Genomic DNA, 144179 nt, shown 5'->3' on the forward strand with positions numbered 1-144179 from the left:
CCAAAAACAAAACTTTCCAAGATAACAACTTAATATCTATGGAATGTAGAGGTTCAAACGGAACCCCTTGAAGAACTGAAAGAACTAGATTTAAACTCCAGGGAGGAGTCAAAGGTCTGTAAACAGGCTTGATCCTAACCAGAGCCTGAACAAATGCTTGAACATCTGGCATAGCTGCCAGTCGTTTGTGAAGTAAGACAGATAAAGCAGAAATCTGTCCCTTTAGAGAACTCGCAGATAATCCTTTATCCAAACCTTCTTGCAGAAAGGAAAGAATCTTAGGAATTTTTATCTTATTCCAAGGGAATCCCTTGGATTCACACCAGCAGATATATCTTTTCCATATTTTATGGTAAATCTTTCTAGTTACCGGTTTTCTGGCCTGAACCAGAGTATCAATCACAGAATCTGAAAACCCACGCTTTGATAGAATCAAGCGTTCAATCTCCAAGCCGTCAGCTGGAGGGAGACCAGATTTGGATGTTCGAATGGACCCTGAACAAGAAGGTCCTGTCTCAAAGGTAGCTTCCATGGTGGAACCGATGACATATTCACCAGGTCTGCATACCAAGTCCTGCGTGGCCACGCAGGAGCTATCAAGATCACTGAGACCCTCTCCTGTTTGATCCTGGCTACCAGCCTGGGAATGAGAGGAAACGGTGGGAACACATAAGCTAGGTTGAAGGTCCAAGGCACTACTAGTGCATCCACTAGAGTCGCCTTGGGATCCCTGGATCTGGACCCGTAGCAAGGAACCTTGAAGTTCTGACGAGACGCCAACAGATCCATGTCTGGAATGCCCCATAATTGAGTCAACTGGGCAAAAATCTCCGGGTGGAGTTCCCACTCCCCCGGATGGAATGTCTGACGACTCAGATAATCCGCTTCCGAGTTTTCCACACCTGGGATGTGGATCGCAGATAGATGGCAGGAGTGATTCTCCGCCCATTGTATTATTTTGGTAACTTCTTTCATCACCAGGGAACTCCTTGTCCCCCCCTAATGATTGATATACGCAACAGTCGTCATGTTGTCTGATTGGAATCTTATGAATCTGGCCTTTGCAAGCTGAGGCCAAGCCCTGAGAGCATTGAATATCGCTCTTAGTTCCAGAATGTTTATCGGGAGAAGAGACTCTTCCCGAGACCATAGTCCCTGAGCTTTCAGGGATTCCCAGACCGCACCCCAGCCCACTAGACTGGCGTCGGTCGTGACAATGACCCACTCTGGTCTGCGGAAGCTCATTCCCTGGGATAGGTGGTCCAGGGATATCCACCAACGGAGTGAATCTCTGGTCTTCTGATCTACTTGAATCACTGGAGACAAGTCTGTATAGTCCCCATTCCACTGTTTCAGAATGCACAGTTGTAATGGTCTTAGATGAATTCGCGCAAAAGGAACTATGTCCATTGCTGCAACCATCAACCCTACTACTTCCATGCACTGAGCTATGGAAGGACGTGGAACAGAATGAAGAACTTGACAAGCGCTTAGAAGTTTTGACTTTCTGACATCTGTCAGAAAGATCCTCATTTCTAAGGAATCTATTATTGTTCCCAGGAAGGGAACTCTTGTTGACGGAGACAGAGAACTTTTTTCTATGTTCACCTTCCATCCGTGAGATCTGAGAAAGGCCAGAACGATGTCTGTATGAGCCTTTGCTTTTGAAAGGGACGACGCTTGTATTAGAATGTCGTCCAAGTATGGTACTACTGCAATGCCCCTCGGTCTTAGAACCGCTAGAAGGGACCCGAGTACCTTTGTGAAAATCCTTGGAGCAGTGGCTAATCCGAATGAGAGGGCCACAAACTGGTAATGTTTGTCTAGAAAGGCGAACCTTAGGAACTGATGATGTTCTTTGTGGATAGGAATATGTAGGTACGCATCCTTTAGATCCACGGTAGTCATAAATTGACCTTCCTGGATAGTGGGTAGAATCGTTCGAATGGTTTCCATTTTGAACGATGGTACCCTGAGAAATTTGTTTAGGATCTTTAAATCCAGAATTGTAGTGCGCTTGTTTAGAGTAGAAACTGCCCCCTCGACCTTAGGGACTGTCTGCCATAAGTCCTTTCTGGGGTCGACCATAGGAAATAATTTCTTAAATATAGGAGGGGGAACAAAAGGTATGCCGGGCTTCTCCCACTCCTTATTCACTATGTCCGCCACCCGCTTGGGTATAGGAAAAGCGTTGGGGTGCACCGGAACCTCTAGGAACTTGTCCATCTTGCATAATTTTTCTGGAATGACCAAGTTGTCACAATCATCCAGAGTAGATAACACCTCCTTAAGCAGTGCGCGGAGATGTTCTAATTTAAATTTAAATGTCACAACATCAGGTTCAGCCTGTTGAGAAATTTTTCCTGAATCTGAAATTTCCCCATCTGACAAAACCTCCCTCATGGCCCCTACAGATTGGTGTGAAGGTATGACAGAACAATTATCATCAGCGCCCTCCTGCTCTTCAGTGTTTAAAACAGAGCAATCGCGCTTTCTCTGATATGCAGGCATTTTGGATAAAATATTTGCTATGGAGTTATCCATTACAGCCGTCAATTGTTGCATGGTAATAAGCATTGGCGCGCTAGAAGTACTAGGGGCCTCCTGCGTGGGCAAAACTGGCGTAGACACAGGAGATGATGTAGAACCATGTCTACTCCCTTCATCTGAGGAATCATCTTGGGCAATTTCATTATTTGTGGCAGTACTGTCCTTACTTTGTTTGGACGCTATGGCACAATTATCACACAATTTTGAAGGGGGAGACACATTGGCTTTCATACATATAGAACATAGCTTATCTGAAGGCACAGACATGTTAAACAGGCTTAAACTTGTCAATAAAGCACAAAAACCGTTTTAAAACAAAACCGTTACTGTCTCTTTAAATTTTAAACAGAGCACACTTTATTACTGAATATGTGAAAATATATGAAGGAATTGTTCAAAATTTACCAAAATTTCACCACAGTGTCTTAAAGCATTAAAAGTATTGCACACCAATTTTCAGAGCTTTAACCCTTAAAATAACGAAACCGGAGCCGGTTACAGATGTAACCCCTATACAGTCCAAGCTACAGCCTTTGCTGTGACTTTACCAAGCCCAGAGGGGAATACGATACCAAATGACGCCTTCTAGGAACTTTTCCAACTACTTTCAGGTCCTCACACATGCATCTGCATGTCTTGCTCTCAAAAACAACTGCGCAGTAATGGCGCGAAAATGAGGCTCAGCCTACAACTGGGAAGGCCCTTCCTGACTGGAAAAGGTGTCTAACATAGTGCCTGACGCTAAAAAACGTTCCCCGAGTTTATAAGTGTGAATTATCAGCATAAACATGTATAAAATGTCCAAATAAAGCAATCGATTTAGCCCATAAAAGTGTCTACCAGTTTTATAGCCCATATTAAGCCCTTTATTCTGTTTGAGACTAAGAAAATGGCTTACCGGTCCCCATGAGGGGAAATGAAAGCCTTCCAGCATTATACAGTCTTGTTAGAAATATGGCTAGTCATACCTTAAGCAGAAAAGTCTGCTAACTGTTTCCCCCAACTGAAGTTACTTCATCTCAACAGTCCTATGTGGAAAAAGCAATCGATTTTAGTTACTGTCTGCTAAAATCATCTTCCTCTCACAAACAGAAATCTTCATCTTTTTCTGTTTCAGAGTAAATAGTACATACCAGCACTATTTTAAAATAACAAACTCTTGATAGTAGAATAAAAAAAAACTACAACTAAACACCACATACTCTTAACCATCTCTGTGGAGATGTTGCCTGTGCAACGGCAAAGAGAATGACTGGGGTGGGCGGAGCCTAGGAGGGACTATATGGCCAGCTTTGCTGGGACTCTTTGCCATTTCCTGTTGGGGAAGAGATATTCCCACAAGTAAGGATGACGCCGTGGACCGGACACACCAATGTTGGAGAAATAGTACGCACCGGTACCATTTAAAATAAAAAACTTCTTGATTGAAGAAACTAAAACTAACACCAAACTTTACCATGTCTTCCTAGTATAACACAGGCAAAGAGAATGACTGGGGGTGGAGGGGCTATATATACAGCTCTGCTGCTCTTTGCCACTTCCTGTTAGCAGGAGGTTAATATCCCACAAGTAAGGATGAAATCCGTGGACTCGTCATATCTTTGTAAAAGAAAAATCTTTCATGATTTAAATAGGGCATGTAATTTTAAACAACTTTCCAATTTACTTTTATCACCAATTTTGCTTTGTTCTCTTGGTTTTCTTAGTTGAAAGCTAAATCTAGGAAGTTCATGTGCTAATTTCTTAGACCTTGAAGACTGCCTCTAATCGGAAAGCATTTTGACAGTTTTTCACCACTAGAGGGCGTTAGTTCATGTGTTTCATATAGATAACATTGAGCTCCAGCATGTGAAGATCCTAAGAGCAAGCACTGATTGGCTACAAATGCAAGTCTGTCAAATTAACTGAAATAAGGGGGCAGTTTGCAGAAGCATAGATACAAGGTAATCACAGAGGTAAAAAGTGTATTTATATAACTGTGTTGGTTATGCAAAATTGGAAATTGGGTAATAAAGGGATTATCCATCTTTTTAAACAACAAAAATTCTGGTGTAGACTGTCCCTTTCAGTCTAATTGGCTGATGGCTATTATATGATACAGTGGGCAGGGAAATGGAGACAATCTTTGAAATTTCTCAGAAACAAATCTAATAATTTGAAATTCAGTTTAAGCGCTGTTGTAGGTTTACTATGCATTTGTGGATTATATAAAAATAAAACTGTATTTAATAGTCCCTTGTAAGGGATGTAACTCAAAATTGAAAAGGTGCATAAGTGAATTTCAGTTTTAAGTGGAAGCATTTCTGAAATATAAATGGTTCTAGTAAAATGTATCCGTTTCATGAGCATATATATGTACATATGGTGAGTGACCAGAGGACCTTCATTCAAACACCTCCCCTTCTCAGAAAGGCTACAAACTTTCTAATACAATACACCCCAACACAAGCTCTCTCAGCAAGCACTGTATCTGGATTCTGGTGCACGTGCAGCATATTTACTTATGTCCCTGAAGCAATAAGAATTTTAAATTAGAAGCATTTTTGCAAAAACAAGTAATCGGCAAAATATTGCTTTTCTTCAAAAATCCTTGTGCAAATTTTAATTTCCACCGTTATGTCCCTTTAACAAATTAAGAATTGTATGTCCCTTGAATATTAGACTTGATAAATAGATATAAAATAAAATGCATTCTTTCAGTCAGTTTGTATTTCCAAATAATTGTTTTTATTTTTACTTGAATCATTTTATCTATAAAGCACTAAAACATTTCAATCAATCTACCTTTAAATAACAAAAGAATACATTGGTAGCTAAAAAGGCTTCAACATACATTTAAAATCCCTAAAATAATTAATGTAAATGACCAAAACATTAGCATGTGAGCGACCACAAGCAATGAGCACACAATCATGCATTTCAGGCTTAAACTGAACATGTGTTGCTACAAATGATTGGAAACCTTCCCTGTACAACTATGACAAATTACACTGACAAACATGCATTTACACAAAGAAAATGGCATATAAACACTTCTGCAAATTAGAATTTATGTTTGATAATGCTGTCATAATAACCTTAACAGTTGAAGGATCTTTCAGAAGAAAATAAAATTAAAGAAGTTGTGCTTTTAAAAAGGACACACATTTTTTGCTGGATCTTTCGGATTATTTGTAGATCCTGGTTTTATATTTTTATGTAAGCTTCAGTCTGATTTATTTAATAAAAAAAATAAAAATCATATCACTAGTTTTAAAAAAAAAAAAAATCTTAGTGCAGAAGTTTTTGAATCAAACTTCTTTGCACTTATGATGCAAGAAACTAAGATAAAAAAAAACAACAAATCTAAAATCTTTATTGTAATTTTTTTGGGCAAAAGGATATTTCTTGCCATTTCAAGAAAAATGTAATTTTAAAATAAAAAGTAATTGTCATATTTCTTTTTAACAATTATGAGCCAGAGAGACAAAATACCTAATGTACTTTCCTAATGTCTAATAGACCCATGAACTTCTATACTGAATTTTATTTCTCATATTCATCAATTTTCCATTCATACTAGAATTCTTCACTTCAGTAAGGTTGATAAAAAATAAATAACTTATCACAACCTTGACATTTGCTTATTTTATAGCAACAACACGTTTTACCCCATGATATGTGACGTTTATAATTAAGCCTTCAATTTTATTTTGATGGCGGGAAAAAAAAATGTAAATTGTGTTTAAGTGAAATAAATGTGATTGCACAAGTAGATGATATATGTGAAGTTGCTATTAGCTTTATTCTGCAAGAGTACCGATTTTTATAAGCACCAATATTCATGAATAAAATGGATACATCCTAACAGACACAGAACCCCCCCCCCCAAAAAAAAAAGCAAATATTCAAGCAACATATCTAGTTACAGCAAACTTAATTGGCTTCACGCTAACGTTTTCATTCTACTTTGGACTTGGGGGGGTTACAAAATAAATATTAATACAGTACAAATGATCCAGGTCACTCAGTATTATATTACAAAATACATCAACCATCACTTTTGCAAGCTGTAGAATTGCTGATTATGATACAAATGATGGATCCCACTGCCATAAGGGTTTTCAAAATATGCCGATATCTTGTCAAAACCTTACAGAAGCATAGAAGTACAAATACTGGTCTGCTTATTTAACCACTTGGCAACCAGAGGCTGCTGTGCCACTTTAAGGTGTATGGCTGTTTTTTTAACCTATACAATGATCTATACACAAAATTCAGCAATAAGGAGCTACACAGACATAAGCTGACACTGCAATATCATGTTTTTTGCTGCATCCCCATAAAAAAAATAAGTATAAGACTTGAATAGTGCACTCTGGTGAGCTAAGCTGGGCACTACAGTTCTGCATTATGATTAAATCAAGGTTCTCCTTGCCACTAAACAATGTAGTGCATATGTGAACCGTGGTGCTATAGCGCCATCTAGTGACCAAATAAACTAACTGCCACACAGACTACATTTTAAATATTCTGCAATAAGAAAAAATAATCAAAGAATATGCTCTGATTTTTAAAAGACAGCAGGTATTTTACCAAAATGTATAGATTCCAAGCCAACTCATAAAATGTACATTTAGTCTGAATATAATGGACAGTAACAGCTGCACAGCATATCTTATAATAGTTGCAAGCTAGATTTACATGACACCTTGAGTTAAAAAGCAATGTACACCCACTATTTACAAACCACTCTGTGATGTGCATATTCAGTTACAATAAACATTTAACAGATATAACAGATTCTAATGCACAATCTGAATAATACAAAGCTTACAGGTGAATACAAAGTGATGAAGATTCAGTTGTATTGAAAAAAAAAAACTCTACAAATGTGTAATTACATCACTATAGTAAAAATTATTTTGATATTACAAAAGTGGGTAATTAAAAACTGCCCTGTAAACGTTTTAACATTCCTTAGAGAAAGGCCTGTAAGGGACTGGATTCCAACTGCAAATGCTGAAGGGAGTGTCTACAAAATGCTCAGGGCTGAAAACCTTTGCAGAATGGGACTGTTAAGAGCAGTAGGTTGAAAGCTTGAACCCAAATTCATGTAAGGTGGAATTCAAAGTCTGTGTCTTGCTTGTGCATTTCAATTAGTTTTGCTGCCTGCGTTTTGCCGATCTCATTTTTTCAAATCGCGATTCCATTTCTTCAAGAACCCTCGGTGTATATCGAACCACCAGCTTCACCTTTCCTTGTGCAGCTTTCAGAAGTTCAACAGCTTTTTCGTGGTGCTCACCTTCTACGCTCTGCAGAGCAAATGCAAAGTGTACATAAGTGAATACATTACAGTGGGTCAACAACCAGTTAAAGGGACATAATACTCATATGCTAAATCACTTGAAAGAGATGCAGCATAACTGTAAAAAGGAAATTTATGCTTACCTGATAAATTGATTTCTTCTATGATACGACGAGTCCACGGATTCATCATTTACTTGTGGGATATTATCCTCCTGCTAACAGGAAGTGGCAAAGAGCACCACAGCAGAGCTGTCTATATAGCTCCTCCCTTGACTCCACCCCCCAGTCATTCGACTGAAGGTATAGGAAGAAAAAGGAGAAACTAAAAGGTGCAGAGGTGACTGAAGTTTTAAATAAAAAAATATAATCTGTCTTAAATTGACAGGGCGGGCCGTGGACTCATCGTATCATAGAAGAAATCAATTTATCAGGTAAGCATAAATTTCCTTTTCTTCTATAAGATACGACAAATCCACGGATTCATCCTTTACTTGTGGGATACAATACCAAAGCTACAGGACACGCATGAACGGGAGGGACAAGACAGACACCTAAACAGAAGGCAACACTGCTTGAAGAACCTTTCTCCCAAAAATAGTCTCAGAAGAAGAAAAAGTATCAAATTTGTAAAATTTGTAAAAGGTATGAAGGGAAGACCAAGTCGCAGTCTTACAAATCTGTTCAACAGAAGCATAGTTTTTAAAAGCCCATGTGGAAGCCACTGCTCTAGTAGAATGAGCTGTAATTCTTTCAGGAGGCTGCTGTCCAGCAGTCTCGTATGCCAAACGGATGATGCTTTTCAGCCAAAAAGAAAGAGAACTAGCCGTAGCTTTTTGACCTCTACGCTTTCCAGAATAGACAACAAACAGAGAAGATGTTTGACGGAAATCCTTGGTCGCTTGCAAGTAAAACTTCAAAGCACGAACCATGTCCAGGTTGTGCAACAGACGCTCCTTCTTAGAAGAAGGGTTAGGACACAGAGAAGGAACAACAATTTCCTGATTAATATTCTTATTTGAAACAACCTTAGAAAGGAATCCAGGTTTAGTACGCAAAACCACCTAATAAGAATGGAATATAAGATAAGGAGAGTCGCATTGTAACGCAGATAGCTCAGAAACTCTTCGAGCAGAAGAGATAGCAACTAAAAACAGAACTTTCCAAGATAGAAGTTTAATATCTATGGAATGCATGGGTTCAAACAGAACCCCTTGAAGAACATTAAGAACTAAATTCAAACTCCATGGCGGAGCAACAGGTTTAAACACAGGCTTAATTCTAACCAAAGCCTGACAAAACGACTGAACGTCTGGGACATCTGCCAGATGCTTGTGTAATAAGATTGACAAAGCAGCAATCTGTCCCTTTAAGGAACTAGCTGATAACCCCTTCTCCAATCCTTCTTGGAGAAAGGACAAAATCCTAGGAATCCTGATCTTACTCCATGAGTAGACTTTGGATTCGCACCAATAAAGATATTTATGCCATATCTTATGATAAATTTTCCTAGTGACAGGCTTCCGAGCCTGAACCAAGGTATCAATGACCGACTCAGAGAATCCCTGGTTAGATAGAATCAAGCGTTCAATCTCCAGGCAGTCAGCTGCAGAGAAACTAGACTTGGATGTTGGAATGGACCCTGAATGAGGTCCTGTCTCAGTCGCAGTTTCCACGGTGGCAGAGATGACATTTCCACCAGGTCTGCATACCAAGTCCTGCGTGGCCACGCAGGCGCTATCAATATTACAGAAGCCCTCTCCTGTTTGATTCTTGCAATCAGACGAGGTAGAAGAGGAAAAGGAGGAAACACACAAGCCAGGTTGAACGACCACGGTACTGCTAGAGCATCTATCAGTACTGCTTGAGGATCCCTTGATCTGGACCCGTAACAAGGAAGTTTGGAATTCTGACGAGATGCCATCAGATCCGGTGTGCCCCATTGATTAATCAATTTTGCAAACACCTCCGGATGGAGTTCCCACTCCCCCGGATGAAAAGTCTGACGACTTAGAAAATCCGCTTCCCAGTTCTCCACTCCTGGGATATATATATTGTTGATAGATGGCAAGAGTGAGTCTCTGTCCATTGAATTATTTTGGAAACCTCTATCATCGCTAGAGAACTCTTTGCTCCCCCTTGATGATTGATATATGCTACAGTCGTGATATTGTCCGACTGGAATCTTATGAATTTGGCCGAAGCCAGCTGAGGCCACGCTTGAAGCGCGTTTAATATCGCTCTCAGTTCCAGAATATTTATTGGTAGTAAGGACGACTCCTGAGTCCACACACCCTGAGCCTTCAGGGAATTCCAGACTACACCCCAGCCCAAGAGGCTGGCGTCAATCGTCACTATGACCCATGCTGGCCTGCGGAAACACATTCCCTGGGACAGATGATCCTGTGATAACCACCAGAGAAGAGAGTCTCTGGTCTCTAGATCCAGATTTATCCACGGAGATAAATCCGCATAATCTCCATTCCACTGTCTGAGCATGCACAGCTGCAGTGGTCCGAGATGTAAGCGAGCAAACGGAACTATGTCCATTGCCGCTACCATTAGTCCAATTACCTCCATACACTGAGCCACTGATGGCCGAGGAATGGAATTAAGTGCTCGGCAAGTGGTTAAGATCTTTGATTTTCTGACCTCCATCAGAAAAATCTTCATGTCTACCGAGTCTATAAGAGTTCCTAGGAATGGAACCCTTGTCAGAGGAACACGTGAACTCTTTTTTATGTTCACCTTCCACCCGTGAGTTCTTAGAAAAGCCAACACGATGTCCGTGTGAGATTTGGCTAGATGGTAAGTTGATGCCTGAATCAAAATATCGTCCAGATAGGGCGCCACTGCTATGCCCCGCAGCCTTAGAACCGCCAGAAGGGACCCTAGCACCTTTGTGAAAATTCTGGGAGCTGTGGCTAACCCGAAAGGAAGGGCCACAAACTGGTAATGTTTGTCCAGGAAGGCGAACCTGAGGAACTGGTGATGATCTTTGTGGATAGGAATGTGAAGATACGCATCCTTCAAATCCACGGTGGTCATATATTGACCCTCCTGGATCATTGGTAAAATTGTTCGTATAGTCTCCATCTTGAACGATGGGACTCTGAGAAATTTGTTTAGAGTTTTGAGATCTAAAATCGGTCTGAAGGTTCCCTCTTTTTTGGGAACCACAAACAGATTGGAGTAAAACCCCCTGCCCTTGCTCTACTTTTGGAACTGGGCAGATTACACCCATGATATATAGGTCTTCTACACAGCGTAAGAACGCCTCTCTTTTTGTCTGGTTTACAGACAAACGTGAAAGATGAAATCTCCCCCTTGGGAGAGAATCTTTGAATTCTAGACGATACCCCTGGGTCACAATTTCTAATGCCCAGGAATCCTGAACATCTCTTGCCCAAGCCTGAGAGAAAGTCTGCCCCCTACTAGATCCGGTCCCGGATCGGGGGCTGCCCCTTCATGCTGTCTTGGTAGCAGCAGCTGGCTTCTTGGCCTGTTTACCTTTATTCCAGGTCTGGTTAAGTCTCCAGACTGACTTGGATTGAGCAAAGTTCCCCTCCTGCTTGGAGGCGGATGAGGAAGTAGAGGGACCTCCTTTAAAGTTTCGAAAGGAACGAAAATTATTCTGTTTGGTCCTCATTTTAACCGTCTTGTCTTGAGGAAGGGCATGACATTTACCTCCAGTAATGTCAGAAATGATCTCCTTTAGTTCAGGCCTGAATAGGGTCTTACCCTTAAAGGGAATAGCTAAAAGCTTGGATTTAGATGACACATCAGCAGACCATGACTTAAGCCATAACGCTCTACACACTAAAATGGCAAAGCCTGCATTCTTAGCCGCTAATTTAGCCATTTGGAACGCAGCATCTGTAATAAAAGAATTTGCTAGCTTGAGAGCCTTAATTCTATCCAAAATATCCTCTAATGGGGTCTCAACCTTAAGAGACTCCTCTAGAGCCTTAAACCAAAAAGCTGCTGCAGTAGTTACTGGAACAATACACGCTATAGGTTGCAGAAGAAAACCCTGATGAATAAACAACTTCTTTAGAAACGCATCTAATTTTTTATCCATAGGATCTTTGAAAGCACAACTGTCCTCGATAGGTATAGTTGTACGCTTAGTCTGGGTAGAAATAGCTCACTCCACCTTAAGGACCGTCTGCCACGAATCCCGAATGGTGTCAGATATGGGAAACATTTTCTTAAAAGTAGCAGGGGGAGAGAACGGAATGCATGGTCTATCCCATTCCTTAGTAACAATGTCCGAAATTCTTCTAGGGACTGGAAAAACATTAGTGTAAGTAGGGACCTCTAGATATTTATCCATTTTACACCGTTTCTCTGGCGGGATGACAATAGGGTCACAATCATCCAGAGTCGCTAAAACCTCCCTGAGTAACAAGCGGAGGTGTTCAAGCTTAAACTTAAAGGCCGTCACATCTGAATCTGTTTGAGGGAACATCTTTCCTGAATCAGAAAGCTCTCCCTCAGACAGCAATTCCCCCACCTCCAAATCAGAACACTGTGAGGGTACATCGGAGATGGCCAATAAAGCATCAGAGGGCTCAGCATTTACTCTAATACCGGACCTACTGCGCTTACCCTGTAAACCAGGCAGTTTAGATAATACCTCTGTAAGGGTAGTAGACATAACTGCAGCTATATCTTGCAGGGTGAAAGAAAGACGCACTAGAAGTACTTGGTGTCGCTTGGGCGGGCGTTAAAGGTTGTGACACTTGGGGAGAAGTAGATGGCATAACCTGATACTCTTCTGACTGAGAATCATCCTGAGACATACTTTTATGAGCTAAAATATGTTCTTTGCAATCTAAGGCCCTTTCAGTACATGAGGGACACATTTGAAGTGGGGGTTCCACAATGGCTTCTAAACACATAGAACATTGGCTTTCCTCAATGTCAGACATGTTAAAACAGGCTAGTAATGACCACAAACAGGCTTGAAAACACTTTATTTTGTAAAAAAAAAAAACCCATCATTCTGAAAAAACGGTACTGCGCCTTTAAGAGAAAAAAAGCATACAATTTTTCCAAAACTGCTTTAAAACGCTAAAATTATCTAAATTTTTTGATAAATGTATCCTAACTTGTCAGCTAAGATTGCCCCACAAGGAAAGGAATACTTATCCCTTAAGAACCAAAAACGTTATACCAAAAACGTTATAGTTAAACAAAAACACCCCCTGCACCTCGCCACAGCCCTGCTGTGGCGCCTACCTGCCCTCAGGGATCTGCAAAATCGGATTAACCCTTCGATTAGGCCCAAACTTTCCTGAAAGGCCCACCGGAGTTGGAGCTTGCTGCTTGCATGGTAAATACAACTGCGCAACTGAGGCGCGAAAATAGGCCCCGCCCATCTAACTTGATGTTTCACAGCCTTAACAATAACCACACCAGAGCGGTCTAAAACCTAGCCATGTGGGTTCATATACCCATCTAAATGAAGCCATGTGTACCCTCCATTGCTAAAATAAATTGAAAACGTTTGCCACAAAACACGTTATATTAACTCCCAACATAGAATCGTTTGCCCACAAACATCATGTCATCAGTGTCAACCATTTTTTACAGCCCAACATACAGGTCCAGTAATACCCCTCTCTATACATTAGGATTACTGCTTACCCTTTCCCTCATGGGGATACTGTCAGCCAATTCTGAAATAACACAGTCTCTCCAGAAAAAAAATTACTGAACATACCTCACTGCTTGTAGCATGAAAAACGTTCCTCACACTGAAGTTTCTTAAGTACTCCTCAGCCATTCTGTGGGAACTGCTCTGGATCTTAATAACAACTGCTAAGATCATCAGTCTCCAGGCAGAAATCTTCATCTATCTGCTGCATGGGAAGAAATAGCACTCACCGGTACCATTTAAAATAAAAAAAAACTCTTGCTTGAAGAAAATAAAAACTAACATTTTATCACCTCTTTCACTTTACCCTTCCTATTACTTAGAGTAGGCAAAGAGAATGATTGGGGGGTGGAGTCAAGGGAGGAGCTATATAGAGAGCTCTGCTGTGGTGCTCTTTGCCACTTCCTGTTAGCAGGAGGATAACATCCCACAAGTAAAGGATGAATCCGTGGACTCGTCGTATCTTACAGAAGAAAATCTATCATGTAAATATCACCTGAACAACTCTATATTTTACCTCAAAATTTCTTCAGCTCACAATAGTAGTAAGTGCTCTGTGAACAGTAATTATTCAGCTGTAGGATGACCCCCCCCCACCCCAAAAACAAAACAAAAGCCAATCAGCATCAGCAGTGCTGAGGTCATGCTTTGTTTTACAATGGTCTCATGAGATGTAACTGAAAACTTGAAAAAATGTCATAGTAAACTTCCTAAAAATGATCAAAGAAATAACATGACCGTGCTGCACATGCATTGCATAATGTGTTTTATTAAAGTGATAGTAAAAAGTCTCCTCTTTTTAAAATCAGATCCAAAATGTTAGTGATATTTTAGATGGTGTTTAATTAATCAGTTGTAACGAAGATGCGCTAGAACTTACTTTTAAATCTAGATATGAAATTCAAATTCCAGGTGAGCTAACGGTTTGAATTGTTGTGCAATCAGTGTTCTCCCCATATGGCACTTTTGTTGTAGCTAGAGTGCTGATTGGACAACAAATTTAAACATTTAGCTCATAGAAAAAAATGACTTTTGTAGTGGGTGGTGGAGCGCTGGGTATCTGAATTTCATATCTATATTAAAAAGTAAGTTACAGCGCATCTTCATTACAACTGATGAATGAAACTCCACCTAAAATATCATCTGATTTTTAAAAAGGGGAGAGTTTACCATCACTTTAAAGGGGCAGTAAACCTAGAAAATAACGTTATATAATTCTGCACATAGTGCAGAATTATATAACATATTAGTGCTAGCTTTATGCAGCATAATATTGCGGTTACATTTTTTATTAAAAAGAGTTTTTCAGACCCGCCCTCTGTGCTCTACTGAGCGGGTCTGTTTTTTTCACTGAGTGCATCTGGGCAGCTGTCTAGTCACAGCCCGGCCCGATCGTGCCATTACACTCAATGTAGCTCGCTCCTGCTTTGTCTGACAGCGCTATGTGCAGAATTATCTAACATTATTTTCTAGGTTTACTGGTCCTTTAAGTGGTTATACATCTTTTGGGACTGACAAGGGGCACTGATATTAATGTGATATCTATGTTACAGCATTCTGAACTTCCCAGTTTACTTCCATTATCAAAATTTGCTTCACTTCACTCTCTTGGTATCCTTTGTCACCAACCTTTAAATCAGTGACGATGTGGGATCTTGCCAATTACAAGGTTGGAGAGGAGCTCAGCAAATATTAGCTACGGAAATAGACAGTCAAGCAGAGTGACTGTGGCACAATTTACACATGAGGTGCTGGAGAGAGATAAAAAGTAAACTCGTACCACTCCATTAACAGAAAGCAGCTGGTCTCCACGCTTGAGCCCTCCATGTCTATCTGCTATACCACCAGGGATAATCCGAGAAATATAGATGGGCGAGTTTTGTTCTTTCCCCCCCATGATATTGAATCCAAGACCCTCTTCTGTTTTTGGAAGCTCAACAACCCTGGGATGGGAATGGCCTTCGCTTGCAGCAAATGCAGCTACAGTAGCCTGGAAGAGAAAAAAGGTAATCGGAAATGTGATTCCAATAGTTGTCTGTGGTACAATATCAAGTTAGACACAAAAGGTAAAACAATCGGTCATGTGTGTGGCTATGTTAAAGGGACCTTACAGGGTAATGAAACCCACATTTTTTATTTCATGAATTAGAAAGAGCAAGCAATTTCAAAAAACTTTTCAATTTACTTCTATTATCTAATTTGCTTCCTTCTCTTGATATCCATTGTTGAAAAACATACCTAAATAGGCTCAGTAGCTGCTGATTGGTGGCTGCACATAGATGCCTCGTGTGATTGGCTTACCCATGTGCAGTGCTATTTCTTCAACAAAGGATATCTAAAGAATTAAGCAAATTAGATAATATAAGTAAATTGGAAAGTTGTTTAAAACTATTCTCTATCCGAATCATGAAATAAAAATGTTGGGTTTCATGTTCTTTAATCCTTGCTTGCATACACACATACAGTATATATATATATATATATATATATATATATATATATATATATATATATATATATATATATATATATATATATATATATATATATATATATATATATATATACACACATACACACACACACACACACATATACATACACACACACACAGTATATATATACATTTTTGTAAATATTTTATTATATCTTTTCATGTGCCAACACTGAAGAAATGACACTTTGCTACAATGTAAAGTAGTGAGTGTACAGCCTGTATAACAGTGTAAACTTGCCTAAGTAGAAATGTCCAAATTGGGCCCAAAGTGCCAATATTTTGTGTGGCTACCATTATTTTCCAGCACTGCCTTAACCCTCTTGGGCATAGATTTCACCAGAGCTTCACAGGTTGCCACTGGAGTCCTCTTCCACGCCTCCATGACGACATCACAGAGCTGGTGGATGTTAGAGACCTTGCGCTCCCTCACCTTCCGTTTGAGTATGCCCCACAGATGCTCAATAGGGTTTAGGTCTGGAGACAAACTTGGCCAGTCCATCACCTTTACCCTTAGCAAGGCAGTGGTCGTCTTGGAGGTGTGTTTGGGGTCATTATGTTGGAATACTGCCCTGCAGCCCAGTCTCCGAAGGGAGGGGGATCATGCTCTGCTTCAGTATGTCACAGTACATGTTGGCATTCATGGTTCCCTCAATGAACTGTAGCTCCCCAGTGCCGGCAGCACTCATGCAGGTCCAGACCATGACACTCCCACCACCATGCTTGACTTTAGGCAAGACACACTTGTCTATGAATTCCACACACGCTTGACACCATCTGAACCAAATAAGTTTATCTTGGTCTCATCTGACAACAGGACATGGTTCCAGTAATCCATATCCTTAGTCTGCTTGTCTTCAGCAAACTGTTTGCGGCTTTCTTGTGCATCATCTTTAGAAGAGGCTTCCATCTGGGACGACAGAAATGCAGACTAATTTGATGCAGTGTGCGGCGTATGGTCTGAGCACTGACAGGCTGACCCCCACCCCTTCAACCTTTGCAGCAATGCTGGCAGCACTCATACGTCTATTTCCCAAAGACAACCTCTGGATATGAAGCAAAGCATGTGCACTCAACTTCTTTGATCTACCACAACGAGGCCTGTTCTGAGTGGAACCTGTCCTGTGAAACCGCTATAAGGTCTTGCCCACCATGCTGCAGCTCAGTTTCAGGGTCTTGGCAATCTTCTTATAGCCTATGTCATCTTTATGTAGAGCAACAATTCTTTTTTTCAGATCCTCAGAGAGTTCTATGCCATGAGGTGCCATGTTGAACGTCTAGTGACCAGTATGAGAGAGTGTGAGAGCGATAACACCAAATTTAACACACCTGCTCCCCATTTACACCTGAGACCTTGTAACACTAATGAGTCACATGACACCTGGGAGGGAAAATGGCCAATTGGGCCCAATTTAGACATTTCCACTTAGGGGTGTACTCACTTTTGTTGCCAACGGTTTAGACATTAATGGCTGTGTGTTGAGTTATTTTGAGGGGACAGCAAATTCAAACTGTTATAAAGGCTGTACTACTTTACATTGTAGCAAAGTGTAATTTCTTCAGTGTTGGCACATGAAAAGATATACACACACATACATATATATATATATATATACATATATATATATATATATATATATATATACATATATACACACACACATATATATATATATATATATATAAAATAGAAAAATATAAGCACTCACTGGACTTATAAAAATATAAACTTTTATTAACTTAGAGATAAAAATTGGCATAACGTTTTGAGATTATTCCAATCCCTTTGTCAAATGTCCCAATGATCCACCGCAGTGAATCTAAAACCCTTTGTTTACCTGAACAGCCTGCTTCGTTTTAAAGCCCCTTGGAAACCCGCAAACTCCACCAATGCGCCTCTCGCGCACGCACCCGCATGGAGACAGGTTACCTTGGAAACGCTTCAAACTACACAGACGCCGTACCTCCTGGACATGTGTTAATGTGCACGCATCATCACCGGCTACGTCTACCCCAATGGCACTGACTCAAATGTGACGTACCAGAAGGGAGGCGAGAGCCAATGATGGAGCTGTTACCATAGCAGCATGCTACATAAACACTGCTTAAAGCCAATGAATATGGCTGTACATGTAATATACAAATTTCAGCAACAATTTAGTTACAATATTATTATCAAATAGACACTTAGTGGCCTTACTAACCATGTTGTACCATATGGCTATAAAATTATATATATTATATTATTATACTATATACATTCTAACATAGTATATTCTGCTGTATATCCTCTATCAAAATAGCGAAACCCCAAAGATTAGGCTTAAACCACAATATGAGCCAGATAAATAGTAGACATATCCATTACAGGACCAAATATCTGCATATGCTCGATTATCATTTTTAACTTTCAATATGTACACAGTATACCTCCTAAGTTAAATCACTAAAGTTAGTCACTACCCTTCTATATTACCCATCTTCCATGCCAATTAGAGAATGGTAGAGACCAGTGAGATTCTACTAGATCGACCAATCATGTACAATCCAGCTGGTATGAATCAATTGCCATAGAAAGGGCTGTTATCCATATGTGTATTCAAACCTCTTGGGAGCTGTGTGTGTAACAGTGTCCGTTTTCTGTAATTCACCCTTTGGACCTGCACCCAGACAGGCCCGGGGTTAACTGCCTGTGACTCTGTAAATAGTGTAGCTTTATGTGAGTGCGATAGCAACCAAAGCTGAGCCTGTTTATGGGTCATGGGATGTGTACCCGGTCCGGTCTGGATGTGCTGTCCTCTTTCCTTGCTTTATATATACACATATATACATACATATATATATATATATATATATATATATATATACACACACATACATACAACATAATTTATTTAAGAACTTACTGGATAAATTCATTTATTTCATATTGGCAAGAGTCCATGAGCTAGTGACGTATGGGATATAAAATCCTACCAGGAGGGGCAAAGTTTCCCAAACCTTAAAATGCCTATAAATACACCCCTCACCACACCCACAATTCAGTTTAACGAATAGCCAAGTAGTGGGGTGATAAAGGAGTAAAAAGCATCAAAAAAAGGAATTGGAAATATAATTGTGCTTTATACAAAAAAATATAACCACCATAAAAAGGGTGGGTCTCATGGACTCTTGCCAGTACTAAAGAAATGAATTTATCAGGTAAGATTCTTACATAAATTATGTTTTCTTTCATGTAATTGGCAAGAGTCCATGAGCTAGTAACGTATGGGATAGTAATACCCAAGATGTGGAACTCCACGGAAGAGTCACTAGAGAGGGAGGGATAAAATAAAAAACAGCCATTTTCCGCTGAAAAAATTAAATCCACAATCAAAAGAATAAGTTTTTCTTATAATTGAAAAAAAAAAACCTTAAACATAAGCAGAGAAATCAAACTGAAACAGCTGCCTGAAGAACTTTTCTACCAAAAACTGCTTCCAAAGAGGCAAATACATAAAAACGGTAGAATTTAGTAAATGTATGCAAAGAAGACCAAGTCGCTGCTTTGCAAATCTGATCAACTGAAGCTTCATTATTAAAAGCCCACGAAGTGGAGACTGATTTAGTAGAATGAGCTGTAATTCTCTGAGACGGGGCCTGACCCGACTCCAAATAAGCCTTATGAATCAAAAGCTTTAACCAAGATGCCAAAGAAATGGCAGAAGCATTCTGACCTTTCCTAGAACCAGAAAAGACAACAAATAGACTAGAAGTCTTCATGAAAACTTTAGTAGCTTCAAAATAATATTTCAAAGGTCTTACAACATCCAGAGAATGTAAGGCTCTCCCCAAAGAATTATTAGGATTAGGACACAAAGAGAGGACAACAATTTCCCTATTAATGTTGTTAGAATTCACAACTTTAGGTAAAAATTTAAATGAAGTCTGCAAAACTGCCTTATCTTGATGAAAAATCAGAAAACGTGACTAACAAGAAAGAGCAGATAATTCAGAAACTCTTCTAGCAAAGGAAAAACACTTTCCAAGAAAGTAGTTTAATATCAAAAGAATGCATAGGCTCAAAAGGAGGAGCCTATAAAGCTCTCAAGACCAAATTAAGACTCCAAGGAGGAGAGATTGATTTAATGACAGGCTTGATAGGACCAAAGCCTGTACAAAACAGTGAATATCAGGAAGTTTAGCAATCTTTCTGTGGAATAAAACAGAAAGAGCAGAGATTTGTCCTTTCAAGGAACTTGCAGACAAACCTTTATTTAAACCATCCTGAAGAAACTGTAAAATTCTAGGAATTCTAAAAGAATGCCAGGAGAATTTATGAGAAGAACACCATGAAATATAAGTCTTCTTAACTCAATAATAAATCTTCCTAGAAACAGATTTACAAGCCTGTAACATAGTATCAATCACAGAGTCAGAGAAACCTCTTTGACTAAGCACTAAGCATTCAATTTCCATACAGAAGCTCTGGTCTTAAAGGAAGTGGCCAAGGTTGGCAACTTGACATCCGGACAAGATCCGCATACCAGAACCTGTGAGGCCATGCTGGTGCTACCAGAAACACAAATGAATGTTCCATGATGATCTTGGAGATCACTCTTGGAAGAAGAAATAGAGGCGGGAAGATATAAGCAGGTTGGTAAAACCAAGGAACTGCTAACGCATCCACCAACTCCGCCTGAGGATACCTGGACAAGTACCTGGGAAGTTTCTTGTTCAGATGGGAAGCCATCAGATCTATTTCTGGAAGGCCCCACATCTGAACAATCTGAAAAAACACATCTGGATGAAGTGACCACTCCCCCGGATTTAAAGTCTGATGGCTGAGTTAATACGCTTCCCAATTGTCTACACATGGGACATGTACCGCAGAAATTAGACAAGAGCTGGATTCCGCCCAAGCAAGTATCTGAGATACTTCTTTCATAGCTAGGGGACTGCGAGTCCTACCCTGATGATTGACATATGCCACAGTTGTAACACTGTCTGTCTGAAAACAAATGAATGGTTCTCTCTTCAATAGAGGCCAACCCTGAAGAGCTCTGAAAATAGCACGGAGTTCTAATATATTGATTGGTAACCTTGCCTCTTGAGATTTCCAAACCCCTTGTGCTGTCAGAGATCCCCAGACAGCTCCCCAACCTGAAATACTTGCATCTGTTGTGATTACAGTCCAGGTTGGACGAACAAACGAGGCTCCTTGAATTATACGATGGCTCCTTCTCACATGAGGTCTTATTCTGAATACTATTTGATACTCTTGAGAGATAATTCTCTGAATCCAATGATTTTGGACAGAATCTGCCCAAATGTTCTGGAAAAACAAGCGAACAATGCTAGAAAAATCAGAATCTGTTTCCTGTTGTGCTAAGTTTTTCAACCAGAAGGTTGATGCAGCTGCAAAATCAGCTATAGAAATTGCAGGACTGAGAAGATAGCCAGAATATAAATAAGCTTTCCTTAGATAAGATTCAAGTTTCCTATCTAAAAGGATCCTTAAAGGAAGTACTATCTTCCATAGGCATAGTAGTACGTTTGGCAAGAGTAGAAATAGCCCCATCAACTTTGGGGATTTTTTCCCAAAACTCCAATCTGGCTGCTGGCAAAGGATACAACTTTTTAAACCTAGAAGAAGGAATAAAAGAAAGTACCAGGCCTATTCCATTCATTTGAAACCATATCAGAAATAGCATCAGGAACTGGAAAAACCACTGGAGTAACCACAGGAGGTTTATAAACAGAATTTAAACGGTTTACTAGTTTTAATATCAAGAGGACTAGTATCCTCAATATTCAAAATAATTAACACTTCTTTCAACAAGGAACGAATATACTCCATCTTAAAGAGATAAGTAGATTTGTCAGTGTCAATATCGGAGGTAGGATCTTCTAAATCAGATAGATCCTCATCAGGAGGAGGATAATTCAGTATGTTTTCGGTCATTTGAAAATTCATCATCTTTAAGAGAAGTTTTAAAAAACCTTTTACGTTTATTAGAAGGTGGAATGGCAGACAAAGCCTTCTGAATCGCATCAGCAATAAAATCTTTTATATTCACAGGGATATCATGTACATTAGATGTTGAAAGAACAACAGGCATTGTACTAGTACTGATGCATACATTCTCTGCATGTATAAGCTTATCATGACAACTATTACATACTACAGCTGGAGATATAATCTTTGCTAACTTACAACAGATACACTTATCTTTGGTAGAACTATTATCAGGCATCAGGGATCCAACAGTGGTTTCTGAGACAGGATCAGATTGAGGCATCTTGCAAATGTAAGAGAAAAACAACATATAAAGAAAAATTATTAATTTCTTTATATGGCAGTTTCAGACTTGGGAAAAAAATGCAAACAGCATAGCCCTTTGAGCATAGAAAAAGGCAAGAGGCATATCGGAAGTGGGGTTTAAATAATTACATTATTTGGCGCCAAGAATGATGCACAACGCAAAATGAAATTTTTTGGCACTAACAACATCCGGAAATGACAACTTGAGTCATGGCAGACGCAACCTTGTGCAAGGAAACCTGGCGTCAACTAAGACGCAAGAAATGACGAATTTGCGTCACTGAACGTACCATTGCGCCAAAAAAATTCTCGCACCAAGAATGACGCAATAAATATCAGCATTTTGCGACCTCGCAAGCCTAAATTTTGCCCGCGAACATTAATGAAAACAGTCAATTTTGAAGAAAAGACTATACCCCAGGTAAGAAAAAATAACTTCCTAAATATGTTTTTCCCAATTTTGAAACGGATAGTCTGCAAAAGGAAGTATACAAAAACCTGACTCATGGCAAATATAAGTACAATACATATATTTAGAACCTTACATTAATACATAAAGTGCCAGACCATAGCAGAGAGTGTCTTTAAGAAATAAAAGCATACTTACCGAAAGACACCCATCCACATATAGCAGATAGCCAAACCAGTACTGAAACAGTTATCAGTAGAGGTAATGGAATATGAGAGTATATCGTCGATCTGAAAAGGGAGGTAGGAGATGAATCTCTACGACCAATAACAGAGAACCTATGAAAAGATTTCCTGCAAGGAAAATCTTAGAATTCAATAGGTGATACTTCCTTCAATCCCTCTGACATTCACTGTACTCTGAGAGGAATTGGGCTTCAAAATGCTGAGAAGCGCATATCACAGAAGAAAATCAAGCACAAACTTACTTCACCACCTCCATAGGAGGCAAAGTTTGTAAAACTGAATTGTGGGTGTGGTGAGGGGGTGTATTTATAGGCATTTTGAGGTTTGGGAAACTTTGCCCCTCCTGGTAGGATTGTATATCCCACACGTCACTAGCTCATGGACTCTTGCCAATTACATATATTATATAATATATATATATATATATATATATATATACACACAGAAAAGATGTCCAGGCACTCCAGCATATAAAACGCCCAAATGTTTATTAGTAGAAAATAGTAAAAACAGTAGGTAAGTGTCTACAGCATTTGACACTGACTTACAGATATATACAAAAAATTGCAGAGAAGGTCAGCTGGGTTCCCATGTGGCAGACATGTTTCGTATATATATATAAAAAAATATTGGCACCCCTGCATTTCTGTCAGATAATGCACCACTTTGCCCAGAAGATTGCTGTAATTACAAATGTTTAGGCATTCTCATTTTTATTTCTTTTGTTTGTATTCATATGACACAAAAAAGTGGAGAAAAAAAAAGCCAAATCTGAAACATTCCATGCAAAATAGGATACAATTATTAGCACCTTCTCAAAATTGTAAGAAATAGTTGCTTTCCAAGTGTTTGATGCTCCTGTAATTTGCAATTAAAAGCTCACCTGTATTAACAGGTGCTGACAATATAGAAATTACACCAGCAATCATTTAAAATGGTGAAAAAAACAGAATTTATGTTTACCTGATAAATTACTTTCTCCAACGGTGTGTCCGGTCCACGGCGTCATCCTTACTTGTGGGATATTCTCTTCCCCAACAGGAAATGGCAAAGAGCCCAGCAAAGCTGGTCACATGATCCCTCCTAGGCTCCGCCTACCCCAGTCATTCGACCGACGTTAAGGAGGAATATTTGCATAGGAGAAACCATATGGTACCGTGGTGACTGTAGTTAAAGAAAATAAATTATCAGACCTGATTAAAAAAACCAGGGCGGGCCGTGGACCGGACACACCGTTGGAGAAAGTAATTTATCAGGTAAACATAAATTCTGTTTTCTCCAACATAGGTGTGTCCGGTCCACGGCGTCATCCTTACTTGTGGGAACCAATACCAAAGCTTTAGGACACGGATGAAGGGAGGGAGCAAATCAGGTCACCTAAATGGAAGGCACCACGGCTTGCAAAACCTTTCTCCCAAAAATAGCCTCAGAAGAAGCAAAAGTATCAAACTTGTAAAATTTGGTAAAAGTGTGCAGTGAAGACCAAGTCGCTGCCCTACATATCTGATCAACAGAAGCCTCGTTCTTGAAGGCCCATGTGGAAGCCACAGCCCTAGTGGAATGAGCTGTGATTCTTTCGGGAGGCTGCCGTCCGGCAGTCTCGTAAGCCAATCTGATGATGCTTTTAATCCAAAAAGAGAGAGAGGTAGAAGTTGCTTTTTGACCTCTCCTTTTACCAGAATAAACAACAAACAAGGAAGATGTTTGTCTAAAATCCTTTGTAGCATCTAAATAGAATTTTAGAGCGCGAACAACATCCAAATTGTGCAACAAACGTTCCTTCTTTGAAACTGGTTTCGGACACAGAGAAGGTACGATAATCTCCTGGTTAATGTTTTTGTTAGAAACAACTTTTGGAAGAAAAACAGAATTTATGTTTACCTGATAAATTTCTTTCTCCAACGGTGTGTCCGGTCCACGGCGTCATCCTTACTTGTGGGATATTCTCCTCCCCAACAGGAAATGGCAAAGAGCCCAGCAAAGCTGGTCACATGATCCCTCCTAGGCTCCGCCTACCCCAGTCATTCGACCGACGTTAAGGAGGAATATTTGCATAGGAGAAACCATATGGTACCGTGGTGACTGTAGTTAAAGAAAATAAAATATCAGACCTGATTAAAAAAACCAGGGCGGGCCGTGGACCGGACACACCGTTGGAGAAAGAAATTTATCAGGTAAACATAAATTCTGTTTTCTCCAACATAGGTGTGTCCGGTCCACGGCGTCATCCTTACTTGTGGGAACCAATACCAAAGCTTTAGGACACGGATGAAGGGAGGGAGCAAATCAGGTCACCTAAATGGAAGGCACCACGGCTTGCAAAACCTTTCTCCCAAAAATAGCCTCAGAAGAAGCAAAAGTATCAAACTTGTAAAATTTGGTAAAAGTGTGCAGTGAAGACCAAGTCGCTGCCCTACATATCTGATCAACAGAAGCCTCGTTCTTGAAGGCCCATGTGGAAGCCACAGCCCTAGTGGAATGAGCTGTGATTCTTTCGGGAGGCTGCCGTCCGGCAGTCTCGTAAGCCAATCTGATGATGCTTTTAATCCAAAAAGAGAGAGAGGTAGAAGTTGCTTTTTGACCTCTCCTTTTACCTGAATAAACAACAAACAAGGAAGATGTTTGTCTAAAATCCTTTGTAGCATCTAAATAGAATTTTAGAGCGCGAACAACATCCAAATTGTGCAACAAACGTTCCTTCTTTGAAACTGGTTTTGGACACAGAGAAGGTACGATAATCTCCTGGTTAATGTTTTTGTTAGAAACAACTTTTGGAAGAAAACCAGGTTTAGTACGTAAAACCACCTTATCTGCATGGAACACCAGATAAGGAGGAGAACACTGCAGAGCAGATAATTCTGAGACTCTTCTAGCAGAAGAAATCGCAACTAAAAACAAAACTTTCCAAGATAATAACTTAATATCAACGGAATGTAAGGGTTCAAACGGAACCCCCTGAAGAACTGAAAGAACTAAATTGAGACTCCAAGGAGGAGTCAAAGGTTTGTAAACAGGCTTGATTCTAACCAGAGCCTGAACAAAGGCTTGAACATCTGGCACAGCTGCCAGCTTTTTGTGAAGTAATACCGACAAGGCAGAAATCTGTCCCTTCAGGGAACTTGCAGATAATCCTTTTTCCAATCCTTCTTGAAGGAAGGATAGAATCCTAGGAATCTTAACCTTGTCCCAAGGGAATCCTTTAGATTCACACCAACAGATATATTTTTTCCAAATTTTGTGGTAAATCTTTCTAGTCACAGGCTTTCTGGCCTGAACAAGAGTATCGATCACAGAATCTGAGAATCCTCGCTTCGATAAAATCAAGCGTTCAATCTCCAAGCAGTCAGCTGGAGTGAAACCAGATTCGGATGTTCGAACGGACCCTGAACAAGAAGGTCTCGTCTCAAAGGTAGCTTCCAAGGTGGAGCCGATGACATATTCACCAGATCTGCATACCAAGTCCTGCGTGGCCACGCAGGAGCTATCAAGATCACCGACGCCCTCTCCTGCTTGATCCTGGCTATCAGCCTGGGGATGAGAGGAAATGGCGGGAACACATAAGCTAGTTTGAAGGTCCAAGGTGCTACTAGTGCATCCACTAGAGCCGCCTTGGGATCCCTGGATCTGGCCCCGTAGCAAGGAACTTTGAAGTTCTGACGAGAGGCCATCAGATCCATGTCTGGAATGCCCCACAGGTGAGTGACTCGGGCAAAGATTTCCGGATGGAGTTCCCACTCCCCCGGATGCAATGTCTGACGACTCAGAAAATCCGCTTCCCAATTTTCCACTCCTGGGATGTGGATAGCAGACAGGTGGCAGGAGTGAGACTCCGCCCAAAGAATAATTTTGGTTACTTCTTCCATCGCTAGGGAACTCCTTGTTCCCCCCTGATGGTTGATGTACGCAACAGTCGTCATGTTGTCTGATTGAAACCGTATGAACCTGGTCCTCGCAAGCTGGGGCCAGGCCTGGAGCGCATTGAATATCGCTCTCAGTTCCAGAATATTTATCGGTAGAAGAGATTCTTCCCGAGACCAAAGACCCTGAGCTTTCAGGGATCCCCAGACCGCGCCCCAGCCTATCAGACTGGCGTCGGTCGTGACAATGACCCACTCTGGTCTGTGGAACATCATCCCTTGAGACAGATTGTCCAGGGACAGCCACCAACGGAGTGAGTCTCTGGTCCTCTGATTTACTTGTATCTTCGGAGACAAGTCTGTATAGTCCCCATTCCACTGACTGAGCATGCACAGTTGTAATGGTCTTAGATGAATGCGCGCAAAAGGAACTATGTCCATCGCCGCCACCATCAACCCGATCACTTCCATGCACTGAGCTATGGAAGGAAGAGGAACGGAATGAAGTATCCGACAAGAGTCCAGAAGCTTTGTTTTTCTGGCCTCTGTTAGAAAGATCCTCATTTCTAAGGAGTCTATAATTGTTCCCAAGAAGGGAACCCTTGTTGACGGGGATAGAGAACTCTTTTCCACGTTCACTTTCCAGCCGTGAGATCTGAGAAAGGCCAGGACAATGTCCGTGTGAGCCTTTGCTTGAGGAAGGGACGACGCTTGAATCAGAATGTCGTCCAGGTAAGGTACTACTGCAATGCCCCTTGGTCTTAGCACCGCTAGAAGGGACCCTAGTACCTTTGTGAAAATCCTTGGAGCAGTGGCTAATCCGAAAGGAAGCGCCACGAACTGGTAATGTTTGTCCAGGAATGCAAACCTTAGGAACCGATGATGTTCCTTGTGGATAGGAATATGTAGATACGCATCCTTTAAATCCACCGTGGTCATAAATTGACCTTCCTGGATGGAAGGAAGGATAGTTCGAATGGTTTCCATCTTGAACGATGGGACCTTGAGAAATTTGTTTAAGATCTTGAGATCTAGGATTGGTCTGAACGTTCCCTCTTTTTTGGGAACTATGAACAGATTGGAGTAGAACCCCATCCCTTGTTCTCTTAATGGAACAGGATGAATCACTCCAATTTTTAACAGGTCTTCTACACAATGTAAGAACGCCTGTCTTTTTATGTGGTCTGAAGACAACTGCGACTTGTGGAACCTCCCCCTTGGGGGAAGTCCCTTGAATTCCAGAAGATAACCCTGGGAGACTATTTCTAGCGCCCAAGGATCCAGAACATCTCTTGCCCAAGCCTGAGCGAAGAGAGAGAGTCTGCCCCCCACCAGATCCGGTCCCGGATCGGGGGCCAATATTTCATGCTGTCTTGGTAGCAGTGGCAGGTTTCTTGGCCTGCTTTCCCTTGTTCCAGCCTTGCATTGGTCTCCAAGCTGGCTTGGCCTGAGAAGTATTACCCTCTTGCTTAGAGGACGTAGCACCTTGGGCTGGTCCGTTTTTACGAAAGGGACGAAAATTAGGTCTATTTTTTGCCTTGAAGGGCCGATCCTGAGGAAGGGCGTGGCCCTTACCCCCAGTGATATCAGAGATAATCTCTTTCAAGTCAGGACCAAACAGCGTTTTCCCCTTGAAAGGAATGTTTAGTAGCTTGTTCTTGGAAGACGCATCAGCCGACCAAGATTTCAACCAAAGCGCTCTGCGCGCCACAATAGCAAACCCAGAGTTCTTAGCCGCTAACTTAGCCAATTGCAAAGAGGCGTCTAGAGTGAAAGAATTAGCCAATTTGAGAGCATTGATTCTGTCCATAATCTCCTCATAAGGAGGAGAGTCACTATCGAGCACCTTAAGCAGTTCATCAAACCAGAAATATGCGGCTGTAGTGACAGGGACAATGCATGAAATGGGTTGTAGAAGGTAACCCTGCTGAACAAACATCTTTTTAAGCAAACCTTCTAATTTTTTATCCATAGGATCTTTGAAAGCACAACTATCCTCTATGGGAATAGTGGTGCGTTTGTTTAAAGTAGAAACCGCTCCCTCGACCTTGGGGACTGACTGCCATAAGTCCTTTCTGGGGTCGACCATAGGAAACAATTTTTTAAATATGGGGGGAGGGACGAAAGGAATACCGGGCCTTTCCCATTCTTTATTAACAATGTCCGCCACCCGCTTGGGTATAGGAAAAGCTTCTGGGAGCCCCGGCACCTCTAGGAACTTGTCCATTTTACATAGTTTCTCTGGGATGACTAAATTTTCACAATCATCCAGAGTGGATAATACCTCCTTAAGCAAAATGCGGAGATGTTCCAATTTAAATTTAAATGTAATCACATCAGATTCAGCCTGCTGAGAAATGTTCCCTAAATCAGTAATTTCTCCCTCAGACAAAACCTCCCTGGCCCCCTCAGATTGGGTTAGGGGCCCTTCAGAGATATTAATATCAGCGTCGTCATGCTCTTCAGTAACTAAAACAGAGCATCCACGCTTACGCTGACAAGGGTTCATTTTGGCTAAAATGTTTTTGACAGAATTATCCATTACAGCCGTTAATTGTTGCATAGTAAGGAGTATTGGCGCGCTAGATGTACTAGGGGCCTCCTGAGTGGGCAAGACTCGTGTAGACGAAGGAGGGAATGATGCAGTACCATGCTTACTCCCCTCACTTGAGGAATCATCTTGGGCATCATTGTCATTATCACATAAATCACATTTATTTAAATGAATAGGAATTCTGGCTTCCCCACATTCAGAACACAGTCTATCTGGTAGTTCAGACATGTTAAACAGGCATAAACTTGATCAGAAAGTACAAAAAACGTTTTAAAATAAAACCGTTACTGTCACTTTAAATTTTAAACTGAACACACTTTATTACTGCAATTGCGAAAAAACATGAAGGAATTGTTCAAAATTCACCAAATTTTCACCACAGCGTCTTAAAGCCTTGAAAATATTGCACACCAATTTTGGAAGCTTTAACCCTTAAAATAACGGAACCGGAGCCGTTTTAAGCTTTAAACCCCTTTACAGTCCCTGGTATCTGCTTTGCTGAGACCCAACCAAACCCAAAGGGGAATACGATACCAAATGACGCCTTCAGAAGTCTTTTATGAGTATCAGAGCTCCTCTCACATGCGACTGCATGCCATGCCTCTCAAAAACAAGTGCGCAACACCGGCGCGAAAATGAGACTCTGCCTATGCTTTGGGAAAGCCCCTAAAGAATAAGGTGTCTAAAACAGTGCCTGCCGATATTATTAAATCAAAATACCCAGAATAAATGATTCCTCAAGGCTAAATAAGTGTTAATATCAAACGATTTAGCCCAAAAAAAGTCTACAGTTTAAATAAGCCCTTGTGAAGCCCTTATTTACAATCGTAATAAACATGGCTTACCGGATCCCATAGGGAAAATGACAGCTTCCAGCATTACCTCGTCTTGTTAGAATGTGTCATACCTCAAGCAGCAAGAGACTGCAAACTGTTCCCCCAACTGAAGTTAATTGCTCTCAACAGTCCTGTGTGGAACAGCCATGGATTTTAGTTACGGTTGCTAAAATCATTTTCCTCATACAAACAGAATTCTTCATCTCTTTTCTGTTTCTGAGTAAATAGTACGTACCAGCACTATTTGAAAATAACAAACTCTTGATTGAATAATGAAAAACTACAGTTAAACACTAAAAAACTCTAAGCCATCTCCGTGGAGATGTTGCCTGTACAACGGCAAAGAGAATGACTGGGGTAGGCGGAGCCTAGGAGGGATCATGTGACCAGCTTTGCTGGGCTCTTTGCCATTTCCTGTTGGGGAGGAGAATATCCCACAAGTAAGGATGACGCCGTGGACCGGACACACCTATGTTGGAGAAACCAGGTTTAGTACGTAAAACCACCTTATCTGCATGGAACACCAGATAAGGAGGAGAACACTGCAGAGCAGATAATTCTGAAACTCTTCTAGCAGAAGAAATTGCAACTAAAAACAAAACTTTCCAAGATAATAACTTAATATCAACGGAATGCAAGGGTTCAAACGGAACCCCCTGAAGAACTGAAAGAACTAAATTGAGACTCCAAGGAGGAGTCAAAGGTTTGTAAACAGGCTTAATTCTAACCAGAGCCTGAACAAAGGCTTGAACATCTGGCACAGCGGCCAGCTTTTTGTGAAGTAACACAGACAAGGCAGAAATCTGTCCCTTCAGGGAACTTGCAGATAATCCTTTTTCCAATCCTTCTTGAAGGAAGGATAGAATCCTAGGAATCTTAACCTTGTCCCAAGGGAATCCTTTAGATTCACACCAACAGATATATTTTTTCCAAATTTTGTGGTAAATCTTTCTAGTTACAGGCTTTCTGGCCTGAACAAGAGTATCGATAACAGAATCTGAGAATCCTCGCTTCGATAAGATCAAGCGTTCAATCTCCAAGCAGTCAGCTGGAGTGAAACCAGATTCGGATGTTCGAACGGACCCTGAACAAGAAGGTCTCGTCTCAAAGGTAGCTTCCAAGGAGGAGCCGATGACATATTCACCAGATCTGCGTACCAAGTCCTGCGTGGCCACGCAGGAGCTATCAAGATCACCGACGCCCTCTCCTGATTGATCCTGGCTACCAGCCTGGGGATGAGAGGAAACGGCGGGAACACATAAGCTAGTTTGAAGGTCCAAGGTGCTACTAGTGCATCCACTAGAGCCGCCTTGGGATCCCTGGATCTGGACCCGTAGCAAGGAACTTTGAAGTTCTGACGAGAGGCCATCAGATCCATGTCTGGAATGCCCCACAGCTGAGTGACTTGGGCAAAGATTTCCGGATGGAGTTCCCACTCCCCCGGATGCAATGTCTGACGACTCAGAAAATCCGCTTCCCAATTTTCCACTCCTGGGATGTGGATAGCAGACAGGTGGCAGGAGTGAGACTCCGCCCATAGAATGATTTTGGTCACTTCTTCCATCGCCAGGGAACTCCTTGTTCCCCCCTGATGGTTGATGTACGCAACAGTTGTCATGTTGTCTGACTGAAACCGTATGAACTTGGCCCTCGCAAGCTGAGGCCAAGCCTTGAGAGCATTGAATATCGCTCTCAGTTCCAGAATATTTATCGGTAGAAGAGATTCTTCCCGAGACCAAAGACCCTGAGCTTTCAGGGATCCCCAGACCGCGCCCCAGCCCATCAGACTGGCGTCGGTCGTGACAATGACCCACTCTGGTCTGCGGAATGTCATCCCTCGTGACAGGTTGTCCAGGGACAGCCACCAACGGAGTGAGTCTCTGGTCCTCTGATTTACTTGTATCTTCGGAGACAAGTCTGTATAGTCCCCATTCCACTGACTGAGCATGCACAGTTGTAATGGTCTTAGATGAATGCGTGCAAAAGGAACTATGTCCATTGCCGCTACCATCAACCCGATCACTTCCATGCACTGAGCTATGGAAGGAAGAGGAACGGAATGGAGTATCCGACAAGAGTCTAGAAGTTTTGTTTTTCTGGCCTCTGTCAGAAAAATCCTCATTTCTAAGGAGTCTATTATTGTTCCCAAGAAGGGAACCCTTGTTGACGGAGATAGAGAACTCTTTTCCACGTTCACTTTCCATCCGTGAGATCTGAGAAAGGCCAGGACAATGTCCGTGTGAGCCTTTGCTTGAGGAAGGGACGACGCTTGAATCAGAATGTCGTCCAAGTAAGGTACTACAGCAATGCCCCTTGGTCTTAGCACAGCTAGAAGGGACCCTAGTACCTTTGTGAAAATCCTTGGAGCAGTGGCTAATCCGAAAGGAAGCGCCACGAACTGGTAATGTTTGTCCAGGAATGCGAACCTCAGGAACCGATGATGTTCCTTGTGGATAGGAATATGTAGATACGCATCCTTTAAATCCACCGTGGTCATGAATTGACCTTCCTGGATGGAAGGAAGAATAGTTCGAATGGTTTCCATCTTGAACGATGGAACCTTGAGAAACTTGTTTAAGATCTTGAGATCTAAGATTGGTCTGAACGTTCCCTCTTTTTTGGGAACTATAAACAGATTGGAGTAGAACCCCATCCCTTGTTCTCTTAATGGAACGGGATGAATCACTCCCATTTTTAACAGGTCTTCTACACAATGTAAGAATGCCTGTCTTTTTATGTGGTCTGAAGACAACTGAGACCTGTGGAACCTCCCCCTTGGGGGAAGTCCCTTGAATTCCAGAAGATAACCTTGGGAGACTATTTCTAGCGCCCAAGGATCCAGAACATCTCCTGCCCAAGCCTGAGCGAAGAGAGAGAGTCTGCCCCCCACCAGATCCGGTCCCGGATCGGGGGCCAACATTTCATGCTGTCTTGGTAGCAGTGGCAGGTTTCTTGGCCTGCTTTCCCTTGTTCCAGCCTTGCATTGGTCTCCAAGCTGGCTTGGCTTGAGAAGTATTACCCTCTTGCTTAGAGGACGTAGCACTTTGGGCTGGTCCGTTTCTACGAAAGGGACGAAAATTAGGTTTATTTTTTGCCTTGAAAGGCCGATCCTGAGGAAGGGCGTGGCCCTTACCCCCAGTGATATCCGAGATAATCTCTTTCAAGTCAGGGCCAAACAGCGTTTTCCCCTTGAAAGGAATGTTAAGTAGCTTGTTCTTGGAAGACGCATCAGCCGACCAAGATTTCAACCAAAGCGCTCTGCGCGCCACAATAGCAAACCCAGAATTCTTAGCCGCTAACCTAGCCAATTGCAAAGTGGCGTCTAGGGTGAAAGAATTAGCCAATTTGAGAGCATTGATTCTGTCCATAATCTCCTCATAAGGAGGAGAATCACTGTCGACCGCCTTTATCAGCTCATCGAACCAGAAACATGCGGCTGTAGCGACAGGGACAATGCATGAAATTGGTTGTAGAAGGTAACCCTGCTGAACAAACATCTTTTTAAGCAAACCTTCTAATTTTTTATCCATAGGATCTTTGAAAGCACAACTATCCTCTATGGGTATAGTGGTGCGTTTGTTTAAAGTGGAAACCGCTCCCTCGACCTTGGGGACTGTCTGCCATAAGTCCTTTCTGGGGTCGACCATAGGAAACAATTTTTTAAATATGGGGGGAGGGACGAAAGGAATACCGGGCCTTTCCCATTCTTTATTAACAATGTCCGCCACCCGCTTGGGTATAGGAAAAGCTTCTGGGAGCCCCGGCACCTCTAGGAACTTGTCCATTTTACATAGTTTCTCTGGGATGACCAACTTGTCACAATCATCCAGAGTGGATAATACCTCCTTAAGCAGAATGCGGAGATGTTCCAACTTAAATTTAAATGCAATCACATCAGGTTCAGCTTGTTGAGAAATGTTCCCTGAATCAGTAATTTCTCCCTCAGACAAAACCTCCCTGGCCCCATCAGACTGAGTTAGGGGCCCTTCAGAAATATTAATATCAGCGTCGTCATGCTCTTCAGTATCTAAAACAGAGCAGTCGCGCTTACGCTGATAAGTGTTCATTTTGGCTAAAATGTTTTTGACAGAATTATCCATTACAGCCGTTAATTGTTGCATAGTAAGGAGTATTGGCGCGCTAGATGTACTAGGGGCCTCCTGAGTGGGCAAGACTCGTGTAGACGAAGGAGGGAATGATGCAGTACCATGCTTACTCCCCTCACTTGAGGAATCATCTTGGGCATCATTGTCATTGTCACATAAATCACATTTATTTAAATGAATAGGAATTCTGGCTTCCCCACATTCAGAACACAGTCTATCTGGTAGTTCAGACATGTTAAACAGGCATAAACTTGATAACAAGTACAAAAAACGTTTTAAAATAAAACCGTTACTGTCACTTTAAATTTTAAACTGAACACACTTTATTACTGCAAATGCGAAAAAACATGAAGGAATTGTTCAAAATTTACCAAATTTTCACCACAGTGTCTTAAAGCCTTAAAAGTATTGCACACCAAATTTGGAAGCTTTAACCCTTAAAATAACGGAACCGGAGCCGTTTTGAACTTTAACCCCTTTACAGTCCCTGGTATCTGCTTTGCTGAGACCCAACCAAGCCCCAAGGGGAATACGATACCAAATGACGCCTTCAGAAAGTCTTTTCTAAGTATCAGAGCTCCTCTCACATGCGACTGCATGCCATGCCTCTCAAAAACAAGTGCGCAACACCGGCGCGAAAATGAGGCTCTGCCTATGCTTTGGGAAAGCCCCTAAAGAATAAGGTGTCTAAAACAGTGCCTGCCGATATTATTATATCAAAATACCCAGATAAAATGATTCCTCAAGGCTAAATATGTGTTAATCAATCGATTTAGCCCAAAAAAAGTCTACAGTCTTAATAAGCCCTTTTTGAAGCCCTTATTTACAATCGTAATAAACATGGCTTACCGGATCCCAGAGGGAAAATGACAGCTTCCAGCATTACATCGTCTTGTTAGAATGTGTCATACCTCAAGCAGCAAGAGACTGCTCACTGTTCCCCCAACTGAAGTTAATTGCTCTCAACAGTCCTGTGTGGAACAGCCATGGATTTTAGTGACGGTTGCTAAAATCATTTTCCTCATACAAACAGAAATCTTCATCTCTTTTCTGTTTCTGAGTAAATAGTACATACCAGCACTATTTCAAAATAACAAACTCTTGATTGAATAATAAAAACTACAGTTAAACACTAAAAAACTCTAAGCCATCTCCGTGGAGATGTTGCCTGTACAACGGCAAAGAGAATGACTGGGGTAGGCGGAGCCTAGGAGGGATCATGTGACCAGCTTTGCTGGGCTCTTTGCCATTTCCTGTTGGGGAAGAGAATATCCCACAAGTAAGGATGACGCCGTGGACCGGACACACCTATGTTGGAGAAACATAATTTATGCTTACCTGATAAATTTATTTCTCTTGTAGTGTAGTCAGTTCACGGGTCATCCATTACTTATGGAATATATCTTTTCCTAACAGGAAGCTGCAAGAGGATCACCCAAGCAGAGCTGCTATATAGCTCCTCCCCTCACATGTCATATTCAGTCATTCGACCAAAACCAGATGAGAAAGGAGAAACCATAGGGTGCAGTGGTGACTGGAGTTTAATTAAAATTTAGATCTGCCTTAAAGACAGGACGGGCCGTGGACTGACTACACTACAAGAGAAATAAATTTATCAGGTAAGCATAAATTATGTTTTCTCTTGTTAAGTGTAGTCAGTCCACGGGTCATCCATTACTTATGGAATACCAATACCAAAGCTAAAGTACACGGATGAAGGGAGGGACAAGGCAGGAACCTTAAACAGAAGGAACCACTGCCTGAAGCACCTTTCTCCCAAAAATAGCCTCCGAAGAAGCAAAAGTGTCAAATTTGTAAAATTTTGAAAAAGTGTGAAGTGAAGACCAAGTTGCAGCCTTGCAAATCTGTTCAACAGAGGCCTCATTTTTAAAGGCCCAGGTGGAAGCCACAGCTCTAGTAGAATGAGCTGTAATCCTTTCAGGAGGCTGCTGTCCAGCAGTCTCATAGGCTAAACGTATTATGCTACGAAGCCAAAAAGAGAGAGAGGTAGCCGAAGCCTTTTGACCTCTTCTCTGTCCAGAGTAAACGACAAACAGGGAAGAAGTTTGACGAAAATCTTTAGTTGCCTGCAAATAGAACTTCAGGGCACGGACTACGTCCAGATTATGCAAAAGTCGTTCCTTCTTTGAAGAAGGGTTAGGACACAGTGATGGAACAACAATCTCTTGATTGATATTCCTGTTAGTAACTACCTTAGGTAAGAACCCAGGTTTAGTACGCAGAACTACCTTGTCTGAATGAAAAATCAGATAAGGAGAATCACAACGTAAGGCAGATAACTCAGAGACTCTTCGAGCCGAGGAAATAGCCATCAAAAACAGAACCTTCCAGGATAACAGCTTGATATCAATGGAATGAAGGGGTTCAAATGGAACGCCTTGAAGAACGTTAAGAACTAAGTTTAAGCTCCACGGCGGAGCAACAGTCTTAAACACAGGCTTAATCCTAGCTAAAGCCTGACAAAAAGCCTGAACGTCTGGAACTTCTGCCAGACGTTTGTGTAGAAGAATAGACAGAGCAGAAATCTGTCCCTTTAACGAACTAGCAGATAAGCCTTTTTCTAAACCCTCTTGTAGAAAAGACAATATCCTAGGAATCCTAACCTTACTCCATGAGTAACTCTTGGATTCGCACCAATATAAATATTTACGCCATATCTTATGGTAAATTCTTCTGGTAACAGTCTTCCTAGCCTGTATTAAGGTATCAATAACCGACTCCGAGAAGCCACCCTTTGATAGAATCAAGCGTTCAATCTCCATGCAGTCAGCCTCAGAGAAATTAGATTTGGATGGTTGAAAGGACCCTGAATTAGAAGGTCCTGTCTCAGAGGCAGAGACCACGGTGGGCAGGACGACATATCCACTAGGTCTGCATACCAGGTCCTGCGTGGCCACGCAGGCGCTATTAGAATCACCGAAACTCTCTCCTGTTTGATCTTGGCAATCAAACGAGGAAGCATCGGAAATGGTGGAAACACATAAGTCATGTTGAAGACCCAAGGGGCTGTCAGAGCATCTATCAGCACCGCTCCCGGGTCCCTGGACCTGGATCCGTAACAAGGAAGCTTGGCGTTCTGGCGAGACGCCATGAGATCCAGATCTGGTTTGCCCCAACGATGAATCAGTTGAGCAAAGACCTCCGGATGAAGTTCCCACTCCCCCGGATGAAAAGTCTGGCGACTTAGAAAATCCGCCTCCCAGTTCTCCACGCCTGGGATGTAAATCGCTGACAGGTGGCAAGAGTGAGACTCTGCCCAGCGAATTATCTTTGAGACTTCCAACATCGCTAGGGAACTTCTGGTTCCCCCTTGATGGTTGATGTAAGCCACAGTCGTGATGTTGTCCGACTGAAATCTGATGAACCTCAGAGTTGCTAACTGAGGCCAAGCTAGGAGAGCATTGAATATTGCTCTTAATTCCAGAATATTTATTTGGAGGAGTTTCTCCTCCTGAGTCCATAGTCCCTGAGCTTTCAGGGAGTTCCAGACTGCGCCCCAGCCTAGAAGGCTGGCGTCTGTTGTTACAATCGGCACGAAAATTAGACTGTTTGGCCTTTGATTTGGCCCTGTCCTGAGGTAGAGCATGGCCCTTACCTCCCGTAATGTCAGCTATAATTTCTTTCAAGCCGGGCCCGAATAAGGTCTGCCCTTTGAAAGGAATATTAAGCAATTTAGATTTAGAAGTCACGTCAGCTGACCAGGATTTAAGCCATAGCGCTATGCGCGCTTGGATGGCGAATCCGGAGTACTTAGCCGTAAGTTTGGTTAAATGTACGACGGCATCAGAAACAAATGCGTTAGCTAGCTTAAGTGCTTTAAGCTTGTTCATAATTTCATCCAATGGAGCTGTGCGAATGGCCTCTTCCAGAGAATCAAACCAGAATGCCGCCGCAGCAATGACAGGCGCAATGCATGCAAGGGGCTGTAAGATAAAACCTTGTTGAACAAACATTTTCTTAAGGTAACCCACTAATTTCTTATCCATTGGATCTGAAAAGGCACAACTATCCTCCACCGGGATAGTGGTACGCTTAGCTAAAGTAGAAACTGCTCCCTCCACCTTAGGGACCGTCTGCCATAAGTCTCGTGTGGTGGTGTCTATAGGAAACATTTTCCTAAATATGGGAGGAGGGGAAAAAGGCACACCAGGTCTATCCCACTCCTTGCTAATAATCTCTGTAAGCCTTTTAGGTATAGGAAACACGTCAGTACACACCGGTACAGCATAGTATTTATCCAACCTACATAATTTTTCTGGAATTGCAACCGTGTTACAATCATTCAGAGCCGCTAATACCTCCCCTAGCAATATGCGGAGGTTCTCAAGCTTAAATTTAAAATTAGAAATCTCTGAATCCAGTCTCCCTGGATCAGATCCGTCACCCACAGAATGAAGCTCTCCGTCTTCATGTTCTGCAAACTGTGACGCAGTATCTGACATGGCTCTCACCTCATCCGCGCGCTCTGTCCTTAACCCAGAGCTATCGCGCTTGCCTCTTAATTCTGGCAATTTAGATAATACTTCTGTCATAACAGTAGCCATGTCTTGCAAAGTGATTTGTAAGGGCCTCCCTGATGTACTTGGCGCCACAAAATCACGCACCTCCTGAGCGGGAGGCGAAGGTACTGACACGTGAGGAGAGTTAGTCGGCATAACTTCCCCCTCGCTGTCTGGTGATAATTTCTTTACATGTAAAGATTGACTTTTATTTAAAGTAACATCAATGCAATTAGTACACAAATTTCTATTGGGCTCCACATTGGCCTTTAAACATAGTGAACAAAGAGATTCATCTGAGTCTGACATGTTTAAACAGACTAGCAATGAGACTAGCAAGCTTGGAAATACTTTTCTAAATAAATTTACAAGCAATATAAAAAACGCTACTGTGCCTTTAAGAAGCACAAAAAGCTGTCACAGTTGAAATAACAATGAACCAAAATAGTTATAGCAACCAATTTTTCACAGTAAATGTATTAAGTTAGCAAAGGATTGCACCCACCAGCAAATGGATGATTAACCCCTTAATACCCAAAAACGGATAACAATTTAATGATTAACATTTTTAACACAGTCAAAACACACTGTCACAGGTCTGCTGTGACTGATTACCTCCCTCAAAATGAATTTTGAAGACCCCTGAGCTCTCTAGAGACGATCTGGATCATGGAGGGTGAAGTAGACAGATTGTGACTGAATTTTTACTGCGCAAAAAAGCGCTAAAATAGGCCCCTCCCACTCATATTACAACAGTGGGGAAGCTCAGATAACTGTTTCTATGCAGAAAACAAAGATGGCCATGTGGTAAAAATCGACCCCAATAAGTTTTATCACCAAGTACCTCACAAAAAACGATTAACATGCCATTAAACGTTTTGAACATACATTTTAAAAGTTATGAAGTGTTATTAATAAGCCTGCTACCAGTCGCTTTTACTGCAGTTAAGGCTCATACATTATTTCAGTATTAACAGTATTTTCAGTCAATTCCATTCCTTAGAAAAATACATTCAGTGTACACACACTCATCAGCCTAATACCAGTCGCTATCACTGCATTTAAGGCTGAACTTACGTTACATTGGTATCAGCAGTATTTTCTCAGTCAATTCCATTCCTCAGAAAAATGATTTACTGCACATACCTCGTTTGCAGGGGGGCCCTGCATGCTATTCCCCTTTTCTGAAGTTACCTCACTCCTCAGATGAGAACAGCCAGTGGATCTTAGTTACGTCTGCTAAGATCATAGAAAACGCAGGCAGATTCTTCTTCTAATGCTGCCTGAGAAAAAACAGCACACTCCGGTGCCATTTAAAATAACAAACTTTTGATTGAAGAAATAAACTAAGTTAAAAAACACCACAAACCTCTCACAGCGACCTATCTTTAGTTAGGCTGCAAGAGAATGACTGAATATGACATGTGAGGGGAGGAGCTATATAGCAGCTCTGCTTGGGTGATCCTCTTGCAGCTTCCTGTTAGGAAGAGATATATTCCATAAGTAATGGATGACCCGTGGACTGACTACACTTAACAAGAGAAATTGACTTAATCTTTCTGCTGTATGTCTCTTTGTGCCACATTGAGCATGGAGAAGAGAAAGAGCAGCAATGAATTGTCTGAGGATTTGAGAACAAAAATTGTGGAAAAACATGGACAATCTCAAGGTTACGAGTCCATCTCCAGAGATCTTAATGTTCCAGTGTCCACTGTGCGCAACATTGTCAAGAAGTTTATACCCCATGGCACTGTAGCTAATCTCCCTGGACGTGGACGAAAGAGAAAAATTGATCAAAGATTGCAACAAAGGATTGTTCAAAATGCTGGATAAAGAACCTTGATTAACTTCCAGACAAATTCAAGCTGACCTTCAGGCACAGGGAACAAAATGTGTCAGCTCGCACTTAACGTCGCCATCTGACTGAAAAGGGTAGTTATGGTAGGAGACCCAGGAGGACCCCACTGTTGACACAAACATAAAAAAGACAGATTAGAGTTTGCTAAAACTTAGCTGAGGAAGCCAAAATCCTTTTGGGAGAATTTGCTGTGGACAGATGAAACAAAATTAAAGCTTTTTGGTAAAGCCCATCATTCCACTGTTTTCAGAAAAATAAATGAGGCTTTTAAAGAAAAGAATACAGTTTCTACAGTCAAACATGGTGGAGGTTCACTGATGTTTTGCTGCTTCAGGCACTGAATGTCTTGCCTGTGTGCATGGCATTATGAAATCTGAAGACTACCAAATAATTCTGTGGTGCAAGTTGGGTCTCCGTCAGCGATCATGGGTCTAACAGCAGGACAATGACCCAAAGCACACGTCAAAAAGCACCTAGAAATAGTTTAAGACAAAGCGCTGGAGAGTACTGAACTGGCCAGCAATGAGTTCAGATCTCAATCCCATAGAGCACCTGTAGAGAGATCTCAAACAGCAGTTGGGAAAAAGAACCCTTCCAATCTGAGAGACCTGGAGAAGTTGGCAAAAGAAGAGTGGTCCAAAATGTCAGTAAAGAGGTGTAAGAAACTCATTGATGGTTACAGGAAGTGATTGATTTCAGTTATTTTTTCCAAGGGGTGTGCTACCAAATATTAAATAGAGGGTGCCAATAATTTTGTCAAGTCCATTTTTGGAGTTTTCGTGGAATGTATCAGATTTGGCTTTTTTTTTCTCCACTTTTACCAATACAAACAAAAGAAATAAACATGAGAATGCCTAAACATTTGTAATTGCAACAATTTTCTGAGAAAAGTGGTGCATTATCTGACAGAAATGCAGGGGTGCCAATATTTGTGTGTGTATGAATGAATATATATATATATATATACACACACATACATATATATATATATATATATACACATATATATATATATATATATATACACATATATATATATATATATATATATATATATATATATATATACATACACATACATACACACCAATAACCCCTCCCCCCGGAAGTGACATAATAAAGGTATCTATTGCCATAGTAACACTGATTGTAACAAAATACATAGTGCACACCAGTGTTAATTTCGTCGACTAAAACTAGACTAAAATGACTATAAAACTAAAGAAATTCTGATGACTAAAATACGACTAAAACTAAAATGACATTTTAGTCAAAAGACTATGACTAAAACTAAATCAAAATGACATTTTAGTCAAAAGACTATGACTAAAACTAAATCAAAATTTGCTGACAAAAACATTTTATGCAAGGTGTTATAATCAATCCATATCTAATTACTGCTCTTTTGTAAAATTTACGAAACTTAATTTTATTAAATTTTAAGATAAAGACATGTTCTATACCACAACAGTTAAATCTGTATTGCATGTTCAAACCTTAATACCATAAATAAAAACAGGTTAATAAACCTTTACTCCAGGAGTTTATAATGAGTTTGGAAGTTCTAGAGCAGTGCTAATATGGTTGCCGAAACTTTTTCGAATCTGTGAACAATCAATTGATTCTTCCTATAGAAATAAGCATTACCCATTTGGGTTTAAGTTATGCTGTGCTATCTGCAGAAACATTTTGTTGTGTTGAGTTACTTGATACTTGTTTTAATTATTAACAGAGAACTGTTAAAGTTTTTATATTGGGTAATATGTGCAATACAGCCAATACAGTTTACAGTTTTTTTTTTTATATTTTAAAGTTGCACTTCTGTTTTTTTATGAAACTTGGTTTTATTTAATTGTAAGTTTAATAAAGATGTTATATATCACAACGGCTAAATCTGTGTCTATATTGCATGTTTAAACCTTAATACCATAAATATTAACAGGTATTATGTTTACTCCTGGAGTATGTAATCAGTTTGCAAATGATAGAGAAATACTTAAATAACGCATTACACTTTAACTAAACCTACTGGGATTTAGTCGACTAAAATCTACTGAAAATTCAGTCGACTAAAACTAGACTAAAACTAAAACAATTCAGATGACTAAAATACGACTAAAACTAAAATGGCATTTTAGTCAAAAGACTAAAACTAAGACTAAATTGAAATTTGCCGTCAAAATTAACACTGGTGCACACATCTATCAAAAATACATTATGTATCATATGAACAGTGCTTATAAGAGAAATTAACATAATCAAATAATATCTCTCTCTCTATATATCTCTCAATATGATCTACCTTATTATTCTTTCTATATTGAACATCTGCAAGCAGATGCTGATTAAGTCTGACCTGATATGACACAACAGTATAAATTATATACTCATTACCAGATGGGCCAGTAACACATACCTTTTGCCATACAGTCAATTATAAATAGTGCTTATATCCATCTATATTTGGCAATGATAAGGATTTCTTTGACCATAATAATAATTTTTTTAAGTCATGTGGATATTACTTATTTGGTCTATGAATGTGGGCTCTGTAAATAGTATTAGGCTATTAGCATATGACAGGGTATAAACATTACAGACATATGGGGACACCTGGTAAATGATTATTTGTTTGTACATAAAAGATAGACACCAATTCCCAGACGACATCTAATGGACAACCATACAGCTAATCCATTGAGGTGCTACAGGTTATTTATAAACGATGTTCCGTTTAAATACAGTAATAGCTGCACATAATTGTCCTAACATTAGCAATATAGTACCCAAAATATGTTTGCACATGAATTACGGTGTAATGAGTGTCTTATGTTCACATTCTTGTGTTACACAGTCGGATGGTCAGCTGACAGTTATTGGGCGGCTCCTCCCGGAGGCTGGTTACTCCTCATTGGTTGGAGTGGCATATACAGAGATGTATCCTCACACATCACGGAATGGAGGACACGCCGAATGCGACTGTGAACTGCCTGTTAGCTTCGCTAACAGAGTGATCACAAAGGTATGAGCTGCATTGTTAGACGTATTTCGTTATACACATATAAGATATGCCCAGTAAAACCAGATGTTTACTCAGGGGGGTGATGTGATTATAATCTGATGACGATCTCACACAAGCCGATCCTAAATGCATCATTATATTAAAGACAATGTGTTGATTTGTATGGATACCCAGTATCTGTGTTATATATGCATTATTTGATTATGTTGATTTCTCTTATTAGCACTGTTCATATGATACATAATGTATTTTTGATAGATGTGTGCACTATATATTTTGTTACAATCAGTGTTACTATGGTGATTACCATAGAGATAACTTATTATGTCACTTCCGGGGGAGGGGTTATTGGCCTATATAAGCCCACACTATTGCTCACTTATGTTTGGCCTGATGAAGGGGACGATTTGATCCCGAAAAATCACAAACCACACCTGATGATTGAAAATCCAGTGAGTGCTGATCTATTTCTTCATTATTGATACCTCTGTTCCTGACACCCTGGCTATTTTTGAGGAATATATATATATATACAACAAAATTAATTAATAGTTTAGTACACTTAGGAAATTTTCTAGGTAGGTCCTAAAATATCTATATATAATATATTAAAAATATAATATATTTGTACACAAATGATCTTTAATATATAATGTGCCATTTGTAAACTGTCCCCTTGTGATCTTTGCCGCTAAATACATTAGGGAGAGAATAGACAGATACATTTGAGCACCAGACTATTTGCTGAAGCACCTCTTATGCACTTTATTTAGAGACAACATCTTTAAAGGAACCTGAAAAAGTTATTAAAGACTGTACCATCTTTTTCATACAACTGAGTACACAAGTATCATATTTTTTTTATTTAAATTAAGCTCCAATCAAATACATTTATTTTGCAGAACAAAAATAAATTATAACTTCCCTTACAGAGCCAATATACCATAGGAGTAAATAAGGGATACATGATCTTACCTTGGCAGTGGCGTTAGCTCGCACTTCCGGGCTACTGCTAATGTCCACTGTTTCATACACATGTTCATAAACCTTTAAAAAAAAAAAAAAAAAAAAAAAAAAAGGTGTTGAATAAAGACAAGGAAATGCACATTTGTGTGTTTTTGATGAAATGCATTTTTATTAAAACACTGATGCTTTCTCATTTCTGCTAATTGTTTGACGATTAACGTTATAAAAAAAACTTTAATATCGCTTTGACTTATTATTTACATCTAAACGCTTATATATAAAATGCATTATGGTATGCTTCTGTGTTAAATAAAACAAAAGATCTATGTTTTTGGCTTATGGAGGTGTGTCCTTGTCCACCAATAAGGCTGGGAACTGTCTTTTATATCAGTAATGAATAAACATGCACAACCTTTTAGTTACAAAATCAATTTAACCCCTTAACGACCGACGACGTATGCCATACGTCCTCAAAAAAAAAGCACTTAACGACCGAGGACGTATGGCATACGTCGTCGGTTTAACAGAGCACTGGAAGCGATCGAAATCGCTTCCAGCTGCTCTAACAGTATTGCAGGCTTGCCTTGATGTCTAGGCATCCTGCAATACTGTTCCCGAGTGCCGGGACCGGATTGATCACTCCCCCACGAGTGATCACTTCCGGTTTCGCTCCACGTGGAGCCTGGCAGTGTTTCAGAGCATCGGAAGCGATCGGACACGCTTCCGATGCTCTGCTTGTTTGCTAAGTGCCTCGGTGGGTCGAGGCACTTAGTTAGTTGTAAAATAAAAGTAAAAAAAAACAAAAACAAAAAAAAACGATTCAAATAAAAAAAAAGCCCTAAATAGCCCCCCCCTCCCCCTTCACTAGGCATCCAAGATGGCGATGCCCAGTGCATCATGGGGCCTCTGGGGGTGTCCCTAGCCTGCATCATCATAGGGGCAAGCTAGGGTCACCCAATCTGAGCCTCCCACCCTAAAAAAAATAATAATAATAAAATACCCCATTTGTCTGATCATGTCAATATTTGTAAATATTGACTATGATCAGTGTGGATCTCCCTCCCTCTCCTCACTTGCCATTTTGTTGGAGAGAGAGAGAGAGACCTGTATTTAGCAGAGAGAGAGATTTATTTCTTTTATTTGTTAAAAAATATAGAACCAAAGGCTCTTTTCAGAGCCATTAACCCCTAGCTTGCCAGTGATCACTATATATCACTGGCAGTAACATAGGTGCACTTTTTTTTGCTGCATTTTGCTGTCTGTGCATTTTTTTAGGGGTTAATTTTGTTGTTGTAATTTTTTAAAAACCCAAAGGCTCTTTTCAGAAACATTTAGTTAATTTAATTTTCAGAGCCATTAACCCCTAGCTTGCCAGTGATCACTATATATCACTGGCAGTAGCATAGGTGCACTTTTTTTTGCTGCATTTTGCTGTCTGTGCATTTTTTTAGGGGTTAATTTTGTTGTTGTAATTTTTTAAAAACCCAAAGGCTCTTTTCAGAAACATTTAGTTAATTTAATTTTCAGAGCCATTAACCCCTAGCTTGCCAGTGATCGCTATAAATCACTGGCAGTTGCATAGCTGTACTTTTTTGCTGTCTGTGCATTTTTTTAGGGGTTAATTTTGTTGTTGTAATTTTTTAAAAACCCAAAGGCTCTTTTCAGAAACATTTAGTTAATTTAATTTAATTTTCAGAGCCATTAACCCCTAGCTTGCCAGTGATCGCTATAAATCACTGGCAGTAGCATAGCTGTACTTTTTTGCTAGTTAATTTGGTTAATTAATTTAGTTAATTTAATTTAATTTTTAGAGCCATTAACCCCTAGCTTGCCAGTGATCGCTATAAATCACTGGCAGTTGCATAGCTGTACTTTTTTGCTGTCTGTGCATTTTTTTTAGGGGTTAATTTTGTTGTTGTAATTTTTTAAAAACCCAAAGGCTCTTTTCAGAAACATTTAGTTAATTTAATTTTCAGAGCCATTAACCCCTAGCTTGCCAGTGATCGCTATAAATCACTGGCAGTAGCATAGCTGTACTTTTTTGCTAGTTAATTTAGTTAATTAATTTAGTTAATTTAATTTAATTTTCAGAGCCATTAACCCCTAGCTTGCCAGTGATCGCTATAAATCACTGGCAGTAGCATAGCTGTACTTTTTTGCTAGTTAATTTAGTTAATTTAATTTTTTTTAGTAATTGTTTTCTGTGACAGATACAAAAATGTCACAGAAAAGATATAGTGCTGAGGAGGCGTATGCCATCCTTGCGTCAGAGTCAGATGCCTCTATTTCTGACTCAGACCCCAATTTTGACCCTGCCATGTGCTCAGATACATCACTAGATGCAGTCTCAACTGATAGTGATGTATCTGTGGCTGCTAGCCCCCCTGCTACCCCCCCTGCCAGCCCCCCTGCTAGAAGGAGGCGTGTTGCTGCCATTGCTGCTGAAGAGTGGGTAACGCCTCATCTCCAGAGGCCAGATATCCCACCCTTCACAGCAAATGCTGGCATAAATATAGATGTGGCAGGTTTTCGCCCCCAGCAGTTTCTGGAAGTGTTTCTGGGCGATGATATATTGGGGAACATTGTCGCCCAAACTAATTTATATGCCCATCAGTTCCGTGCTGCAAAGCCTGGAACATATTTGGCAAAGCAGCAATGGGCCCCCATCAATGTGCCAGAATTCAAAAAATTCTGGGCATTGACTATGCTGATGGGCATCATAAAGAAACCCTCCATTCGCTCCTACTGGAGTACTAGCCCCATCTGCTCTACCCCCATTTTCTCCCAGACTATGTCGAGGAAGAGGTATGAAATGATTCTGCATTTCATGCACTTCAGCGACAACAGCCTGTGCCCCCCTAGGGAGCATCCCCAATTTGACAGGCTGTATAAAATCCGCCCCCTGATAACCCACTTTTCTGCCAGGTTTGCAGAGGCTTATACACCTGGAAGGAATATATGCGTTGATGAATCCCTAATGAAGTATAAGGGAAGGCTGGGATTCAAGCAGTATATTCCTTCCAAACGCTCCAGGTATGGGGTAAAGGTGTATAAGCTCTGTGAGAGCGAGACTGGGTATACTCAGGCCTTCCGGGTGTATGAGGGAAAGGATAGCCACCTTGACCCTCCAGGTTGCCCAGAACATATGGGAACCACTGGCAAGATTGTCTGGGACCTGATATTACCCCTAATGAACAAAGGGTATCACTTGTACTTAGACAATTTTTATACAAGTGTCCTTTTGTTCAAGCTACTGTATTGCTTTGATACAGTAGCTTGCAGTACAATTAAAAAGAACCGCGCAGGTTTCCCAGGACAGCTTGTACGCACCCGGCTACGAAGGGGGGAGACCTCAACTCTGCGCCAAGAGGAGCTGTTGGCACTGAAGTACAGAGACAAGAAGGATGTATACCTTCTTACCACCATCCACACAGAGAGGACGGTGGCGGTTTCTGTACGTGGCAGAGCTGAGATCATAAGGAAGCCAGTGTGCATCAAGTCTTATAACCGGCATATGGGTGGGGTTGATCTGGCTGATCAGCTGCTGCAGCCCTACCTAATTATGCGGAAGACAAGGGCCTGGTACAAAAAGGTTGCAATTTACCTAATGCAGATTGCAACCCACAACGCTTTTTTGTTGTTCAAAAAAGCAAACCCCAGAGTTAAAAAGACTTTTTTACAGTTTCAGCTCCAGATTATTACGGGGATTTTGTACCATGATGCACCTGCTCCCCGGGCGGTGATGGGAGAGAGCAGAGTTGGGGCTACCCATTTTATTTTTAAAATCCCCCCTACTGCCACAAAGCAGAAACCACAAAAAAAATGCAGAGTCTGTACCAAGAGGGGGAAGAGAAGGGACACCATATATTACTGTCCTGATTGCCCTGGACAGCCTGCTCTCTGCATTGGGGACTGCTTCAAGCGGTACCATACAATGGTCAATTTTTAAAAAAATAAATACATCTGCTGTTACATATATATATATTTTTTTTTGGTTATGTTTACAGTTAGATGTTTTTTTTACTTTTACTGTGCCAGATTTTTACATTTCACTACTCTATTTTTTTCTAAAATTGGGCCTGTTTTTTTTTTAACCAAAACCCCTGTCAAACCTATGCATGGGGGACATAGGTGTTCTCAGGGTGCCTTGCAGAAAACAACCTGAAGTATGTTTTTGTAATAACTTACAACAGTCACTACTAAATTATAGTCAAAAAGCAATGTGTCTGTAAAAATGAAAATTGAAAAATTACCACCATACACTTTCTCCAATTTTTTGGGCTAAAACGGTTGCTTCAAAGGCATCAAAGCACACCATATACAATACCTTGGGGTGTCAACATTTAAAAAATATACACTTTGAATGCAATAAATAAAAGTGGGGTATGCGATAGGCCCCAAACCAAAGATAGGCCTATCAGAAGAAATACTCTCATTTTTAATAACTAAAATCACAAGTCATAAAATTGTAACATAACCTTCCCAAAATCCTGGCAAACCTATGCATGGGGGGCATAGGTGTACTCAGGGTGCCTTGCAGAAAACAACCTGAAGTATTCTTTTGCAATAACTTACAACAATCTCTCCTAAATCATAGTCAAAAAGCAATGTGTCTGTAAAAATGAAAATTGAAAAAATTACCACCATATACTTTCTCCAATTTTTTGGGCTAAAACGGTTGCTTCAAAGGCATCAAAGCACACCATATACAATACCTTGGGGTGTCAACATTTAAAAAATATACACTTTGAATGCAATAAATAAAAGTGGGGTATGTGATAGGCCCCAAACTAAAGATAGGCCTATCAGAAGAAATACTCTCATTTTTAATAACTAAAATCATGTAACATAACCTTCCCAAAATCCTGGCAAACCTATGCATGGGGGGCATAGGTGTACTCAGGGTGCCTTGCAGAAAACAACCTGAAGTATTCTTTTGCAATAACTTACAACAGTCTCTCCTAAATCATAGTAAAAAAGCAATGTGTCTGTAACAATGAAAATTGAAAAATTACCACCATATACTTTCTCCAATTTTTTGGGCTAAAACGGTTGCATCAAAGTCATCAAACCACTCCATGTATAATACCTTGGGGGGTCAACTTTTTAAATATAATCACATTTATGGAAAACAAATAAATTGGGGTATGTTAAAAGACCCCCAAAAAAGACGATAGGCAAAGAAAATATGTTAAATGTGAAAAAAAATCACAAACACATGTCAGACATTTGGCATTGCACCGCCCAAACAAGCCACCAAACCTATGTATAGGTGGTATCACTGAACTCAGGAGATGTTGGTGACCACATATTGGTGTCTTCTTTGGTAGTAACACATAACAGGAGCTGTGAATCCATGCCTAAAGTACAATGTATGTGAAAAATAACACAAAGAAATGAATGCCCAATAGTTTGACAAAGACTAGTGGTTGAATTAGTGTATGGAAAGTGTTAAAACACCTGCATTTGAAATACCCTAGGATGTCTACTTTTCAAAAATATATGGTTTTATGGGGGTAAATTACATTGGCCGGCTTCAGAAATGTCTTAAATAGAACATGGGTGCATGGGATGTGAAAATGGGAAGTGTAAAAAATGGAATGCGCTTCCTAAAAATAAGGCCTTCTAGCCCCCAGAGAACCCAACACACCTATACATGGGTGGTATCACTGTACTCAGGAGATGTTGTTGAACACATATTGAGGTGTTTTTTGGCAGTAACACATAACAGGAACTGAGAATCCATGCCTAAAGTACAATGTGTGTGAAAAATAACACAAAAAAATGACTACCCAAAAGTTTGACAAAGACTGGTGGTTAAATAAGTTCATGGAAAGTGTGAAAATACCAGCATTTCAAATACCCCAGGGGGTCTACTTCTCAAAAATATATGGTTTTATGGGGGTAAATTTCATTGACCGGCTTCAGAAATGTCCCAAATAGGACATGGGTGCATGATGACCGATGTGAAAATTCCAAGTTGAAAAACTGGAATGCGCTTCCTAAAAATAAGGCCTTCTAGCCCCCAGAGAACCCAACACACCTATACATGGGTGGTATCACTGTACTCAGGAGATGTTGTTGAACACATATTGAGGTGTTTTTTGGCAGTAACACATAACAGGAACTGAGAATCCATGCCTAAAGTACAAAGTGTGTGAAAAATAACAAAAAAATGACTACCCAAAAGTTTGACAAAGACTGGTGGTTAAATAAGTTCATGGAAAGTGTGAAAATACCAGCATTTCAAATACCCTAGGGGGTCTACTTCTCAAAAATATATGGTTTTATCGGGGTAAATTTCATTGACCGGCTTCAGAAATGTCCCAAATAGGACATGGGTGCATGATGACCGATGTGAAAATTCCAAGTTGAAAAACTGGAATGCGCTTCCTAAAAATAAGGCCTTCTAGCCCCCAGAGAACCCAACACACCTATACATGGGTGGTATCACTGTACTCAGGAGATGTTGTTGAACACATATTGAGGTGTTTTTTGGCAGTAACACATAACAGGAACTGAGAATCCATGCCTAAAGTACAATGTGTGTGAAAAATAACACAAAAAAATGACTACCCAAAAGTTTGACAAAGACTGGTGGTTAAATAAGTTCATGGAAAGTGTGAAAATACCAGCATTTCAAATACCCTAGGGGGTCTACTTCTCAAAAATATATGGTTTTATCGGGGTAAATTTCATTGACCGGCTTCAGAAATGTCCCAAATAGGACATGGGTGCATGATGACCGATGTGAAAATTCCAAATTGAAAAACTGGAATGCGCTTCCTAAAAATAAGGCCTTCTAGCCCCCAGAGAACCCAACACACCTATACATAGGTGGTATCACTGTACTCAGGAGATGTTGTTGAACACATATTGAGGTGCTTTTTGGCAGTAACACATAACAGGAACTGAGAATCCATGCCTAAAATACAATGTGTGTGAAAAATAACACAAAAAAATGACTACCCAAAAGTTTGACAAAGACTGGTGGTTGAATTAGTGCATGGAAAGTGTTAAAATACCAGCATTTGAAATACCCTAGGGTGTCTACTTTTCAAAAATATATGGTTTGATGGGGGTAAATTCCATTGGCCAGCTTCAGAAATGTCCCAAATAGGACATGGGTGCATGATGACCGATGTGAAAATTCCAAGTTGAAAAGTTTTTTTTTTTTTTTTTTTTTAAAATAAGCATGATAGTTATTTTTACTTGTCTTGAAATGCAAGGAATACTTGAAAGTGCTTTCAGATTTTCAAAATCTGAATTTCTTTGTTTTTTTTTAGGCATCAGCAAAATTTCAGGATTCAACATTATTTTGCGAAATGAATGGCGAATATGATTGCAGGCATCCACATTTGTTTTGTTTCTGCGCCAGATATATCAGAGTGGGAGAACAACACACAAATCTGTGCAAATCCCAAAATGTTGCCCATGACTAGTGTTTATTATTACAAACACATACATGTTAATTGCCAAAGATATGGCAGTAGGCCTCTTGCATGTGCACCCTAATTTATTTGATTCCTTTGTGCAGCCTCATAAAGCAGCAGGAAGACAATTACAATACAGATTGTTTTTTTCTTCATATAAATCATATAAAATGCTCCAAACAACATACAATCTGGTAAGTCTGAAACAAGTTAGACACAAGTTGAATCTCAATCTTTGAGAAACAGTTTGATTTCCAAAAGGGATTTAGTTCTCTCTGATTAGCAATGTACTGCCGTCCTCTTTAGCAAAGAGGGTTAATTCATGCAGCACTGATTAGATATAATCAGGTCCCAGATCATTTATTTAAAGAAAGGAGCATGAAAGTGAAGCATTTATATGAATGAATCCCTTCCATTACCTGCAGTAGTTCTGTATAACATTAACATTTTTGATAAGTGTGACATTTTACCAGGTTTCAATATGCATGACTTGCCCTTCCACTCCAGCATTTCTACATGTTTATTTAGCCAATTAGTGGCTGTACAGCCTAAGCCATAGGGGTGAACGCAAGATTAGTGAGGCACCATCGAGCATGCACTGATAACCGACAAATATTAAAGCGGGCAAACTCACAGAGGCTCCACTAAACATGTGACCACTTGTGCATCTCCTTGGCAACGAAATGTTTTAAAGATATGGGAAAGTGCTTTATGGTTATCCCAACAGCTCATAAACATAAATCAGAATCCAGTCAATACATTTGAAATAAAATAAATAAGAACCTTTATTTTCACACATGGGTCCAAATTAAAAGACAATATTTCAAGCTTCCCCTATTATTAATCATGAGACATAATTAAAGGGATATTCCAGCCAAAATTGGAAACAACATGGATGCATTTCAGTATTGAACAGAAGCATTTTTGTAATATACATGTATTAGCAAAGATGCTTCTAAGAAAAGTTATAACTGTTTTTTAAAAGAGTATTTACATATGCAACGTGCACCAGCATGTTAAACACAGCACTGGCTCAGAGAGCCTTAGGTGCTTGTACCATCTGGTAATGATTCAATTTGTTAATTCCTGACTTGATAGAAGCCCCAGTGATGATCTGAGCAGCTGCAGTATTTAAAATGTGGGTGCAGTGGCAATATCTAGCTATACTTCACATGCACGTGCAAAGAAAAATGTTAGCACTAAAACAATGATAACTTTTACTAGAAGCATGTTTGCCAGTACATGTATATTGCAATTATGTTTCTATTCAAAGATGTAATTAATCTATGTGCATTTAAATTTTGACTGGAATGTCCCTTTAAGGGCCTAGTGGAGATTTGAAATGTCATTTCATTAGGACCAATGTCAGAAAATATAGTTCCTTTACAACATGAGAGTGTGCATGTGACGTGAGCAGATGTAGAACACTGATAAAAATACAGTGTTGCCATGCAGTGCTCAAGACATGTGCACACTCCTGGGCCTACTTCAGTATGCTCTCATGGAAATGTGTTTCAATCCAGAATACCAAGAGGTATCAAGGTAAATTTGATTATAGAAGGAAACTGTAAAGTGTTTTTTTTTTAAAAATATATATATATATAAAATTGTACTCTATCAATCATGAGCGTTTAATTTTTGACCCCCAATATCCCTTTAATATCTGCACAATACAATGCTCACCTCCCTGACAGCATTGCAGAAATCGCTTTGAAGGACTCTCTGTAGCGCGTGTAGCTTGTGTGGAGGAACTTCGCCGCTTCTCTGCAGCTTCTCCAGTAGCTCGATAGCCCTGTTGATATCTGTTGAAATAAACAGCAGAATTGTGTTAACGTTTAATTCTCTTTTTGTACATCTGTCAGCAGCAGTGCAAAACTTCAGCGCACATGTTCAAAGCCATGGTTATCTCTAATTGGGAACATAAAGGCCTAGATAGCAACCTAAACCAAACCTATTGTGGTACATTTATAGGGAGATAACTAAGTTTCATAGCATGTGACGTGTACAGTAGGGCTTCACAACCTTGTAGCAAGTTCCCCTGGAAGTATACCCCACTGCCACATGTAAATATTAATTTCAAATGACATTTGCTTTAAAAAACAAATTTTTTCTGCTTTCAGGAACTACTTAAAATATGGAAAAATAGGGAAATATTTGCACAATGATAAAACATACACAATGTCTCTCTTTAAATCTAAAAATATCCTTGTACAAAACCCTTTATCCAAACTGTTTGGGGATGGAAAAGGTTTGGATTTTGGAATAGTTTGGATGTCAGAATATTTGTATATTTATCTGTAAAAGGAAACAGCTTGGCGAGGGGATGAGACCAAGTGTAAGCAACATCTCATGTCATTTAGGCAATGACAAAAAAAAAAATTAAAAAAAAATATCTGGATTTCAGAATAATTCCTGATTTTGGAATTCCAGATTTGGGGATCTGTACCTGTACATTTTACCTGGCACATATAACAGTGGATAATTTATCTGACACTGAAACATTTTTAAAAAGAAAAACAACGAAACGCTTTAAAAAAAGTTAAATACTTAACGTGACCTGTTGGAGCCCCCTATCTTCCCCTCTGTTTTAATTAGATGGGTATGAAACCCCTCAAGTGAAAGAGGGAATTACCCTCTTTCAAATTAGGGGTCACACCCCCTCAAATAACGGTGATCACCTGCCACAAGTAGACAGCCATACTGATGAGGGGGCACTTTTAAAGCTCCCCAGAAAAGTGTAAAAAACGCCAGTTTAAAAGAGGGGAACACCCTCTTTCCAGTATGGAGTCTTACACCCCTGTCATCAATAGGTGATTGCCATTTGTATGACAATCATCTACCTAATGTATTTACTGTATAGGGCATAGTGGCCATAAAGGTGTTCCCTATCCGCTAAAGACAGCATACTACACCCCCCCCCAAAAAAAACTCCTTACATGAAAGAGGAGATTGCTCATAATCAAATGAGAGCTCTCATGCCCCTTTAAATAGGTGATTGACATAGAAATAGCAATCTACTGCATACGTGGTGTCTTTTATAGTGATCTGAGCTCCTTGTACCCCAAAATATGCACTACAAGGCAAGTGACCCCTTTTTTAAAAGAAACAAGGGCGCTCTTGTAAAGGAGGGGTCACATGTCTGGTGGTTATCCGCTGACCACTGTGTTAACAATGATCACCTGTCAGAACCATAAGCATATGGAATAATATCAAGGGGGTGGAGTATCTATGTTGCGCCCCACAAAATACATGCATAAACCTAAACTTATTTGAAAGCAACAACCCTGGTCTTTCAAAATGAGTGGCTCTGTGTCCACCCACCGCCAGCTGATTGTCACAACAAAGACAAATACCTCCTATCTTTGGTTATACATTTTTGGGGTTCTGATGCTTGCTAAGAGGCACTATTAACCCCTCTAAGAAAAGAAGGTGGACAGTTTGTAGGGTAAAATTCCAAAATCTTTATTACATTGTTTAAAACAGTTGCAAGGAACAGCAGCAGCAAGGTAGGGAGAGCGTAGCACCACCTACCTGGCTTAAGCCGTAATCATAGCCAATGGGTCTCACCTGGAACAGTCACTACTCGAGTCTATCACACAGTTATGTTTATTTGGAGGTATGTAACCGTAGCACTCTATTGACTCTGCTTTGGAAGTTTGGCGCTTTGGGATTTAATGTTTAGTGGAGCACAGGTTTTGGTGGCTGAGCAGTGAGAGCTATACACAGACCCATAGACGGACATTTAAGGTCTAACTGACGGACTCCCATTTCTTTCCTCCTTAATAACCCCTCACCATAACATATAACATTTAAGAGAGTGAAGTTTCACAATTCAAATAAAGGAGAATCATGTCCTTATAGCTATGAAGTGGAACTTGTCTTGAACACATCATTATATATTAATCTGGTTAAAGCACATGCACAGCTATTGTGAAATATTAAATTGAAAGGACAGTTATAAAACCCAAATAGTTAAAATCACAGAATTCTTATAAAGTTGTACAAACAATAGAAGCAGTACAGTCAATATTTGTGGAGTTTAGACAAAAAACCCAAAAACAACAACCCTGAAAGGTTCTCATTCAAAACAGCAGTTAGATCTTAGTTTTCCTATCACAAGGGGACCATATACTGACATTTTACTCCCCTTTTATGTACTCACAATGATTCATTTTACCTGCTGGAGTATTACATTTTTTTTTACAGATTTCTGCAATGAGATTTTTTTGTAAGTGAAAAATTTTCTGCAGGTAATTTTTAAATAAAATAATATAAATTGGGCAGATTAAAGCACCATCTCAATTGCAATGCAAATGCAGCATGTCTGCAGTGAACTTAAAAAAACAACACATATTTGTCTGCTGTAATATATTACTAAACTTTAAAAATTGCTTTGTTCTCATTATCTGCTGGAGCATGCCTAGAAGCAAATAAACTGCTGTGAACTCAGTGGAAATACAATGCCTGTGTTTCTGATGCTAACACTGAGAGGGGTGGTGAATCAGACTACTTCAGACATAGCATGGCTATGTAGCTAATTTTGCTTATTTTTGAAAATGATTTTAAAATACTTGCCAGCAATTTTTAAACATTTTTTTTAATGCAAACTATTTCTACTTAAAGGGACAGTCAACACCAGAATTTTTGTTGTTTTAAAATAAACAATACCTTTATTATCCATTCCCCAGTTTTGCATAACCAACACTGTTATATTAATATACTTTTTACCTCTGATTAACTTGTATCTAAGAATATTCTGACAGCCCCCCTGATCACATGACATTTTATTATCTATTGACTTTAATTTTAGCCAATTAGTGCAGTGTCTGACACAATCCACGGGTGTGATCACTATGTTATCTATATGGTTTACATGAACTAGCTTTCCCGTTGTGAAAAGCAAATAAAAAGCATGTGATAAGAGCAGAACTGGCTCAACCATGGGACCAAGTGGGTCCAAGGGACCCAGGCAGCACTTGACAAGGGGCAGCACTTCAGTGACTTAGTCACTGTCATAGCCATACCATTATGCACAAAGATACAGAATAGGTCAGGGGTGACATTCATGGTGGGACACCTCTGCCCTAACTTTCTTCCTACTTATTGAACAATTGTGCATAAGCATTGCTTGTATGCAGGTTTAGTAAGGTCAGCAGCCAGGCTAGTAGGTTGATAGGCAAATTAGTGATGATACTACTGGGGAGGCATCATTGCATTCTCTGACCAAGGCAGCACAATTTCTTGAGCCGGCCCTGAATAAGAGGCGGCCTTCAAGAGCTTAGAAATTATTTGAGCCTTCCTAGGTTTAGCTTTCAACTAAGAATACCAAAAGAACAACGCAAAATTGGTGATAAAAGTAAATTGGAAAGTAGTTTAAAATTACATGCCCTATTTGAAACATTAACTTTTTTTGGATATGACTGTCCCTTTAATTAGCCCTTTTACGAATTTGCACAGATCTCACTCAACATGTTTTATGGCACTTAAAGATTTTAGCTTTTTGTACATAGAGAGAGATACGATAATGAGACATTTGTGTGCATAGACAGATAAGATAACTAACAATAAATTGAGATTTTATTGATCAAAACAGGCCTTTTCAACTACAGAAATAAATATAAATGAACACTTAACTACAGCTGGTATAACGAGCCATTGGAAACACATAAGGAATCGATCTTACAGTATATTGTCCCTTTAAGACCATACACACAAACATGCCAGAGATTAAACAAATACAAATATCCCCACAAACGTAAAATGAATATACATAAATTAAATCCAGACTACCTACATTTCTAGCCTTGGCTCAAATGTTAGCATAACACTCATAAGGGGCAGTGTACCATCTTAAAGTTGGCTCCCTTAATAGTTCGCTCATTCCTAGTACATGCCAATTACAGGAAGGGATTCTGCAGAGTATTAGCTAGTATATTAGCCAAGAATTTCCTGTATATTTGCAATGTAATTGCAGGTATCTTGGGTCACCTAGTTAATACTGAGCAGGTGAGATGAGTACCAAGAATTACAAATAACTGACTGGGAAATATGTTATAGAACACTGACACATTTGACATAACTTCTTGCTGACTGACAAATGTCTACTTTGTAGTGCATTTCAGATGTCAACACATTAATTTCCCTTGCTCGAGAAGTTGAGACAATCCCATTAAAGGGACATGAAACCCAAATTTTTTCTTTCATGATTTAGATAGAGAAAACAATTTTAAACAACTTTGCAATTTACTTCAATTATTTGCTTCCTTCTCTTGTTATCCTTTGCTGAAAGGTTTATATAGGTACGCACAGGAGCAACAAAGAACCTAGGTTCTAGCTGCTGATCGGTGGCTGTATATATATATATATATATATATATATATATATATATATATATATATATATATATATATATATATATATATATATATATATATATATATATATATATATACACTTATTGTCATTGGCTCATCCATATGTTTAGTTAGAAACCAGTAGTGCATTGCTGCTCCTTCAACAAATTATACCAAAAGAATGTAACAAATTACATAATGGAAGTAAATTAAAAAGTTGTTTAAAAACATAATTTATGCTTACCTGATAAATTCCTTTCTTCTGTAGTGTGATCAGTCCACGGGTCATCATTACTTCTGGGATATTACTCCTCCCCAACAGGAAGTGCAAGAGGATTCACCCAGCAGAGCTGCATATAGCTCCTCCCCTCTACGTCACTCCCAGTCATTCGACCAAGGACCAACGAGAAAGGAAAAGCCAAGGGTGAAGTGGTGACTGGAGTATAAATTAAAAAATATTTACCTGCCTTAAAAACAGGGCGGGCCGTGGACTGATCACACTACAGAAGAAAGGAATTTATCAGGTAAGCATAAATTATGTTTTCTTCTGTTAAGTGTGATCAGTCCACGGGTCATCATTACTTCTGGGATACCAATACCAAAGCAAAAGTACACGGATGACGGGAGGGATAGGCAGGCTCTTTATACAGAAGGAACCACTGCCTGAAGAACCTTTCTCCCAAAAATAGCCTCCGATGAAGCAAAAGTGTCAAATTTGTAAAAAGTATGAAGCGAAGACCAAGTTGCAGCCTTGCAAATCTGTTCAACAGAGGCCTCATTCTTGAAGGCCCAAGTGGAAGCCACAGCTCTAGTAGAATGAGCTGTAATTCTTTCAGGAGGCTGCTGTCCAGCAGTCTCATAAGCTAAACGAATTATGCTACGAAGCCAAAAAGAAAGAGAGGTAGCGGAAGCTTTTTGACCTCTCCTCTGCCCAGAGTAAATGACAAACAGAGAAGACGTTTGTCGAAATTCCTTAGTTGCCTGTAAGTAAAATTTTAGAGCACGGACTACATCCAGGTTGTGCAGTAGACGTTCCTTCTTTGAAGAAGGATTTGGGCATAAAGAAGGAACAACAATCTCTTGATTGATATTCCTGTTAGTAACTACCTTAGGTAAGAACCCAGGTTTAGTACGCAGGACTACCTTATCCGAATGAAAAATCAAATAAGGAGAATCACAATGTAAGGCTGATAATTCAGAGACTCTTCGAGCCGAGGAAATAGCCATTAAAAATAGAACTTTCCAAGATAACAACTTTATATCAATGGAATGAAGGGGTTCAAACGGAACGCCCTGTAAAACATTAAGAACAAGGTTTAAACTCCATGGTGGAGCAACAGTTTTAAACACAGGCTTAATTCTGGCCAAAGCCTGACAAAAAGCCTGGACGTCAGGAACTTCTGACAGACGTTTGTGTAACAGAATGGACAGAGCTGAGATCTGTCCCTTTAATGAACTAGCAGATAAACCCTTTTCTAAACCTTCTTGTAGAAAAGACAATATCCTAGGAATCCTAGCCTTACTCCAAGAGTAACCTTTGGATTCACACCAATATAGGTATTTACGCCATATCTTATGGTAAATCTTTCTGGTAACAGGTTTCCTAGCCTGTATTAAGGTATCAATAACTGACTCAGAAAATCCACGTCTTGATAAAATCAAGCGTTCAATTTCCAAGCAGTCAGCTTCAGAGAAGTTAGATTTTGATGTTTGAAGGGACCCTGGATCAGAAGGTCCTGTTTCAGAGGTAGAGACCAAGGTGGACAGGATGACATGTCCACCAGGTCTGCATACCAAGTCCTGCGTGGCCACGCAGGTGCTATTAGAATCACTGATGCTCTCTCTTGTTTGATTCTGGCAATCAATCGAGGAAGCAACGGGAAGGGTGGAAACACGTAAGCCATCCTGAAGTCCCAAGGTGCTGTCAGAGCATCTATCAGGACTGCTCCTGGATCCCTGGATCTGGACCCGTAACGAGGAAGCTTGGCGTTCTGTCGAGACGCCATGAGATCTATCTCTGGTTTGCCCCAACGTCGAAGTATTTGGGCAAAGACCTCCGGATGAAGTTCCCACTCCCCCGGATGAAAAGTCTGACGACTTAAGAAATCCGCCTCCCAGTTCTCCACTCCCGGGATGTGGATTGCTGACAGGTGGCAAGAGTGAGACTCTGCCCAGCAAATTATCTTTGATTCTTCCATCATAGCTAGGGAGCTTCTTGTCCCTCCCTGATGGTTGATGTAAGCTACAGTCGTGATGTTGTCCGACTGAAACCTGATGAACCCCCGAGTTGTCAACTGGGGCCAAGCCAGGAGGGCATTGAGAACTGCTCTCAATTCCAGAATGTTTATTGGCAGGAGACTCTCCTCCTGACTCCATTGTCCCTGAGCCTTCAGAGAATTCCAGACGGCACCCCAACCTAGAAGGCTGGCGTCTGTTGTTACAATTGTCCAGTCTGGTCTGCTGAATGGCATCCCCCTGGACAGATGTGGCCGAGAAAGCCACCATAGAAGAGAATTTCTGGTCTCTTGATCCAGATTCAGAGAAGGGGATAAGTCTGAGTAATCCCCATTCCACTGACTTAGCATGCACAGTTGCAGTGGTCTGAGGTGTAAGCGTGCAAAGGGTACTATGTCCATTGCCGCTACCATTAAGCCGATTACCTCCATGCATTGAGCCACTGACGGGTGTTGAATGGAATGAAGGGTGCGGCAAGCACTTTGAAGTCTTGTTAGCCTGTCCTCTGTCAGGTAAATCTTCATTTCTACAGAATCTATAAGAGTCCCCAGGAAGGGAACTCTTGTGAGTGGAACGAGTGAACTTTTCTTTTCGTTCACCTTCCATCCATGTGACCTTAGAAATGCCAGCACTAACTCTGTATGAGACTTGGCAGTTTGAAAGCTTGAAGCTTGTATCAGAATGTCGTCTAGGTATGGAGCTACCGAGATTCCCCGCGGTCTTAGTACCGCCAGAAGAGCAGCCAGAACCTTTGTGAAGATTCTTGGAGCTGTAGCCAATCCGAATGGAAGAGCCACAAACTGGTAATGCCTGTCTAGGAAGGCAAACCTTAGGTACCGATAATGATCTTTGTGAATCGGTATGTGAAGGTAAGCATCTTTTAAATCTACAGTGGTCATGTATTGACCCTCTTGGATCATAGGTAAAATTGTCCGAATAGTCTCCATCTTGAACGATGGAACTCTTAGGAATTTGTTTAGGATCTTTAAGTCCAGGATTGGTCTGAAAGTTCCCTCTTTTTTGGGAACCACAAACAGATTTGAGTAAAACCCCTGTCCCTGTTCCGATCGTGGAACTGGATGGATTACTCCCATTAACAAGAGCTCTTGTACGCAGCGTAGAAACGCCTCTTTCTTTGTCTGGATTGTTGACAATCTTGACAGATGAAATCTCTCTCTTGGAGGAGAGTATTTGAAGTCCAGAAGGTATCCCTGAGATATTATCTCTAGCGCCCAGGGATCCTGAACATCTCTTGCCCAAGCCTGGGCGAAGAGAGAAAGTCTGCCCCCCACTAGATCCGATCCCGGATCGGGGGCCCTCAATTCATGCTGTTTTAGGGGCAGCAGCAGGTTTCCTAGTCTGCTTGCCCTTGTTCCAGGACTGGTTAGGTTTCCAGCCTTCCTGTTTTGGTGCAGAGGAAGTTGATGCTGCTCCTGCTTTGAAATTACGAAAGGAACGAAAATTAGACTGTCTAGTCTTGGCTTTGGCTTTGTCCTGAGGCAGGGCATGGCCTTTACCTCCTGTAATGTCAGCGATAATCTCTTTCAACCCGGGCCCGAATAAGGTCTGCCCTTTGAAAGGTATATTAAGCAATTTAGACTTAGAAGTAACATCAGCTGACCAGGATTTTAGCCACAGCGCCCTGCGTGCCTGAATGGCGAATCCTGAATTTTTCGCCGTAAGTTTAGTAAGATGTACTACGGCCTCCGAAATGAATGAATTAGATAGTTTAAGGACTCTAAGCCTGTCCGTAATGTCGTCCAGAGTAGCTGAACCAATGTTCTCTTCCAGAGACTCAATCCAGAATGCCGCTGCAGCCGTGATCGGCGCAATGCATGCAAGGGGTTGCAATATAAAACCTTGTTGAACAAACATTTTCTTAAGGTAACCCTCTAACTTTTTATCCATTGGATCTGAAAAAGCACAGCTATCCTCCACCGGGATAGTGGTACGCTTAGCTAAGGTAGAAACTGCTCCCTCCACCTTAGGGACCGTTTGCCATAAGTCCCTTGTGGTGGCGTCTATTGGAAACATTTTTCTAAATATCGGAGGGGGTGAGAACGGCACACCGGGTCTATCCCACTCCTTAGTAACAATTTCAGTAAGTCTCTTAGGTATAGGAAAAACCTCAGTACTCGTCGGTACCGCAAAATATTTATCCAACCTACACATTTTCTCTGGTATTGCAACTGTGTTACAATCATTCAGAGCCGCTAACACCTCCCCTAGTAATACACGGAGGTTTTCCAGTTTAAATTTAAAATTTGAAATATCTGAATCCAGTCTGTTTGGATCAGAACCGTCACCCACAGAATGAAGTTCTCCGTCCTCATGTTCTGCCACCTGTGACGCAGTGTCTGACATGGCCCTAATATTATCAGCGCACTCTGTTCTCACCCCAGAGTGATCACGCTTACCTCTTAGTTCTGGTAATTTAGCCAAAACCTCAGTCATAACAGTAGCCATATCCTGTAATGTGATTTGTAATGGCCGCCCAGATGTACTCGGCGCTACAATATCACGCACCTCCCTCTGAGCGGGAGATGTAGGTACTGACACGTGAGGCGAGTTAGTCGGCATAACTCTCCCCTCGTTGTTTGGTGAAATTTGTTCAATTTGTACAGATTGACTTTTATTTAAAGTAGCATCAATACAGTTAGTACATAAATTTCTATTGGGCTCCACTTTGGCATTGCAACAAATGACACAGGTATCATCCTCTGAATCAGACATGTTTAACACACTAGCAAATAAACTTGCAACTTGGAAATACAATTCAATTAGAATAATATTAAAACGTACTGTGCCTTTAAGAAGCACAGAAGATCTATGACAGTTGAAAATTAATAAATTGAAACAGTTATAGCCTCAATCCTTGTAAACAACACAACTTTAGCAAAGGTTTAATCCCATTAGCAAAGATAACAAATTCTGAAAGCAGGAAACAAATTACAGAATAAACGTTTTTTATCTCAGTCAAACTATAATTCTCACAGCTCTGCTGAGAGAAATTACCTCCCTCAAAATAAGTTTTGAAGACCCCTGAGCTCTGTAGAGATGAACCGGATCATGCAGGGAATACAATGAGTTGCTGACTGAAATATTTGATGCATAGTAAAAGCGCCAAAAAACGGCCCCTCCCCCTCACACACAGCAGTGAGGGAGAACAGAAACTGTCAGAAAAACAGATTAAGCAACTGCCAAGTGGAAAAATAGTGCCCAAACATTTATTCACACAGTACCTCAGCAAATGAAAACGATTTTACATTCCAGCAAAAACGTTAAACATAATCTCTAGTTATTAAACAGCTTTATGTATTTCTTACAGTGTAATTCTAGTGAAGTACCATTCCCCAGAATACTGAAGTGTAAAGTATACATACATGACATTATATCGGTATGGCAGGATTTTCTCATCAATTCCATTGTCAGAAAATAAAAACTGCTACATACCTCTATGCAGATTCATCTGCCCGCTGTCCCCTGATCTGAAGTTTACCTCACTCCTCAGATGGCCGAGAACAGCAATATGATCTTAACTACTCCGGCTAAAATCATAGCAAAACTCTGGTAGATTCTTCTTCAAACTCTGCCAGAGAGGTAATAACACACTCCGGTGCTATTTTAAAATAACAAACTTTTGATTGAAGATATAAAACTAAGTATAATCACCATAGTCCTCTCACACATCCTATCTAGTCGTTGGGTGCAAGAGAATGACTGGGAGTGACGTAGAGGGGAGGAGCTATATGCAGCTCTGCTGGGTGAATCCTCTTGCACTTCCTGTTGGGGAGGAGTAATATCCCAGAAGTAATGATGACCCGTGGACTGATCACACTTAACAGAAGAAATTGTATTTTCTATCTGAATCATGAAAGAACATTTTTGGGTTTTTATGTCCCTTTAAAGTCAGCAATGAGCCCCTTTGTGTTGGAAATCCTTTTGAGCAATACGCCTTGGTGAAAGTTGAAATTGTAGTTTTTTTTTGCAGATAAAGTACCTTGATTGTGTCCTTGAAATTTTTTTGTCAAGATAAGAAGATTGGGTAGCCTCTTGTATTGGGTTGTCAAGCTTAGCAGGAGTTTGTCTTTATCTGGATCCCAAAGGGGCCTTACCAAATAAGATGGGTTTGAAATGAAGTCTCTGGAAAATCATTGTCTTCTTGTTCCACCTCTTCTGGAAGAACTGCTGCAGTTGGCACACCTACCATCTTGCCCATTTTAGTATGTAAATAGTTGTTGCTAATTTCCCCCAGACATTTTAATACAGGTTCTGGCTGTGAGAAATGTGCATTGCAAACGTTGGTGGGGTATAAAATGATATCATACATTTCCTTTCCTAATGTCAACCGTTCCTAGGAGAGATTTTTGGTTTTGAAACAACTGGCCTTTCTCTGCATTTACAGTCCAGATATAATATATATAAAAAATCACAACACTTCCTTTGTCTGCTCTAACGACCCTTCTTCTGCATTAGCTATGAACAGGATACTACTAAACTACTGACTTTTATTCAGTCTCAGGACTTTAGGGAAACTTCAAGGAGCAAAGCAATGCCAAACAGTTTTCACAGCAAACTGAAGGTACTGTGCAGGACTTGTGACGGACTATGGAAATAGGCAATCTACAGATCTACAAAAACTAGAAAGGCAACCATAGAAACTGGCTTGACACACATAGCAGTGACTCCATCTTGAAATTTATAGAAACTAAAATTCAGACAGACCTATCTGACCTAGTACTGGCCTACAAAAAACATCTATGTTTACAAGGCATAGCTGAGAATAAAATATATGCCTGCACTGGAACAACAGAACCTTGTGAATTACATAACTCCTGCACAGTTGTGTTTTACAATGAAAAATATCATATATAAAAAATAATATATTTTCTTGATTTATTGGCAAATGAAAATAAACAAAGCATGGGAAAAGATGGAGTACTTTTAAACACTAACAACCTGTTGAAATAAGATCTGAAGTGAGAAATAAGCTTCTATACAAAATATCTGAATATTCGCACCATCATTCTGACTGAGATAAGGGAGGGGCTTACCACTTTATCTACCTATGGACTGAACAAATTTCCTTTATATAACAGTGTATGGTTTTTGTAATAAAATGAACTTGGGCCGTGATTGGAGGATGACCGATCCGTCATTTATGGCGTAGGAAGAGGCTTGCGACGACCGGGGGAAGCTGGAGTGGCTGTAAGGATTAAAAGGCAAGTATTTTCACAACACAAGTGAAATGTAATTTTTTATGAATTAAAGTGCCCCTGTTTTTAATCGAATTTTAAAAAAAACGGGTACTTTATCATCACAATTTACATTCACTTTAATGCTCTTTTGAAATTAGAGTATCCAATCCTTTACTAAATAGGCTTACACCATTCAAAAAGCCAATTTAACATTTTTAACTTAGAATTTATAGTTGCCTCCCAATATCTTAACCGCAAGGCAGCAACTCTTAAATTAGATCAAGTTTTTGGCATTTAGCTTAAAAAAAAAAATCAGTTGATAATCCTGTAAGAAAGTACATAACCTGATGCAAATCTGAAAGAAATCAGATCACTGTTGCTCCTCTTGAATACCAGATTACCTTCAACATCAGTTATTTATTTAGTGGATTTAATAAATGAAAACATAACCAAACAGGAGGAAACATAGTGCCTTGTTTCTAAAGACTCCAAAACAATGAATTGAAAACATAATTTTGGTAGAAAAACAGGTTATGACATTATTTAATTTGCCATTGATAGGAGTAATTAGATCAGAAAGAGTAAAACTAATATTTTTTGGAAATTTACAATTCTAAAGAACAAATACCAGTTTGCATCAGAGAACTTCTGAAAATACTTATCTGCAATTCAAAAGTTTAAAGCACCATAATCACATTAGGTCACTAGCTCTTCTGATAAGGCGTATACACGATCCCCAGATATATTGAGTGACCTTACCCTTACCAGATAATTGGTAAAGAACCTTGAAACTGTGTTTTCTTCATAAATGGAAAGAGTCCACAGCTGCATTCATTACTTTTGGGAAATTCAGAACCTGGCCACCAGGAAGAGGCAGACACCCCAGCCAAAGGCTTAAATACTCCTCCCACTTCCCTCGTCCCCCAGTCTTTCTTTGCCTTTCGTCCCAGGAGGTTGACAGAGAAGTGTCAGAAGTTTTCGATAGTCTCTTATTGAGGGTAGTACTCTTCGGCATGGGACTGGGGTTTTAAGTAGTCCCGTCAGCCTCTCAGTGAGAGCATGGGTGAAAGTTAGAGTCCGGAGATGCAGGGAGAGTCTTTCTGCAAAACCATTCCGACTCATTAAAAGCTCCACAAGGAATCAGCGTTGACAAGTTTCGCTGCCTGCTTTTTTCTCTCAAGTCCATCTGTCATACTTGGAAAGGCCGTGTTCCTGTTCCACGGCGGAGATTCCGGTAAGATCGTTTCATTTTACTTTCATCATGGATGTATTGTAAATTCAACTGTTTATCAGAGAGGGGCTACAACCTTTCGGGGATAACTTTAACATAGGGTCTCAGTGAGGCTCCTTTTTGTTTCTAGGAATCAAGGGTTAACATCTCCTGAGGGGGATTATTGAACAGGGGAGTTTATAATCATGTTTGTTATGTGATTCTGTCTGCTACTGTGTAGTGTTGCTTCGGCTCATGGCTATTTTGGAACACAACGGCCTAGGTCTAGTGATGCGGCCTTTTTGGTCGGGCGTGCACTTTGGCATGAACTACATGGTTTACCTTGTGACTCAATTTACGTTTTCCTCACCGCGTGGCGACAGAGAAATCCTGGTCCGCTGGTGTCTGGTTCTCTGGATGCGGCAGTATCCCAGTTATGGAGGATTCTTGGAGATGGATGTGTCCGATTCAGACTCTACTTCTTGCAAAGAATATGAATTGGCCCGGGTGATACATGCCCATCAGTTATGTTCCGAATGCCGTTTTAGAGTGCTCTGTTCCTTGGGATCGGGTGCTCACTGAGCCATCCATCTCTGGGGATTCTATTTCTCACGAGACGAGTTCCCCACCATCAACTCTTACTATGCATGCAGGTAACCCAAACACTACTTATCCTTTCAAGGGAGTGTGGGCTGTTCCCACCAGAAGTTACGACACTGTTCCGCATAGCCATATATTTGGCGCTGGCGCATCTGCACCTCCCGGGAGTGTGCTTACGATATTGTCCGTGTTCTGTTAACCGGGGCTCATCAGGCGTGGGATCGCCTGGTCCAGTTCCGCCTTCCGGACGAGCGACTGCCCCTGAGGCCTCAGGGGGTCAATCTTCTGGGCCGTTGTTTCCTTTTGTCCCGGCAGAGGTATGTTGCGCCTTTCGTTATAGACTGGCACGCCTTCGTGTCCTACTAAGGCACGTTTTTGGCGTTGCTGGAGGATCCCACTCTTAAAGGGACAGTAAAGTCACAAAAAAATGTTCATGATTTAAATAGGGCATGTAATTTTAAACAACTTTCCAATTTACTTTTATTACCAATTTTGCTTTGTTCTCTTGGTATTTAGTTGAAAGCTAAATCTAGGAGGTTCATGTGCTAATTTCTTAGACCTTGAAGACTGCCTCTAATTGGAAAGCATTTTGACAGTTTTTCACCACTAGAGGGCGTTAGTCCATGTGTTTCATATAGATAACATTGAGCTCCATTTTACAAGTTTCAACTAGCATCCTGAGAGGACTTGAGGGTCCGTGGTTGTTTAGGGGCATGGAGGATTGGTTCAGTCCTCATTCGCCTTTCAATCTAGTGGGCTGGGACTCCGTTGAGATCTGCGGCGACATGTCAGTTTCCGAATTTTTTGGGAACTATAGTGTTCCTTCCCGTTGAGGTTGGAGGCTTGGAGAATTTAGGTCCTTCATACCGCCGTTCTTACGCTTTTGCCTTTCATGGTCTCTTTGGAAGTGTCCTTTTAGGACTTGTTCCTTTTAGAGGTTCTCTTCCTTTAGGTCGAGACTTTCTGGTGGCTTTGGCCGCTTAATTAGGAAGTGAAGGCCGTGAGGCTCTGTCTTCGGAAGTTAGTCGTCTCCATATCAGGGGCGATAGGAGGTGTTATCTCTTTTTCCAAGATTTTTGCTAAGGGGATGTTTTTCTGCATGGGTTCGGGATGCTTTGCATTCTTCTCCCGTGGGTGTGGTCCTCTGGAACATTAATCTGAAAGGATTATGGAGACTAGCTTTTCTTTCTACTCTCTTTCGGGTGACTGTTCTCGTTTTCATTTTCCTTAGTGCTGCCCTTGGGGCCTTTGGGCTCTAGAGAAATTGCGTGACTGTTGCGGCCTAGTACCTTGCTGGGAGGGGGGGTGTTGACCTCCGGCTAAGGGTGTTCTCTTTCCTTTGGGCTGGGAATTACGAGTGAGTTCTGTACCCGTTCTCGGGGTTTCCCGGTTTTCATCCCTGTGAGGTCTGATTGTGTTCCCTGAGGGTGTTGTTCGTTCTAGGGCGATTCTGGGTCCCGGGTCCTGAGTTCCTGTCTTGGATGTGTCAGTATATAGCAGGGTTATAATACAATTTATTTAATAATTATTCTTTAAAATAACCTCCAATTAAAATGTATATACGAAACAATTAAAATCAATATATTATTCCTTAATTCTTGAGATTAGTTATAATTTATAAACACATTAAATTATATTTATAGAAACCAGATAATGAATCAAAATTATACACACTTATGCTGTTACAATATTCTTACAAAGATCATAAAAGATACACCTTTACAATTTATGAGGTGAAATTGGACTTATCGGAGAAAGCTGAGACACTCATTTGGTTATGTGGTAACGTATGGCAGTGACTATAATTTAATATTTTAAAGCAAATACATTCATTGTTGCTACAGTAATTGAAGCTAGTAATTTAGAGAGCACAATTGGTATATTAAGCTTATGTTCACAGTCCTGTGTAGTTTAACTAGTCATTATTGCTAAATAATTTTTTTGCTAGATAAAGGTCCTTTGTATTTCATATTTCTAAGTCAGGCCTATTATTGTAAGTAAATCTCTCTGGTGTGCATTAGCATTAAGTTATTTGAAGATATATATATATATATATAGATATATATATATATATATATATATATATATATATATATATATATATATATTAGAATTTGCCTTAATTATAGCTAAAACAGAGTTTATTTCAGCTCAGATAAATTGGCATAGAAATAGGCTGTTAAAGTATCTTGTTTACGATTAACTAGGCACAGTTAAAGTTAGCTGTCCATATTCTCGTATTTCATTCTGGTATTTTAATACAATTCATGTTGAATAAGGTCAATTGTAAATGTGTAGCATTTATGACCTTTGTAAGAATATTGTAACAGCATAAGTGTGTATCATTTGATTCATAATCTGGTTATATAATAACTATAATTCAATGTGTTTATAAATTATAACTAATCTCAAGAATTTAGGAATAAAATATTGATTTTAATTGTTTCGTATATGCATTTTAATTGGAGGTTATTTTAAAGAATACTTAATAAATAAATTGTATTATAACTCTGCTATATACTGACAGGTTCGGGACGACCAAGTTTTTTTCAGGGACCCTATGTTGCAACATAGGGGCTAGCTCATTGGGCTTGCAAGAAGTAGGCCAGAGTTCACATCCACCTTTGGGTACTGGCAATAAACTTTAAGGCCTGACTTGTCCTTTGGACAGAGTGTGCTCCTCTATGGGGAGTTTTTTCTTCTCTGTTGGGTCAACAGTGGTGTCTGGATGATTTTTCATTCAGTCCGTGTTTTGATCATACTATGGCTTCATGTCTTGTGGACATGTACACTGTCTGTGCCCTTCTCTTTGGAGGGGATAGTTTATCTTCCTTATGAGTTGGGGTTTCCTCTCTATGGAGGGTCTTTGTCCTGCCCTGTGTGTAGGAGGTTGGATCAGGTAGCATATTTCTGTAAGGGGCAGCATCTGCTGCTCTGTGGGTTCTGTTCCACCTGTTGGAAATTGATCTCTCTACGTAGAGACTGTAAGAGTTGTGACAGATCTTCCTACGGATCTATTGCACTTTTCTCTGTTCCAGGTCCTAGGGGGCTCTCCTTGGGAGTGCCTTATTTTGGAGGAGCGGATTGGGTTGGCACCCAAGCTCTGTTGGAGTGGATGAGTCCCCCCCTTTTTCTTTCCATTCCCTGGGGGCTTGTGGTTGGGGTCTTTTTATCCCCCCTGTCTATCAGCTTGGGCTGGTCTGGTGTTGGAGCAGGATCTGAGATCTGTTGCTCTGCTATTTCATCATCGGAGCATTCGAGGTACAGTAAGCCTTTTTGAGTTTTCTCCTTTCTCCACATTCAAGATTTGTGGGAAGGACTGGCGGCTCTCCGCTGGTTAGTGGATACTTAGCAATCTGAAAGATCCATTCTTCAGCTGCTTTCTACTTGCCCTGCAAGTGTTTAAGTTCAGAGTCATTTTTAGATGACTGCAGCGTGCAGTGTTTTTGCTTCAGGTGTTGTTCGTCAGACCTATCTGAGCTTGCTGCACAAGGTTTCGTTCTGAATATTTCGGAATTCTGAGATACCTTTTTGCGACTTGGGGACCTTCGTCTTCAGTTGCTTTCTAGAGTGCGGTTGCACTGTGTCAGGGGAAGATCCTCTTTTCAGACTCCCGGCCTTATCCGTGGTTTCTGTATTTCTGGGGTCTGGGCGTTTCCTCCCCTTGTTTCTATGAGACTGGTTGGGTCTCTGTTAGCCTGACCCGGTTTCTCAGGTTTTTGCTCTGTGTTTTTATTTAGGATTTCTTGTGCCCTTTTTAGTTTTTTTTTCTGGAGTTTCTTATGCTAGCTGGAAGCTCGCTCAGCATACTAATGCACTGTGGCTACACTGTACTCTAGCAAACCGAGGGTTGCAAGTTCGATCCCTGGCGAGGTCTACTCAGCCTTACCTCCTTTTGAGGTTGATAAACTGAGCAGCGCCTTGAGTCCCTTAAGGGGGATTACCCACGCTTTACAAATACAATCATGTTTTCTCCGTGCCTTTTCTTCTTTGTGGAAGAATATGGTAGTTTGTTCCCTTTCTTTAGTAAGGGGTGTGTTTGGAGACCGACTGCTGGGGACGGTGTCTCTTGGAGGCTGTTGACTCAGTCGAGTCTAGTTCCTGCGGTCACTAGCAAGGCTGTGGACTATCTGCGGGTCAGTTTCCTTGGGCTTTTTCTTTTTTTTCAAAGTTGTTTTTGGCTTCAGATGAAGCGGGATTTTGTTGGGTATGGGTTTTCTGGCCTGGTGCCCTCAGAATGAGCCGCCTCTTGTACCCTCCCGTTTTTGCATTCAGTGTCCTCTATAGCTTGGGTATTGTTTTCCAAAAAGTAATTAATGCAGCTGTGGACTCTTTCCATTTATGAAGAAAAACTTAAATTATGCTTACCTGATAATTTTCTTTTCTTCAGATGGAAAGAGTCCACAGCTCCCCGCCTGTAATTTTTATGTGGGGCGTCTGCTAGTTTTGTTCTTCTGGCACCTTTTCACCCTGGTATTTCCTCTACTGTTTCTTGGCAGAATGACTGGGGGATGAGGGAAGTGGGAGGAGTATTTAAGCTTTTTGGCTGGGGTTTCTTTGCCTCCTCCTGGTAGCCAGGTTCTGAATTTCCCAAAAGTAATGAATGCAGCTGTGGACTCTTTCCATCTGAAGAAAAGAAAATTATCAGGTAAGCATAATTTAAGTTTTTGCCACAAACTACAAAAGTAAAAAGCAAATTAGGATACATAGAAACATAAAATAATACCTATTTATATACACGTTGGTCATCCCCTGACCTGGTTCTAAATATAAAAAATATACTAATCAAAACATACCGACATTATGGACAGGAAAAATCATTTTCAATGCAAGCATCCGAGGACCAGTATTGCAGCAGGGATGTTGATTTTCCTTTAGAAGAGGGGGTGACCCTGTTTAATCTGTTATCACCAAGTGATTTAAGGCAACCTATAAAGTTTCCACCTTAAAGGGACAGTTCACCCAAAAACTTTCTCCCCTTTAAATTATTCCCAATGATCCTTTTTACCTGCTAGGGTGTATTAAATTGGTTGCAAGTAGCTCCTTTACTCATATTTCAGCATTTGAAATAGCTGATTTAGCTTGTGGTTTCCCAACCTATACTGAAAGTTTTGATACTGGCGTATATGTTATTGACAAGCCTAAGTAAACACAGCCAGCAGAAGAGATTACACCCTCAGTGGGGGGGCATGATAGTTAAGTAATAAAATGATAATTTGCCATTGTTCTCTCTATGTATTGAGCTTTGGTGTTCCAGACAAATATAAGATAAGGAAGCAAGTCTGTGTACATGAAAGTGATAACATAATGAGATCTGATATTACCTGAAGCTCAACCCATTGTAATAGGCTGTGGTTTCAAAGCACTAAACCAGCTACTTCAGAGACACAAATAAACCCGAAAATGCAATTTCTCAAATATTTTATACTCTGCAGTTGGTATAACAAGTCATTTAAAATACATTTATGGAAAAACAATTTTACAGTGTACTGTCCCTTTAAATCTGAAGTGGATAAGAGATGTGCGTAGTTCTTGTTGCTGCAATATTTATCTCACAATAGCTGTAAGAGTTATTAATTAGGTTGATTACCTTATGCATATAAAAGTCATTTCCATTTTTTGTCAACAATTGCTACTTTCTGAAAATAGATTTTCATGTGCTCTATTTTTTGCAGTGTTGATGTTGCAAATGTATATAGATTTGCTCAGGATCATATATGTCCACCTTAAACGTAAATACAACAAGAAGTGATGTAAACATATGCTAACCAATGATGGTCGGGTTTTGGATTTAAAAAAGGGAATGAGGTATTAATTTTTGTATTCATCTATGACTAAGACTATTTGCCGAAACGCGTCAGTTGTGCTGTATGACTGTTTGTAATAAAATTGTACTTAAGTGCAAGTGACGGTGATACCTTTTTGAACAAATTTAATTATTTTCTCTGTTCAGCATCTGAAATCCGCTTAAGGATGTACAAGCACTGTGATTTTGAAGGTTTTATTTTAAGGTAAGCTGGAGTGAATGTCTGACAACATGGTCAATCACTCCTGCTTTCTTCCTACAAGCTGTTTCTTACAGACAAGCTAATCCCCAGCAATAAGATCGTTACAGGAATGTTCCGTACACATAAGCTGTACTGAGATGACAGGAGTGACAGAAATCACACGTTCACAGTCAGCTTTCTCCCTTTATACAGCAAAGCTCACAATGTGGTTCTAAGAAACTCTGCAGGTAATATACAGGGGAATTATTTTTTTTTCTTACACTTTACTCAGTTTAAGTAAAATGCCCATTTGTCCATTACAACAGAGCTTCACTAAAGGGACGTTAAACATCTGAGTACAACTACAGTAGCAAGGTTTCTACTTAACATGCTATTGTTTTTCCTCCTGTGTCTGTAGTTATAATTTTTATTATTATTTGTTTATTTGTATAGCGTCGCAAAATGCGTAATGTGAGTAGAGAGATAGGAATACACAATGTCAAAGATTTGTGATAAGATACAAAAAAACATAAGAGAATATACAAAACTAGTACAGAAGGGGGAGGGCCCTGCTCCAAAGAGATTACAGTTAAAGGTTGCGGGTGCAGAGACATAAAGGTCTGGGGTAGATTATTACATGGATTCTCTTTAAAGCTGTGTTCTTATTTTAACTCATATGCTATACTGGGCACTGCCATCTTGTATTACGCATATTGTTGCCATTTATATTACTATTCTAATTTATCTGTATAGCAACACAAAATTCTGTAGAGCTGAATTTATAAAACTGACAAGAACAAATAAACTCCAGCACTTCCCATAAGAGCCCTCTCTGGGATACCCTGCTTGTTAGAGTGTGTGAGGAACAAGACTTTTATGTTAACACCTCAGCTTATTTATTTCCGGTTCCTTACATGTTGGCCTGAGTGGAATTCACATAAAAACTGAAGCTCCAGCAGCCTAGCAAAAGGGGAGAAGTGTGTGCCATTGTCAGTCCCAAACCTCTCTGAATAGGGTCATATAATTTTCCAGGGCAGCAGGGTCCACTTTCTAGGAGCTCCGATATAGGTCATGCTGTTATGTATGGACCTGTAATTAGAAGGGCATTGAACGTCAAATGTAACTGAAATGTATTGTATTCCAGGAGTGCAAGAAACCTGAAAACCAGTGGTGCCTCAAAAATTAGTCCTGCCTCAGCCGTGTCCTTGAAATTAGAGGAAAATAAGTTACAGCCAACCTCTCTTCTTCAAGTCAAGTCAAGTCAAGAATACTTTATTAGCATGACATTATTACATGTGTTGCCAAAGTAATATGTTACAATAAAACAAATCAATAACAATTTATAAAAGTAGGAGTATAGTGGGTAAATATGATAGTTCATTTAATCTGATTGGGGGTTCTGGTCATGTGACAGTCTGCTACATATCTTGCTACTATCCTTGTAGCTTTGTTGTTTTCTCCTAAGAGTACGCATAGTCTTTCTTGTTCCGACATCTGTGGAAAGTCTGTTATTTCTTTCATTATTTTTGGGAAGTATTTATCCCTTAAGGGTTTGTATCTTGTACAGTACAAGAGAAAGTGCGCTTCAGTCTCTATGTCCCCACTGTCACACTGTGCACATTGTCTGGCTGCCCTGGGTCTCCATTGTGCCTGATATCTGCCAGTCTCTATTTCCAGCTGGTGGTCAGAGATTCTGTATTTAGTGAGTATCTGTCTGTGCTTTGGGTTGGTGACACTTGTGAGATACTCAGCTCCATCTTGTTCTGTTGCCCTATCTGTTCCTCCCAGTGCCCAGTGTACCTCTCCTTCAGAGCTGTTAGTAAGGTGTTTGGTGACACTCTCTCATGGGCTGTTCTTTTGCTGATGTGGTTTTGCAGGTCTGATGTCTTCTTCCCTTAGAGTGCACTTCTGACACAGCTGAACATCATTTACGCTAATTTGTATTCCCAGTTCCTTAGAATCTACCATCTCATACAGCCCCCAGAAACAGACAACTGGAGTCGGAAGGTCTGATTCATGGACAGTTAAAGTGTAGAGATGGTGATTGTTAACAGGTCCCGGTACAGAATGACAGTGCAGGAACCTGGAAACAGCTTAGTAGGGACCCTGAAACTGTAAGAGCTTAACAGCTCCCCATGACACTAGATCCTGTACAGGATAGCACAGCAAGAGCCCAGAAACACTATGGGTTTGAGAAATTGATTCATTTGGGCTAGCTCCTACATTTTGTATATATTTTAAAAAGTATGAGAAATTGCTATGATAGGTTTTTTTTGTATATGAAATTGATGGACTTTGCTCATTAAAACCACAAAAATGTTAAATGAGCCAAGCTTTTAGGAAGCACAAACCACCTACTCTTATCTTTTTCTTTTCCACCAAAGCCTTTCTTATCTCTTGCTGCATACACAAGTGCCAATACTATGAGCAACTGAAAATTAACATTTTAGTACCTTATAATTACTCTTCCACTGAGAGGTTGATTACAGCTGCTGGCTCTTGTTTACATAGTTTTTCTATACAAATACAGCAGTATTCATATTCATATAGAGGTTGTAGTTTCAAAAGGCAACAACAGTTATTTAAAGTGACAAAATAGAGGTAACCTCTTAATAGCCAATGTACCGTGTACGTTGATCTGTTGAGCATCTAGGGGTGTAATAGCGCGGGTCTTGACAACAGTGGTGAGACTGCGCTATTTCCACATGCCTAAGCCAGTGCACCATGCAGAAATAGTGTGGTCTTGCTACTGTTAACTAGACCTGCGCCGTTAAAACCCTGAAAAGCCCTTTGTGACAGGTAAAGTTAAGACAGAGTTTAAAGGGACAGTCTACTTGAAAATTGTTATTGTTTAAAAAGATAGATAATCCCTTTATTAACCATTCTCCAGTTTTGCATAACCAACACTGTTCTATTAATACACATTGCCTCTGTGATTACCTTGTATCTAAGCCTCTGCAGACTGCCCCCTTATCTCAGTGCTTTTAACAGACTTGCATTTTAGCCAGTTCTGACTCCTAAATAAATCCACAGGAATGAACACAGTTATCTATATGACACATATGAACTAGAACGGTCTAACTGTGAAAAACTGTAAAAATGCACTGAGATAAAAGGCAGTTTTAAACTGTTTAGAAATCAGTTTGAGCCTACCTAGGTTTAGCTTTAAAAAAAAAAAAACCAAATGAACAAAGCACATTTGTTGATAAAAGTAAATTGGAAAGTTGCTTAAAATGTCATGCCCTATCTGAATCATGAAAGTTAAATTTTAACTAGACTGTCCCTTTAAAGGAATATTTTGTAAACAATTTAATACACTCCAGCAAATAAAAGGGATCATTGGGACCAAATTAAAGGGGAGACATTTTTACAGTTCGCTGTCCCTTTAAAATATGTCAAATAAAGCAAAAAACACACTCTGAATCAAAAAAAGTCAGTAAGTTTAGTAAAGTATGGTTACCCTTCATTGATACAATCCAAAAATAGAATAAGTGCATTATTCCAAAAATGGAGATGCCAAACTTCTGCTGTTACCCTGGGGAAGTGTGGAGCAATATATACAAAGTCTAAATATTCTTGTGCTACAGGCTCAAATCACTAATTTGGACAATGCATATTTAAAGGGACACTAAGCTTTCATGATTCAGATACAGCATGCAAATAACCAAAAAAACAAACAAACAAAAAAACACACCCCAATTCACTGCCATTATCATAATGTGCACAATATTGTTATATGCAAACTTTGAGGCACCAGCTCCTACTGAGCATGACCAAGATCTCACAGTATATGATTGGCCAATGGCTGTCACATGATAGAGGGAATACAAAATTAATTTTGATGTTTGCCAGAAAAAAAAAGAAAGAAAAAAATAAATAAATCAATAAAACCATTTTTAAAAAGGGACACTGAACCCAAATTTTTTCTTTCGTGAATCAGATTGAGCATGCAATTTTAAGCAACTTTCTAATTTATTCCTATTATCAAATTTTCTTCATTCTCTTGGTATCTTTATTTGAAATGCAAGAATGTAAGTTTAGATGCCGGCCCATTTTTGGTGAACAACCTGGGTTGTTCTTGCTGATTGGTGGATAAATTCATCCACCAATAAAAAAGTGCTGTCCAGAGTACTAAACCAAAAAAAAAAAGCTTAGATGCCTACTTTTTCAAATAAAGATAGCAAGAGAACGAATAAAAATTGATAATAGGAGTAAATTAGAAAGTTGCTTAAAATTGCATGCTCTATCTGAATCACAAAAGAAAAAAAAATTGGGTTCAGTGTCCCTTTAAATTTAGAATAAATGCTACAGAATTGTCTTGTTACACATTATACTGTATTTGATGGCCATTAAAGGGACATAGAATTTAAATAGTAATATGCGCAAGTTTGTTAGCAAATCCAATTTATTTCTTGTTATGATTAATATCTAGAAACGGATTGTGATCAGGAGCTGAACTGCATTGCCAATCCCAAGGACTAGTGATCGAATTAGGAGCGGCATATGTACATAGCTGCAAATCACTGGACATCACTGCACAGGAGCTCACTTGAAACATGACTTTAAAACACCTATGCAATGACAGCATACTGTAATATTTTCTCCCCTTTATTCCCAATTATCCATTTTAGGAGTGCATTAAATTATTTGCAACTACTTTACTTTTATTTTGCTGCTTCATCTTCACCTCTTTGTTAAAGGGATATAAACCCAAAATGTTTCTTTTATAATTCCGATAGAACATACAATTTTATACAACTTTCCAATTTACTTAACAATTTTCTTTGTTTTCTTGTAATCATTTGTTGAAAAGCAGGGATGTAAGCTCAGGAGTGTGCATGTGTCTGCAGCACTATATAGCAGCAATTTGCAACAATGTTATACATTAGCCAGAGCACTAGATGGCAGCACTCTTTCAGGTCATGTAGTGCTCCAGTCATGGGGGCGCGCTACCTAGGTATTTCTTCAACAAAGAATAACATGAGAACAAAGAAAATTTGATAACTGGAATATTTTTTAAAATACTATTCTCTATCAGAATAATAAAAGAATAATTTTGGATTTCACGTCCCTTTAACAATAGTGCAGTAATGGCTTCCGAAAAGCTATGTAAACTAGAAAAAGAAGAACTCAACTTCCCAGTGGTAGGTGGAATAGAGATTACACTGCCCGTCTGGCTATTTCATAAAGTCAACCATTCGGCAACATTTTCTATGGAGAACACTGCATTGTGATCTTATTCAGTAAATCACAAATTGCAGCTCCTAGGAAGGGAGCACCGGTCAGTGGACACAAATTGCAGCTCCTAGGAAGGGAGCACCGGTCAGTGGACACAAATTGCAGCTCCTAGGAAGGGAGCACCGGTCAGTGGACACAAATTGCAGCTCCTAGGAAGGGAGCACCGGTCAGTGGACACAAATTGCAGCTCCTAGGAAGGGAGCACCGGTCAGTGGACACAAATTGCAGCTCCTAGGAAGGGAGCACCGGTCAGTGGACACAAATTGCAGCTCCTAGGAAGGGAGCACCGGTCAGTGGACACAGATTGCAGCTCCTAGGAAGGGAGCACCGGTCAGTGGACACAAATTGCAGCTCCTAGGAAGGGAGCACCATTCAGTGGACACAAATTGCAGCTCCTAGGAAGGGAGCACCATTCAGTGGACACAAATTGCAGCTCCTAGGAAGGGAGCACCGGTCAGTGGACACAAATTGCAGCTCCTAGGAAGGGAGCACCATTCAGTGGACACAAATTGCAGCTCCTAGGAAGGGAGCACCATTCAGTGGACACAAATTGCAGCTCCTAGGAAGCGAGCACCGGTCAGTGGACACAAATTGCAGCTCCTAGGAAGGGAGCACCGGTCAGTGGACACAAATTGCAGTTCCTAGGAAGGGAGCACCGGTCAGTGGACACAAATTGCAGCTCCTAGGAAGGGAGCACCATTCAGTGGACACAAATTGCAGCTCCTAGGAAGGGAGCACCGGTCAGTGGACACAAATTGCAGCTCCTAGGAAGGGAGCACCATTCAGTGGACACAAATTGCAGCTCCTAGGAAGGGAGCACCATTCAGTGGACACAAATTGCAGCTCCTAGGAAGGGAGCACCGGTCAGTGGACACAAATTGCAGCTCCTAGGAAGGGAGCACCGGTCAGTGGACACAAATTGCAGCTCCTAGGAAGGGAGCACTGGTCAGTGGACACAAATTGCAGCTCCTAGGAAGGGAGCACTGGTCAGTGGACACAAATTGCAGCTCCTAGGAAGGGAGCACTGGTCAGTGGACACAAATTGCAGCTCCTAGGAAGGGAGCACTGGTCAGTGGACACAAATTGCAGCTCCTAGGAAGGGAGCACTGGTCAGTGGACACAAATTGCAGCTCCTAGGAAAGGAGCACCGGTCAGTGGACACAAATTGCAGCTCCTAGGAAGGGAGCACCATTCAGTGGACACAAATTGCAGCTCCTAGGAAGGGAGCACCGGTCTGTGGACACAAATTGCAGCTCCTAGGAAGGGAGCACCGGTCAGTGGACACAAATTGCAGCTCCTAGGAAGGGAGCACCGGTCACTGGACGCAAATTGCAGCTCCAAGGAAGGGAGCACCGGTCACTGGAGAGTATGTTCATCAGCTCCCCGCCACGAGCAGCAACGCTTGCAGTACATGAGTGTGACTTAACCTATGTGTTTAAGCCTTTTTCAGTGGTAAAACACAAAGTTAGTTAGGGTCATTAATAGAAAAATTACAAACACCAAAGAATTAGAGCTTCATATATTGCCTTTAGCTCACTAAGGAATATTAAAAGGGACCTAAAAGTGCAAGAAGAAAATGCTCTAATATGTTAGAGCATTTTATTATAGCACAAATGCTTGCACATAATGTGATTAACCCCTTTCTAGGGGTTAATCACATTTTAAAATCAGCTGTGGGGCAGGAATGCACTACTGGGAGCTAGCTTAACACATCTGGTGAGCTAATGACAAAAGACAAATGTGTGACACCAGTCATCAGCTAACTCCAAGTAGTTCACTGCTGCTGCACATATGTACATACACTTTTCAACAAAGCAAACCAAGAGAACAAAGTAAATATAAAAATAAAGGAAAAATTAAAGTGTTCCGTTAAAAATGTAAAAATGAACATTGATGAATTACATTTTTTGAATAGACGCATTTTTGCAAGATACATATATTGACAAAATGCTTCTAATAAAAGTTATCACTGTTATAGTATTAATATTTGTTTCTGCACGTGCATGTGAGGCATAGCTAGATATTCTCAGTGCACCAGCATTTTAAATACTGCAACTGCTCAGAGCACCAATGGGGCTTGTATCAGGTCAAACAAACTGAGTCATTATAAGATGGTAGAAGCACCTTAGGCTCTATGCTGGTGTACAGTGTCTACTTAAACCCCTTAAGGACAAGGCCATTTTTCAGTTTCTTTCCCTTAAGGACCAGGGTTATTTTTACATTTCTGCAGTGTTTGTGTTTAGCCTTAATTTTCCTTTTACTCATTTACTGTACCCACACATTATATACCGTTTTTCTCGCCATTAAATTTGACTTTCTAAATATACCATTATTTTCATCATATTTTATAATTTACCATAAAAAATGTATTATATATAAATTTATAAAATGAGGGGAAAAAAAACATACTTTTTCTAACTTTGACCCCAAAATCTGTTACACATCTACAACCACCAAAAAACACCCATGCTAAATAGTTTCTAAATTTTGTCCTGAGTTTAGAAATACCCAATGTTTACATGTTCTTTGCTTTTTTTAGCAAGTTATAGGGCAATAAATACAAGTAGCACTTTGCTATTTCCAAACCATTTTTTTTCAAAATGAGCGCTAGTTACATTGTAACACTGATATCTGTCAGGAATCCCTGAATATCCCTTGACATGTATATATATTTTTTTAGTAGACCCAAAGTATTGATCTAGGCCCATTTTGGTATATTTCATGCCACCATTTTACCGCCAAATGCGATCAAATAAAAAAAAAAGTTAACTTTTTCACAAACTGTTTCACAAACTTTAGGTTTCTCACTGAAATTATTTACAAACAGCTTGTGCAATTATGGCACAAATGGTTGTAAATGCTTATCTGGGAACCCCTTTGTTCAGAAATAGCAGACATATATGGCTGTGGCATTACTTTTTGGTAATTAGAAGGCTGCTAAATGCCGCTGCGCACAACACTTTTATTAGACCAAGCAGTGAAGGGGTTAATTAGGTAGCTTGTAGGGTTAATTTTAGCTTTAGGGTAGTGTAGTAGACAACCCAAAGTATTGATCTAGGCCCATTTTGATATTTTTCATGCCACCATTTCACCGCCAAATTCGATCAAATAAAGAAAAATCGTTCACTTTTTCACTAACTTTGGGTTTCTTACTGAAATTATTTACAAACAGCTTGTGTAATTATGGCACAAATGGTTGTAAATGCTTCTCTGGGTTCCCCTTTGTTCAGAAATAGCAGACATATATGGCTGTGGCATTACTTTTTGGTACATAGAAGGCTGCTAAATGCCACTGCGCACCACACTTGTATTATGCCCAGCAGTGACAGGGTTAATTTTAGCTTTAGTGTAGAGATCAGCCTCCCACCTGACACATCCCACCCCCTGATCCCTCCCAAACATCTCTCTTCCCTCCCCCACCCCACAATTGTCCCCGCCATCTTTCTGCCAGTACTAAAATAAGGCTTTTTAAAAAAAAAAAAATAATAATAATAATAATATATATATCCCTCAGTTTACGCCGGGTTAGGTTCCAGGAGGAATGGTTGTAAATCGAAACCGTCGTAAATTGAAACCCAGTTTATAATGTAAGTCAATGGGAAGTGAGGGAGTTAGGTTCCAGGCCCCTCTCAAAATTGTCATAAGTAATGCCTAATAATATATTTTTAAAGCTTTGAAATGAAGACTTTAAATGCTAAACAGCATTATAAACCTAAAAATATAGATTGTATCATCATCAAACTAAGTTTAATGAACAAAAACATTTGCTAAACATCACCTAATAAAATAATTACACAACAGATTTCATCATCATCAAACTAACTTTAATGAACAAAAACGTTTTTTTACTTGCATTTTTCTGCAATCTGTTCTCTGCATTGTTAGCATGTTAGTTAATATTGGGTCTGCACCTATTCTATGCATTTAAATCTGCAGTGATTAATAAACAACTATGCACCCTCACCTCAAGCTGCTGGACAGGAAGATAATAGGGAAGTGCCTGCTAAATTTTGCTCTATAGATCTGGTCTGATCTGTGTACACAGATCAATTTAAGGCTGTTAAGTTGCATAACTTTGCTGCAAAACAAGCGGACAGCTCCACCTACTGGCTATTTTAATTAGTGCATTGCTTTCCAAAAGCTTTTCAATAGCAGTCACATGACTGAAAAAAAGGTTGTTATTCTGAAACGGCGCAAATTGAACAGGCGTAAACCGAGGGTCGTGTGTGTGATATATATATATCTGTTTAGCTGTGATGGACCCCCTCTTAGCCCCCAACCTCTCTGATCTCCCCCAAACAACTTTATAACCCTCGCCCACTACCTATTTGCTGTCATCTTGGGTGCTGGCAGTACCCAATTTTCCTCCCAAAATTTTTTTCTGTAGTGTAGCTGCCCCCCCTCAATACCCCCTTCCCTCTCCCCTCCCAGATCCTTTTGATCATTATTTTGCCCCCTTCTCTCCAATTCATTGGTGGCAGGGGTTGTTGAGCAATCGCGCGCACACATGCGCGCACTCTCCCTGCAGGCCCCCCGCACGCTCACGGCACCCGGTGTGCACATTCAGGAACTGGATGCTGGGTAGCAATGGGCCGCCCACCTGCCTCCCTGCAGCTGCTCCCACCCACCAACGATCGGCTCCATTGCTACCGGTGCAGAGAGGGCCACAAAGTGTCTCTCTCTGCATCGGTCTTGGAAAAAAGGTATTTCAGTGATGCCTCAATTTCGCGGCATCACAGCAATATCTTGAAAGCGGCTGGAAGCGATCAGGATCGCTTCCAGCCGCTTTAAACCCTAATGTCGTACAGGGTACGTCGCTGGTCTTTAAAGACCAGTTTGTGTGTGACGTACCCTGTACGACATGCGTTGTTAAGGGGTTAAATACACTTTTGAAACAGATATAGCTTTTATTAGAAGCATTTTTGAAAATAAATATATTACAAAAATGTTTCTATTCAAAACTGAAATGCATCCATGTGGATCCCAATTTTGGCAGGAATGTCCATGTAAAAAAAAAAAAAAAAAAAAGACATGCTCCTTCTGAATCATGGAAGTTTAATTTTTACTATCATGTCAATTTAACCATCAGCAAGGTCACAGCACCAGGACTGTGTGAAATGTATCGCCCGACACATTAAGTTCGAGACGCCAAGTAGGCAATATTTTTTTTTTTTTTTTTTTTTTTAATAGCCAGACGAGCAAGCAGGGCTGTAGTCTCATCTCATCCCACACTCATAATTCTACAGAGCGTACAGCGATTCCTGACCTGGCGAGTAGTTTTTTAAATTGGTTTTATTGCTGCTGTATGGGATTTAAGATTGTACCATGTGGGCCTTCTGTCAAGAGGAGGAGGTGAGTGGAGCAGGGCAATAGCTCCGTTAGAGCAGTCCTTGAATTTCCCAGGCGCCTTTAAATTCAAGCCTGGCACCTCAATTTTGGGGTCTTGAAGTTTCTTACATTTGATCCTTATGCAACTTAAAGGGACAGTAAACCTAAAAAATAATGTTATACAATTCTGCACATAGTGCAGAATTATATAACATTATCTTAGCCAAACTTTATTCAACATAATATTGCCGGTGAAATTTTTTTTTTTTTTTTTTTTAAAAATCAAAAGTTTTTTAGACCGCCGCTCTTTGCTCTACTGAGCGGGTCTGGTTTTCCCCCAAGCGCATTTGGGCAGCTGTCTAGTCACAGCCCGGCCTGATCGCGCCATTACATTTAATGCCCCTTTAACTACCGTCACCCGCCGCATGTTTACATCTGCTGTACTTTTTTGTGTATTACTGTATCCCTGTAATGTTTTTATTCTTTGTATAGCGCTGCGTAATCTGCTGGCGCTTTATAAATAAATGAAAATAATAATCTGCTAGCAGTTGCAGCAGGATGGTTAGTACCAAGTGTGCTCATTAACTGGGAAACTCGCAAAGCCCAACATGTAACGCCTACACTATCTTTTTACAGCAGCACGCTCTCATGCTACACCTCTTCCTGCACATACTTACAATGCCTAATACTGCAGAGAAAGCAACAGTGTGAGAGTGCATTGCTGTAAAAAGACGCGTGGGCATTGCATTCAGGGTTCATCCTATAAATTGTGTGGGGATTTTATGGTATCAGCAAGTTGAACAATCAGATGCGATCAGGATATTTATTACTAGATGTAGTGTTACCTAAACAAACAAATGATTTGTCATCCTGTTTTGGCGCCTGCTCCGAGTAGGAGCAGCAGGTTTTTTCATTGGCTGCATGCCTTTGGAGCGTGTACTCCCAGCGTGTACTGGCTGTCATTTCAAGTGTAGAAGAATAGCAAACGCTTGGATACTTCTTTAAATCCAACATCATTAAAGGGACAGTCTACACAAAAATTGTTATTGTTTAAAAAGATAGATAATGCCTTTATTATCCATTCACTAGCTTTGCACAACCAACATTGTTAGATTAATATTTAAACGTTTCCAAGGCTCTATTGATAGCCTCTTAATCACATGCTTTTTTTATTTGCTTTTCACAACAGGAGACTGATAGTTCATGTGTGCCATATAGATAACTGTGTCCATGCCAGGGAAGTTATTTAAATGGACATAAAAAAGTTGAGACAAAATACAGTATTATAATATGTACTTTAATTACTTTACCTGCAAATTTATACTGCAGTGCCTCACCATTAACTCTTTCTTTTATGTTTCTTAATTGTACAGTTATAACTCCCCCAACACAATTCCTTTTATGGCTGTATCTATTGTTGCTTTTGGTAGAATACAAAAGTAAATAGGGATTATCTACTGGAGCATGCCTAGAAGCTGTGAACTCAGTTGAAATACAATGCCTGTGTCTAAACACTGATAAGGGGGGTGGAGCAAAGTGCTTGAGACAGCGTGGCTTATGGCTATTCAAGTATCTTTGCTTATTTTTTGAGAATTATTTTAAAATACTTGCCAACAATTTTTAAACAATTTTTTTATGCAAACTATTTTTACTTAAAGGAGCATTAAACCCCAAATTTTTCTTTCATGATTCAGACAGAGAATACAATTTTAAACAACATTCCAATTTACTTCTATTATCTAATTTGCTTCTTTCTTTAGATATCCGTTGTTGAAGAAATAGCAATGCACATGGGTCAGCCAATCACATGAGGCATCTATATGCAGCTACCAATCAGCAGCTACTGAGCCTATCTAGATACGCTTTTAAGGAAAGAAAATCAAGATAATTAAGCAAATTGGATAATAGAAGTAAATTAGAAAGTTGTTTAAAATTGTATTCACTATCTGAATCATGAAAGATTTTTTGGGGGGTTTAATGTCCCTTTAATTAGCCCTTTTAGGATATGCACAGGTCTCAACATGTTTTATGGCACTTTAAAGGGACAGTCAAGTCCCCCCAAAAAAAACCTTTCATGATTCAAATAGGGCATGTAATTTTAAACAACTTTCCAATTTACTTTGATCAATTATTTTGCTTTGTTCTCATGGCATTCTTAGTTGAAAGCTTAACCTAGGAGTTTCATATGCTAATTGTTTAGGCCTTCAGGGCCGCCTCTTATCTAAATGCATTTTGACAGTTTTTCACCACTAGAAGGCATTGGTTCATGTGTTTCATATAGATAACTGAGCTCATGCACGTGAATTTACAGAGGAGTGAGCACTGATTGGCTAAAATGCAAGTCTGTCAAAAGAACTGAAATAAGGGGGCAGTCTGCAGAGGCTTTGATACAAGGTAATTACAGAGGTAAAACATGTATTATTATAACTGCGTTGGTTATGCAAAACTGGGGAATGGGTGATTAAGGGATTATCTATCTTTCAAAACAACAAAAGTTCTGGTGTTGACTGTCCCTTTAACCCCTTAATGACCAAGGACGTACGCCACACGTCCTCAAAAAAAAGACAGTTAATGACGAGGACGTGTGGCGTACGTCCTTGGTCTGGAAAGCAGCTGGAAGCGATCCTGCTCGCTTCCAGCTGCTTTCCGGTTATTGCAGTGATGCCTCGATATGGAGGCATCCTGCAATAACCCCCCTTGGCCATCCGATGCAGAGAGAGCCACTCTGTGGCCCTCTCTGCACCGGACATCGGTGGCCGGTATCGTTGGTGGGTGGGAGCAAGTCTGGGAGGCGGGTAGGCGGCCATCGATGTACCGAGTGGAGGGAAGGGGGGCGGGGGGGACGGGAGCGCGCACGGGAGCGCGCGCACGGGGGGTGGCGGGCGGGCGCGTGCACGGGGCGGGAGGGAACCGCTACACTACAGAAAAATAAAAGTGGTAAAAGTTAAAAATAAAATGTTTTCAAATATAGAAATAAACATCTAAGGGATCAAGAGGGGGTGGGGGGTTGGTCTTGGGGGGGGGGGGGGAAAGCTACACTACAGAAAAGGGCATTTTTTTTTTAAAAAAAAAAGGCACATTTGTTGCTAAACTGGGTACTGGCAGACAGCTGCCAGTACCCAAGATGGCGCCCATTAAGGCAGAGGGGGAGGGTTAGAGAGCTGTTTGGTGGGGATCCTACACAGCAGCATATGTAAATATGCCAAAAAAAACCCCCAAAAAAGCCCAAATAACATAATTTATGTAAGAACTTACCTGATAAATTAATTTCTTTCATATTAGCAAGAGTCCATGAGCTAGTGACGTATGGGATATACATTCCTACCAGGAGGGGCAAAGTTTCCCAAACCTCAAAATGCCTATAAATACACCCCTCACCACACCCACAATTAAGTTTAACGAATAGCCAAGAAGTGGGGTGATAAAGTGCGAAAGCATATAAAATAAGGAATTGGAATAATAGTGCTTTATACAAAATCATAACCACCACAAAAAAAGGGCGGGCCTCATGGACTCTTGCTAATATGAAAGAAATGAATTTATCAGGTAAGTTCTTACATAAATTATGTTTTCTTTCATGTAATTAGCAAGAGTCCATGAGCTAGTGACGTATGGGATAATGACTACCCAAGATGTGGATCTTTCCACACAAGAGTCACTAGAGAGGGAGGGATAAAATAAAGACAGCCAATTCCTGCTGAAAATAATCCACACCCAAAATAAAGTTTAACGAAAAACATAAGCAGAAGATTTAAACTGAAACCGCTGCCTGAAGTACTTTTCTACCAAAAACTGCTTCAGAAGAAGAAAATACATCAAAATGGTAGAATTTAGTAAAAGTATGCAAAGAGGACCAAGTTGCTGCTTTGCAGATCTGGTCAACCGAAGCTTCATTCCTAAACGCCCAGGAAGTAGAAACTGACCTAGTAGAATGAGCTGTAATTCTCTGAGGCGGAGTTTTACCCGACTCAACATAGGTAAGATGAATTAAAGATTTCAACCAAGATGCCAAAGAAATGGCAGAAGCTTTCTGGCCTTTTCTAGAACCGGAAAAGATAACAAATAGACTAGAAGTCTTACGGAAAGATTTCGTAGCTTCAACATAATATTTCAAAGCTCTAACAACATCCAAAGAATGCAACGATTTCTCCTTAGAATTCTTAGGATTAGGACATAATGAAGGAACCACAATTTCCCTACTAATGTTGTTAGAATTCACAACTTTAGGTAAAAATTCAAAAGAGGTTCGCAACACCGCCTTATCCTGATGAAAAATCAGAAAAGGAGACTCACAAGAAAGAGCAGATAATTCAGAAACTCTTCTGGCAGAAGAGATGGCCAAAAGGAACAAAACTTTCCAAGAAAGTAATTTAATGTCCAATGAATGCATAGGTTCAAACGGAGGAGCTTGAAGAGCTCCCAGAACCAAATTCAAACTCCAAGGAGGAGAAATTGACTTAATGACAGGTTTTATACGAACCAAAGCTTGTACAAAACAATGAATATCAGGAAGAATAGCAATCTTTCTGTGAAAAAGAACAGAAAGAGCAGAGATTTGCCCTTTCAAAGAACTTGCGGACAAACCCTTATCTAAACCATCCTGAAGAAACTGTAAAATTCTCGGTATTCTAAAAGAATGCCAAGAAAAATGATGAGAAAGACACCAAGAAATATAAGTCTTCCAGACTCTATAATATATCTCTCGAGATACAGATTTACGAGCCTGTAACATAGTATTAATCACAGAGTCAGAGAAACCTCTTTGACCAAGTATCAAGCGTTCAATCTCCATACCTTTAAATTTAAGGATTTCAGATCCTGATGGAAAAAAGGACCTTGTGACAGAAGGTCTGGTCTTAACGGAAGAGTCCACGGTTGGCAAGAGGCCATCCGGACAAGATCCGCATACCAAAACCTGTGAGGCCATGCCGGAGCTACCAGCAGAACAAACGAGCATTCCTTCAGAATCTTGGAGATTACTCTTGGAAGAAGAACTAGAGGCGGAAAGATATAGGCAGGATGATACTTCCAAGGAAGTGATAATGCATCCACTGCCTCCGCCTGAGGATCCCGGGATCTGGACAGATACCTGGGAAGTTTCTTGTTTAGATGGGACGCCATCAGATCTATTTCTGGAAGTTCCCACATTTGAACAATCTGAAGAAATACCTCTGGGTGAAGAGACCATTCGCCCGGATGCAACGTTTGGCGACTGAGATAATCCGCTTCCCAATTGTCTATACCTGGGATATGGACCGCAGAGATTAGACAGGAGCTGGATTCCGCCCAAACCAAAATTCGAGATACTTCTTTCATAGCCAGAGGACTGTGAGTCCCTCCTTGATGATTGATGTATGCCACAGTTGTGACATTGTCTGTCTGAAAACAAATGAACGATTCTCTCTTCAGAAGAGGCCAAAACTGAAGAGCTCTGAAAATTGCACGGAGTTCCAAAATATTGATCGGTAATCTCACCTCCTGAGATTCCCAAACTCCTTGTGCCGTCAGAGATCCCCACACAGCTCCCCAACCCGTGAGACTTGCATCTGTTGAAATTACAGTCCAGGTCGGAAGCACAAAAGAAGCCCCCTGAATTAAACAATGGTGATCTGTCCACCATGTTAGAGAGTGTCGAACAATCGGTTTTAAAGATATTGTTTGAGATATCTTCGTGTAATCCTTGCACCATTGCTTCAGCATACAGAGCTGAAGAGGTTGCATGTGAAAACGAGCAAAGGGGATTGCGTCCGATGCAGCAGTCATAAGACCTAGAATTTCCATGCATAAGGCTACCGAAGGGAATGATTGTGACTGAAGGTTTCGACAAGCTGCAATCAATTTTAGACGTCTCTTGTCTGTTAAAGACAGAGTCATGGACACTGAATCCATCTGGAAACCCAGAAAGGTTACCCTTGTCTGAGGAATCAAAGAACTTTTTGGTAAATTGATCCTCCAACCATGATCTTGAAGAAACAACACAAGTCGATTCGTATGAGATTCTGCTAAATGTAAAGACTGAGCAAGTACCAAGATATCGTCCAAATAAGGAAATACCACAATACCCTGTTCTCTGATTACTGACAGAAGGGCACCGAGAACCTTTGTAAAAATTCTTGGAGCTGTAGCTAGGCCAAACGGTAGAGCCACAAACTGGTAATGCTTGTCCAGAAAAGAGAATCTCAGGAACTGATAATGATCTGGATGAATCGGAATATGCAGATATGCATCCTGTAAATCTATTGTGGACATATAATTCCCTTGCTGAACAAAAGGCAAGATAGTCCTTACAGTTACCATTTTGAACGTTGGTATCCTTACATAACGATTCAACATTTTTAGATCCAGAACTGGTCTGAAGGAATTCTCCTTCTTTGGTACAATGAAGAGATTTGAATAAAACCCCATCCCCTGTTCCTGAACTGGAACTGGCATAATTACTCCAGTCAACTCTAGATCTGAAACACATTTCAGAAATGCTTGAGCTTTTACTGGATTTACTGGGACACGGGAAAGAAAAAATCTCTTTGCAGGAGGTCTCATCTTGAAACCAATTCTGTACCCTTCTGAAACAATGTTCTGAATCCAAAGATTGTGAACAGAATTGATCCAAATTTCCTTGAAAAAACGTAACCTGCCCCCTACCAGCTGAACTGGAATGAGGGCCGCACCTTCATTTGGACTTAGAAGCAGGCTTTGCCTTTCTAGCTGGCTTGGATTTATTCCAGACTGGAGATGGTTTCCAAACTGAAACTGCTCCTGAGGATGAAGGATCAGGCTTTTGTTCTTTGTTGAAACGAAAGGAACGAAAACGATTATTAGCCCTGCTTTTACCTTTAGATTTTTTATCCTGTGGTAAAAAAGTTCCTTTCCCACCAGTAACAGTTGAAATGATGGAATCCAACTGAGAACCAAATAATTTGTTACCCTGGAAAGAAATAGAAAGTAAAGTTGATTTAGAAGCCATATCAGCATTCCAAGTTTTAAGCCATAAAGCTCTTCTAGCTAAAATAGCTAGAGACATAAACCTGACATCAACTCTGATAATATCAAAAATGGCATCACAGATAAAATTATTAGCATGCTGAAGAAGAATAATAATGTCATGAGAATCACGATGTGTTACTTGTTGCGCTAAAGTTTCCAACCAAAAAGTTGAAGCTGCAGCAACATCAGCCAAAGATATAGCAGGTCTAAGAAGATTACCTGAACACAGATAAGCTTTTCTTAGAAAGGACTCAATTTTCCTATCTAGAGGATCCTTAAACGAAGTACCATCTGACGTAGGAATAGTAGTACGTTTAGCAAGGGTAGAAATAGCCCCATCAACTTTAGGGATTTTGTCCCAAAATTCTAATCTGTCAGACGGCACAGGATATAAATGCTTAAAACGTTTAGAAGGAGTAAATGAATTACCCAATTTATCCCATTCTTTGGAAATTACTGCAGAAATAGCATTAGGAACAGGAAAAACTTCTGGAATAACAACAGGAGCTTTAAATACCTTATCCAAACGTTTAGAATTGGTATCAAGAGGACCAGAATCCTCTATTTCTAAAGCAATTAGAACTTCTTTAAGTAAAGAACGAATAAATTCCATTTTAAATAAATATGAAGATTTATCAGCATCAACCTCAGAGACAGAATCCTCTGAACCAGAGGAGTCATCAGAATCAGAATGATGATGTTCATTTAAAAATTCATCTGTAGGGAGAGAAGTTTTAAAAGATTTTTTACGTTTACTAGAAGGAGAAATAACAGACATAGCCTTCTTTATGGATTCAGAAACAAAATCTCTTATATTATCAGGAACATTCTGCACCTTAGATGTTGAGGGAACTGCAACAGGCAATGGTACTTTACTAAAGGAAATATTATCTGCTTTAACAAGTTTGTCATGACAATCAATACAAACAACAGCTGGAGAAATAGCTACCAAAAGTTTACAGCAGATACACTTAGCTTTGGTAGATTCAGCACTTGACAGCGATTTTCCTGTAGTATCTTCTGACTCAGATGCAACGTGAGACATCTTGCAATATGTAAGAGAAAAAACAACATATATATAAAGCAAAATTGATCAAATTCCTTAAATGACAGTTTCAGGAATGGGAAAAAATGCCAAAGAACAAGCTTCTAGCAACCAGAAGCAATAAATAATGAGACTTAAATAATGTGGAGACAAAAGCGACGCCCATATTTTTTCGCACCAAATAAGACGCCCACATTATTTGGCGCCTAAATGCTTTTTGGCGCCAAAAATTACGCCACATCCGGAACGCCGACATTTTTGGCGCTAAATAACGTCAAAAAATGACGCAACTTCCGGCGACACGTATGACGCCGGAAACGGAAATAGAATTTTTGCGCCAAAAAAGTCCGCGCCAAGAATGACGCAATAAAATGAAGCATTTTCAGCCCCCGCGAGCCTAACAGCCCACAGGGAAGAGTCAAATTTTTGAAGGTAAGAAAAAAAGAATAAATCAAAATGCATTATCCCAAATATGAAACTGACTGTCTGAAAATAAGGAAAGTTGAACATTCTGAGTCAAGGCAAATAAATGTTTGTATACATATATTTAGAACTTTATAAACAAAGTGCCCAACCATAGCTTGGAGTGTCACAGAAAATAAGACTTACTTACCCCAGGACACTCATCTACATATAGCAGATAGCCAAACCAGTACTGAAACGAGAATCAGCAGAGGTAATGGTATATATAAGAGTATATCGTCGATCTGAAAAGGGAGGTAAGAGATGAATCTCTACGACCGATAACAGAGAACCTATGAAATAGACCCCGTAGAAGGAGATCACTGTATTCAAATAGGCAATACTCTCCTCACATCCCTCTGACATTCACTGCACGCTGAGAGGAAAACCGGGCTCCAACTTGCTGCGGAGCGCATATCAACGTAGAATCTAGCACAAACTTACTTCACCACCTCCATCGGAGGCAAAGTTTGTAAAACTGAATTGTGGGTGTGGTGAGGGGTGTATTTATAGGCATTTTGAGGTTTGGGAAACTTTGCCCCTCCTGGTAGGAATGTATATCCCATAAGTCACTAGCTCATGGACTCTTGCTAATTACATGAAAGAAATAGCTTTTATTTTAGTACTGGCAGAGTTTCTGCCAGTACTTAAGATGGCGGGGACAATTGTGGGGTGGGGGAGGGAAGAGAGCTGTTTGGGAGGGATCAGGGGGTCTCATGTTTCAGGTGGGAGGCTGAGCTCTACACTAAAGCTAAAATTAACCCTGCAAGCTACATAATTAACCCCTTCACTGCTAGCCATAATACACGTGTGAAATGCAGCGGCATTTGGCGGCCTTCTTATTACCAAAAATCAACCCCAAAGCCATATATGTCTGCTATTTCTGAACAAAGGGGATCCCAGAGAAGCATTTACAACCATTTGTGCCATAATTGCACAAGCTGTTTGTAAATGATTTCAGTGAGAAACCTAAAATTGTGAACAATGTAACGTTTTTTTTAATTTGATCGCATTTGGCGGTGAAATGGTGGCATGAAATATACCAAAATTGGCCTAGATCAATACTTGGGGTTGTCTACTACACTACACTAAAGCTAAAAGTATCCCTAAAAGCTCCCTACATGTTCCATAATTAACCCCTTCACTGCTGGGCATAATACACGTGTAGTGCGCAGTGGCATTTAGCAGCCTTCTAATTACTAAAAAGCAAAGCCAAAGCCATATATGTCTGCTATTTCTGAACAAAGGGGATCCCAGAGAAGCATTTACAACCATTTAAGCCATAATTGCACAAGCTGTTTGTAAATAATTTCAGTGAGAAACCAAACGTTTGTGAAAAAATTAGTAAAAAAGTGAACGATTTTTTGTATTTAATCGCATTTGGCGGTGAAATGGTGGCATGAAATATACCAAAATGGGCCTAGATCAATACTTTGGGATGTCTACTAAAAAAAAATATATACATGTCAATGGATATTCAGAGATTCCTGAAATATATTAGTGTTCTAATGTAACTAGCGCTAATTTTGAAAAATAATGGTTTGGAAATAGCAAAGTGCTATTTGTATTTATGGCCCTATAACTTACAAAAAAAGCAAAGAACATGTAAACATTGGGTATTTCTAAACTCAGGACAAAATTTAGAAACTATTTAGCACAGTGTTTTTTGGTGGTTGTAGATGTGTAACAGATTTTGGGGGTCAAAGTTAGAAAAAGTGTGTTTTTTTTCAATTTTTTCCTCATATTTTATAATTTTTTTTATAGTAAATTATAAGATATGATGAAAATAATGGTATCTTTAGAAAGTCCATTTAATGACGAGAAAAACGGTATATAATATGTGTGGGTACAGTAAATGAGTAAGAGGAAAATTACAGCTAAACACAAACACCGCAGAAATGTAAAAATAGCCTTGGTCCCAAACGGACAGAAAATGGAAAAGTGCTGTGGTCATTAAGGGGTTAAGAGTCAGCACAACAGTACTAAATGCAAGTCAATAGATTTTAAAACAGTCACAGTCGTGAACAGGGGGGCTGTCAGAAGATGCCTAGATACATGGTAATCAGAGGTAAAAAAACATAATTTATGCTTACCTGATAAATTTATTTCTCTTGTGGTGTATCCAGTCCACGGATCATCCATTACTTGTGGGATATTCTCCTTCCCAACAGGAAGTTGCAAGAGGATCACCCACAGCAGAGCTGCTATATAGCTCCTCCCCTAACTGCCATATCCAGTCATTCGACCGAAACAAGCCAAGAAAGGAGAAACCATAGGGTGCAGTGGTGACTGTAGTTTAAATTAAAATTTAGACCTGCCTTAAAAAGACAGGGCGGGCCGTGGACTGGATACACCACAAGAGAAATAAATTTATCAGGTAAGCATAAATTGTGTTTTCTCTTGTAAGGTGTATCCAGTCCACGGATCATCCATTACTTGTGGGATACCAATACCAAAGCTAAAGTACACGGATGAAGGGAGGGACAAGGCAGGCTTAAATGGAAGGAACCACTGCCTGTAGAACCTTTCTCCCAAAAATAGCCTCCGAAGAAGCAAAAGTATCAAATTTGTAAAATTTTGAAAAGGTATGAAGCGAAGACCAAGTCGCCGCCTTGCAAATCTGTTCAACAGAAGTCTCATTTTTAAAGGTCCAAGTGGAAGCCACAGCTCTAGTAGAATGAGCTGTAATCCTTTCAGGGGGCTGCTGTCCAGCAGTCTCATAGGCTAAGCGTATTACGCTCCGAAGCCAAAAAGAAAGAGAGGTTGCCGAAGCTTTTTGACCTCTCCTCTGTCCAGAGTAAACAACAAACAGTGTAGATGTTTGGCGAAAATCTTTAGTAGCTTGTAAGTAAAACTTTAAATCACGGACCACGTCCAGATTATGTAAAAGGCGTTCCTTCTTTGAAGAAGGATTAGGACACAATGATGGAACAACAATCTCTTGATTGATATTCTTGTTAGAAACTACCTTAGGTAAAAACCCAGGTTTGGTACGCAGAACTACTTTATCTGAATGGAAAATCAGATAAGGAGAATCACATTGTTAGGCAGATAACTCAGAGACTCTCCGAGTCGAGGAAATAGCCATCAAAAACAGAACTTTCCAAGATAAAAGTTTGAACCCCTTCATTCCATTGATATCAATCGGAACCCCTTGAAGAACTTGAAGAACAAAAAGCTTGAACGTGGTAGATTTTCCTGGTGACAGGCTTTCGTGCCTGTATAAGGGTATCAATGACTGACTCTGAGAAGCCACGCTTTGATAAAATCAAGCGTTCAGTCTCCATGCAGTCAGTCTCAGAGAAATTAGATTTGGATGATTGAAAGGACCTTGTAGTAGAAGGTCTTGTCTCAGAGGCAGAGTCCATGGTGGAAAGGATGACATGTCCACTAGGTCTGCATACCAGGTCCTGCGTGGCCACGCAGGCGCTATCAAGATCACCGATGCTCTCTCCTGTTTGATTTTAGCAATCAGTCGAGGGAGCAGAGGAAACTGTGGAAACACATAAGCCAGGTTGAAGAACCAAGGCGCTGCTAGAGCATCTATCAGTGCGGCTTCTGGGTCCCTGGACCTGGATCCTTAACAAGGAAGCTTGGCGTTCTGGCGAGACTCCATGAGATCCAGTTCTGGTTTGCCCCAACGATGAACCAATTGAGCAAACACCTCCGGATGGAGTTCCCACTCCCCCGGATGAAAAGTCTGACGACTTAGAAAATCCGCCTCCGAGTTCTCTACACCTGGGATATGGATTGCTGATAGGTTGCAAGAGTGAGTCTCTGCCCAGCGAATTATCTTGGAGACTTCTAACATCGCTAGGGAACTCCTGGTTCCACCTTGATGGTATATGTAAGCCACAGTCGTGATGTTGTCCGACTGAAATCTGATGAACCTCAGGGTTGCTAACTGAGGCCAAGCTAGAAGAGCATTGAATATTGCTCTTAACTCCAGAATATTTATTGGGAGGAGTTTCTCCTCCTGAGTCCACTATCCCTGAGCCTTCAGGGAATTCCAGACTGCACCCCAACCTAGAAGGCTGGCATCTGTTGTTACAATTGTCCAATCTGGCCTGCGAAAGGTCATACCTTTGGACAGATGGACCAGAGATAGCCACCAGAGAAGAGAATCTCTGGTCTCTTGATCCAGATTTAGCCGAGGGGACAAATCTGTGTAATCCCCATTCCACTGACTGAGCATGCATAGTTGCAGCGGTCTGCGATGTAGTCGCGCAAATGGCACTATGTCCATCGCCGCTACCATCAAGCCGATTATTTCCATACACTGAGCCACCGAAGGGCGTGGAATAGAATGAAGAACACGGCAAGATTTTAGAAGCTTTGATAACCTGGATTCTGTCAGGTAAATCTTCATTTTTACAGAATCTATCAGAGTCCCTAGGAAGGAGACTCTTGTGAGTGGGGATAGAGAACTCTTTTCCTCGTTCACCTTCCACCCATGTGACCCGAGAAATGCCAGAACTATGTCCGTATGTGACTTGGCAATCTGAAAGCTTGACGCCTGTATCAGAATGTCGTCCAGATAAGGGGCCACTGATATACCTCGCGGTCTTAGGACCGCCAGAAGCGATCCCAGAACCTTTGTAAAGATTCTTAGAGCTGTAGCTAACCCGAAGGGAAGAGCCACAAATTGGTAATGCCTGTCCAGAAAGGCAAACCTTAGGAACCGATGATGATCTTTGTGAATCGGTATGTGAAGGTAAGCATCCTTCAAATCCACTGTGGTCATGTACTGACCCTCCTGGATCATAGGTAGGATGGTCCGAATAGTTTCCATTTTGAACGATGGAACTCTGAGGAATTTGTTTAAGATCTTTAGATCCAAAATGGGTCTGAAGGTTCCCTCTTTTTTGGGAACCACAAACAGATTTGAATAAAAACCCTGTCCCTGTTCCGACTGTGGAACTGGACAGATCACTCCCATAACTAGGAGGTCTTGCACACAGCGTAATAATGCCTCTTTCTTTATCTGGTTTACAGATAATCTCAAAAGGTGAAATCTCCCTTGAGGAGGGGAAGCTTTGAAGTCCAGAAGATATCCCTGAGATATGATCTCCAACGCCCAGGGATCCTGAACATCTCTTGCCCACGCCTGGGCGAAGAGAGAAAGTCTGCCCCCTACTAGATCAGTTACCGGATAGGGGGCCGTTCCTTCATGCTGTCTTAGAGGCAGCAGCAGGCTTTCTGGCCTGCTTGCCTTTGTTCCAGGACTGGTTAGATTTCCAGCCCGGCTTGGATTGAGCAAAAGTTCCCTCTTGTCTTGTAGCAGAGGAAGTTGATGCTGCACCTGCCTTGAAGTTTCGAAAGGCACGAAAATTAGACTGTTTGGCCTTTGATTTGGCCCTGTCTTGAGGAAGGGTATGACCCTTACCTCCAGTAATGTCAGCAATAATTTCCTTCAAACCAGGCCCGAATAGGGTCTGCCCCTTGAGGGGAATGTTAAGTAATTTAGACTTTGAAGTCACGTCAGCTGACCAAGATTTAAGCCATAGCGCCCTATGTGCCTGGATGACGAATCCAGAATTCTTAGCCGTTAGTTTAGTCAAATGAACAATGGCGTCAGAAACAAAAGAATTAGCTAGCTTAAGTGTTCTAAGCTTGTCAAGTATTTCAGTCAATGGAGTAGCTGCCTGAAAGGCCTCTTCCAGAGACTCAAACCAGAACGCCGCAGCAGCAGTGACAGGCGCAATGCATGCAAGGCGCTGAGGATAAAACCTTGTTGAATAAACATTTTCTTAAGGTAACCTAATTTTTTTATCCATTGGATCTGAAAAAGCACAACTGTCCTCGACAGGGATAGTGGTACGCTTTGCTAAAGTAGAAACTGCTCCCTCCACCTTAGGGACCGTCTGCCATAAGTCCCGTGTGGTGGCGTCTATTGGAAAAAAATTTCTAAAAATAGGAGAGGGGGAAAACGGCACACCGGGTCTATCCCACTCCTTATTAATGATTTCTGTAAACCTTTTAGGTATTGGAAAAACATCAGTACACACCGGCACTGCATAGTATTTATCCAGTCTACACAATTTCTCTGGTACTGCAATTGTGTCACAGTCATTCAGAGCAGCTAACACCTCCCCAAGCAATACACGGAGGTTCTCAAGCTTAAATTTAAAAGTAGAAATTTCTGAATCAGGTTTCCCCGAATCAGAAATGTCACCCACAGACTGAAGCTCTCCTTCCTCAGCTTCTGCATATTGTGACGCAGTATCAGACATGTGCCTTAAGGCATCTGCGCGCTCTGTACTACGTCTAACCCCAGAGCTATCGCGCTTTCCTCTGAATTCCGGCAGTCTGGATAATACCGCTGACAGGGTATTATCCATGATTGCCGCCATGTCCTGCAAAGTAATCGCTATGGGCGTCTTTGATGTACTTGGCGCCATTTTAGCAAGTCCCTTGAGCGGGAGTCAAAGGGTGTGACACGTGGGGAGAGTTAGTCGGCATAACTTCCCCCTCGCCAGAATCCTCTGGTGATAAATTTTTTAAAGATAAAAGCTGATCTTTATTGTTTAAAGTGAAATCAATACATTTAGTACACATTCTCATATGGGGTTCCACCATGGCTTTTAAACATAATGAGCAAGGAGTTTCCTCTATGTCAGACATGTTTATACAGACTAGCAATGAGACTAGCAAGCTTGGAAAACACTTTACATCAAGTTAAACAAGCAATATAAAAAACGTTACTGTGCCTTTAAGGGAAACAAATTTTGCTAAAATTTGAAATAACAGTGAAAAAAGGCAGTTAAACTAACGAAATTTTTACAGTGTATGTAACAAGTTAGCAGAGCATTGCACCCACTTGCAAATGGATGATTAACCCCTTAATACAAAAAACGGATTAACAAATTGAAAAAAACGTTTTTTAAACAGTCACAACAACTGCCACAGCTCCACTGTGGCTTTACCTTCCCCAATATATGACTTTTGAAGCCTTTTGAGCCCTTCAGAGATGTCCTAAAGCATGCAGGGGACTGCTGAGGGAAGCTGAATGTCTCTGTCTGTAATTTTAACTGCGCAAAAAAGCGCTAAAATAGGCCCCTCCCACTCATATTACAACAGTGGAAAGCCTCAGGAAACTGTTTCTAGGCAAAAATCAAGCCAGCCATGTGGAAAAAACTAGGCCCCAATAAGTTTTATCACCAAAGCATATATAAAAACGATTAAACACGCCAGCAAACGTTTTATATTGCACATTAATCAGAGTATATACCTCTGATAGCAAGCCTGATACTAGTCGCTATTAAATCACTGTATTTAGGCTTAACTTACATTAATCCGGTATCAGCAGCATTTTTCTAGCAAATTCCATCCCTAGAAAAACTTAAACTGCACATACCTTATTGCAGGATAACCTGCACGCCATTCTCCTTCTGAAGTTATCTCACTCCTCAGACATATGTGAGAACAGCAGTGGATCTTAGTTACTTCTGCTAAGATCATAGAAAAAACGCAGGCAGATTCTTCTTCTAAATGCTGCCTGAGATAAAATAGTACAACTCCGGTACCATTTAAAAACAAACTTTTGATTGAAGAAAAAACTAACTATATTACACCACTTTCCTCTTACTACCTCCAGCTATGTTGAGAGATTGCAAGAGAATGACTGGATATGGCAGTTAGGGGAGGAGCTATATAGCAGCTCTGCTGTGGGTGATCCTCTTGCAACTTCCTGTTGGGAAGGAGAATATCCCACAAGTAATGGATGATCCGTGGACTGGATACACCTTACAAGAGAAAGTATATTAATATAACCATGTTTGTTATGCAAAACTGGGGAATGAGTAATAAAGGGATAATCTATCTTTTAAAACAATACAAATTCTATTGTAGACTGTTCTTTAACTCATTATCTAATCTACTTTCCTGGCTTTTGTATTTTTGTGCAAATTTTTTTTATAATTTACATAAAGTAGCTGGTTATGATATGGATTTGTTTTTTTAAACAGAAATTTGATAAATTAAAACCATGGGCAAATGTGGAGTTTACAAGTAGCCAATAATGTGTTCATTTTAATTTATTCATCTTTTTTGGGGGAAGTTAACTATTGCAAATGACATTTAAAAAAAAATGCAGAGACATGATAAACTGTTTACCAAAGAAAGCATTAAAGGGACAGTATACACCAATTTTATTATAACTGCATGTTATAGACACTACTATAAAGAATAAGATAAATGGATACTGATATAAAAATCCAGTATAAAACTGTTTAAAAACTTACTTAGAAGCTCTCAGTTTAGCTCTGTTGAAAAGGTAGCAGGAAAGCCCACTGCAAGTGGGAAATAAGACACTCCCCCTTCTTTTGCATATGAAAAGACCTTTAACACAAACAGGAGCAAGCTGGAGTAGGTATCTGACGGTATTCTAAAAATTTGAGGTTTGGTTAGGAGTCTGAAAATCAGAGCAATGTTATTTAAAAATAAGCAAAATTATACATTTAAAAAAATAAAATAAATGTATGGGCTATATAAATAGATCATCTACAAAACATTTATGCAGTGTATGAGTGTATAATGTCCCTTTAAAGGGATACTAAACCCAATTTTTTTCTTTCATGATTCAGATAGAGCATACAAATTTTAAGCAACTTTTTTTTCCGTTCTCTTGCTATCTTTATTTGAAAAAGCAGGAATCTAAGATAAGGAGCCAGCTCATTTCTGGTTCAGCACCCTGGACAGTGCTTGCTGATTAGTGGCTACATACCGTTTACATGTTTTAATCTACTCAACTGCAAGCATGCATATAATAGATATGTATGTATCACTATTAAAGCCCTTTGCCTGCATTTTTTTCTGAGATCTAATTTCGGAGGCTTTATAACTTGCGTGCAATATTTTATTTAAAAGGGATAGTAAACACCAAAAATATTGTTTAAAAAGACAGATAATCCCTTTTTTTTTTTTACCATTCCCCAGTTTTGCATAACCAACACTGTTATAGAAATATACTTTTTACCTCTGATTACCTTGTATCTAAGCTTCTGCTGACTGCCTCCTTATCTCAGAACTTTTGTCAGACTTGCATTTCATGCAATAAGTGCTGACTCTTAAATAACTTCACGTGTATGAGCACAGTGTTATTTATATGAAACAAATGAACTAACGCCCTCTAGCTGTGAAAAAACTGCCAAATGCATTCAGATAAGAGGTGGCCTTCAAGGCTTAGAAATTAGCATATGAGCCTACCAAGGTTTAGCTTTCAACTAAGAATACCAAAAGAACAAAGAAAATTTGTTTAGGACATTTTAATTTATGAAAGTTTAATTTGGACTTTAAAGTCCCTTTAATATTTTTTATTATATAGTGTTATGAGTGTAACTGTACTTTGTAATGTATTTTTTATGTGTTGTGTGCAACTTTTTATTTTCGCAAAACAGTTAATAGCTCTGAAGTCACAGTAATAATTCTAGCATAAACCACGATTGCTCTCAAGGGATCACATTTATTAATTTCAACTTGTAATACCAGAGGTAAACCCGATGCGCGCAAACACTCGTGATAAACCCCTTATCGCTCACACGCAAAACGTTTCCATGATTCTGGATTGTGAGCAGTAAAACAAGAATTAGGGACCAGAGCTACAAGTTTTAAAGCAATGGCTTCCTAGTGCCTGGGATTTGTCATGCCATGGGCTGATTTATGTTTTGTTTCACTAATCTTATCTCTGACTTCAGTAAAATGGCATTTAGAGTAAAAGATTTTAACTGCAAATTAAAGCACAGGATTTTACTTTGAAAAAAAATGTGATGTCACACTCTAGCACAAGTACTGCTAGATACAGTTATTCAGCATATGAATGCACATTTATTTAATGTGTTCCCAATGGTCTGTTTTACCTGCTGGGGTGTATTTAATTGTCTGCAAACAGCTACTTTACCTTGATTTGTTATTTCAAATAGCTACTTTTCCTGTTGTAATCCCCTACACTGAAAATATGAGTAACCAACATTTTCTCTGTAGAAAAGCTATGCAAACAGGAGACAATGAGGATATGAGTAAGATATTTTGTATGTGTAATACCTGCTTGTGTTTATTCAACCCACCCAGCCATCATCCGCATTTCAATACCTAATACAAATACTTGCAGGCTCAGCCTATTATGGGCATATCCTAGGTGATGGTTTTATTGAGAGAAAAAACAGCTCTCTCAAATACAGAAATAAACGTTAAGGAACATTTTTTAATAAATTTAATATTCTGCAAATCTGCCTTGGGGTTCTGCAGTAGGTAAGTAATTTTTATAGTACAGCGTCCCTTTAACTTGTCATAAGAGCTGTGAGAACAGTGACAAAAACCATGCACAGACTGCTGTGCCCTGGATGCTACTACAGCAAGTAGAAAATGCACAATGATGTCTGGACCTTCGAGTCTACAGATAAGAAAAAGTTAATTCTAGGGATATCCTAAATAAAGAACAAAAGCTAAAAATCATGATAAATATTCATTAGAGAACAAAAAAATAGTAACTTAGGGGTGGCAGGCTGGGTAAAGGTCAGATGTTTGCAATAAAGATTTTTGTGGCAACTAAATTGTTTAAAGCCAGGGAATAGAAGAAACGGAATCCCCTATAATTGGGGAAGGTGATAAAGACTATACATTTGGGAACAATGGAAAAGATGTGATTTTTCCCTTGAAGGGACATGAAACCCAAAAGTTTTCTTTCATAATTCTGATAGAGCATACAATTTTAAACAACTTGCCAATTTACTTTTATTATGTATTTTGCTTTTTTCTCTTAGTATCCTTTGTTGAAAAGCAAGTTACCGTTAGGAGCAACAGTGCAATACTGGGAGCTATCTGCTGATTGGTGGCTACACAGTTACCTTTTTGCCATTGGCTAACCCAAGTGTTTAGCTAGCTCCCAGGAGTGCATTGCTGCTCATTCAACAAAGCGAAGCAAATTTGATAATGGACATAAATTGGAATGCTGTTTAAATTGTATGCCCAATGTGAATCATAAAAGAATAAAAAAAATATGTTTCATGTTCTTTTAATCCCCTTCCTCAAGCATCCATCTAACATTTCTACTTTATTTCTTTTTCTCTCTACCTACAATTATTTACTAAAAGGAATGAATAGTTACTCAGAGGTATTGTCTAATTTAGTTAGAGGATTTTCAGTGTAAAGTAACACTAATGTCTTGAAGCTACATTTATTATATTAAAGGGACAGTCTACACCTAAATTGTTATTGTTTAAAAACAGAGATAAAGCCTTTACTACCCATTCCCCAGCTTTGCAAAACCAACATTGTTATATTAATATACGTTATAACATTTAAATCTATACATTTCTGCCTGTTTCTAGGGCACTACAAACAGCTTCTTATCACATGCTTTTTGTTAGATTTTCATAAGACACTGCTACTTCATGTGTGCCATATAGATAACATTGTGCTCACGCCCGTAGAATTGTAGCTGACAATGCACTAATTGGCTAAAATGCAAGTCAATAGATAATAAATAATCATTTGATCAGGGGGCTGTCAAAAGATGCTTAGATATAAGGTAATTACGAAGGTTAAAAGTATATTAATATAAGCATGTTGGTTATGCCAAACTGGGGGGTGGGTAATAAAGGAACTATCTTTTTAAACAATAAAAATGTTGGAGTAGACTGTTCCTTTAAGTTTAGTTATGAAAATGTAATATTCTTGAGTCAAGACTAAGATTTTTTTTTGTTATGCTTTAAAAAATGACTGAATGGACTATGGAAAAATATTCAATTATGTGCAGTGTATACTCTTAATGTTTGCCATCTAAAGTTGCTTGTGCATAAAAATAGGAAAGGCGCATTTGAAGGAAGATTGTCAAAAAATAGCAATACTTAGCAACGTGTGTAACACTTGAACAAAAAACACAAATATATAATCACTTAGATATAAAAAAAAACCCCACAGATGTTTTAACAGAAAAAACACAAAAGGGCATAAAAAATGTATTTTTTTTTTAAAAAAAACAACTCTATAGCAAGTCACTTTATTAAAAAAAAAATAAAAAAAATATTTTTAATAGAAAAAGTATAGGCATAGATCGGAGCTTGACAAATTCTGGCAGCCATATACCGTATGTCTATTTACAAACACCATTATCTGTCTGCACCTGGGCTAAATCATACTAACTGGACATAACAAGAACAATCTCCATGGAAGTCTTAAAAAAACTGACAAAAAGAAAAAAGTGGTAACATTGCCCAAATAACAAAAGCTTAGTAAACATTATTATTATTATTATCGGTTATTTGTAGAGCGCCAACAGATTCCGCAGCGCTAAACCCATTTAGGTAAAGCCGAGTTACTGTGGTACCCCTGTCAGCTTGAGTGATTACAGTGCATGCATAAATGGTCCCAGTGATTATGGTGGCTATGTTATTGCGGCATAGTGAGTATGGTGCCCATGTGAGTAAAGTTTAGGGAGTACGGTGGTGCCCATGTGAGTAAAGTTTAGGGAGTACGGTGGTGCCCATGTGAGTAAAGTTTAGGGAGTACGGTGGTGCCCATGTGAGTAAAGTTTAGGGAGTACGGTGGTGCCCATGTGAGTAAAGTTTAGGAAGTACGGTGGTGCCCATGTGAGTAAAGTTTAGGAAGTACGGTGGTGCCCATGTGAGTAAAGTTTAGGAAGTACGGTGGTGCCCATGTGAGTAAAGTTTAGGAAGTATGGTGCCCATGTGAGTAAAGTTTAGGAAGTATGGTGCCCATGTAAAAGAGGTTTAAAGGAGACTTAGTGAGTACGGTGCCCATGTAAAGGAGACTTAGTGAGTACGGTGCCCATGTAAAGGAGACTTAGTGAGTACGGTGCCCATGTAAAGGAGACTTAGTGAGTACGGTGCCCATGTAAAGGAGACTTAGTAAGTACGGTGCCCATGTAAAGGAGACTTAGTGAGTACGGTGCCCATGTAAAGGAGACTTAGTGAGTACGGTGCCCATGTAAAGGAGACTTAGTGAGTACGGTGCCCATGTAAAGGAGACTTAGTGAGTACGGTGCCCATGTAAAGGAGACTTAGTGAGTACGGTGCCCATGTAAAGGAGACTTAGTGAGTACGGTGCCCATGTAAAGGAGACTTAGTGAGTACGGTGCCCATGTAAAGGAGACTTAGTGAGTACGGTGCCCATGTAAAGGAGACTTAGTGAGTACGGTGCCCATGTAAAGGAGACTTAGTGAGTACGGTGCCCATGTAAAGGAGACTTAGTGAGTACGGTGCCCATGTAAAGGAGACTTAGTGAGTACGGTGCCCATGTAAAGGAGACTTAGTGAGTACGGTGCCCATGTAAAGGAGACTTAGTGAGTACGGTGCCCATGTAAAGGAGACTTAGTGAGTACGGTGCCCATGTAAAGGAGACTTAGTGAGTACGGTGCCCATGTAAAGGAGACTTAGTGAGTACGGTGCCCATGTAAAGGAGACTTAGTGAGTACGGTGCCCATGTAAAGGAGACTTAGTGAGTACGGTGCCCATGTAAAGGAGACTTAGTGAGTACGGTGCCCATGTAAAGGAGACTTAGTGAGTACGGTGCCCATGTAAAGGAGACTTAGTGAGTACGGTGCCCATGTAAAGGAGACTTAGTGAGTACGGTGCCCATGTAAAGGAGACTTAGTGAGTACGGTGCCCATGTAAAGGAGACTTAGTGAGTACGGTGCCCATGTAAAGGAGACTTGGTGAGTATGGTGCCCATGTAAAGGAGACTTAGTGAGTACGGTGCCCATGTAAAGGAGACTTAGTGAGTACGGTGCCCATGTAAAGGAGACTTAGTGAGTACGGTGCCCATGTAAAGGAGACTTGGTGAGTATGGTGCCCATGGATGTGAGACTCAGTGGTTTTGGTACACATGGAGAGTGGGAGACAGTGTCCATATATGCCAGATTTAGTGATTATGGTGATTATGTAAATCAGGTATGGTAATTATGCTACCTATGTAAGTGAGGCTCAGTCACTAAATGCCCATATAATACCAGCTAATTTATTATGTCCCTATATAAAGCAGACTCGTTAACTGCAGTCCTGCGGTTTTACAATCACGTCACCATGTAAGTGAGGCTCAGAGATTAAATGCCGATACCATGTAAGCTAGATTTACTGTGTACATTATCAGTAAGGAGTCTCAGGTATCTGTCGCATACGTACGCAATTTGCACTTTAAAAGACACGGCGCTCAAGCTATCACCTCCCCATCTCACCTCTCTCTAAACGAACAGGTTCTCCGGCCGCCGCCATCTTCTCTATAGTATAGTAGACAGTACCTGTCAGGAAAATTAAGACAGGAAGTGACGGGCCTCGTTGGATGGCGGAAGTTACTAATGCGTCAATTTGATTCGTGCAACTGCCAACCAATCCTTGCATGAAGACTCACTGAGGACCAGAATGTCACGTAGCAAACTAGCAATATGGTTGCCATCGGTTAGTTGTAAAAATACTAGTCGGCCACTGATTTAGACCTTAGATCAGACAACTGGCTACGCAGTCCCTTTCAGTTTTACCCCCTTATCATACCCTATAAAGTTTGGTTCATAAAACCATGCAGCTCCTGTGTCAGCCAAATACACCGCACCTCACATAAGACTGCTGTAGCCTGTAGCCCTAGTTAACCACATACCCACACTGGCCCTGCAACTCCTCTGTTAAAGGGACATGCCACCCACGTTTTTTCTTTTATGATTTAGAAAGAGAATGCAATTTTAAACATCTTTCTAATTTACTTATATTATCTAATTTGTTTTATTCTCTTGATATTCTTTGATGAAAAGCATATCTAGATATGCTCACTAGCTGCTGATTGGTTGCTGCACATAGAAGCCTCGTGTGATTGGCTCACCATGTGCATTGCTTTTTCTTCAACTAAGAATATTTAAAAAATGAAGCAAAATAAATAATGGAAGTAAATTGTAATGTTGTTTAAATTTCTATTCTCTATCTGAATCATGAAAGAAATATTTTGGGTTTAGTGGCCCTTTAAGCAGGTACCCACACCAGACCTGGGCCTGCAGCCTAAAACCTCTCTGTGAACCACTTACCTACATACATCAGATACCAAGCGGCCCTGCAGCCCCTTTTTGACACATTCTCTGGACCTGTCCTCTTAAATATCCACATCCAACCTCAGATCAGTGCCATTGACCCTGCAGCCCCCTCAGCCATGTGCCTACCTCATACTCATGACTCTGCAGCCCCTGGCACTCACAAACAAATCCTATCATAAGTAGTCGGTGTAATAAATATTTAAAAATAAGATTTTTTTTAAAAATGTATTTTAATTTATATGCAATGTCTGTGAAGAAGCAATTTAAAGAGGAAACAACTGTATTCCTAACATTATTAATTTATCTGTCCAAATAATGTGATAAAAGTATATGAGTCCCATAAATTTTTTTGAAATAAATATAACATTTTATTAAAATTAAAAAAAGAATACAATGCAGATGTTTTAGTTATTGGACCAGTTTAACAGAGAGCCAATGCTTTTTTTTAAGATTCATCTAAAAATGTTAGCTATATTTAAGTTATGCTCTGCCAGCAGAAAACAAAATGTAGCATCAGTAATGTTGCCTGCTACTAGCCTGGTGTCATTCAAATATGTTCACTGCTTCATTATAAATCGCTATTCTAGGCATTTTTCTCTTAGAATAAACAATAATGAATACGTGTAAACCTTTTAAAACAATGCTTTATAGTATAAACTACTAATTACACTGTATCTCTAATATGATAATCTGACATAGATTCCTATTTGATTATGTTCTTCAAGAGAAATGTAATAAATGTGTTTACATTATGAATGTGCAATATTTTTCCTGAAAGCTTACTTGAGAAAATAGTTTCCCAATTATAACAAGAAAATATTCAAGCAGTTATGTTTTTGTTAAAAGAACACAGAAGTCATTTTTGCTATTTATTTCCAATGGCAGGGAGAGTCAACAAATTAATTACTGTTGGGAATACATCACCTGTCCACTAGGAGGAGGCAAAGACATCCCAGCCAAATCTATAAGTATCCTCCCCTTCCCCTAAGACCCCAGTCATTCTTTGCCTAGTAAACTTAGAGATTGGTGAAGAAAGTGTTTGAAGATTCTGGAAGTCCTTTAATGTGTATTTTCCCTGCAAGACAGGACTGGGGTTCAGAGTAGCCAAATAAATCTCTTATCTGAGTATTGGTGAAGGTTAGATGCTGGATATCACATGCATCTTCTCTGTCTTCCTTCCAGCTATTTATGCTAACGCCCTCTTTAGGAACCAGTTTTGCACTTTAAAGATGCCACTGTTGATAAATAAAGACAGTAAGGACTCTGCAGATACGTCTACAGGGACATTGCTTTCTTTTCAGACCCATAATTAGTGTTTTTGTAGTGCCGGCTATATTTTCTGTAGCAGGGATCCCTGGTTTAGGCTCCTATATTTCATCAATTGGATGTGTTTTTTTTAATGTTATTTCTTCATTGCCCTAATTAAATATATTATTTTATTTTCCTGCATTTTATGGTTCTATGTGTGTCTTTTAGAGGTATAGGGACTCTTGTTTTCTTTAACTTGGGGTTAATAGGGGGTTGCTGGGTAAGGTTTACTAGTTTTCTTATTGTTATATTTTTATTGTCTAAACCTCTGTGCAGCTTGGTATCCACAACTTTAGTTTTGATTTGTGGGACTTTGTCTATAGCCGTATACATCCCTAAGCTGCTGGTACAACCTCTTTGATATAATTATTCTGGGTTTTAATACCCTTTCTTTTACCGTGCTGCAATAGGGTTTAATTAAGAGTTATCTCTATCGCCTAAGAACACTGATACAGTGATTTGATGATGGCAACAATAAATGACAAAGAATGGGAATATGATTTGGCAGAGACTTTCGCCTTGGAATCCACCAAGGATACAGTCATAGAAGAAAATATTTCAGGATTTTAAAACATAAACTTAATCTCATAAAACAATTTAAAATAAAATGGGAAATTAGCATTTTAAAAAGATACATGGATAATCAAATGATCCATTGGGGACTCAGATTACATAAAAAAAAACAGGTATGGGGGGCGGAGCCTGGCGGCAAGGAGAACAGACGTGTAAGCCTAGAGCTCTCCTGATACACCTAATTAAATACATATAAATCCTTATTCTGGAGTAAACTAAATGGCTTACATATACATAAATTGAGGATAACAATATCGGTCAGCCCAATTTGACAGCAGAATTTTGAACTTTAAGCTGTGGAGGCATTGAAAGGACGGTACGACCTGGGGCCTTCAACTTAACATTAAGCGGTGAGGATAAGATCCCCCTTGACATATGTGAAGCTTTCTACTCTTCCTATCCTCTAAAATGAACCAGGAGGCTGCACTGCGCAAGTTTGAGGATAAAGCCTTTAAAATTCTGGATGATCGCTTTTCCGAGATCAGCCAGCTTTTAGCGCAACTCTGTGAACAGCTCTGTACTGCACATGGCAGGCAAAATGGCGGTGACAGCTTTGGTCTCAACAAAGAAACCCGATCGCAATCTCCACATGTATTGGAAAGTTACGCACTCCCGAAAATGGCTGATCTCACGGCAGGAGGGTGTGAGCACCACTACGGATCGGACGGTAAGAGATCACAGAAAGGCACGAGATTGTCGATCCTTCATTGCACCATGCCGGGATTATTTACAGAGGTGGAGGTGAGCGCATATACAGAGGGCCCCAGGAGAGTGTCACTACACCAGTCGATACACATGGCCGACCTAAGCTTTCTTCTATTTGGATGGATAGACCCCCATATCCCCTCAAGTCTGAGTCATGGAAGCATAGTGGGGGGCCGGGGTAACTGGCTCTACGTGTCCCTTCTCACAATACAGAAGTCTGAGGTGGGAGCTGCGCCCGCAGTGGGTATCGGTTAAGAAACAGGGCTACCGATTACAGCATAAACTGACATTAAGGACTTGTGAGCTGGGTCCCACATGTGTTTGTTGCATTTTATGCTCTGATGCCGCATGTCTGGAAGACTTAAATTTTCCACACTAAATGTCCTATTTAAATACTAATGGGAGTATATCTCTGTACTTGTGTTTTGAAGGAGGCCGCAATTCCCCTGACATTCCATTATACTAAGTTGGCGATTAGGGTGTTGTATTACCAGAGATATACAATATATGTCAAATGTGCTTTTGTGTACCCCCATATATAGGCACTATGGAGAAAATGTATCTTTAGCTAGATATTGACATGTCTTACCTAGGACTGTTTTTAGCATGCTCTAGTAATGTGGGCACAGACATTCACCCCAGCTTCTTGTCTCTTATGTATTAATCTATATAGGTTTCATGCTTATGTTTATTACACATATGTTTGCATTTGATGTTTGGTATAGTTATGATAACCCCATAGATGTATAAGGGTAAAACACACTATAACCCACCTCACTCACTGTCAAATACTTTATATTTCAGTTATGGTTTGTTATAAGCTTCTATGTAGGTGATACATGGCTTTTCACATTTCCTATGCATTAGATACTGTCATTTTGCAATGTTCAATTATGTTTTAGGGCCTTTCTCTGTCAAAGTCCATAGGTTCAGTTAAATGTGTTAATATTTTTTTTGTATGTTAGGTCCTTTTGTTTATATATTACTTGTATATTACTAGAAACATTCTACTATAGTGCACCCCATCCCCTGTTACTTATGATATTGGTGTGTCGCCGGCGGCCGAGGTGACACACTCAGTCTCCTTTAGTATATCTTGGGGTGGTGCCTAGCTAAGCTTCTGGGACCTAACACTATATTATTTAACTGATTTAATGTATATTAACACTTTATGATCCAGATCATTTATGAATAATCCTTGCAGTCATGGTTAAATTAGGTGGGCAAACTCATATTTATCCCCTTCTATATTCAGACCTTGATGTCATGTGGAGAGAGGTTAACACTAGACCTCTTATTATACCTTATCATATATATTGATAATTTCAGCTGGGCGCTCAATTTTGGCTGTAGGTGTTGCGCCTCTACTTGAGTTTTGCATCATGCAGGTGTGTTTTTATAACTGACAGCTAAAACTCTGAGGGCGCTCATCTCTAGATTACCCTCAACATTCTCTACCTGAGATCACCTATATACCCCTATTCCAAAGGTCATAGGGTATAATTGATTGTCTGATATATATAAAATATCCATATTTGCTGTCCTTTTAGAGAAATATTGGTTATTGTCCTGCACAGTATATATTTGTAATACCTCCCCCCCCCCCCCTCCAGGTTAATGAGAGCTCCTGAGGGGTAATATTTCTTTCGAATATTCACCCAATTTGGTGTATTCTTCAGCGGTATTAATCCGCCCTATGACACCAATTCACCTCGTTCATATTATACACCTCTTTAGGTCTAAGAACTATCCTCTATGTCATGAGAGGGAATTGGTGTCCTAATTAGTTAATTGTTGGAACATCTTTTATATTATATTTCTACCTCCTTTTTTACCTTATGTAAAGCAGCACTACGTATATTTGGGGGAAAAATGTATCTCTCATCAGTGTTTATAATTCCACATATGTTTGTTTGTAATATCACTCTATTAGACGGAATATCACGATAAAGAGGTACGGTAGCATCTTATCTTAAAAAATAATAAACCAATAGGGTATCAATGTAAATCTTATAGTATATTTACCCGAGGTATGCTAGTCAGCCGGTAGGGTATTTATGTATTTTAACATGTATTCTATGATTTACTACTGTTTTTAGACATGTTCAATTTGAAATAACTTGTTTTCTTGTTTATGTATGAACATGATTTTGCTAAATACCCTAATAAAAATCTTTGATTTAAAAAAAAAAAAAAAAACAGGGATAAACTTAAAGGGACACTGAACCCAAATTTTTTCTTTCATGATTCAGATAGAGCGTGCAATTTTAAGCAACTTTCTAATATACTCCTATTATCATATACTCCTATTATCAATTTTCTTCATTCTCTTGCTATCTTTCACTAAAAAACAAGAATGTAAGTTTAGAAGCCGGTCCAATTTTGATTCACAACCTGGGTTGTCCTTGCTGATTGGACAGCACCAATAAACAAGTGCTGTCCAGAGTACTGAACCAAAAATGTTCTTGCTCCTTAGCTTAGATGCCTTCTTTTTCAAATAAAGATAGCAAGAGAACGAAGAAAAATTGATAATAGGAGTAAATTAGAAAGTTTCTTAAAATTGCATTCTCTATCTGAATCATGAAAGAAAAACTTGGGTTTAGTGTCCCTTTAAATGAGCCAATCACAACAGATTTCAAAGCTGAGTGAGAAAAATGCTTAACTGAATGCTCATTGAAACTCATGCGACTAATTATAAAGGAAAATGAGTACAAACAGGATAAGATTGATAAAGATGTTGAGGAGTCTAATAAAAATTTTAATAAATGGCAGAGCAGTGATGATTACAACAAACTGACTGAGAAGATTAGGATTGAGTTAAGGAAGTTACAAGACAAAATCAAATCAAGAAAGAAGGAAGTTTCTTATGGATTTACTGCACTATAAGGAAGGAGTGGTATATAAATATAATGGTCAAAAATCTAGTACATCAGAATCAGAGAGGTCAGGTTCTGATACAGACACTGGCCGATTACCTAGGAGGAATAGAGAAAGAAGATGGTGTAATTTTTTCAGGCAACAGGAAATTTTAGGACAAAAAAAAGAGGAGGGGAGGGCGAAAATACAGAAAAAAACTGGTTCAACATAAACAGGTTATGCCCTGAGAAGCCAACAGGGGAACACACATCAAACACAATAATAAGTTGCCCCAAGCATGAGGGCCTTGAGGTAATGAATATGTCAAACAAGACATTCACAGTAGCCCACATTGAGGCTTTATCAAAGGGGCTAACGTTTTGCCCCAAACATTCCCTTGACAGCTTCACTACCTCTACAGTTCTCTATCTTTTTGCAAGAAAAGTGGTACTTAAAAAGATTAATGCTGGAAAAATATCAGAAACGAAATTGGACATGCATGATACAATTGCACTAGACAATTTAGAGTCACTAATTGAGGAAAGGACTGAAATGGACAGTACTAATCATGACAGACAAATTGGCTTTAGTAATCTGAAACCAAAATCATTGTATATGCCTGCATTATCAATGGTGCCTAGTGTAATGATCTTTGTTAAATTGGTGGATAAAGACCTTAAAGATAAACCCTAGACAAAAATGCTAAGGACAATTTGACTAAGGACCAGCATATGGCTTTGAATGACTTAATTACACACAAGGACATAGTGATTAAACCCTCTGACAAGGGCGGGAACGTGGTCATTTTACATGATAAAGATTATAAGATTATAAATTAGACTGTCTGCGGCAATTAATGAATAGAGAACAGTATGAAAAATTGAGATTCAACCCAACCATGCAATATAAAGATGAATTGGATAATATATTCTTAGAAGCCTTTGAAAATGGTTTAATGAATAAAAAAAAATATTGGAATTTATGCAGGTAAAGTTTCCTGTAATATCAACTTTTTATACAATTCCAAAAATGCATAAAAATAAGACCTCTCCCCCAGGTAGACCAATAGTGTCAGGGATGGGGGGGGGTTAACCAAGGGAGTGACAAAGTATCTTGATTAGTGTCTTAGGCTGCACCTTACATCCCTACCCTCATACGTTAAAGACACAACAGATGTGTTGAGAAAATTGGATGGGATTGTGTTGACACCAGAGACAATACTGGTGTCAATCGATGTTGAAGTGCTATACTCCTCCATCCCTCACGAAAAAGGACTAGAGACTATAAAGACTACTTAAGTCAAAGAGGTCAAAAATTTGACAAACACACAAATTTTGTAATCGAACTATTACATTTTGTCTTGTACAGAAATTATTTTAAATTCAACTCTAAATACTAGAGGCAATTTGTGGGCACAGCAATGGGCGCTTGCTGTGCCCCAACATATGCCTGACTCTACCCTCTTAGATGGGAAAGTGAAAACATTTTGGATGCTGATGATGATTTTGGAAATGCAATAGTATTATGGATTGTCTATATAGACGATGTGCTCCTACTATGGGAGGGCACGTCTGAAAGTCTATTCAAGTTCATACAGCATCTTAACTGTAACAAATGGAATTTGAAATTCACATTTGAGTGGAGTTATGAATAATTATCCTTTTTGGATTTAAAAATTTCCTGGCACCAAGATAGACTATTCATTGAAACTTTTAGAAAAAGCACTTCAGCTAATACATTACTGGAAGCCACTAGTCACCACCCGAGACATCAAATCAATGCTATCCCAATAGGTCAGTATTTAAGGCAAAAAATAAATTGCTCATCACAATCTTCTTTCAAAGAGTATGCCCATGATTTACGGCAGAGATTCTCATCTGGAGGTTATTCTAAAAAGTGATTAAAACAAGTTTATAGTAGGGCACTTGAGACTCCACAGGAAAAATTACTTTATGAAACTGTGGAAAGACAACAAGGCTCTGAAGTTAGATTTATCATGACATTTAATAACAATTGGAATGAGACCAGATCACTTTTGGGCAAGCATTGGAAGATCCTTACTGAAGACCCTAAGATTCAGAAAAAAGTGCTGAAATATCCACTTATGAAAGTCAGATATGCCCCCTCACTTAAGGATAAATTGGTACATAGTTATTTTGAGGGTAACAATGAATGGCTAGGTAAACAACAAACCAGAGATGGGTGTTATACATTTGGTAAATGCAAGATGTATAAACATCTGCTAAGAGGACAATTTATGATAGACATATATGGTCATCCTCACAAAATTAAAGGCCATATTACATGTCGTAGTGAGGGGGAGGTTTATGTAGCATTTTGTTCATGCCCACATCCGTACGTAGGTAAAATGTATATGGGGTTCAGGGAGCACGTGAAGGATCATAGAAGAGATATCCTAAACGAAAGAATTAAGGATAGTGGAGTTGTGCAGCACTTCTTTGAAGTACATAATAGCAGTGATAAGGATTTAAAATGTATGGGCCTGGAATTGATAAATGTAACTGAGAGGGGAGGTAATTGGGACAACTTACATTTGAAATCAGAGTGTAAGTGGATTTATAATCATAACACATTGCAACCTATAGGACTGAATGAAGAATTAAATTATGACAAATTAAAAACCTGTATGGGCCTATTTGATAGGAATTTTTTGGGGTAATATATTATTACCGCTGATGAATGAGTCCACTGTATTATGTATAATATTTATTATTTTTGAACTGTACCTTATTCATTTCAGATTGAGATAATGTGTGAAAATGCTAATTATCCCATTTGTGTACTACATCATTTTAGATTATTATGTACTATGATCTATTACTGTGATACAAGCATAATTCCTAAAAGTATATATTTGTTTTTAAATGGTGGTAGACTATATTACATATAGCTAGTATAGGTTTGCAACTTAACTGCTGGGAATGATCTCTTTATCCCAACCTGATACTGTATATACAGTATAGTTCATGTATTAAAATTTACTCAACTACTCTTTGGGTAATAACAAAAATAAATTGCCTTATTCAAATCACTGTGAACCTAGCAATTATAGATTTAGGATTATTGTATTTAAATTATTTTAGAGCAATCGATGGTTAATTAACCTGGGCGACGGTATAAATAGAGAGAAACCGATTCAATGGTCATCAAATGATTATGCCTGAGGAAGCCCTGTGTAATGCTGGGGTGAAACACGTGTAATAGTTTGCATACGGCTTATGCCGATCAAAACACGCTGTTAGGAATTACAGAGGTGTGAATACACTGTGGAGCCTCCATCCCTTCCAATGTGAGTGGTATCCTCATTTCATACAATAACGAGTGGCATATCTTAAGGGGAGGAAGACCGCCTGAAGTTATCCTACAGCTACTTTGAAGACACACTGTCTGTGAGTTTTATTTACGGCTCGAGATTGGGTAAACAGGTGAGAAGAGCTCCACTCATGGCCCGCGTGAGGGTGAATTTAGTGAGACGTTAGCCTGTCAGCTGAAGGTGGTGAGTGACTTCTCCCCTTTTGTAGGTCCAGTGAGATTGATCTCTAGGCGGACCCCTATACATATTGCCTAATATTTTATTCACACATAGGGAGGAGGGGTGAAGCTATTTGGATTTCCCTGCTATATATTTTGAATATTTACAACTATATGCAGACAGCGTGTGATAGATACTTTATTTCAAAAGGCAATTGCAAGATCATATTGGATACAATGTTACCTATCGCACATTGATGGATTATAATGTATTGCAATAATTTCTGCAGATACGTCTACAGGGGGCTGTATTTTCTGTAGCAGGGATCCCTGGTTTAGGCTCCTATATTTATTTTTCATCAATTGGATGTGCTTTTTTATGTTATTTCTTCATTGCTCTAATTAAATATATTATTTTATTTTCCTGCATTTTATGGTTCTATGTGTGTCTTTTAGAAGTATAGAGACTCTTGTTTTCTTTAACTTGGGCTTAATATGGGGTTGCTGGGTAAGGTTTACTAGTTTTCTTATTGTTTTTTTTTTTAATTTTTAAAAAGCTTTATTGAAGATATAGCAGACAGTATAAACATGTTACTGTGATCATACAAATGAAAAGTTCAGCGTGATTGAGACCACCCAAAAGAGGGTCCCATTACAAACTTGTCTGCGAAAATTCAGTATATAACCATAAAATAACGGAAACAACATAAGTTAAACAGAATGCAATGTTATCTTCGCAAGAAGACATAAAAATATCATCTGTAAAAAAGTTGAAATGTTTCACTCAATCTAAAGTGGTTGGGAATGCGGAGAGGATTCTAAGGAAGGAGAAGTGTGGTCATGTTGTTGGTGATACTTGATTTAGATTTTCTTCCCAAAGAAAACAAATGGATTGATAGTCATTCAGACGTTTACCGTGTGTAGTGGTATTTTTCCAGCTGTAGGGAGTAAGAAGTTATCTCTCTCCAAGTGTTAATTGATGGGAGGTGTGGTGATTTCCAATTTTTTGGGATAAGTCGTTTTACTGAGTTTACCAAAATGGTCAGCAATGTGATTCTCAATTTACACTTTATTTTAGTGAATTTATTGAAAAGGAAAAACCAAATATTTAGGTCTAGGGTAATTGAGAGTGCCTTTTCTATTTCAGCCTTGGTCGCTAGCCAGTAGGATTGAGCGATGGGGCAGGTCCACCAAATATGAGTGGGGGTACCTTCTATGTTGCAGCCTCTACAACAGGTTGGGGAGGTTGTGGGAAAAATTATATGTAGACGGGAAGGAGTGTAATACCATTGGCATAAGAATTTAACATTCATCTCTAGTGTGTATATAGAAGAAGAGGATTTGGTCATGGAGGAAAAGATATGTTGCCATGTTTTTAGAGTCTGGTGTGTACCTATCTCTTTTCTCATTTGTCTGCATAAGAAGGGAGTGAGGTGGTATAAGGTTGCATGAGAATTTGATATGAGGTTGATAGGAGACCCTTATTTAAGGTTTTTTCTGATGCAGATGTTTTCAAAATTAGTTAAGTTGCGCGTGAGTTGGGTTGTGTGCAGGTTTCTCATGAGGAAATCTGATATCTGGGTGTAGCGAAACCATTTTTCATATGCGGGGCCTAAATGAGGGATAATCTCGATTTGGGATTTGGGTTTGCAGTTGTCTATGAGGACATGGCAAGGGATAGATTTGATAATATGAGGTTGCATTATTGTTTGCTCTGGCTGTTGGAAGGGGAAATCTAAATTTTCTGAGATGGGGGTCAGAGGGGAGGGTATTGTGGATATGTGGATATGTTTTTTAATTAATTTATTCCATAAGTTAAAAGTTTCTGCAATAATTGACGAAAGATGGGTGGGTAGGTTCCTCGATTTCGGGGAAAGCCAGCACTAGCTCCCAAGATGGTTTGTGCTGGACAGATGGTGTTCTAAAAGAACCCATTCTTTGTGTGATGAGTGTCTACACCAGTTGATGATTCTGGTAAGAAAAGTGGCCAATCTGTACTGCTGCAGGTCTGGGATTCCCAAGCCTCCTAGATCTTTCAGGCGATAAAGTGTTGCAGTTGCGATTCGGGGTCCTTTATGCTGCCAGATATATTTTGTGATCAGTTTTTGTATATTATGCATTAGTGACAGTGGTAAAGGGATGGGGAGAGTCTGGAAGAGATACAGTATCTTGGGAAAAAGGATCATTTTGACAGCATTGATCCTGCCTACCTATAACAAGGGTTTGTTGCTCCAAGAGCTTATGAGAGCTTGTATCGTCGTAGTTATGGCTTTAAAATTTGCATCTATTAATGTGGTCTTGTAAGGAGATATATGTATTCCTAAATATTTGATAGATAGTTGTTGCGTGCGAAAAGGAACTAGTGTTTGTATTGTTTTCAGTTCGTTCGTCAGAAGTCCTATAGGAAGAAGTTCTGATTTGGAAATATTTATTTTAAAATCTGAGAAGGAACCAAAGGTATGGAGGGTGTGGCGGAGGGGGGGAATCAAGGAGACTGGTTGTGTAAGTGTTAAGAAAATGTCATCCACGTATAGAGAAGTTTTATATTCATAGTGGTCGAATTTAAATCCTTGGATAGTGGGATTATTCTGGGAATGGGAGGCCAAGACCTCCATGGCGAGGATAAATAGTATTGGAGAGAGGGGGCACCCCTGTCTTGTACCATTAGATATCCGAAATGGGGAAGATAGTGTATCGTTTAGTTTAACTTTGGCTATTGGTTGATTGTATAGTGAAAAGATTTTCCCTATGAAAGTCTGGTCAAAAACAAATTTAGTAAGTGACGTCCGCAAAAATTGCCAATTTAGCCTATCATAGGCTTTCTCTACGTCCATAGAAATGAACGCAGAGGGGATTTTTGTGGTTGTGGATGAATTCCATAAGGTGCAAAATTTTGGTAGTGTTTTCCTTTGTTTCCCTATAGGGAGTAAAGCCTGCTTTATTTAAATGAATTAAAGATGACAGTATAGTGTTAATGCGGGTAGTGAGTATTTTTGCTTACAGTTTAATATCTTTGTTGAGAAGAAAGAGATATTGGGCGAAAATTCGCCGGTATGGTAGGTGGTTTCCCTGGCTTGGGGATGACTACTACATGTGCCTCTAGCATGGATTGGGGGAAGGGGTTGTTGTGAGACACTTCATTAAATAGGCGTGTGAGATGCGGTGTAAGTGCTGATGAGAATGTGTAGTAGTACTTGCCTAACAGTCCATCAGGACCTGGACTTTTCCCATTATTTAATGCAAGCATTTCGTGATTTTAAATAGGTTTGTTAAGGTCTTTAAGCTGGTCAGATGATAGTGTGGGTAATTGTGCGCTGGAAATGCATTCAGTCATGGACAAGGGTGTCGATTGTGTTGGCGTGTCCGTGTGGAGGTTATATAGGGCGGAGTAGTAGTCGTGAAAAGATTGAAGGATATCCTTAGTAGTTTTAAAAGTGATTGAGGAGTTAGGTTGATGGATTTTGTATATGTGTGACTTTAATCTTTTTCTTTTTCAGTGCCCTGGCCAGTAATTTGCCTGCTCTGTTATTTTCGTAATAGAACATATTATTTGTTTTGATGCGTAGTGCTTGATATTCAATTTGTAAAAAACTATCTAGTGCGAGTCTAGCCTTATGCAGGTCATTTTTTACAAGGGGGTCAGTTGGGGATAATTTATGGGCATGGTCTAGGCTAGCAAATGATTCTGTCAAGTTCTTGTAGGATTGTCTTTGTGCTTTTAAATGTTGGGCTTTGAGCTTAATCAGTTCCCCAGGAAGCACACATTTGTGTGCCTCCCATAAGGTATATTTGCTGTTGACAGAGTGCTGGTTAAGAGTGAAGTATTCGGCAATAGTTTTGCTAAGTTGAATAACTGTGTCAGAGTTGTTGAGAAGGGTTTCATCAAGTCTCCATTGATATGGTGTTAGGGGTGTATTATGCCAGGATAGTTGAAGTTTTACAGCGGAGTGGTCCGTCCAAAATGTGGGAGAAATATCACACCTATTAACTAGGGCTAGTGCCGCTTGATTCTGAAGTATATAATCAAGACGGTTGTAGGATTTGTTGGGATGAGAAAAAAAGGTATAATCACGTGTGTCTTGGTGAATGAAACACCAAGTGTCGTAGAGGTTAAGGTCTCTCATACCTTTCCATAGGGTGTTTGTAATTTTTTTTTTTATATTTTGATGTTGGGATTTGAGCTATCCTTAGAGGGGTGTAAGGGGATATTGAAATCTTCTGCTATAAAGGTAGGTCCTTTAGTGATATCTGTAATTTTGTTAAGGGTATTTTTAAAGAATGCAGTTTAATTGGTGTTTGGGGCGTATATATATATATATATATATATATATATATATATATATATATATAAGTGTGATGGGTCTGCCGTAAAGTAAGCCTACCAGGGCCAAATATCTGCCTTCGGAGTCTTTAGCAGATTGTATAAGCGTGAAAGGGATTGATTTATTGATGAGGATGCTAACTCCACCTCTTTTAGAACTGTTTGAACTATGGTAGTGGGTGGTAAAAATCTTACCAAAGTATTTACGCCTAGATTTAGAGTTCTGCGTTAGCCGTCAAAAGCAGCGTTAAGGGGTCCTAACACTGCTTTTTACTGCCCGCTGGCATTTAGAGTCAGCCAGGAAAGGGTCTAACGCTCACTTTCCAGCCGCAACTTTTCCATACCGCAGATCCCCTTACGTCAATTGCGTATCCTATCTTTTCAATGGGATCTTCCTAACGCCGGTATTTAGAGTCTTGGCTGAAGTGAGCGGTACACCCTCTACCGCAGAAAAAAGTCAGTAGTTAAGAGCTACTGTGCTCTAAAGTACACTAACACCCATAAACTACCTATGTACCCCTAAACCGAGGTCCTCCCACATCGCCACCACTATAATAATTTTTTTTAACCCCTAATCTGCCGACCGCACACCGCCGCCACCTACATTATCCCTATGTACCCCTAATCTGCTGCCCCCCAACATCGCCGCTACCTTACCTACACTTATTAACCCCTAATCTGCCGACCGGACCTAGCCGCTACTCTAATAAATGGATTAACCCCTAAACCGCCTCACTCCCGCCTCGAAAACCCTATAATAAATATTATTAACCCCTAATCTGCCCTCACTAACATCGCCGACACCTAACTTCAAATATTAACCCCTAATCTGCCGACCGGACCTCGCCGCTACTCTAATAAAGTTATTAACCCCTAAAGCTAATTCTAACCCTAACCCTAACACCCCCCTAACTTAAATATAATTTTATTCTAACAAAATAAATTAAATATTATTAACTAAAGTCTTCCTATTTAAAGCTAAATACTTACCTGTAAAATAAACCCTAATATAGCTACAATATAACAAATAATTATATTGTATCTATTTTAGGATTTATATTTATTTTACAGGCAACTTTGTATTTATTTTAACTAGGTACAATAGCTATTACATAGTTATTAACTATTTAATAGCTACCTAGTTAAAATAATTACAAAATTACTTGTAAAATAAATCCTAACCTAAGTTACAATTAAATCTAACACTACACTATCAATAAATAAATTAAATCAATTAATTACAAGTACCTACAATTAAAAAAAACTAAACTAAATTACAAAAAAAACAAACACTAAATTACAAAAAATAAAAAAAGATTACAAGAATTTTAAGCTAATTACACCTACTCTAAGCCCCCTAATAAAATAACAAAGCCCCCCAAAATAAAAAATTCCCTACCCTAATCTAAATTAAAATAGTTAACAGCTCTAGTACCTTACCAGCCCTTAAAAGGGCTTTTTGCGGGGCATGCCCCAAAGAAATCAGCTCTTTTGCCCGTAAAAAAAACACAATACCACCCCCAACATTACAACCCACCACCCACATATACCCCTACTCTAACCCAAACCCCCCTTAAATAAACCTAACACTACCCCCCCTGAAGATCTCCATCCGACGAGGAGCAGCTCCATCTTCAAGACCTCCGGCGCGGAACATCCTCCATCCCCGACGACTAGACGACGAATGAAGGTTCCTTTAAATGACGTCATCCAAGATGGCGTCCCTCGAATTCTGATTGGCTGATAGGATTCTATCAGCCAATCAGATTGAAATTGCATTCTATTGGCTGTTCCGATCAGCCAATAGAATGCAAGCTCAATCTGATTGGCTGATTGGATCAGCCAATCCGATTGAACTTGAATCTGATTGGCTGATTCAATCAGCCAATCAGATTTTTCCTACCTTAATTCCGATTGGCTGATAGAATCCTATAAGCCAATCGGAATTCGAGGGACGCCATCTTGGATGAAGTCATTTAAAGGAACCTTCATTCGTCGTCTAGTCGTCGGGGATGGAGGATGTTCCACGCCGGAGGTCTTGAAGATGGAGCCGCTCCTCGTCGGATGGATGAAGATAGAAGATGCCGCTTGGATGAAGATGTTTGCCGGTCCGGATATCCTCTTCTGCCCGGATAGGATGAAGACTTCTGCCACTCCGGATGTCTTCTTTTGGTCCATCGCTGCTCGGCTGAGTGAAGACGACTCAAGGTAGGGAGATCTTCAGGGGGGGTAGTGTTAGGTTTTTTTAAGGGGGGTTTGGGTTAGAGTAGGGGTATGTGGGTGGTGGGTTGTAATGTTGGGGGTGGTATTGTGTTTTTTTTACAGGCAAAAGAGCTGATTTCTTTGGGGCATGCCCCGCAAAAAGCCCTTTTAAGGGCTGGTAAGGTAATAGAGCTGTTAACTATTTTAATTTAGATTAGGGTAGGGAATTATTTTTTGGGGGGGGGGCTTTGTTATTTTATTAGGGGGCTTAGAGTAGGTGTAATTAAAATTCTTGTAATCTTTTTAAATTTTTTGTAATTTAGTGTTTTTTTTTTGTAATTTAGTTTAGTTTATTTAATTGTAGTTACTTGTAGTTAATTGATTTAATTTATTTATTGATAGTGTAGTGTTAGGTTTAATTGTAACTTAGGTTAGGATTTATTTTACAGGTAATTTTGTAATTATTTTAACTAGGTAGCTATTAAATAGTAAATAACTATTTAATAGCTATTGTACCTAGTTAAAATAAATACAAAGTTGCCTGTAAAATAAATATAAATCCTAAAATACATACAATATAATTATTCGTTATATTGTAGCTATATTAGGGTTTATTTTACAGGTAAGTATTTAGTTTTAAATAGGAATACTTTAGTTAATAATATTTAATTTATTTTGTTAGAATAAAATTATATTTAAGTTAGGGGGGTGTTAGGGTTAGGGTTAGACTTAGCTTTAGGGGTTAATAACTTTATTAGAGTAGCGGCGTGGTCCGGTCGGCAGATTAGGGGTTAATACTTGAAGTTAGGTGTCTGCGATGTTAGGGGGGGCAGATTAAGGGTTAATACAATTTATTATAGGGTTTGCGAGGCGGGAGTGCGGTGGTTTAGGGGTTAATGCATTTATTATAGTGGCGGCGATGTCCGGTCGGCAGATTAGGGGTTAATAAGTGTAGGTAGGTAGCGGCGACGTTGGGGGCGGCAGATTAGGGGTTAATAAATATAATATATGGGTTGGCGATGTTAGGGGCAGCAGATTAGGGGTACATAGCTATAATGTAGGTTGCAGCGGTATACGGAGCTGCAGATTAGGGGTTAATAATATAATGCAGGGGTAAGCAATAGTGGGGGTGGCAGATTAGAGGTTAATAAGTGTAAGGTTAGGGGTGTTTAGACTCGGGGTTCATGTTAGGTGCAGACTTAGAAAGTTTTTCCCCATAGGAAACAATGGGGCTGCGTTAGGAGCTGAACGCTGCTTTTTTGCAGGTGTTAGGTTTTTTTCAGCCCAAACTGCCCCATTGTTTCCTATGGGGATATCGTGCACGAGCATGTTTTTCCAGCTAGCCGCTACCATAAGCAACACTGGTATTGAGAGTTGAAGTGGCGGTAAATATGCTTGTACGCTCCCTTTTTGGAGCCTAACGCAGCCCTTCAGAGAACTCTCAATACCAGCGTTATTTAAAAGGTGCGGGGGAAAAGAAACACGCGTAGCTAACGCACCCCTTTGGCCACAAAACTCTAAATCTAGTTGTTAGGCTCTTTATTACATTTAAAGTGTGTCTTCTGGAGAAATAGGATATCCACCTGTCTTCTGGATAGATCTAGCAGGGCTTTTGATAGTTCTGGGGTGAATTTAGACCTTTTGCATTTTGGGAAAGAAGGGTTAACTTCTGCACTGCTTGTTTGGTATCGTTAGCTATTAATGTAGCAGGGGAGGTAAAGAGATATCTGGCAATTAAGGAAGGACTACCTCACTGTAATGTGGAGTATGTGTAAGAGTGAATGGTTTCCTGCAAATAAGAACAATATATTTAACGTACATTTCAGTAATGAAAAAATCATGATAAACAACGAAATATTAACGACAATACAGAACATGAAATTACCAACAAGGTAAACAAAGGGAAACGGAAGAAAAAAAGGAAAAAAAACTCTCTTCCTATTATAGGGCATAAATGAGAATAGGTAGGGGGTATGACCACTACTAGCCCTATAATGTATAGATCTAGTTATATTGGTAGAGAAGAACATCCTGGCCAAGGGGAGTTTAGGACAGGAGGGGTAGGGGGATAGAGGGGATGGAAGGGTGGGGAGGCTGGAACAGGGGTGGGAAGGGAGATTGGGAGAACAGGAGTTATTGTACGGGAGACAAGTAAATAAATACAAAGACCTGTAAAATGCAAAAGGGTTACAAACACATGGTACGTTTACATTTACTTGCCTGATCTTGTCTTTACAAACTAATGGTGGAGGAGTTGCTAGGTGGAGAAGAAGCTGGACTGAAGGTGGCTGGGCTCCTGGGTGAAACTGCATTTAGTTTATTCTTTTTCTGTAGGACGGTATGCCATGATTCGGCTGGTGGGTGTTGTCTCTTGGGTGAAGAAGACGTGGTGTGGGCAAGTGAGGAGGACCCAGAAGGGGGGTCTAGGTCCAGTGTGGAACAAAAATGTGAGATATCCTCTGGAGTCCTACATAATTGGCAGGAATTGTTCTTGATGGTCCAGATGTGCTTTGGGAATCCCCAGCGATATGGAATCTTTTTATTCTGTAATAAGGTGGTGATTGGAGCGAACTCTTTCCTCCGCTGTAGTGTCCGTGTCGAGAGGTCCTGGAAGAATTGCAAAACATTTCCTCTAAATCTCACGGGTTGATTCTTTCTGGATTGAGATAAGAGCATCTCTTTTTCTTGGAAATTCCTGAAGCGAATTACGATATCTCTGGGTGGCGCTGAGTCCGGTGGTTTAGGCCTTAGAGTTCTATGCGCTCTGACCCAGAGGATCTCTGTTGTATAAGAGGGATCCTTTAGATGTTGAAACAAGACTGTGAGATAGACCGGAAAGTCCCTTGGTAACATAGATTCAGGTACACCTCTGATGTGTATGTTTTTGCGCCTACTGCGGTTTTCCATGTCATCTAGTTTTTCCTGGAGTGACTCTATGATTTCTTGTTGTGAGGTAAGCTGTTCCATGAGATGCTGAATATCCTCTTTCATCGTGTCTTGGTTGCCTTCCAAGGTTTCCACCTGAAAGCCAAGAGTATGTATATCCTGCTTCATCTCAGCTAATTCTTCTCTGATACATGACCACACTATATAAAAGAAAGTGCAGTCCTTATGTAACACGTTAAGCAGCAAGATATATATCAAGTTCCAGTAATCCAAGCTTTCACAGCTACTCATAGCAAGAGCAAACAGCGGAATATAAAGCAAATGTCACAGGTTCAACTGACTCACCACTCCAAGGAAGGCCGGCAGGTAGACATCCGTCGGGGGACTTAGCGATATGTAGCCTTCAGGCCTCACCCTATCCACAACAGGGCACAAAAATAACTCACCCCGGTCACCGCTCACTCTTCGTGGCAATCACCAGCATCAGTGCATCCACTCCTCCGCGGCATCTTCCGGGTGACGTCAGGTACCCATGTGACTTACGCTTACTGCATCTCTGCTTCCGACCCCTGTGTATAGCTCTGCTTGGTGTTCCTATAGGGACCGAATCTTCAAGCTGGGGAAAGGCACTGTTAGTACAGGATAGGAGGACTCCTATTCCTCCCAGTAGATATAAGAAAAAAGGATCCAAAACAGCAGATTCCAATAAAAAAATAGATTGTCAGCTTTATTCAAAGTTAAAAAAACACGGGCATCAAGGTAAAAGGGAAGTAGAAAAAGCCGGTCTTACGCGTTTCGGCAAAAACACACAGCCGTAATCATAGACCATAACAGCTTACAGGTGTCACAAGCATTTATACATGTTACAAAGAACCCATTGGATAATAAAAGCATCACACCCACTAGACCCTATTACCTTCTTAAAGGGGAACAGCTCTTAATATCATATATTGAGTCACACAAAAAAAAAAAAAACAGAATAGTCACCTAGCATTAACTAATGAAATATACAAATAATAATGCTGCTTATTAATTCATGAACATATCAAGTACAAAACAAAATTAAAGCAGAAAAATTTGTTAAATAAATAGCAACCAAAATAAATTGTGCAAAAACAAATAATGAATATATACATGTAACATCAAAAAATTGATCATTAGAAGGAAAACAAGATTAGATATGCTAGAATGTAAATATATAGATTCCATCAAATGCAACAGTATAGTTGAAAAAATATGATGGTAATAAGTAATCACCTATCATATAGTACATTATTAATGCTATTGATACATTAGTAATAGATAGATCAAACAAAATAAAGAAAACATACAGTAAGTTGATCTATATACATAGCAAATAAATAATTTATGTACATGACAAATTAATCACCCTGAAACTAATGCATAGATAAAGCAATCCATAGATGCATAAATGAAAAGATAACATAATCAGTTTCCCCAAAAATGTATTAAATCATTCTCAGAATTGAAACCTTCTGACGTGAGTGTGCATAACTTGTGGATTCAATAGACCTCCTGCCTGGCCAAAATTGGCCACTTATCTCCACCCCTAGGGGGGCTTTTAATACCTTCTATGGCATTCCACTGGAAATTGCACACATCACCACCATGGACCTCAATAAAGTGGCTGGCAAGTTCAGAACAGTGAGTGTTATTCCTGATGTACCCTAGGTGTTCACGTATTCGAGTACGGACTTCACGGGTAGTCATACCCACGTACTGTAATTTATGATACGCGCAGCCCACAAGGTAAATCACGAATGAAGAAGAACACTTAATGCATCCCCTGGTATCAAAGACTTGATTAGTCACATAGGAGTTAAATGAACTACCAGTCTTAATGTGTTCACTGGCCTTGCAGTTCTTTCCACACTTGTAAGTACCATTATGTCTCAACCAAGAACTTTGGCTAACAGGCTTGCGTAGTGAGCTAGGTGAAACCAGATTACCCAGGGTAAGATTTCTCCTATAGGTAAATCTACATCTATGGCTCACTATATCCTTGAGTAGATCATCACCATAGAGAATAGGCAAGTATTTCTGAATAATATTACAAATTGTGTAATACTGGTTGGAATATTTGGTGATGAAATTTGGTTTAGATTCAGTTCCTCTGTTCATGTGTTTCGTCCTATGGCTCCCCATAAGCAGACTTTTCCTATCAGTTTTTTTAGAGGAATCATAGGCCTGTTTAATTACCCTGTCATTGTAACCATGGGTACATAATCTTGACCTCAAAGTTGAGCATTCAGACTCAAAGGCTTGATCACTAGAACAAATCCTTCTAGTCCTCAAAAATTGGCCTTTGGCAATGCCCTGAAAAACATGTTTAGGATGGGAACTCGATGAATGGAGTAAAGAATTAACCGCGATCGGTTTGCGGTATAACTGGATCTCAATACTTCCAGAACCCACATCCATCATTAGCTCAACATCCAAAAAATGTATCTTATTCTTGTTCCATTCAAAGGTAAATTGGATATCAGGAAGGCATGAGTTGAGATATTTTACAAACAGTACTGCTTCTGTAGATGAGAGATCAGTGATAAATATAAGATCATCTATAAAGCGTTTGTAAACTATAATCCTGTGAGAGAACACACCACCCGCAACGAAGAGATATTTATACTCAAACCAGCCCATGAATAAGTTTGCATATGAGAGGGCAAACTTAGCCCCCATGGCCGTACCCTTCAGTTGCAGGTAGTGTGTTCCCTCAAACAGGAAATAGTTACACTCCAACAGAAGCCGAATACTCCTGATAATAAACTCCTTTGTTTCCTCCGAATAATCAGTTAGAAGGTTTAGAAAAAAGAGTACAGCCTCCAAACCTCCAAAGTCGTGGGGAATAGAGGTATACAACGCTACCACATCCACAGTAAGCCAACTCCAATCCTCCACCACCTGCACAGACTCCAGAATATTAAGCAAATGGGACGTATCCCTCAAAAAACTAAGGAGAGACACAACCAATGGTTGGAGGATGCTGTCAATCCACTATGACAGATGTTCAAATAGAGAACCTATCCCCGCAACAATGTGTCTGCTTTTTATATCTTCTAGGCTCTTATGTGTCTTAGGCAGGTGATGGAAGATTGGAGTTATAGGATTAGAGACATAAAGAAAATCAAAGGTGTCGCTATCAATGATACCAAAATATAAACCATCATCCAACAGTGTTGTAAGTTTACTCTGAAAGTGGTTGGTTGGATGTCCACTCAATTTTCTATAAGAAATTTGATTATCAAGTTGGCGTAATGCCTCAGATACGTACATGTGTCTATCCATTACCACAATGTTGCCACCCTTATCAGAGTTTTTTATAACTATGGATAAGTTATTCTGGAGTGAATTTATAGCCTCTTTTTCCTTTCATGGTAAATTTGAATAATTCCCACCAACAGACTTATCCAATGCTTTTAGGTCCTCAACGACCCTCCTGTGAAAACTTTCCAGGGCTTTTCCCCTTGAGTGAACCGGATAAAAACTTGATTTAGTCTTAAACTTAGGTGGACAAAAGTTAGTACAAATAATATCAACATGTTGTTTCTGTTCTAATTCATGTAATGAGACTAAGTCACACATATCACAAAATAAAAAAGGGAAACAGCACCATTTTGACCCTCACCAGAGTCATCCTTATCCAAATCACCTGCATAATCAGTATTTTTAAAATGTCTGCGTAGGGTAAGATTCCTAATAAACCTGTTAAGATCTAAAATGGTCTGGAAAACATCAAATTTCCTATCTGGACAAAAACCAAGACCTTTATTAAGTATCTTATATTCAGATTCATTAAAAACATAGGAGGAGACATTGATCACCAAATTATCCTTTACTTCTTGGGTAAATCCCTGAAGGCATACCTGTTCATGCCCCTCTGATTCCCTACATGTTCCTGCCCTCCTCCCCCCTTGACTTTCAGGGCTGACCGAAAAACCTGACCCAAAGGGGGTCCCACAGTATGGTTGCCAGTACTATTTTCAGCCATGTTAGTATTATTATTAATAGTAGTACTCAATGGGGTATTAGGTACATGTGAATCTCTATCAGAGGGGGCATCTTTACTGATCTTTTTAGGTATTGCCCCTGTGTTCTTGACATTATGAGTGTTCACTAGATGCATGGTGGGTGTAGTGCTCATTTTATGTTGAACTGTACTGTTTATATTCTGTGTAGGTACCTGTTGTCTATCAGTCACAACATTGCTTATAGTGTTGTTAGAATGGCATCTTCCCTCATATTCATTTTCAGAGCTAGATCCTTCCTCGTAGGAAGTGGAAAAGTTAGACAAAGATTCCTCATCCATACTCACATTATCACCTTCTTTAAAGGTAACCTTATTTTTGTTATTTTTGTACCTTCTCCTCCACTTCCTACGTTTATTGCCTTTAGTACCCTCAGTACTCCCAGTATCAGAATCACCTTCCCCACCTTGTACCTGCCAGGCCTGTTTATGTCTATGCACTCTATACCAAAGAAAGACATTCCCTGTGGAATAATCTTTCTGATCACGCAGAAATTTTACATGTTTGGTTTGAATGATTTCATTCTTATTGGTTTCAATCACCTCCTGTAACATTTTATCATATTCACCATATGCAGCATCCAACTGATGCCCATTTAATTCCTGTTGTAAAGTGACTATATCATTCCTAACAGCAGTTAGTTGCTCAGATCTATATTTGATAAGCATAAGCATAAGCCTGATGGAACATTCTGATAGTATAGTGTTCCATTAGTTAATAAATGCTTTGTCATGAACCTCAAAAGTAGGGAATTTTTTAACCCTCAGGCCCCTGGGAATCATATTTAAAGAGACATACTTATTCATTATCCATGTGTCCAATTTCAGTCTTAGTTCCTTGAGCCTTAAAAGCTCCAAAGAGTGAAAAAGATCACTTAATTTAGTGTTACTGTTATCCAGAGTGAAAAAAGTCCTCTAATTCAAGGCCCACTAAGTCCTCATCATCCACTGTTGCCAGAGAAAAATATACATGTTGCTGTTCCCCTGATGCCTCCATGTCAGATAAAAGTAAATAGCACACAGTCCAAACAAATAACCAGCCAAACTGCAATAGCTTAGGACATAAGGAAGTAGGAGATGACAAAATATAAAAGAAAGTGCAGTCCTTATGTCACACATTAAGCAGCAAGATATATATCAAGTCCCAGTAAACCAAGCTTTCACAGCTACTCATAGCAAGAGCAAACAGTGGAATATAGAGCAATGTCACAGGTTATGTAGCCTTCAGGCCTCACCCCATCCACGACAGGACACAAAAATAACTCACCCCGGTCACAGCTCACTCTTCGTGGCAATCACCAGCATCAGTGCATCCACTCCTCCGCGGCATCCAAACCAGCGTGTAGTTCCGTAGCACTTCCGGGTGACGTCAGGTACCCATGTGACTTAAGCTTACTGTGTCTCCGCTTCCGACCGCTGTGTATATATAAGAAAAAAGGATCCAAAACAGCAGATTCCAATAAAAATAGATTGTCAGCTTTATTCAAAGTTAAAAATACATGGGCATCAAGGTAAAAGGGAAGTAGAAAAAGCCGGTCTTACGCATTTCGGCAAAAACACACAGCCGTAATCATAGACCATAACAGCTTACAGGTGTCACAAGCATTTATACATGTTACAAGGAACCCATTGGATAATAAAAACATCACACCCACTAGACCCTATTACCTTCTTAAAGGGGAACAGCTCTTAATATCATATATTGAGTCACACAAAAAAACAGAATAGTCACCTAACATTAACTAATGAAATATACAAATAATAATGCTGCTTATTAATTCATGAACATATCAAGTACAAAACAAAATTAAAGCAGAAAAATTAGTTAAATAAATAGCAACTAAAATAAATTGTGCAAAAACAAATAATGAATATATACATGTAACATCAAAAAATTGATCATTAGAAGGAAAACAAGATTAGATATGTTAGAATGTAAATATATAGATTCCATCAAATGCAACAGTATAGTTGAAAAAATATGATGGTAATAAGTAATCACCTATCATAAAGTACATTATTAATGCTATTGATACATTAGTAATAGATAGATCAAACGAAATAAAGAAAACATACAGTAAGTTGATCTATATACATAGCAAATAAATAATTTATGTACATGACAAATTAATCACCCTCCTGCCTGGCCAAAATTGGCCACTTATCTTCACCCCTAGGGGGGCTTTTAATACCTTCTATGGCATTCCACTGGAAATTGCACACATCACCACCATGGACCTCAATAAAGTGGCTGGCAAGTTCAGAACAGTGAGTCTTATTCCTGATGTACCCTAGGTGTTCATGTATCCGAGTACGGACTACACGGGTAGTCATACCCACGTACTGTAATTTATGATACGTGCAGCCCACAAGGTAAATCACAAATGAAGAAGAACACTTAATGCATCCCCTGGTATCAAAGACTTGATTAGTCACATAGGAGTTACATGAACTACCAGTCTTAATGTGTTCACAGGCCTTGCAGTTCTTTCCACACTTGTAAGTACCATTATGTCTCAACCAAGAACTTTGGCTAACAGGCTTGCGTAGTGAGCTAGGTAAAACCAGATTACCCAGGGTAAGGTTTCTCCTATAGGTAAATCTACATCCCTGGCTCACTATATCCTTGAGTAGATCATCACCATAGAGAATAGGCAAGTATTTCCGAATAATAATACAAATTCTGTAATACTGGTTGGAATATTTGTTGATGAAATTTGATTTAGATTCAGTTCCTCTGTTCATGTGTTTCGTCCTATGGCTCCCCATAAGCAGACTTTTCCTATCAGTTTTTTTAGCGGAATCATAGTCCTGTTTAATTACCCTGTCATTGTAACCACGGGTACGTAATCTTGACCTCAAAGTTGAGCATTCAGACTCAAAGGCTTGATCACTAGAACAAATCCTTCTAGTCCTCAAAAATTGGCCTTTGGCAATGTCCTGAAAAACATGTTTAGGATGGGAACTCGATGAATGGAGTAAAGAATTACCCGCGATCGGTTTGCGGTATAACTGGGTCTCAATACTTCCAGAACCCACATCCATCATTAGCTCAACATCCAAAAAATGTATCTTATTCTTGTTCCATTCAAAGGTAAATTGGATATCAGGAAGGCATGAGTTGAGATATTTTACAAACAGTACTGCTTCTGTAGATGAGAGATCAGTGATAAATATAAGATTATCTATAAAGCGTTTGTAAACTATAATCCTGTGAGAGAACACACCACCCGCAACAAAGAGATATTTATACTCAAACCAGCCCATGAATAAGTTCGCATATGAGGGGGCAAACTTAGCCCCCATGGCCGTACTGCTTCATCTCAGCTAATTCTTCTCTGATACATGACTGCACTATATCTGCAATATCTTGTTTCGTGGGGAGATTTTGCAAGAGTGTTGTCGGCAATTGTGTGTCTGTTACTTGGGGCCTGCAATGTTGCGAGTCCTGAGCAGCATTTGTCACAGGTTTTTCTTTTTGCTTATGATTGGTGAGAGACATATCTGCAGTGTTTGAACATTGTAAGAAAGAGGACATTGTTAGAAGTTTACCTGTAGCAGGTTTCACCAGCTTGTCTTGTTTTAAGGTACGTCTAGTTGACATGTTAAATAACATGTGCGTATAGCAAAACAGGTGTGAATGATATTTAAGGACTCCAGTCCTAGAAAAATGGTGATGAAAATTTCAAGGCAGGTGAAAAAACAGCTTTGCTGTTCTTAATATACTGACAGTCTCTGTAGCAGTGACCAGATGTCACAGTAATAAAGATTTGATTTATCCTTCTCTTCTTTACAAGAAATGGTTAGACTCTGTAATGTACTACTTTATGGGCCTTTAATATCTTAAAAGTTGGAAACTAGTAGCTAGTGAGATTTATGGCCTCTTTGTTGGTTCTTTTGTCCCATTTTTTTTTCTATCTTCCCCTTGCAAAAAAACACATCAGGCTGAGCTAGGTAAGGAGTAGGGCAAGCTGTTACCTCTAGTACTGTGTATGTACAGAGTGTGGAGGTTTAAATGTAGATGGCTTACCCTCTCCGGTCCATTGTAGGCCCAAGACGGGGACTAAATTTGTGGCCGGTATCCGAATTGAAGTGTGCTACCTCCGGTTCGTGGCCGGATCGTTTTTTGGAAGTCCCTGAGCCTCAGGATTGTCAGATAGGGCTTTTGTCAGTGAGGTCTATCGGTTTGAGTGTCTTTAATTTGTTGTGGCGGTCGCTATTGCAGGCTGGAGGGTCCTGGTAGGCCTAAATAGGCCGGATTCACAAGCAAGCGATTTTCCTCCCAATCTTCACAGGAGATGATATTGGTTAACAGGGGAGCTTGATTGGGGTGGTTTGGAGGTGATTGAGGGCAGGATGGCCAGGATAATCAGCTGGATAAAGGGCTTTAGTGGCGGAGCTCCTGTGTTATGCTGCACTCATGTCAGCAGCCGGCTCCTCCCCACTAGTTTTCTTATTGTTGTAATATTTTTATTGTCTAAACCTCTGTGCACCTTGGTATCCACAACTTTACTTTTGATTTGTGGGACCTTGTCCATAGCCGTTTACATCCCTAAGCAGCTGGTAAAACCTCTCTGATATATATATATATATATATATTATTTTTTTCCCCCCCAAATATAAATAGAACATTTTCTTCTATGTGAAGAACATTGGAACAAGTGTTATAACGCAGTCAGGTTAGTGTGTGAGCGATAAGTGTTAGGTTATTTTTCTAAGAATAGAGCTTCATTGAAGTATATGGGGAGAAGAAGTTAACGCAGTCACGGAATCCAAAGTCCTAAAGTTTGTGCACATCAGGTTTTGCTCGCACACAAAAAAATTACTTTCAACTTGTAATATGTGCTCTAACCCGCATGTGCAAAAAGCTTACTTCTACCAATGATTATGCTTGAGCTTATAATCTAGCCCTCAGTCAGAAACCCCACCAAGTCTTGACAGCTCAAACTCTTGCCCTTCATCATTTTCAAGATGGTCAAAAGGGATTGGCACCTCTGCAACCTCAGCAATAAAATTTGATGTTGAATTTGTGGACCTTTTGTATGTGACATTTCTCTTTCATGGCCCTGCTGTTGCCCACTGCCTTACTGCGTCACTTGGATCAAACTGATCTATTAAATCATTAACAGTCACTAAATCTGACAGTGTTGAAGTCATGCAAAATAATGAATATTCTGGGCATTAATGATTAAACAGTTTATACTTTATTTATATCCAGCAATGTGTAATACAAAAAAAAAGAACACACAAGTTCGTCATTTTACGCCTCGCAGGGCTCCTTATCATGCTTCACATAAAAGAAAATCAAACAAAGCTAGCCGCTTTTTATCTTGTTAACATTTCATAGTCAAACTGCTTTACACACAATGCTGGGTTTTTAAACATAATTCTTAAAAAACCTTTTACATTCAAGTTTACCCTACACATACCAACAACAAAAACAAAAAGAAAGAAAGAGGGAAGAAAGGAAAAAAAAAAAAAAAAAATTAGAACTAGTCCCTCTTCCCCTCTCCCCCCGGTCCCCAACACTACACCATCCTCTCTCTTACTTCACCCCACTGATAGGGTATCTTCTCTTCACATATCAAAGTCTGGAAAGCTAATGAATTTCTTAGCGGGGCTATAAATTGTTTTTGTATCTCAATTGGCCATTCTACAATTATTTTAAGCCATTTATTGAAATATTTTCGGAGATTATGCTCCAAGGCTAGTTTTTTGTTGTATATTTCTGCTGACATTTGTGTCCTTATCAGCTTTGTAAATTCCACCATCTTTGGGTTTTTTTTAAGTTTCTATTTTCTTAAAATTAAATTTCGCGCTGCCATAATAGAAGTATTAATTAGTTGTTTATCTCCTGGCCTTATCTGTTTTTGGTATAATAAAAAGACAACCTCTGGATTAAAATCCATCCGTATTTGAATGTATCTATTGAGCCAATAGTTAATTCTTCCCCAGAATTGTCTGATCTTGGGACATGACCAAAAACAATGCAAAAGGTCCGCCCTTTCCGCATTACATTTATAGCATCCCAGACTCAGGCCCTCTGCTGCCCATTTGTTAATTCTGTCTGGAGTAAGATAGTAGTTATTCAGTATTTTCCAATGAGCTTCCCTCCAGCTAACTATTGAGGTGGACTCTACAACTACTCCTATACTCTTCTTGATGTCCTCCTCTTGTATGTTAGGAAAGTATTTTTTAAATTTATCTCTTATCCCCGTCAAGTAATTGTCCCCCAGTTTTATAAATAGCGCCTCGTACCAGTAGGATATTGCTCTAATCCCCCCCTTATAAAGTTTAAAACCTGTCTCTATTTCTCGTAGCCTCCATTCCGGATTTGTCTCAGCTATTAATGTTGTAATAAAGCTTCTAGCTTGTAGAAACGCAAAAAAGTTATTTGAAGGAAGCTGAAACTTACCCGCAATCTGGCTAAATAATTGTATATTGTTTGTACCTTCCATTAACAGCTGCGAAAAATATGTAACTCCATTGTTTTACCATTCCCTAAATACTACATTGTGCATGCCTGGTGAAAATGCTGGTGTTCCAATTATAGGTAAATATTGTGATATTCTATATTCTATCCCCAATACTTTACAATACTTTTGCCATGCCAATATTATATTTGAAAATGTCAACAGCTGTTTGATATTACCAAGCAATTTTCCATATGAGTGGTGTAGGACGGCTTTCAGATTAAAGGGGGCTATCAACTCCGACTCTATCTCATAATATGTAATATATTGCGCCTCCGTTAACCAGTCTATTGCATATTTTACCATGGTGGTCCAATTGTAGTATCTTAAATTTGGTAGAGACATACCACCATATTTTTTGGGTATAGTTAACCTGTCTGTCGCTATTCTAGGTCTCCCTTTTCCCCAAAAGAACTTTGCGCATGCTTTGTTATATCTAAGTAAATCCTGCTTAGGAATAAACAGTGGTAAATTTTGTAATAAGTACATTAAACGTGGAAAAAAGATAGCTTTGATTACCATAACTTTAGCTGAGAGGGAAAGGAAAAGTAATTTCCATCTTTGTATTTCGGTTTCCAACTTTAAAAAAAGCTGCGTATAGTTCAGGGTATACCACATATAAGGGTTATTTCCTAGATTAATTCCTAGGTATTCTATAGTAGTCACTTCTCTAAATGGATGTTTAATATAACTTGTTTTAGTCTTATTTAGCCATAAAATCTCAGATTTCTGCGTGTTAATCTTATACCCCGTAAATTTACTAAAGCAGTTTATTATTTCTAGACTTTTTGGGATATCTGTCTTTGAATTGCTTAAGAATAGCATAATGTCATCTGCATAGAGTGATACGACTATTTTTTGTTTACCAAGATTAATACCCCTTATCTCTTTTCTCAAATAAATTGCAAGTGGTTCTAATGAAATATTAAAAAGTATTGGGGATAGCGGGCATCCTTGCCTAGTACCCCTTTGAAGCGTTATATACGGCATGAGCGCTCCATTTACATAGATTTGTGATCTGGGCATCTTATATATTAATTCAATTATATTGACCATATTGCCAAAGAACCCAAACTGCTTTAGAGAAGTCATCATGTGATCCCAAATTATCGAATCAAATGCCTTCTCTGCGTCTATAGTTACTAATGCCAAATCTGATTTGCATTTGCTGTCTGTTTTATGTAATTTATTGTAGTAATGATCAATTGTTAATAATACTCTACGAATGTTTCTGGCAGCATTTCGCCCTGGCATAAATCCCGTCTGGTCTGGATGGATAATGTCCCCAACTACTTTCTTAAGCCTATCTGCAATAATAGCCATTAGTATCTTATAATCATTATTAAGTAGAGATATGGGTCTGTATGAACCCATATCTTCTTTTGGTTTGCCTTTCTTATGAATCAAGGTCACTATCGAATCCGTAAAGTATGGTGATTGTTTTTGGTTATGCCCAAAATATAGATTAAAAATTTCACACAAAATTCCCGCCAGGTCTGGTTTCAATATCTTATAAAATTCGGCAGATATTCCATCAGGGCCTGGGGCTTTCCCTGATTTCATTGCTTCAATGGCTATATTTACTTCCTCAATGCTTATTTCAGTATTTAATTGAATTGCTTTCTCTCTATCCAGCTTAGGTAAAGTGATTTCTTTCCAGAACTTCTCTTTTGCCTTCACGTCTACTTCCCCTTGTGAGTAAAGTTTTTGATAATATTTATGAAAGGCGTCCCGAATTTCAGTCGCTTTCGTATAAGTGTTGTTTTTAACTTTTATCAGAGTACATAGGTTTTTATTTTTCCTAACCTCCCTCATTTTGGCCAAATGCTTGGCTGATATTCCTTGGATGCCTTGCCAGTAATTCCTATTTTTAATATCTTCTAATGCCCATTTATTGTTCAAAAACAGCTCTCTCTCTGCTTTGGCCCTCACATATTTATCCCAGGATACCTTATTGGGGATTAAAATATACTTTCTATATAGGTTTTTAAGTTGGTTCGCTAGTTGTACCTCCCTAGCTATCTGTTTCTTTTTCTTTCTGATCATATACTGTTTAATTTCCCCCCTCAATACGGCTTTACCCGCTTCCCAGAAAATTTCTGGTTTGTGTCTGTATCCTTGATTCAAATCAGCATATTCCTGCCATCTTTGTGTCAGCCAGTTACGAAAGCCTAAGTTATTAACCATATACCCAGGGAATCTGAAAGTGTTTACATTTGTCCGCTCTGATACACGTAATATCAATTTAAGGGATATAATTGCATGATCCGATAGAATAAAGTCTAAAATTTCCGTTTCAATATCAATTTGCAAAATTTTTTCTTATATTAGAAACATATCAATTCTAGAGAAGTTTTTATGCGCTTTAGACTCACAGGAATATTCCCTCGTGTCTGGATGTTGGGCTCTCCATATATCCTTGATTCTTAAGGTTTTACAAAATTCTCTGAAAAAACTAGCCTCTCTTTTATGTTTACTAGCGCTTTTCTTTTGTCTCCATCTGTCTACTTCTGGGTATAGGGTCATATTGAAATCACCCGCCAGAATTAAATTCTGGTCTAAATAAGGAATTAATTTATCTTTAAGTTTATTCCAGAATTCCTTATCAAAGCTGTTTGGGCCATAAACATTGCAAAATGTCCACCTCTTAGAATCTATTTCTATTTGAGCTATTAAAAATCTGCCTTCAGTGTCTCGTTCTGTCTTTATTATATTATAAGTTAACCTGTTATTTATCATTATGGCGACGCCGCCTTTCCTTGTTATGCAGGGAGTCGCTATTATCTCAGCTACCCACTTGGGCTTAAGTTTAGGAATTTCATTTTCTCTTAAATGGAGTTCTTGCAAAATAATTATATCAGGATTAAATTTTTTAATAGTCTTTAAAATACCTTTGCGTTTCATTGGGGAGGTTACACCTCCAACATTCCATGAAATGCACTTCAAATTATCTCCCATATCACCTATATTTTAATTTCTGAGTAGAGAGAGACAGGAGGGAGGGGGAAGAAGAAAAAAGAAAAAAGAGAAAAAAGAAAAAAAGAAAAAAAAAAAAAAGAAAACCCCGCCCAACTTAGTCTAAAATAAAACCCTAACCATACTAATCTTATTGATCTGTTAGCCATCAGTATATTCATTCTTGTCTCATTTAAACCTGTTATGTATAGCCTAGAGGAGCTAAATAGTTATCTCATTTTTTATACAAAATAGCTTTGCTTCTTCTGGGGAGTTTAACACTACCTGCCCTTCCTTTCCTTCAGCAATTATTTTCGCAGGATATCTTAGATTCGCTTTCATCCCTGCCTTAATCAATCCTGAACAATAAGGGGACATTTCTTTTCTCTTGTTAGATGTATCTACCGAAAAATCCTGGAACACTAATATCTGTTTACCATCTATAATCAATGGGTGACATTTTCTATATTGTCTCATGATTGTTACTTTGTCTTGAAAATTAAGGTAGCGAATCATGATCATTCTAGGTCTATTTTTAGTATCCATACCCGCCCTGTTGGGGCCGGTACGGTGTGCTCTCTCTACTGCTATTTGTCCCCCTTGAGCTGTCATGCCTAAGGTGTGTGGCAGTGTCACAGAAGCAAATTGCAAAAGATCACTATACTCAGGTGTTTCAGGTAGGCCTACCACTCTCACGTTGTTTCTTCTTGACCTGTCCTCTAGGTCCTCTAATTTGTTCTGTAAAGTTTTTATAGTGTCTGTAAGTTTCCGTGTGATCTCCTCCTGGTGGATATATGTATCCTCCAGCTCAGAGACCCGCGTCTCTACTTCTGTCAGTCTGTTTGAGAATTGCCTGATCTCAACAGTGAGACCAGACAGTTCCTTTTTAATTACCTCAAATTGTGGGAGTAGTAGATCGACTATTTGGTTGTTCGTAATTTGTGTGTCTACAGCTCTCTCTCCTGTCTGATGTGACTCTGATGCTGTTTCTACCATTACCTCTTGTACTGTTTTATTACATTTTTTGTCTTTCCTTGGTGGCATGGCTGGGGATCTAGGTTTGATATTTGTTACGTATTTTTCCATTAGTTTCTGGGTTCTAAATACACCCAGAACTTCTGTGCAAATTCAGTGATCGGCTTGAAAGATTCCAAGCGTGCTTATTATTATGACTCCCTATTGGAGAAGAAAACAAGAAAGGAGAAGAAGAGAGAAGGAGAAAAAAAAAAAAGGGGTGTGAATGTGGAAACAGTGCACACACTCAAATAATATACCAAGGGTCAAAATTCATTAAAAAGTGTCAACCAGTGCTAAGTGCCTCTAAGAGGACTGATTATTTTTTATCTCTTATCCCTAGAACCTCAATACCATCAAAGAAGTCTTGCTTCTTTTAAATTCAAATATCTATTGGTTAAACCTCTTAAATTCCGTTTCAACTTTTCAGTACTTATACTACTTCTTTCTCTTACTTTTGATAGGTAGATTACTCAGTCCTATTTTCAGGTGGCTAAGTTTCAAGTCAATATATTCAACAAACAGCTTTTAGGTCCACTACGTTAAGAGATTACATGAACACCTTTAGCTTTTCTGTATAGCTACTCTTTCAAACTAAAGACCTTTATTACCTTTATTACTTAATTTATTCTGTAATACCCCTCACTGGACCTTTTGAAGTCTAGCAGGCATAGTTATTTTTTATTTTTTTTATATTCCCTTTTGTTATTGTAATTTTTGTTTGTTATTGTGATTATTGTGCATTTGAATTATAAATGCTCACAACTCTATATGTATCACCTATCACATATGGGTATATGTATTTCAGGGGTTGTAACGGACCGGAAGCACTTTCTGGACCTTTGCCTGCCGTCTTTCACTATTGTGTCACCTTAATATTACAGATCAGTTGTGTATCTAAACATAAGCATAATATCTCCAATACAGTTGTTAGATTTAGCCCCAAAACTGCTTCTTAGGTCAAATTTTAAAGTGATCTTTTCCAACTTATATATACATTCTGTTTCCAAATAATAGGTCACCCAGTCAAACATTCAGCAATACATTAACCAACCATATTCAGCCAGCTCATACCCTGAGCAGTTGTATGTTACTAGAATGCTGCCTATATGATGCTTTAGGGCTGACTTGCAAGTTCAATATTAAGAAAAGAACAACTTTAATCATATATACATAATTGCCTGCCGGACAGAAAAGAAAATTTGTTACTAATATGTTAAAATGTCCTTCTGTTGCATATAACCAGCAACTAATGTCCAGCACATGTGATTGCCTCAAAAAAAAAAGCCTTAAAAACGAAATACACGTATAACCGTGTTGTTGTGTGTTTCTGCCAGATATGCTTTATAGGCCTTGAAGTTTTCAAATACTTCTGTAATATACAATCTATGGCCAACCTGTTTTCCACTTATGATTTAAAGATATTACTTAACGTCACTTGGGGCCACCAATAAACAATTTTCCTATCTTTTTCCAATGTATCTTTTTTTTTTTTTTTTTTTGAGATTATTATCCCTTCTTAGAACACATGTCCTCTGGACTTTCTTGTCAGGGCAAGTTTGTTATGATGGTTCCAAGTTTTTTTTCTCCCACAAGTACCTGGCTACCTCTACTGACCCCGTCAGCAAAAAGAAATATAGAGTTCTGCGCCGTGCACAGGCTTATACTTGCGGTTATCGATAGTCCTTCGGTAGCTCTCTCTCCAGATTTGGCTGCTTACCGCTGCACCACAAAGCCACACTTGCCGTTAGGGGGGGGGGGCCGGCCTGCTCAGGACACCTCCCGAACTTGCCCGCCTCAGTCACCGCAGCGTGTCACTCTTTGCAGCTTTGCCGTGTCTCAGCTTTTCTTCTATTTCACCAGCTACCCGCTGTATATCGGCTCCCAGCTTTGTATCGGCTCTTAAAGCATTCCACTTTAGCCTTGCTGCTTGCAGCGTATCTCCTCTGAGAAACCGTCTCTGCTGGTCTTTGCTGTCAAATAGTATGGCTATTGTCGGTACCACCCGACCATGGTGGTAACTTGGGACCTCCTATCTGCTCCGCCTAGGCTTTCTCTTCCCAGGGCGATCTCTCGTGTCAGACCGCCAACAGAAGCTCAGAGCTGGGGAGATGTAACGTTAGAGCTCGGTACACAGAGCTCAGAGCGTGCGTGTCTTGTCTCACACTCCTCCCACCGGAAGTCCCGGCATTAATGATTAAAATGAATAATTCTTCATAAAGAAGAAAGAAAAACGAAAATATAGAGGATTTCAGATGAAGTGGATTCACCTTTTTATCTGTTAAAGGACTGCTCAATACAGTAGAATTGCATAATTAACTCATGCACAATAAAAACACAATGCAATAAAACTCTGTGTGGTGACATTTGGCTTACAGAATTTTATCCCTGGGAAATTCACATAGCTGGTTTTAAAATCCCTTCCCCCCAGATACACCTTTGTGTCTTAGTTAGGTGTTTTAAAGCCCCTCCCATTAGCCTTATAGGCCAGACCCTTTTGAATTGAGAATAAAATTGGGAAACACTCTCTTCCCTCCCTCTGTCTTATCCTGTTGCTGCTGAAAGAATTGCTGATGTTGGACACATTGAATGATTTGACTAAGTGTATTCGTTTGATAAAATTCTGTGATTATTTTAGCAGTGTTGCACAAATTGGGGTTATGGTAGCTAGTTGCCCTGTAATAATTATTTGGACTGTTTTGTTGTAAAATATATGTGTATATATACAGGTGGCCCTCGGTTTACGACGGTTCAATTTGCGCCGTTTCAGAATAACGCCATTTTTTTCAGTCATGTGACTGCTATTGAAAAGCATTGACTGCTATTGAAAGCATTAGCACATGCATACATTAAAATAGCCAGTAGGTGGAGCTGTCTGCTTGTGTTGTAGCAAACACATGCAAAGAAAAGCAAGCCAGACGTGATCAATGGATCAGCTTTCAAAGGAACAAGATCTAGCAGCCACTTCCCTTAGATGCAGACTCAATGCAGAGAACTGTTTGCAGAAAAAGGCAAGTAAAAAACGTTTTTGTTCATTAAACTTAGTTTGATGATGATACAGTCTGTTGTGTGATTAAACACAGGCAGGCTGAAATTAATCAGTGTATTACCAGACCTGAGCAATGGAGCCATTTTTAAAGGAACAAGATCTAGCAGCCACTTCCCTTAGCTGCAGAAAAATGCAAGTAAAAAAACGTTTTTCTTGATAAAACTTAGATTGATGATGATACAGTCTGTGTTTGTGTGATAAGTTTATTAGGTGCGGTTTAGCAAATGTTTTTGTTTATTAAACTTAGTTTGATGATGATACAGTCTGTGTTTGTGTGATAATTTTATTAGGTGCGGTTTAGCAAAGTTTTTGTTTATTAAACTTAGTTTGATGATGATACAATCTATTTTATTAGGTTAATAATGCTGTTTCACATTTAAAGTCTTCATTTCAAAGCTTTAAAAATAATGTATTAGGTGTTACTTATGTCAATTTTGGGAGGGGCCTGGAACCTAACTCCCTCACTTCCCATTGACTTACATTATAAACTGGGTTTCAATTTACAATGGTTTTTTGATTTACAA

General features: G+C 39.6%; 1 protein-coding gene across 1 annotated transcript; it reads right to left on the minus strand.

The window, feature by feature from the left end:
• Nucleotides 1–5254: 5254 nt before the first annotated feature.
• LIN7C (lin-7 homolog C, crumbs cell polarity complex component) lies at nt 5255–107052 on the minus strand. Its single transcript, XM_053720391.1, has 5 exons — nt 106934–107052; nt 53786–53904; nt 44679–44750; nt 15279–15488; nt 5255–7844 (listed from the first exon to the last, which is right to left on the minus strand). The coding sequence occupies exons 1-5, from the start codon at nt 106968–106970 to the stop codon at nt 7689–7691; spliced, it is 594 nt and encodes a 197-aa protein (XP_053576366.1). The 5' UTR covers nt 106971–107052; the 3' UTR covers nt 5255–7688.
• Between the last annotated feature and the right edge of the window lie 37127 nt (nt 107053–144179).

This window comes from Bombina bombina, chromosome 7 (assembly GCF_027579735.1).
Source record: "Bombina bombina isolate aBomBom1 chromosome 7, aBomBom1.pri, whole genome shotgun sequence".
NCBI classification, from domain to species: Eukaryota; Metazoa; Chordata; class Amphibia; order Anura; family Bombinatoridae; genus Bombina; species Bombina bombina.

Excerpts from the sequence above, each read along its gene's own strand:
- LIN7C (XM_053720391.1), bottom strand. The coding sequence starts at position 106,970 with ATGGCGGCGGCCGGAGAACCTGTTCGTTTAGAGAGAG. Across the intron at positions 44,751-53,785 it reads TCTGCAATGCTGTCAGGGAG|GTTTATGAACATGTGTATGA; the intron begins GTGAGCATTGTA and ends TTTTTTTTAAAG. Across the intron at positions 15,489-44,678 it reads GAGCTAACGCCACTGCCAAG|GCTACTGTAGCTGCATTTGC; the intron begins GTAAGATCATGT and ends TTTCTCTTCCAG.